Below are 144,179 nucleotides of genomic sequence, written 5' to 3' on the forward strand. Positions count from 1 at the left end.
GCTACCAGGTAGTGATCAGTGTCACAATCAGCCCCTCTAAACGACCGGACGTCAATTATGCTAGATTGCCTTCTTCTATCTACTAAAACGTGATCAATTTGATTATGTGTTTTTCCGTCTGGTGATGTCCAAGTGTATTTATGAATGTCGCGATGTGGGAATTTTGTACTCTTTACGATTAGGTTTTTGGATGTTGCAAAGTTCTCGAGTCTAACACCGTTGTCATTACTTTCCTTATGCAGACTTTCGTTCCCTATAATCGGTTGAAAATATCCTCTCGTCCTACCTTCGCATTGAAATCCCCTAATAGAATTTTCATATGGTATCGCGGGAGTTGGTCAAATGTCCGTTCCATTTCTTCGTAAAAACTGTCTTTTATATCGTCATCCTTATTTTCAGTTGGGGCACGTACATTTAAAACAATAATATCACACCACCGTCCCTTAAGAGTAATAAAAGAAAGTCTGTCAGTAACAAATTCAACCCGTTTAATTGCTGGTAATATTCGTTTGTGAACGAAAAACCCTGTTCCTAACTGTGACTTTTATTTCCTTCCCCGTAAAAGAACGTAAAATTTCCGGAATTCACAGACCCATTTTCTTCCCACCTAACTTCCTGAACTCCTACTAGGTCCATTCTGTATTTCTCTAACTCACTCGTTACGGATTTTAGCGCGCCTACCCTATAGAGACTTCTAATATTCCATGTTCCAAATCTCATGTCCATTTACTTTTGCTGAAAGTCGTGCCAAGTTATCAGTCCTTGTACAATGCTTTTGTGAATATTTCTGAACAAGTGCTTTTTTTTACAGGATGAGGTTGTTAGCCTTACCCAAACCCCCAAGCTGGAGGACCATTTCTAGTCGGCTGTTCGCGACTGCTTATTCCATGTATTCGCAGCTAACCTCTATATCTAGAGGCCTTCTTCTCGATCCGCAACCTGAGAACGCGCCATTCCGTGGTGACAGGAACCCACGTTACACGGATATTATAAAAGAATATTCGGTATAAACGTCGTGAGAAACTGACAGCAAGTGTTCTTCTCCATCAAGAAAATGCCCCTAGCCGAAAGCCAGTCATCGCAATGGCAGTACTTCATGACTGCGGCTGCGGATTAGTCCCCACCCAGCTTATTCGCCTGGTTTGCATTTTCTGACTTTCACCTCTATCTAAAGCTCAAAAAGAAGTTTGAAGGTACCCATTTTGGCACTGATGATTACGTCATGCATGTCGTAAATGAAAATTTACACGCCTTCGACAAACGCAATTGAATATCAATGGGCAAAATGTGCTGACTTGTCAGGGTACTATGTTTAAAAGTAACACCATAAACTCTCTGCTACTCCGTTCATAGGTAGGCTTAAAACTTTTGTAACAACCCTCGTATGTATGAAACACAAAGTTTATTACGATCCTTGTTATGACCTATCTGCTAAATGGGTTTGCTAAAGAACATACAAATAGCTAGTTGTTACATAAACATATAAATAACAATTTTTATCAATTTGCACTTTACGCCAATTAGATTATTGAATTATTTATAGGGAAATCATCAACTGAAATGCAAATAAACACAAATGCATAAATATGTCACAGATGACACTACTATATTTAATTATAATTAAGATAAATAAATATAATATATACTACAGCTGTCATTTGATTTTGTCAACCTCATATCAAATATTGAAAAACAACCTCATATCAAATATTAAAAAACAACCTTAATTAAAAAGGATTAATTATTCTTTACACATACAACAAGAAACTCACACTTGTTAATATTAGTATAAGGAGATTTTAAGTTATCTAAACATTATAAAAAAGGAAGTCAATCGTGATGTAAGATGCAAACTATGCTAACGATGTATAAAGAGCATGTATAATGAAACGATGTTCACAAGACAGTTATGAAGATTTAAGTCAAGTAAAGAACTGAATAACGAAATACAAAAACGATCAGCAAAATTCGTTACGAGAAGGATATCATCTTCATTCGGAAGTTGAAAAACAAATGAAATCTTTCAGTTTTACTTTCCATGCCGGCTAAGCTAAAGAAGACGGTGATGATGAGAAATGAATGAAATGGTGGAATGAAGAAAGTGAAAGGAAACGGGAGAACCCCGAGAAAAGCCATACATACGATGTTTGTCCACCAAAAGGTTCTCTTGGTGCCAGCTGGGATCGAACCAGGAACCCTTACCACCAGAGGTGAAGGCTCTACTACTGAGTCACCGCGGCTCCCATTCGGAAGTTGGCCAATTAGAAGATTACAGAGCTCGTAGATTTCCTTGCATGCTTTCTACGTTCGAGCGGAGACAGAAGAAAGTGTGGTGATAGTGAAAAAACAGAATTTGAGATTTCAACGGATATACGTACACGTTTCATGCCTCCTACATGCCGAAAAGTTACTTTCGAACGTCTGTCCGTCCGATCGTCCTTGTGTATGTACATTCACCTATACGCAATACCGTTCAACGTATCAAGACCAACTAAACATAATATATCTTTTTATTGCCTAAAACCCTGCTCTACCATCGCCCCTATCATAATGATTTAATTTACTCTTTATATATATATATATATCTATATATCTATCTATCTATATATATATATATATGTATATATATATATATATATATATATATATATATATATATATATATATATATATATATATATATATATTGTTTTTATTGCAATAAATTCCAACTAATTAAAATCACCATGGTATATAAAATGTTCTCACTGAGCTTAAGTTACGGTGCAATAACAGCATTCAGCCCACACTTAGTTTTCTTTATTTTAACTATACACTAACAAAATACTAATATAGTCGTACGTCTCATATTGTTACATTATGATTAAAACACCTCTGCCATTTACGATGCAGTGGCCCCACGTAGCGCAGCCGCTAACGTTCTCGCTTGTGGTGCAAGTGGTCCTCGGTTTTTGGTCGAGAAAGTGAAAAATCTTTTCTGGTTCAGCCATCCTGAGTGAGGTTTCCCCCATTAACACCAGGCAAATGTGTAATAGGTACTCAACCACGTCTGATAAGTGAACTGTTACTGTATGAATTCAAACTCGACCTCGAGCAAACTGCAGCAACCAAAAACATTTGTCGTCCAAATAGAGAAGATGCAGTCAACCACCGCACAACAATTCGTTGGTTCTTTGTCTCGTAAACATTTGACTAGCTCCAATCATTTGTAAGCATTTGACAATTAAGATGTCTTCATGATAAAGTGATAAAGTGATGATATATAGAAACTTCAATTATATATACTCATTTTATCCCCTCGTTTACTACAAAGTTGTGTTTCGGTTCCACCAATAGATTGCATTTCAAATCAGAAGGAAATTGGAAATATTTGCTTTGGAAAAGTCCTTTGGAAATATTTTCTATGGATATACAAGTGTTATGATAAAAGGAAAACTGTACGGTAGAATTGAATACCAAATATGTTCCATGGTTTCCAGATTGAACAACAGATGCAGCATTTTTCGCATATTACAATAGGTGGGTACATTTTGTATATTAGGCATCATAAAAATAATGTGGTATATCGTTGTTATTCGTTAACCGAATATTGTGAGAAACGGATCCAGTGTCATGATCCTCTTTCCAGCTATCTTGGATGTGAGATTGTATGATGGCCTGATGGGGCACGTAAAGAGTTATTTCAAAAGCGCACCGGTTTTGGATCGTCTGGCAAAATTTTTGTTTCTCATTTTCTCATTTGCTTTGTATTGTTGCTCTACCCACAAACATTCAGATTGTCGCCTTAGTCTGAATTTCTCGCATTTCTTCAGCCTGTGTCTTATAGGTCTGCACGGGCTCAGGCCGAGTCCGAGGGCTTAAGTCCGACCCGGGCCGCGGGCTGTAGCAGTTTACTACAGCGCAAACGTGTGCTAATTGTGAAAACTTTTTATTAACCGACTTCGCGCGGTTCTAGACTGAAATGAGGCACCGAATGATAAGACAGTTTTTGTGACCTCATTTCGATGGAATGGACATTCAGGAGTTGTGGTTTCAGCAGGATGGTGTCACCTGTCATGCTGCCCGCGAAACAATCTAATTGCTCCAAGAGGGGTTCCCGGATCTCCTACTTCAGTCATAGCGAATTTCACGAACAGAGTTATTGCATGCCAGCACAGTAGAGGAGGGCATATGCCCGACGTCATTCACCATACCTGAAATATGACTAACATACTTATGAAATTTGTTAGTGTGTTTTGAAAAAATAAGGTTCATAATTTGATGTAACAAAACCGGCGGGCTTTTTGAATAACCCTATTCGTTGAGATTTGATCTTATGTTATGGCCGGTCAGTGCAACCGCCAACTACACCAGATTCAAGTCTTAGTCGAGGTTTAATATTATAGGTTAGGTCCTTCATAACCTTGGTGATACATAAGAACATAAAACACGTACAAAAATGTCAAACTCCGAATATTGTCTACCATCCGAAAACTATTGTTCTCCAAATTGAAATCTTATTTACAGTCGAAACATTCGACATCATGACAAATAAAGAATTTGAATATGATAATGTCTAAAATATATAAAAACAGTTCTAAAAATAGTATTTTTTAAGAATTAAAATTAATATATTTAAAAAATGATGAATTATTTTTTAATTCATATATTCTACTCAATTTTCTCAGACACATTTGTAATTCAATAAATAAGGCTTTTGATGTTCATTTGTTCACTATTTTATTCGAACTAACGTTTCAGAAGCATATATTTTAATCACACTCGACTCTAGCCATAGGAGCTAAATACACGATTCTGATTGGTTGGAGTTCTCCATTTCTCGCCTCGTAGCATACATATAGCACAAATCAAACGCTTGCTACTGTTGGCCCTCGTAGCCGATCATGCTAGCAAACGGAGTAGTAATCACTTTTGGCATGGGTTCAAACTCGGACTAAGGAATTAAAAAAAAAAAATTCGTAACATTTTTATTATTAAAATAGTCCTTATAAACAATGACGTTATAAACCAACAGGGGAGTAAGGAATGCTGCCCTCGCGAAGCGAGGGGGTGTAGGAAATAGTGGGAATTAGAAAGGGAGAAAGGTAGGCATACGCTTCCTTGCCTTCCTTGGGATGTAGTTAAATTTACATTGAAGTTGCACCATTCGGTCGTGACGTAATGTCACCTGGTAATTAGTCCACTTTGCACACACAACTTTATTGATTTAAAAAATATTTACTTACGTTACGAAACATAACTAAGCGAGCGAAAGGGATTAGAAGCTCCGCAAGGGTTCGTTTTATTCCACCGTTGCCTCCATAATAATACCACGTGACATTACGTTACACTCGGGTTGTGCAAATTCGATTAGTATGTGTACTGGCGGGCCAACAGATAACTTCAACCAATCAGAAACGTGTATTTAATTCCTCTGGCTAGGGTCGAGCGTGAAAATAGTATGCGTTTCAGAAGCATCTGACTGCCTTTATCATCAAAGTTCTATTATTTAGAAAATATCTCCCTCAAATTAATAAATCTCTGATGATTAAGTATCTTCATCCCGGCGAAATTAAAATACCGCTAATTTTACAGTAATTACGTGATATTTTCAAATAGATAAAAGATAATCGAAATGTGGAACAAGAGCGCCCTAGACAATATTATTTTACATGAGAAACCGTTATCACGACTCACTTATCTGCTTTCGATTTCGAGTCATTTTGAAAATCGGCACTTATTTTCGCGTTTCTAAACATCTGAAAACGGAAAGCCACTAGGCGACTTGTGATAACGGTACCTCACGCAAAATAATATTGTCTAGGGCGCTCTTGTTCCACATTTCAATTATCTTTTATCTATTTGAAGATATCACATAATTACTGTAAAATTAGCGGTATTTTAACTTCGCCGGGATGAAGACTCTTAAGACAGTTAGATGCTTTTAAAACGTTAATTCGAATAAAATATAAATCACGGATGGAATACCAAAAGCCTCATTTATAGAATTTGATTAATGTTTAGAGTACCATATGCATATGAATTTAAAAACAATTCATGTTTTCTATTCCTGACAGTAAATAATTTAACTTCAAGTATGTAGATTTCGAAAAAAATACTTAAGCTTGTGAAAAGCAAAGTAAAATCACCATTACCAATTTTGGTTTGAAAATATTTAGTTACGTATTTCTAAATAAATGGTCGTCTTCTTATCAAAATAGCATAAATAAAATCAAATAAAGCTGTCTCAAATGTTTTTTCCAAATATTTGAATGAATTTAGTTGTAAAGGAGTTGAGTGCCTCTAATTTTGGCAATATACTTTTTGTTTGATTATGGGTCTATGTACCAATCTGTTTCCTTGTAGTTTATAACAACGCTCATAGATGGCGTTTGTTGTATGATCATACTGTGAATATGTCATTTTTTAAAAAATAGAAATTTTTATATTTTGGCACTTAGCTCCTTTAGAACTAAACATATTCATTTATTTTTATCTTCGATACAACGTATTGTTTACGAACATAATCATGATGGTCCTTCTGTTCTATATTCTGCTGAGATACACATGATACACAGACTGTCTAATCAACTCTAATGGTCAATGTGTTATCTATGTAGCCAAGAGCTCGTCAATTTTGTTTTTAAGTTTCTATATGTGATAAGAAAAATGTAATTATCTCGAGGAATGACATAAGAAAAAAGTATTTATATTTTGGATTCAAAATATTGCCTTTCTAAAAAATATTAATACAAAATAAATAAAATATTTCTTGAGCTACAAATCTTGGAACTTTATATGAGTTTCCAGGTTGAATGTCAAACATGGTTATGGGCCCATTCATAATTTAATAAATCAATTAACTTGTAGTCATCATCAGTTGTAGATTATAAATATTTTGCTTTTATTCATTATCTTCGGATAATTACAATTTCGTGGTGTTACATCTTAAACTTCTGTATAACAGTAGTATCACAATTTTTAAAACACTTGCCAACTAAAAATGAACTTTCATCATTGGAGTAGTATGTATTTATACAATCATAATTCATCCATAGATGTCAGGCATATAACATGATAGTCGTACACTATTTTCTCTTTCCAAATTTCTTTATCCTCTTTCGAGGAGTTGAGATTTAAGGCACAGATCTTATCTCATCCCAGTTTGCCTATGTCCTGCTATTTTGATTAATGGTTCCTGATATAAAGTCTTGAGTTGAAAACTTCTTGGTCGAACACTGGATTCTTCTTGTAACTAAAATCAAAATAATAAACACAAGATCAAACATAAAGATTATGTAGGATAAATTTTTTTTGAGAAATTTTGAATTCCAGTATGCTTTGTAATCTGTCATCAATCTGTTTGAAAAATATATTATTAAACTTTTTTTATATGTTTAAATTGTTTTGTTGTAGAAATTGTAAAAAGATATGTAAAAACTCTTGATTTATGCTTGTTAAAATAAAATTAATATTGACAGGTATTGTATGAAAATATTTAACAATTTGTTTCATAAATTTGTCTCGATTTTTGTTGAATAATTCGCATTGAAATATCAAATGATTAATTGTTCCAATTGATTTATCACACCAGCAGGTATCTGAATCTCTACATTTAATCTGCCACAATTTTCTGGGAGTTAAAGTAGTATGTAAAAGTAGCCTAAGTAGTATTATAGTTTTTGATCTTGTCCAAGAATTTATGATTGTTGAGATTGTTGAGATTGTTAAGAAAGATAAAAGAGTTGTATTATTAGCATTGTTTATATTAAATGTTGGAATCTGAAGGAAACTTATATATTACAAATTAAATTTTAATAAAACATTGCCTAAAACATACTAACAGCATATTACAATTAGGGCTGTTCCGATAATCGAGTAATCGATAACAATTCGATAAAATTTCAAAACCGTTTCATCGATAAAGAATTTTAATTTTATCGAATTATCGAACTTTCGAGACTCCCGAAATGTTCGAGACTCTCGAAATGATCGAGACTCCCGAAATGTTCGAGACTCTCGAAATGATCGAGACTCCCGAAATGTTCGAGACTCTCGAAATGATCGAGACTCCCGAAATGTTCGAGACTCTCAAAATGTTCGGGACTCCCGAAATGTTCGAGAGTCCCGAAATGTTCGACACTCCTGAAATGTTCGGGACTCTCGAAGTGTTCGAGGCACTCGAAATGTAAAAAACATTAGACAACTTCGAGGCACTCGAACTCTTCGAGAGTCTCGAATTGTTTGAAAGCAGCAAATACAGAAATATATCAATATGATCGCATTTGTCGAGTCGCTTGAATATTTTGAAAAGTTCGGGATTATCGGAGTGTTCGGAAGAAACAATGAATTCGACGTTATCATAGTTGTATATAATATGTATTACATATATGCAGAGTGTTTATTTTAAAACTTCTCTCCTTACCCAGTTGTCCGGCTCCGATTTCAATGAAATTTTTGTTGCTGATAGAGGACATGTATTCATTACTTGTGATGACAGAAATTTTTGCCATCGTGCATGTTTTCTATTTTTTAATAATTTTTAAAGGTTGTGATCTGGTTAATAGAGATTACTGCTGAAGTCCCTTACTACCCTTTGTAAACGGAGTGTAAATGAAAGAACAACCATGTAGATACGTATAGGGTCTAGGGAGAAGTCGTATGGTACGTATGACCTTGACGGCAGCCATCTTGAAATCCGCCATTTTGAATTAAGGTCAAGTTTTTTAAATGGGAATAGGGTAATATGATACATACTTTCGGGCTAGAATTTAATCAGGAAAACAATGGTGAAGTTAGTTTTAAGATGCGCTCATTTGGTGAAAAGTTACAGCCATATTAATTGTTTATACTTACTATGTGCCTAAGTCCCTTATCTCCGCTTCTAACCCGCGTATTAATGATTATAAGTGGATAAAGGTTTCGGTAATACATATTATGCCTAGAGGGAAGTGATACGATAAGGGTATCATTGACGGCAGCCATCTTGAAATCCGCCATTTTGAATTCAAGTGAAGTTTTGAAAACTGAAAACCATAGCATGTGGCACCAAATTTTAATAGTAAATTTTCCTCAAAAGCCACTGGTATGCTTAGTTTTGTTCTATAGTTAACAAGTATGAATTTATGACTTTTCTAATGTGCACGAAACGTCCATTATTCGATCTTTCAAATTGGCAACACTCCTAATTTTCATAGCATGTTTTAAGATTCCAACTGGCACTTTGCAATTGTTTCCATGGCTCATGTTTTCTAAATTTATTACATTTTTTTAAGAGTTGCGATTTGTCAGTTCATGGATAGTGTTGGGATAAGCATCCAGCAATCTTTCTGAATTTTGAAGACTTGCCATGTTATTATTAATTTCCTAGGCAGTGTAATTATTTATTTTAACCCAAAGTACATGAGGAACCTATGGACTTATATGATGTAAAGAAATACAAATGAAATTATAAGAAATTGGTGTAACACGAACTCACAATTATCATGAAATTTAGCCTACATGTTGCGCAAACGACAAACAGTATTTTTTTTAATAAATACAACTTTAAAGGAACAGCAACAATGATAGAAAATATCAAAGAGACGTAATATGACTGTTCCCAACACACTGTTTGTACCATGAACAAAATATGAAAACAGGTAACTTGTTTATAAAAAGGTGTAACTTAATCGAGTTCCCGATCAATATTGATTATAAATCTTACAAACATGAACCATCGACAACAATAACTAGAAAACGAATGACTTTTTTGTCTGACTAGCTAAAATATTGCCATAGAAAATAAATAAATAAATAAATATACAATAAACAAATAAGTATAAAACAAAACAAAAGACCATTGATTTACACAACAGTCATATTTCGTTTCCTGTTTTGAAGTGAATTTTCATTTGATTTCTCGTCTCATCTACTATCCATTATAAGCTACGTCTCCGGTATTACCTGAATGCAAAGTTGGAGTTATTTCGTTTTGCGATGATTCATGTCAGTAAACGAGTTTTTGAATTGCAGGTATAGGAAATAAATAATTACATTGTCTATGAAATTAATAATTACATGGCAAGTCTTCAAAATTCAGAAAGATTGCTGGATGCTTATCCCAACACTATTCATGAACTGACAAATCGCAACTCTTAAAAAATGTAATAAATTTAGAAAACATGAGCCATGGAAACAATTGCAAAGTGCCAGTTGGAATCTTAAAACATGCGATGAAAATTAGGAGTGTTGCCAATTTGAAAGATCGAATAATGGACGTTTCGTGTACATTAGAAGAGTCATAAATTTATACTAGTTAACTATAGAACAAAACTAAGCATACCAGTGGCTTTTGGGGAAAATTTACTATTAAAATTTGGTGCCACATGCTATTGTTTTCAGTTTTCAAAACTTCACTTGAATTCAAAATGGCGGATTTCAAGATGGCTGCCGTCAATGATACCCTTATCGTATCACTTCCCTCTAGGCATAATATGTATTACCGAAACCTTTATCCACTTATAATCATTAATACGCGGGTTAGAAGCGGAGATAAGGGACTTAGGCACATAGTAAGTATAAACAATTAATATGGCTGTAACTTTTCACCAAATGAGCGCATCTTAAAACTAACTTCACCATTGTTTTCCTGATTAAATTCTAGCCCGAAAGTATGTATCATATTACCCTATTCCCATTTAAAAAACTTGACCTTAATTCAAAATGGCGGATTTCAAGATGGCTGCCGTCAAGGTCATACGTACCATACGACTTCTCCCTAGACCCTATACGTATCTACATGGTTGTTCTTTCATTTACACTCCGTTTACAAAGGGTAGTAAGGGACTTCAGCAGTAATCTCTATTAACCAGATCACAACCTTTAAAAATTATTAAAAAATAGAAAACATGCACGATGGCAAAAATTTCTGTCATCACAAGTAATGAATATATGTCCTCTATCAGCAATAAAAATTTCATTGAAATCGGAGCCGGACAATTGGGTGATGTCCCTTGTTAGCAATGAAGTGAAGGAAAAGTTTTTTCCCCACAGATCTGTATAAGGTTTAAGCAGTCTGTCAGAAGAGAGAAAGAGGAAGAGAAAACATGCATCACCTGAATGGAATTGGAATCCAAGACACCATTAGTCTACTAATAGTCACTTTGCCGATTGCGCCAATAACGGGGCAGGCAGAAAAATAATTTTAATATGATTTCGAGGGTTTAATTTAAAGTTCTGTATAGAGATAGCTACTGATATAGGTAGAGGTAAGGAAAGTCGATAAGGCTGAAGACTTATCAAACTTCCGTTTCGAAAATTTACTCTCCGGCGCTCGAATGCCTTCGAGTATTTGAGATTGTCGTGAAACAAACCATGAGAATTTGGGTGCGAAGCTCCCTATTACAGGCCATCCTGTCTGTCTGTTTGCATGTGGCATCCGACGATAACTTTCGAACGGATTGTCTGATTTTGATGGAACTCATTTTAAAATGCTCTCGTTTGCTTTCACCAGACACCTATTGTTTTGGTTGCCATACCACAAGGGGATTTTTCCCGAATAAGTATTTGTTCTTATTGGGCGTAGGCGTGTGAAAGCTACGATAACTTTCGAATGAATTGTCCGATTTTAAAGAGGATTGGTCTGAATTCATATGTCAGGTATCTGTTGCTCTTGGTTACTTTACGATATTTGATTTTGTGCATAAGATGCCGTGCGGCTCTGGGCATTACCAACCTCAGATTCAATGCGTACCTGGGAGGGGGGATGCGGTCGAAGCGTGGTGTAGGGCTGTTCCGATAATCGAGTAATCGATAACAATTCGATAAAATTTCAAAACCGTTTCATCGATAAATAATTTTAATTTTATCGAATTATCGAACTTTCGAGACTCCCGAAATGTTTGAGACTCTCGAAATGATCGAGACTCCCGAAATGTTCGAGACTCTCGAAATGATCGAGACTCCCGAAATGTTCGAGACTCTCGAAATGTTCGAGACTCCCGAAATGTTCGAGACTCCCGAAATGTTCGAGACTCTTGAAATGATCGAGACTCTCGAAATGATCGAGACTCCCGAAATGTTCGAGACTCTCGAAATGATCGAGACTCCCGAAATGTTCGAGACTCTCGAAATGTTCGAGACTCTCGAAGTGTTCGAGGCACTCGAAATGTAAGATACATTAGACAACTTCGAGACACTCGAACTCTTCGAGAGTCTCGAATTGTTTGAAAGCAGCAAATACAGAAATATATCAATATGATCGCATTTGTCGAGTCGCTTGAATATTTTGAAAAGTTCGGGATTATCGGAGTGTTCGGAAGAAACAATGAATTCGAGGTTATCATAGTTGTATATAATATGTATTACATATATGCAGAGTGTTTATTTTAAAACTTCTCTCCTTAGCAATGGAGTGAAGGAAAAGTTTTTTCCCCACAGATCTGTATAAGGTTTAAGCAGTCTGTCAAAAGAGAGAAAGAGGAAGAGAAAACATGCATCACCTGAATGGAATTGGAATCCAAGACACCATTAGTCTACTAATAGTCACTTTGCCGATTGCGCCAATAACGGGGCAGGCAGAAAAATAATTTTAATATGATTTCGAGGGTTTAATTTAAAGTTCTGTATAGCGAGAGCTACTGATATAGGTAGAGGTAAGGAAAGTCGATAAGGCTGAAGACTTATCAAACTTCCGTTTCGAAAATTTACTATCCGGCGCTTGAATGCCTTCGAGTATTTGAGATTGTCGTAAAACAAACCTTGAGAATTTTGGGTGCGAAGCTCCCTATTACAGGTCGTCCTGTCTGTCTGTTTGCATGTGGCATCCGACGATAACTTTCGAACGGATTGTCCGATTTTGATGGAACTCATTTTAAAATGCTCTCTTTTGCTTTCACCAGACACCTATTGTTTTGGTTGCCATACCACAAGGGGATTTTTCCCGAATTGAAGTATTTGTTCTTACTTTGGGCGTAGGCGTGTGAAAGCTACGATAACTTTCGAATGAATTATCCGATTTTTAAAGAGGATTGGTCTAAATGCATATGTCAGGTATCTGTTGCTCTTGGTTACTTTGCGATATTTGATTTTGTGCATAAGATGCCGTGCGGCTCTAGGCATTACCAACCTCAGATTCAATGCGTACCTGGGAGGGGGGGATGCGGCCGAAGCGTGGTGCCAACAACACCACATTCATCTACGACTGAGGGCACACTCCCTACATGCCCTCATGGCATGATGCTATGCACAAGGGAGAACTTTACATATGACAGAACGAAGACTAAAGAAAAATGAAATGAAGTGATCACTTCCGATCACTTCTGAAGGAAAAATAGAAAACATTATTTCCTCAAGAGTTCTCTCAGCTGCTTCGTATATTGTTACAAACAGACTTTCAAAGAAAGATGGTGTACAGTTACTTGCTTTGCAGTTGTTGAAAGCAATATTAGACCCTATCTTTCCTGTCGTGTCCTGCATACAATAGACTACTTATCACTGTTTCTTTCTTTTCTGAAACAAGAGGCCAATGTCTTTGAAACAGATTACAATTACATTGCACTTGTTGTTGTAATGTTGTAATCAGATTTTTCTATGGAAAACAAGGTTATACTGCTAATTCAAGCTGAAACGGTACTGGAAAGTGTGTTCAAGTTACTGAAGTGAAAATATCAGCGAAAAGATCATATGGGATATTTGATCATTCTGAAACTTGGATATTTGGATAGGGCACATACTAGTTCCTAAATAAAATCTTGACCGGACTACGGTAGATCCTATAGTATTGGAGCTATGGACCTATAAAGTTAATTTATTCATGTTTTCGGCATCCTATAACTCCAAAAGGAAGCATTTGTGCACCCAGGTTGGTCTATACTTTTTGTTTTATCTTGGTCTCAGGATAATGCTGCCATATTTTGAAATTAGAAAAGCGGGGGATTCTAAACCGTAAGTACTGATGTGAATTTGTGTATTATAAATACTGACGATCCTTCTGACCATTTTTTTTTTTTTTTAGTGATTTCTTTGTTAAGTGACACTTCCAATGTACTTTTCTAACAAAACTAAAGTAAAGAAAATTTAGTTTTTGCCTTTAATATTTTATTAAGTTCAACAAATGTGAGTCTCGTATTGTAAAGTAAGTATTAAATAAGTATTACAGTAAAATATCTCTAATAAGGATTTCTCTAAGACAAGTTAAAAAAAAAAAAAAGCAAGCGATATATGCAGATGTTGTTCATACGGTTTTCTCTCTAAGGAATACAAAATAATTTCTAAACTTTTATCGGAAGAAAGCTAAAACATATTTAGGAGTCTTGGTCCATCTCTTATAAAATTTCTGATCATTTTCAAAGATTTCTACTTGAAATCATACTAACATACGAAAATACCACAGTTTCACAATATATGAAATACAGTATAAACATTTTAAAAGAAAAAAATACTAATAATGAATCTAAACAATATGCTAGGGATCCGTAGGTTCAATTTGCAATCATTTCTCAATATATAAAGACTAGTTGAACATATAGATTACGTAACAACACAGACGTGTTCAGTTGAACTGGACAGAATGTTATCAAAGAAATACGCACCCATGAGATCATACATTAGTATGCATGGGTTGAACCAAATGTGTATGATTATGCCCAATTTTTTACATTTTTCATTCCCTTTAACTTCCTTTAAAAAATCTCGATGGCATAAAATCTTATCATAAAATTCTACGCATGATACGTCTTTCATATTGTACAGCGGTGGACACTTCTAAATGGTACAGCCATATGGAGATTTACGGCTAAGGTGGACCATTTAGAAGTGTCCACCGCTGTACAAGACCAGTAGTAATAATTTGACAGTTTTTGCGTTCATCTTGTTTCTGTCATCTGCCCATTCGCGATTGAGATTGACACAGAAATGTAGCGGTTTACGTTGAATATAACAACACTTTATCAACAAAGTCGTCTTAGATTTTTCTCCAATCCGAAAAAGCGGGTGGTTTTTCATGATTAAGAGATGATTAAGCGGGGGACGAATATAAGACCTGAAAATCTTGTGGTATCCGCTAAAATTAGGTAATGTGGCAACCCAAACGTTGGCGGTGTTGTTTTGAAACACTCTATATAAAATAATGCACCACGTTATTCTAAATTGATGCAAAACTCTTACGTTTTTAAAACCTACATTATTCGTCCAGGAAGCAATCTGCCTCCACCAAACGACGCTTCTGAATCCGCTAGTGTGTGGATTCATCATAATGTACAAACCAACTGTATAGAACATATGGTACACTGTATATTCACTGTCGAGGAAATAGATTTATTTCCGTTTTTCACCTTCATTAAACTTAGTGATGATTTCAAGGTTTCCCCCGCGTAGTCTTATCATACGTCCTAGATTCAAGCCCGATCTGGAAAATTGTCTGGGATTAACTAATGCCCGAAATTTTAGGGAAACTGGAAGACTGGGAAATTTCGCTGTGTTTGGTCAAGTGCTTGGCTTGCAATTCTGTGTGCTGATATTTATGAAAAAATCAATAACGATAAGGTGTTCTTCGCAAGAATACTTTACTCAGGAAAATAATTAAGACAATAATATAAAAAATATATTTTAAGTATAGAAAATGAGCATAAGCATTTTAGGAAGTTAAGATTAGACTTTTCTTAACTTCTCAATAAACACACACACCATTCTTAAAAATATCCAGAAATTATGGTAATCCTACCCCAGGAGATTTTGAATACACGGGGGGTGAAAGTAGCAAAAATACTGGTAAACCACGGTGAACATGATCAGAGATATGTTTGTGGGGAAATATTCCTCCTAAACAACCCCTGAAATCACCACTGATTTGACTAACATTTATTTTACTGAAAGGCTAAAGGGGGAGTTTGCGCCCAAAGCATCATCATATCTGATTGCGGCAATGTGTGAACTAGTGGCCGTTAAGAGAAAGCAAACACGACAGAAGATAACACATTTGGCTTAAAAATAAAATTTTGCTGTAACATTTTAGCAACACCGTGCGTGATTAATATGGTTGAGGTGTTGGGCGTATACTATATCGTATGAAGAGCAAATTACCCTATTTGTACGTTTAAGACCGTATCTCTGGCAACACTAATACACTAGCTGTTAGCAAATAACAAACAAGAGATAAAATTCAGGGAAAAATGAACGCTTTCTGTGTGTGGGGGGAGGGGACGAAAAAGCAATCCCTTTGTGCACGCTTTCTTTTCTCCTCACAAGTACAACTTTGCAATAACTTATCAGATAAAAAAAAGTTGTTTGACTAGTTTGGCTGCAAGAAGGAATCATTGGAAAGGTGAAGGAACCGAACTGTCCATCACTACTTTTGATAATACCCGAAACTTCGATAATACTCGGAATTTCGATAATACCCGAAACTTCGATAATACTCGAAATGTCGATAATACCCGAAACTTCGATAATACTCGAAATTTCGATAATACCCGAAACTTCGATAATACCCGAAACTTCGATAATACTCGAAATTTCGATAATACCCGAAACTTCGATAATACTCGAAATTTCGATAATATCCGAAACTTCGATAATACTCGAAATTTCGATAATACCCGAAACTTCGATAATACTCGAAATTTCGATAATACCCGAAACTTCGATAATTTCAAATACTCGAAAGGTTTCGAGTAACCGATGACAACTCGATAAATTTTCAGTCCCGAAATTCGATAGGTCCTCAGCCTTATCGAACACCCCTAGCGTGGTGCCGATAACACCACATTCATCTACGACTGAGGACACACTCCCTACAGGCCCACATGGCATGGTGCTATGCACAAGGGAGAACTTTACATATGACAGAACGAAGACTAAAGGAAAATGAAATGAAGTGAAATCTTCCAGTTTAATGACCTACTATTATGTCTGTTAAGCTAAGAGAGAAGTATGATTAAGGCAAGTGAATGATGATGGAATAATTGGTGGAATGGGAATGTGGAAGGAAACGGGAGTACGTCGAGAAAAGCCACGGACACGATGTTGTCCACCACAAACTTACTTGGTCGGGGATCGAACCAGGGAGGGACAAAAGGGATGAAGGAAAAAGGGGAGAAAAACACACATCCTCTGACTTACATTTCGATGGCTCTGATTCAATTTCCATATCAAATTAAAATAACTTCCGATCACTTCTGAAGGAAAAATAGAAAACATTATTTCCTCAAGAGTTCTCTCAGCTGCTTCGTATATTATTGCAAACAGACTTTCAAAGAAAGATGGTCGTGCAGTTACTTGCTTTGCAGTTGTTGAAAGAAATATTAGACCCTATCTCTCCTGTTGTGTCCTGCATACAATAGACTACTTTTCACTGTTTCTTTCTTTTCCGAAACAAGAAGCCAATGTCTTTGAAATCGATTGCGATTACATTGCACTTCGGTCGTAATCATATTTTTCTATGGGAAACAAGGTTATACTGCTAATTCAAGCTGAAAAGGTGCTGGAAAGTGTGTTTAAGTTACTATAGTGAAAATGTCAGCAAAAAGATCATATGGGATATTCGGATCATTCTGAAACTTGGATATTTGGATAGGGCACATACTAGTTCCTAAATAAAATCTTGACCGGACTACGGTAAATCCTATAGTATTGGAGCTATAGACCTATAAAGTTAATTTATTCATGTTTTCGGCATCTTATAACTCCAAAAGGAAGCATTTGTGTACCCAGGTTGGTCTATACTTTTTGTTTTATCTTGGTGTTAGGATAGGGTTGCCATATTTTGAAATTAGAAAAGCGGGGAATTCTAAACCGTAAGTACTGATGTGAATTTGTGTATTAGAAATACTGACGATCCTTCTGACCATTTTTTTAGTGTTTTCTTTGTTAAGTGACACTTCCAATGTACTATTCTAACAAAACTAAAGTAAAGAAAATTTAGTTTTTGCCTTTAATGTTTTATTAAGTTCAACAAATGTGAGTCTCGAATTGTAAAGTAATTATTAAATAAGTATTACAGTAAAATATCTCTAATAAGGATTTTTGTAAGACATTTAAAAAAAAAGCAAGCAATATATGGCAGATGTTGTTCATACGGTTTTCTCTCTAAGGAATACAAAATAATTTCTAAACTTTTATCGTAAGAAAGCTAAAACATATTTAGGAGTCTTGGTCTATCTCTTATAAAATTTCTTATCATTTTCAAAGATTTCTACTTGAAGTCATACTAACATACGAAAATACCATAGTTTCACAATATATGAAATACAGTATAAACATTTTAAAAGAAAAAGTACTAATAATGAATCTAATCTAAACAATATGCTAAGGATCCGTAGGTTCAATTTGCAATCATTTCTGAATATATAAAGGCTAGTTGAACATATAGATTACGTAACAACATAGACGTGTTCAGTTGAACTGGACGGAATGTTATCAAAGAAATACGCACCCATGAGATCATTAGTATTCATGGGTTGAACCAAAATGTGTATGATTATGCCAAATTTTTTACATTTTTCATTCCCTTTAACTTCCTTTAAAAAATCTCGATGGCATAAAATCTTATCATAAAATTCTACTCATGATACGTCTTTCATATTGTACAAAACCAGTAGTAATAATTTGACAGTTTTTGCGTTCATCTTGTTTCTGTCATCTGTCCATTCGTGATTGAGATTGACACAGAAATGTAGCGGTTTACGTTGAATATAACAACACTTTATCAACAAAGTCGTCTTAGATTTTTCTCCAATCCAAAAAAGCGGGTGGTTTTTCGTGATTAAGATATGATTAAGCGGGGGACGAATATAAGACCTGAAAATCTGGTGGTATCCGCTAAAATTAGGTAATGTGGCAACCCAAACGTTGGCGGTGTTGTTTTGAAACACTCTATATAAAATAATGCACCAAGTTATTCTAAATTGATGCAAAACTCTTACGTTTTTAAAACCTACATTATTCGTCCAGGAAGCAATCTGCCTCCACCAAACGACGCTTCTGGATCCGCTAGTGTGTGGATTCATCATAATGTATATACAAACCAACTGTATAGAACATATGCTACACTGTATATTCACTGTCGAGGAAATAGATTTATTTCCGTTTTTCACCTTCATTAAACTTAGTGATGATTTCAAGGTTTTCCCCGCGTAGTCTTATCATACGTCCTAAATTCAAGCCCGATCCGGTAAATTGTCTGGATTAACTAATGCCCGAAATTTTAGGGAAAATGGAAGACTGAGAAATTTCGCTGTGTTTGGTCAAGTGCTTGGCTTGCAATTCTGTCTTGTGCTGATATTTATGAAAAAATCAATAACGATAAGGTGTTCTTCGCAAGAATACTTTACTCAGGAAAATAATTAAGACAATAATATAAAAAATATATTTTAAGTATAGAAAATGAGCATAAGCATTTTAGGAAGTTAAGATTAGACTTTTCTTAACTTCTCAATAAACACACACATCATTCTTAAAAATATCCAGAAATTATGGTAATCCTACCCCGGGAGATTTTGAATACACGGAGGGTGAAAGTAGCAAAAATACTGGTAAACCACGGTGAACATGATCAGAGATATGTTTGTGGGGAAATATTCCTCCTGAACAACCCCTGAAATCACCACTGATTTGACTAACATTTATTTTACTGAAAGGTTAATGGGGGAGTTTGCGTCCAAAGCATCATTATATCTGATTGCGGCAATGTGTGAACTAGTGGCCATTAAGATAAAGCAAACACGACAGAAGATAACACATTTGGCTTAAAAAGAAAATTTTGCTATAACATTTTAGCAACACCGTGCGTGATTAATATGGTTGAGGTGTTAGGCGTATACTATATCGTATGAAGAGCAAATTACCGTATTTGTACGTTTAAGACCGTATCTCTGGCAACACTAATACACTAGCTGTTAGCAAATAACAAACAAAAGATAAAATTCAGGGGAAAAAATGAACGCTTTCTGTGTGTGGGGGGGAGGGGACGAAAAAGCAATCCCTTTCTGCACGCTTTCCTTTCTCCTCACAAATACAACTTTGCAATAACTTATCAGATGAAAAATGTTGTTTGATTAGTTTGGCTGCAAGAAGGAATCATTGGAGGGGTGAAGGAACCGAACTGTCCATCACTACTTTTGATAATACCCGAAACTTCAATAATACTCGAAATTTCGATAATACCCGAAACTTCGATAATACTCGAAATGTCGATAATACCCGAAACTTCGATAATACTCGAAATTCCGATAATACCCGAAACTTCGATAATACTCGAAATTTCGATAATACCCGAAACTTCGATAATACTCGAAATTTCGATAATACCCGAAACTTCGATAATTTCAAATACTCGAAAGGTTTCGAGTAACCGATGACAACTCGATAAATTTTCAGTCCCGAAGTTCGATAGTTCCTCAGCCTTATCGAACACCCCTAATTACAATTTGTCCTAGAGTTAATACTGCATGTAAGAAAGAGCAATAACTTAAATTTAAAAAATCAAATAAATTCAAATCACAAATTTACGACGATTATATTGTAGCTTATGTCCCTATATGAACAATTGACTTCAGCACTAAATTCTGCACCTAAATCATTGTTCTTTGAATTTTTTTGAAAATACATTGGTTACTACCTTACTCAATTTTAAAGACGTGAAAGGCAAACGTCTGAATTTGAAAAAATAAAATACTTACAAAATAGCGCGAAACATAATTGAGTTAAAAATTTGCTCAACTTATAAAGAATGCTGTATAGCAAGGTGACCGGGACAGTCCCTTTAGCCGGGACAGTCCCTTATTTTCAACTGTTGTCCTGTTTTTTCTGATTCTCAAACGGGACGCCTAAATGTCCCGTTTTTAAGCAAAAATGACCCAGATATCCCGTAATTATTATTCAAAATATAAATGGACAATGCAAATTCTACTCTTCCGTACCAACACTCATTGGGAAGGCTCAGGCGTGCCTAGAATTTCCGAATATTCAAATGAGAATTGAATGTTCTGTGGTTTAAGTGGGAATTGAGTGAGAACTCTGAGTGTTCAAGTAGTTAAAAGTATTGTTGGATAGGTCTAGTACTTAAGTTAAAAACGCTGTATTATCATTCTTACTTGTATATTTTCTAAATTGAAAACACTGCTGTCCCAAAATGCAATGTGGAAGTCCCCCCACCCTTCGCCGATTCGTATGCGTCCCGTTTTTTAAAGTAAAAGTTCTGGTCACCTTGTGTATAGTAAAATTCGTATTCCCATTTAAATACTTACTCACTTCACATCGTCTTTAATTATACATTATCACAACTCTAGATGGTGCTGGCGGAAGCTTAGGTGGTTCGTATCCCACGTTAAGCTATATGTCTACATCTCATATAGCCTTGGTGCTATAGGAGACGCTAAACTCCTATCAAACCCCAACAAATCATATATCAAGCAAGTATTAATTATTCTTCAGAAAAGTCCTATCGATGAATAAAAAATATTGACCGCTGTGTTTTATTACAGTTAAAATAATGTAAAACTAAATTAGTTAACATTTACGATATATGCGTGTAGCATGAACAGATATAGTCATCTTGCCCCAAATTATTAACAAATTGCTAAATTATAATTCAATCAACTGTGCTATATAATATATTAATTGACTAATTTGAGTTTACCATTCACTTTCAAGTTATAATTATCAGATAAAATAATTGCATAATGTTTCTAAGTTGTTATTACTCACGTTAAACTAAAGTGTATCAATTCCTTTAAATGAAAATGATGTTTGTAGAAACTAAAGTGACTTAGTTGCTTCAAAACCATTAAATGAAGTTGATATTTATAGATATAAATAAAGGTAGAGAGACAAAGAGTAAACGTTTCTTGATAAACGCGTATATTAGGATAGATTGAACAATTTTTTCACAAATATTCACCAACAGAAACTCTAAATTAATTACTGGATAACGCAATTTTAGATAGGGAGAGCAAAATAATAATATTTTTGATATACGTGCGTGAAACTAGCCTATCCCAATTGAGCACATTTTTTTAAAAAAATAGTACCAAAAAGTGCTAAAAATTTGCTTCACAAAATACAAAATTTAAAAAATTTGCTCTTCAAATTACGAAGAAATTAGAAGATGAATTTTCGCTTCACGATAACCCCGCCCACCCAACGGAGGGCCCCCAAACTAGTGCCAAATACTAATGTTAAAACTGTGCTCCCAGAAAAGCATTTTAAAAAATGTACTCAATTATTTACCGCAGAAACAGGGTTGCCAATTTGGGGGTCGGCGTGAAGCTAGCCCCGCCCACCCAACGGGGGTCTCCAAACTAGTGACAAATAATAGTGCTAAAAAAATGCTCCTAGAAAAGCATCAAAACAAAAAAGGTACTAAATTATTTAAAGCACAAACAGGAAAATGAAAATGAAATCTTTGAATTTTACGTCCCACGGTTATGCCGGTTAGGCTAAAAGAGACGGTGATGATGAGTAATGAATGAAATGGTGGAATGAAGAAAGTGGGAGGAAACGGGAGAACCCCGAGAAAACCCACGCACGCGGTGTTTGTCCACCACAAAGTTCACTTGGCGGGGGCTGGGATCGAACCCGGGACCCCAAGCACCAGAGGTAAACGCTCTACCACTGAGCCACCGCGGTCCCCGCACAAACAGGGTTGCCAACTTGGGGGTCAGCGTGAAGCTAGCCCCGCCCACCCAACGGGGGCCCCCAAACTAGTGACAAATAATAGTGCTAAAAAATATGCCTCTAGAAAAGCATCAAAACAAAAAAGATACTCAATTATTTACCGCACAAAGAGGGTTTCGAGCTTGGGGGCCAGTGTGAAGCTAGTCCTGCCCACCAAATGGAGGGCCCCCAAACTAGTGTTAAATAATAGTGCTGAAAATATGCTCCCAGAAAAGCATTAAAACAAAAAAAATTGCTCAATTATTTACCGCACAAATAGGTTAGCCAAGTTGGGGGCCAGCGTGAAGCTAGCCCCGCCCACAAAACGGGGAGCCCCCAAACTAATGCCAAATAATGGTGCTAGAAATGTGCTCCCAGAAAAGCATCAAAGCAAAAAATGTGGTCAATTATTAACAACAGAAATAGGGTTGCCAATTTGTGGGTCAGTGTGTGATAGCCTCACCTACCTAACTGAGAGATATGATACTAATATTTAAATGTAATGTTTCAGTTGTGCTAATGTACGTATATAGGCTCAGAGGTCATTTTACACTAGAACAATGCGCAAATGATATTTAAGCAAGTGAAAAGAAGGCTGCAATGTCCTTTAATTCTAGATACCGCTCCAGATTTCGCGTATTGTATTTTGCCAAATATTTTGAGTGTGAGATAAATGGATCAATGTCAGCGGCGCAAAATTGTCTCCAACATTGGGGGAACGAGTAAGACCGTTCCCATCTCTCTCTCTCTCTCTCTCTCTCTCTCTCTATATATATATATATATATATATATATATATATATATATATATATGTAGATAGATAGATAGATATAGATATAGAAATGAAATTAAATCTTTGAGTTTTACGTCCCACGTATATGCCGGTTAGGCTAAAGGAGACGGTGATGATGAGAGATGAATGAAATGGTGGAATGAAGAAAGTGGGAGGAAACAGGAGAGCCTCAAGAAAACCCACGCACACGGTGTTTGTCCACCACAAAGTCTACTTGGAGGGAGCAGGGTTTGAACCCGGGACCCGAAGCACCAGAGGTGAATGCTCTATCACTGAGCCACCGTGGCCCCCAGGTATAGATATAGATATAGATAGATAGATATAGATATAGATATATTCGGCGATGTTCAAAAGATTTATGAAGTTGAAAAATAATGTTATGGAGTATCAGGGGGACAGAGTTGTCTTCAACGTTGTGAGGCGGGCAGATTTGAGGCTTATTCTGCAGGGACATCTATTTCATCTCATTTTCATTTGTGGTAGTCGGACATAAATCATCACATTTCTCTCCAAAAAGCACATTTCAAATCGGATTATTGGGGGACAGTCCCCCCCAGTTACAAGATTAGAGGAGACATGTAACCCTCATCCTCCCCGGGATTTGTGCCAGTGATCAATGCTGAAAGTATTTAGATCTATATAGAAGCAGGATAAACATAGCAGAACAAATAAAGTTATCTCTGTTATGAAACATTAGGTTGATGTGATTAAAAGTGTCCACCTGACGTATGCCACTTTCAAAGTTTTTTTTTCAAAAGTTACACTTCTTGGTTAGTCAAAGTAGTCTCGGCTGCAGTCACACACTTTTTTCATTGTTTAACCAGCAACAATTGGATTTCATGACGAAAGAAGACTGGAGAAGGGAAGGAAAAGATGTATAGAATGTTAATCTGCGAATTTCGTGAGAAGGAAATCTGTACAAAGACAGGGACAATACACGTAGAAGCGAAGGTGACTAGAGGAATTAAAAAGATATAAAAATTTGAATAGTATATATGAATGTATATATGAATGTATATATGAATGTATATATGAATGTATATATGAATGTATATATGAATGTATATATATATATATATATATATATATATATATATATATATATATATATATATATATATATATATATATATATATATATATATAATATTAATAAATTATATTAATTTATTTAATATGCATTTACATAGAAGGAAGCAAGGGAGACTATAGAAAATAAAGATGAAAATGAGCCTAAATAAGCGAATTACAACTTGAGGAAGATGGAAAGAATACATTGAGGAGCGGGATGATAGCAAGAATAAACTGTATATTTTAGAAATTAAAACGGGAAATGAAGTTAACGAGGATGGTTCATTGGACAAGTTCAGAAACATACTGCGAAATAAAAAAAAAAGGTAGATAATATACCTTTTTAGTTTATTAAGAATACAGAAGAAGAAGAAAAATCAAAAATTCGAAATTCGCAATCAAATCGTCATCGTAAGACTTCTTTTAGAGACTATTTTAAAACTTACGTGCCATTGTAACATATTTTGTTAGTTAAAAAATCGAAATACATGAGGACTATAAAACTAGATTGCTGCAAATGCGTTTAAGAACACTGAGAAGGAATTCATCGGTAGGAATGTCAAGGTCTAGAACCATATTATATAGAAACTAAATTTTTCTTTTTCTGGAGGAGGGAAAGGTAGCCTACCGGTGGTGGGAAAAAATTATGTTGAATTGTGTTGGTAAAGGTAGAAAGAGGGGATCCCGTTAGTAATAAATTTGACGTAACTTTAGTTGGGGTCTACTAGTACTTTAGTCCCCCCTCCCAATTTTATCATGTCAGATACTCCTATGGTCCTATCAATGAAAAAGCACCCTATAATTCGTGTTCACCAAATTCCACACCATACGATTGTCTTCGGTGTTCCTACCATTTTGCTGGAATCAATCCAATGCGTATTGACATAAGACGAATATTGATGGTTTTGCATAATAACTTCGTCATTGAGGTACAAAACAGGTTCTTGAGACAAAATTACCTGATGTGCGAAACCCGGTGTTTCTTGAATTTGTTGCGTGGCTCACTCTGCAAATTGTACTTGACGATCAGTGTCATCTTCAGTATGAGGCTGAAATAACTGCAGTTTGTACAGGTGCAACATTACAATCTCTAGACTATACATTCTGACTTAGTGACGTATATCTTTAATTGGTAAACCTGAAACGAGAGAAAACGAAACAAAACATTAAATATCGTAAAAACCGTTAGAGTTAGTCAAAAAAAACAATTACAAATCTGAATTTGCGAGAAAATTCTGGTACTAGATGAAGGAAGATGAAAATGGAAATTCTGTGCCATAACCATTCCCATTTGAAATTTTGAAGTTAAATCCAAGATCGCGGATATTAGGACGGCCTCTGGAAACGCAATATGGTCTGTGACGTTTTCTCCTTTGAAAGTAACGTGACTAGTGACATTTCATTCCTGTCTGTTGCATATTTTAGAATTTATTCGACTGTCTTAAGACTTTTGGCTCACCCTGTGCTATGTATACTTCTTTTTTTATTTTTTAAGAAGTATTTATTATTGGTGAATTGATTTATATAAGTGGAAATTATTCCACACCCTTGAACTTTGTAAGACATTGTGGAGTCAATTTAGTTGTACTGCGACATCTTCAAATTTGAATTTTAACTAGATCAGAATTTTGTCCAATCTTTGCTAATTTTTGTCCAACCAAAAAAACAATTTTATACCATTCAAATTAACAAAGGAAGGAAGGAAATTTCAAAATTTGGGCCACTTCTATCACCTGTTTTACGACATTTTCAAATTCGAATTTTAGCTAGCTCAAAATTTTTTCCATTTTTATTCAACCAAGAAAAAATTGTAGCATTCAAATAAACAAGGGAGTGCAATTTCAAAATTTGGCCACTTCGATTCCTGTAGTGCGACATCTTCAAATCCGAATTTTAACTAGTTCAGAGTTTTGTCCATTTTTTGTACATTTTATTACCACCAAGAAAAATATTTGTACCGTTCAAATTAACAAAGGAGTACTATTTTAAAATTTCGGCCACTTCGACCAATAAATTCTGAACTAGTTAAAATTCAAATTTGAAGATGTCGCAGTACAGGCGATCGAAGTGGCCAAATTTTTAAAACATTTCTCCTTTGTTAATTTGAATGGTACAAAATTTCTTCCGGATGGTGCAAAAATGTACACAATTCTGAGCTAATTAATTTCGAATTTAAAGATATCGCACTACAGGTGATCGAAGTGGCCCAAATTTTCAAATAGCCCTTCTTTGATAATTTGAATGGTACAAATCATTTTCTTGGTGGTTCAATAATTTACCAAAATCGGACAAAATTCTGAGCTGGTTAAATTTTGAATTTGAAAATGTACTACAGATGATCAAAGTGGCCAAATTTTGAAATGGGCCTCCGTCGTTTATTTGAATGGTACGACTTTTTTTCCGATTGGACAAAAATGAACAAAAACGGACAAAATTCTGAACTAGTTAAAATTCGAATTTGAATGTGTCGCACTACAGGTGATTGAAGAGGTCCAAATTTTAAAATGGTCTCCCTCGTTTATTTGAATGATAATTTTTTCCTTGGTGGTAAAAAATGTATAAAAATAGGACAAAACTTTGGGCTAGTTGCAGTTGGAGCTTTAAAACGTCACACTACATGTGTTCGTAAAGGCCAAAATTTTGAAAATGATACAAAACTTTTCTCGGTTGGACAAAAATGGACAAAATTCTGAACTAGTTAAAATTCGAATTTCAAAATATCGCACTATACAGGTGATGGAAGTAACCAAATTCTTGAAATGGCCTTCCCTCATTTATTTGAATAGTTCAAATTTTTCCTTGATTGGACAAAAGTGGACAGAAATTGAACAAAAATCTGAGCTAGACAAAATTCGAATTTGAAGATATCACACTACAGGTAATCGAAGTGACCAAATTTTGAAATGATCCTTCTCGGTTAATTTTAGTGATATAATATTTTTCTTGGATGGACAAAACTTGACAAAATTCTGAGCAAGTTAAAATTCGAAATTGAAGATGTCGTGCTACAGGTGATCGAAGTGGCCAAATTATGAAATTGCCCTTCTTGGTTAATTTGAATGGTAAAAAAAATTTCTTGGTTGGACAAAATTGGACAAAAATTGGACAAACTTCTGAACTAGATAAGATTCGAATTTGAAGGTGTCCCACAAGAGGAATCGAAAGGGCCAAGTTTTGAAATGGTCCTCCCTTGTTTATTTAAATGGTTCAAAATGTTTACTTGGTTTGAACAAAAATGGTCGAAAATTGGACCAACTTCTGAGCTAGTTAAAATTCAGATTTGAAGATGTCGCACTACAAGTACTGGACCCGACATTGTTGTACACCTGGACGGTTCCTGGAATCGTAAATCACATTGCAGTTTTCCTGTTTCAAAGAGGTAACCGAGAACCGGAAAAAAAAAGTTTTATTTTTTCTTGATATGTGTTATAGCAAAAATACTCTAAAAAACTGAGAAATCGTAATTTCGTTCCAAAAATGAAAGCAGAAAATTCAAAGTTGCTTAACCTGAACGAAATCACTACATTTTTCAGGTCTTTTCTCTAAAGATTTAAGAATATCCTGGAAAAGTTTAAATCGTGTGTTCGTTTTCCAGTCGAATCGAAATACGGTTTGGTTTCTGAAATAAACCGACCTTAAACCGAACCGGTCGGAGGCAGATTTTAGGACTTTTGATATTTTGACTTCAAAATTGATGCCATTCGATTCTACACGTCTTACTTAGTCTACACACTAAATTTCAACTTGCACAAGTGAAGGGATCCAAAGTTATGGGGATCAAAATTTTGATAAAAATATAGGGGGTTATAGGACTTTTCATATTTTGACTTCAAAATTGATTCCATTGGATTCTACACGTCTTACTTAGTCTACACACTAAATTTTAACTTGCGCAAGTGAAGGGATCCAAATTTATGTGGGGTCAAAATTTTGTCAAAAAATAGGGGTTAAAAGACTTTTCATATTTTGACTTCAAAATTGATGCCATTCGATTCTAGACGTCTTACTTAGTCTACACACTAAATTTCAACTTGCGTAAGTGAAGGGATCCAAAGTTATGGGGGGGTCAAAATTTTGACAAGAATATAGGGGATTTTTAGGAAAATAGTGTTCGAGAGCGGATTATATTATTAAAATTCTGCAGATGAAAACAAACCCAATTTTGTAATTGTCTTTATCGTTTGTGGGGAAGGAAGGAATTAGATTTCTGGGCTGTCAGCATCGAAGGCCATTTAGCCCGTCACGTATAAGAGGGATGACGTCCTTCGGTGAGCACACTATCCGACGAAACGAAAGGAAGAATGGATTGAAGAAGGAAGGAAGCGGATTGGGACCATATGTTAGGTGCCATCCGGGCAACTATCTGGTGTGAATGAGGGGAAACCAAGGAAAAACCTCACTCAAGATGGCTGGCCTGAAAAAACTGTTACACTTTTACGAGTGTTCCCACCGGAAATCGAACCCGGGACAGCTCGCACCAAAGACGAGAGCGTTAGCCACTACGCTACGCGGGGCCACCTTTATCTTTTGTGTACGTATCGGATAAACATATTACATTTCACTTTTTTAGTGTTTTCAATTGTCGGAATAAGATTATATTTTGCAATGAATACAATTAAATCTTCTTCATTCTTGAAATAATTGAAATTGGTTTCATCAATGCCTTCTAGTTCTGGCCACCTTTCAATTATTGGGAAAAAGTAGAGCATGGTCGGTATATGATTTCTCTCAGAACAGTATTGGTTTTCTACAATCAAGCGTTCTCAAATTTATACATTATCAAAGCAGCGTTGCCAAATCATGAACTCATTTTCTATTCAAATTTAGGGGCCTATAAGCTGAATTTTATACCAGTTTGCAAACTGACCCCCTCTTAACTTATGACCGGGTTTATAATTTCCGCGATTCAAAATTTCAAGTGAAAAACAATCCAAAGTCCTAAAACCGTCTTTTTTTGGTGAAAATTTTGACCCCACATAAATTTGGATCCCTTCATTTGCGCAATTTGAAACTTGGTGTCTACACTAAGTACAGTAAGACGTATAAAATCGAATAACATCAATTTTGAGTGAAGAAAATCAAGAGTTCCAAAACCCCTTTTGACAAAATTTTGACCCCCCATGACTTTGGATCCCTTCACTTGCGCAAGTTGAAATTTAGTGTGTAGATTAAGTAAGACGTGTAAAATCGAATGGCATCAATTTTGAAGTCAAAATATCAAAAGTCCTATAACCCGTCTCCGACCAACCGAACCTAAACCGGTTAACCTTTATAATCAGTATTTTTTTATCGCAATGAAAAAATTCTCAAGGTATATAAGAATATATTTTATGAAATTGTAAGTTCTCCAGGAAACAATATAAATTTAATTAGTGCCAATTTACGATAAATTATTACAGAGCAACCAACGCAAATCGTCTAGAACTCTTGCATGTCACTCACAAAGCAGGCCCGTATCGGCGGGAGGGCAAGGGGGGCCGGGCCCTCCCTAAACTTTGGCTGGCCCACTTAAAATTTCACGGTAGGCTTGTAAATGAACTATAATATGGTGATGAAGTATAATATGATTGGGTCGCCCCCCCTAACTTCTACCGCCCCCCCCCTAATTTTTTGGGCTGGCTACGGGCCTGTCACACAGTACCTTTCCGGTTCAAGTTTCTTCTTCCAATAAACTGAATTGTTGTAAGTACAGTAGAAAAATAACTCAGCGCCGAGTCAAACACTAAAGATAAGGGAGGGTGAGCCGCTGAGAAGGGATTGTTGAACTAAAAAGCGTATTTTTTACAGCAATGAAGCTGAAAACTGCGATAAGTAAATCTGTAGAACGTTTTCAGGAATATTCATTTAACGAATTTCTTCATACACGATGTCCTACATGCAGTAGCAAAGATGACTAACTTAACGTCTTACAAATATCAATTAAATACTAGGTATATAAAGCCATTATCACTGTAGCATTGTATACATTATGTTCAAATAATGTGGTAAAAAAAAATTAAAAATAATAACTATGCGCTGCTAATATATCCCTCCAAACAAATTACAGAGAAACAAAACATATCAACTTACACCTATTTTGCATCAACAAGATTTACCAATCTACCAACGAAAAAAAGATACAGGTTCAAATTATAAATACCTACATAAACTCTCAATATTTCTAGTAGAAAAATTGACACCTAATTTGGAAGGGGATTTTAGCGCTACTAGGCTATTTGGTATTAGATAGGTCGACCCCAACTTGGAAATACTGTTTCTGTGCTAAATAATTGAGCACATTTTTTTTTTTTTTTTTTTGTTTTGATGCTTTTCTGGGAGCACATTTTTAGCACTATTATTTGGCACTAGTTTGGATGCCCTCTGTTGGGTGGGCGGGGCTAGCTTCACGCTGGCCGCCAATTTGGCAATCCTGTTTGTGCGGTAAATAATTGAGCACCTTTTTTATGTTTTTGTGGGAGCACATTTTTAGCATTATTATTTGGCAGTAGTTTGGGTTTTCTCCATTGGGCGGGCGGGGCTAGCGTGAAGCTAGCACCGCCCAAATTAATCTTCTAATTTCTTGGTAATTTGAAGAGCACATTTTTAAAATGTATTTTGTTAAGCAAATTTTTTGATACTATTTTTAAAAAATGTGCTTAATTGGGATGGGCCAGCTTCACGCACGTTTTTGCTATTAATGTAAATCTGCCAGAAAAGTGTCAAAAAAACTTCAAAATAATGATAATAATTTTGGGCTGCTAAAGCAATACCAACAATTGAGTCGTGCGGCTAAAGAACAACAAAGCAAGCGCGAATTCGAACAACGATGGGATTTTAGCGAAATATTTGGATCTTAGCTTTCTATTTCGCGTCTCAGTATATGTTTCATTGAACTGCTGTCAGAAGACAATGCAAGCTCGATTTAGTTGATTGAGCTGTTTTTTGATGGGTTGGGTATCAGTTGAGGTTCATTAAATTCTCTTCTGAACAATTTGGTGTCGTTTGTCCCGTTCAATTATATGATAAATTAAAGTTAAAACTGTGTGACAAAGTAAACAATACATACAAGAAGTGGAGCATGAAGATAACAATAGAAACGAAACACGAATTGCTACTAAACGGAATATAAATATCGCATCCTGATTTCATTATTTGTGCTCTTAAATATTCATAGAAAGTCGTCACAATAATTAAGAAAGCCCAGGACGTACAGATTGCTCAGTCAGAAAATACTTAATCATGATCCAGATTTATTCAAAAGTAAAATTTTATTTCAAGAAAGGATATTAGATTGGTTCAAGGTACTTGATACCTAGGAAAATATCTTACTAAAGTGCAGATTGGAGTGTATACAGAGATTACAATGCATACCAACAGCTATTCCAACATCAGTTTTTGACGACATGTCTTAATGACAATCTTATAACAGTTTCTAGTGAACATGTGGGTGAGTTTACAACTGACTAGTGCCAAGTGAATAATCTGTGACTGTTTTATGTGTGTTAAAACGTTTGAAAATAGTGTTTCATAGTGCACTTTTTAAAAACATGGCGGAAGAAAAGAAGTGCATTTTCACCTGTCAGAAAACACAAAAGCGGCTCATAACTGGAGGACCAGCTCGAGTTCGATCAATTATGTTGGCAAGTAGTCTTAGACGTGATGGACGGTTTATTTCTCTTGAGGAAAATGTGCCAGTATACTTTCATAAGGACTGCGTATCAACATATACTTCGCAGTGGCATATCAAGAGAGCCAAAGAGCAGTTATTCAACCTCCTCTGAACCACAGGTGAAACGGATTAGAAGATCAAACGCAAAACCTTTCAATTTTCGTACTGACTGTCTATTCTGTGGAGAGATCTGTTCCGATCCTGATCAAAAAATCCAAGTCGATGGCGCAGATATCGCCTTCTTAGAACGGTCGATCGTCCAGAGTAACCGACTATTCAAGAAGCTATCCTCCAAAAATGTGATGTTAGAAATGACGAATTATCCGAAGCGGTTCGAGTGTGTGTAAATGGAGCTGTTGGAGATCTACATGCGGCAGACGCTCGTTACCACAAAGACTGTTATAATCAATTCTTGCACAGTAAGTCAGCTAAAATTTGCTCACTGAAACGCAGCATAAATAAAGGAAGTGACGGAGATGGAATCAACGCAGTCACCAGGGCCGTGCTGGGATACTAATGAGGGCGGTGGACAAGTCTACTAAAAGGGCGCCCATACAAATGGGAATATATATATATATATATATATATATATATATATATATATATATATATATATATATAGATAGATAGATAGATAGATAGATAGATAGATAGAGAGAGAGAGAGAGAGAGAGAGAGACTTTGAAAGAAAGTATGGGTGCCATTTTATATCAAAATCACCACCAAATTTGTTTTAGTATTACCGTAAATAGCTAACCTCGAATCGAAATCCTCTTTATTACAGAAAAACTTTTTAGTTCCTGCAATAACATTTCTGCCAAATAAAAAGAAGCTACCTGTATCAACAACTTAATATAGCACGCCTATGGACGCAGGAGGCTCATTGCCGCGTTTAAAAAAGCTCTCCATTGATTTCTGTCCTTAGAAAACTGAACCCAGTTTCCACTTTATATTTCAATCTCTGCGAGAACCATTTTAATATTGTCCTCCCATCTTTGCCTCGGTCTTCCTAACGGTCATTTTCCTATTTGGATTTCCAGTTACAAGTTCGAAAGCGTTTCTAATTTCTTCCATTCTGGCTACATAACCTGACCACTTGAGCCTCCTAGACTTGATGACCCTATCAATGTTTGGTAAACGGTATAAAATGATACAGTTACTCCTTATGAAGTTTCCGCCTTTCCCCATTCCCGTTCCTTTTGGAGTTCAAATATTGGTATAAGAATCTTGTTTTCAAACACTTTCAGTCTGCGATATTCCCTCAGAGTCAGTGACCATGTTTCGCAACCATACAGCACAACAGGCATGATTATCGTTTTATATTTTGAGCTACAAATTCCTCAACAGAATTAGCGACAAAAAAGATTTTTAACTGAATAATAGAACAAAATTCCTGCTTTCAGTTGACATCAAATTTTTTAGTGATTATGGGTTTGGTCTGTTGATAATGATCCTAGATATTTGAAAGTATCCACTTTGTCCAAAGAAAATATTATTTGGTATTTTAACGCGTTCATAAAATGCAGTATTACGATCCCGACAAACTACTATTTATTTAGTTTTCTCTGCATTTACTTTTAAGCCTATATCCCTGCAAGCGGTAATTAAGATTTCTGCATTCCTTTCTATTATTCTATCATTACCTATTAACTTTACATCATCAGCATACACCATAACCTGGCAAATACAATTCAGCTCTAGAACTTGATTGCTGTCTTTGATTTTCCTTATCGTGTTCTCCAGAACAAAATTCTGTAATAATGACGACAACGCATCTCCTTGTTTCAAGTCATTCTCAACGTGAAAGCTCGTGAACAAGAATTTCTCTACTCGAACCCTACTTTGGGATTCATTTAAACATATCTTAATTAATCTACATTTTCTGTAAGCATGTTGTACAATGTTTCCCTCCTACCAGAGTCTAAAATCAATAATTGATGTGCCAGAATGTTGTATTCTCTCATTTCTTTTCAAGTATTAGTCGAATGGTAAATATCTGGTCGATAGTTGATAGATTTTACCTAAATCCGTTCTGATAATCTCCAATAATTTCATCTGCGTATGGAGTCAATCTTGCTAATACAATGTTTAAGAGGATTTATTGGATGTTGACAGAAGAGAAATGTCTCAATAATTATTAAATCTGTTTTGTTGCTTTTCTTCTGAACTGGAACAGTGATTGATTCTCTTCACTCTTGTGGTAATTCCTCCTTGTTCCAGATAATGAGAATGAGTTTGTGTATGTTGCTCTACAATTTTTCCCCTCCAGCTAAAATTAAGTCAACCAGAATTTTGTCTACACCCGAAGATATGTGTTTATTTTTTTTAAAATAGCGATTTCTATTTCTGTCTGGTTAGGTTCTGGAATATACGGTTATGCTGCATGCATTTCACTTTCTCCACGCGCATTAGTTTTTGGCTATGTGTTAAGCGCAAATCGTCAAAAAATCTTTCCATTTATTTAAGATGCTATCTGTATCAGTGAGAACTGTTCCTTTAGGTTTCTTTAATATATAAGCACGAAGTTCATAGCCTTTCTTAAGTTCGTTGATGCATTTATACATGCCCCGAATGTTTTTGTTTTCACTATTATCTTCAAGTTAATTAATTTTAACTTTCAAAAGTCTCGTTTATTTGTTCTAAAAGTTTTAGAAGTTTTCTGCCAGATGACAAAAAAATTTCATGTAGTTATTTCGTTCGGATTTTGTAGCCAACGCAATTTCTTCTGTTTTCTCTTCTCTGCTATTTTAGTAAATTCCTGGTTGAACCATGGTTTGTTCCTACGTATTTCTGCGTGCTCCAATATTTCTTTTGCTGAAATTTTAATGTTATCTCAAATTTCAACCAAGTATCTTGAACACTAGTGCACTCCGAACGTTCTAAAACTTAGAATCTATTCGACAATTCAACCTAGCTCCCATCTTACCTGACTCTCCTCTATTTAAAAAAATAAAATAAACCGCTCCGTTTTCAGATATTGAATATTTCCTTTATTCAACAATAGTCTCTCTCTTACTATCACAATCAACTACTCTGAACGACCGAACATCAGTTGTGCTAGACTGTTCTTTTCTGTCTACCAAAACATGATCAGTTTGAATATGTGTTTTTCCATCTGATGAAGTCCAACTATATTTATGAATGTCGCGATATTGGAATTTTGTAATCTTCACGATAAGGTTTCTGGATATTGCACAGTTCACGAGTCTAACGCCGTTGTCACAACCTTTCTTATGCAAACATTTATTCCCTATAATCGGTTTGAAAATACCCTCTGGTCCAACCTTCGCATTGAAACCGCTTAACAGAATTTTCATATGCTATTACAGGAGATGATCAAATACCCATTCTATTCTTTCGTAAAAACTGTATTTTTTTAATCGTCATCCTTATTTTCTGTTGGGGCATGTGCATTTAAAACAATAATATTACACCACCGACCCTTAAGAGAAGTAAAAGAAATTCTGTCATTAACAAATTCAACCTACGTAATTGCTGATATTACGTATTCGTTTGTGAACGGAAAGCCCTGTTTCTAGTTGGTAATTTTTAATTTGTTCCCTGTAAAAGAACGTAAAATTTTCCGACTTGACTCCTTCATTTCCTTCTCATCTAACTTCCTGATATCCTACTAGGTACGACCTCTATTTTTAAACTCATTTTTTTTACAAATTTTAACGCGCCTGCTATGTAGAGACTTCTTATATTCCATGTTCCAAATCTCATGTCGATTTTACTTTGCTGAGTTCGTGCCAAGTTACCAATTCTGATCCGAGGATTCTGCGAAGTTATCTGAACAATCCTTTTTTTACAGGATGAGGTTGTTAGCCTCACACCCAATTCTCAAGCTGGATTATCACCCCTTGTCTGTCCGCGACTGCTTACACAGTATATTCGCAGCTAACCTCTATATCACAGAGGCCTTCTCCTCGATCCACAACCTGAGGACGCGCCGTGCCGTGGTGACAGGAAGACCACATTTTACGGAAATTAATACAGCTATATTTCAGAAATACAACAGGTACTGATTATCCGAACACTGCTTTAAAACACACAGGAACAATCAATATGCTCGGATATATGGATGTATATTAAGACTGTGAAAGCTTCGATGCCGTAAAAATCATAAATTAGAGACTAGTGTCAGTGTAGTATTACATAAATGCATCGTACGTTTGACTATCCGAACTATTCTTGATGTATCACATTGTTTCGCTTTATAGCTATATAACTTTATAATATTTTTGTAAGTGATTATACTCTTTACCTGTTCTCTGCCAATAGCAACTGTATGAATTTATAATACAAAACTGAAATACAGAAAAATAAAATTAAAAAAATAATGTGATTATTTCGCAGGGCATCTTATGTAAAGGGCGCCTTGTATTCTTCACAGGTTCTGTACTACCAGTCAGTATTTGAATTTATTATACAAAGCTGGTATACAGGATAACCAAAACCACTTATCTATAATGTGATGTTTCGTAGGGCGCCTTATGTAGAGGGTGCACTGTATCTTTCGCGGGTTCTTCGCCAATAGTAACTGTGTGTATTTATTGTACAGAACTGTGCTATACAGAAGAGTAAATAAAATCGATCATCTTTGATGTGGTCTCGGAAGGGCGCACTGCACCTTTCACGGGTTCTTTACCAATAAAACTATAAAAATGTATTACTAAAACTTGTACCTTTATTTATACTGTGATATTTGGGAGGGCGCACCGGGACACGTCCCGGTGTCCCGGTGGGCCAGCACGGACCTGGCAGTCACGACAATTTTAAAAGAGGACACCTCTCGTATTTGGAACTCCATCGAAGTTTACCATCTTTATCAACAGAACGGTGGATCTAGAACTGATCGTCTTCCAATTATAAGAGATGTTCAGGAAAGAATACGTAAAGACCTAATATTTTCCTCTCCTGGTGTATCCAACATTCTTGCCTTTAAAAATCAAGCTGCTCTTGCCATGAATATTACCGAAGATGATGACGATGATCGAGAAACAATAAAAGAACTAAGTACAAAGATAATGAATGAAGTGAAGAAGCCTGATGATAGATTGAAAAGTTACGAAACTATCCTCTCTGAAGACAATATTAAAAATAATGTTAGTAAAACTTTACTTTCCCTATTAGAGATGCTTGGAATTACTGAGCTACCTGCAATACTCATTGGAAATATGGTAACTGCAGCATTGACAAAGCAGCCAACTACTCTCCAGATTGCTTTTGCTATGCTTCTGAATAGCAAACATCTCATTGACGAATTCTATAAGTTTGGAATCACTTGTAGTTACAGTGAGACCTTAAGATTTAAAGCGTCAGCTGCAGCAGAAGCCAACAAAGCACCAACTTTGCAAGGACTTAATCCCTCAACAGATGAATTTGTGCAAGCTGTTGGTGACAACTTCGACACGTCTGTTTCATCTCAAAATGACCTACGTCAAACTCACAGTATGGCTCTGCTGATAACTCAAGTGGAGAAGTCAAGAAGTTGCAACAGTAACAAACTTTGTCGCATTACAAAGGAAGAAATGAAGGAACGCGTGAGTAGTGGAATGCCTATACACCAGTACACAAGGCCAAAAAAAACACCAATGCCCCAACATTTCTCAGTAAAAGAAGTGCCAACTTTAGTATTACTTGCATCTTAAGTTTATTCAGTGTACAGAGCACAGAGAATAGATTTCGAGTTTTTAAACTTGATCATTAGGAGTTTGAAAGTCACTCCTGAATATGGTGGCTATAATAGAAGAAAATCAACAGCCATTAAACAAGTGTTAAAAGGAGTTAGCTTGAAAAAATTGGGGTCTCAGGAAGAGATAACCAGTGATATAGAACAAGAAGAAACTGACTTTGTAGCTGTGTGCTATAGTGTAGCAAGTGTGAAGTCTATGACAGAAGTTCGTATTAACGTTTGGAAGTAAAAAATGCAATTGCTCACACAAGAGCCCCACTACTTTGCTCTCTTCCACCCACATCGGAAGCTTTTCAACTAAATGTAAAGCGCGCACATCTACAAATGCTAATTGGGCTGAGTGCTGACAGGGCAGACCCACCAAATGTTGATCCAACTTGTTATGGATGGACAAGTGATGAAACAACTAAATCGTTAAGGCCAGTTATACTTCCTCCAAATGTTGAGCCAGCTCCTACCGATGTACCTCACCTCATCAAATGTTCCTGTTCGTCAAAAAAACTTGTTCAACAAGAAGATATAGTTGTGTAGGTAAACTAACTCTAACTAACTAACTCTATGGCCTATGGAACCCGGAGATTCAATGCCGCGTTCACGAAAGCTCTCCACTGATTTCTATCCTTAGCTAACTGCATCCAGTTTCTACCTTGTATTCCAATCTCTGCGAGATCTATCTTAATATTGTCCTCCCATCTGCGCCTTGGTCTTCCTAATGGTCGCTTTTCGATTGGTCTTCCAGTCAAGACTTTGAAAGCGTTTCTACTTTCTTCCATTCTAGCTACATGACCCGCCTACCTAAGCCTCTTAGACTTGACGACCCTAACAATGTTGGGTAAACCATATAAATTATGTAGTTCCTCGTTATGAAGTTTCCGCCATTCCTCATTCCCGTTCCTCTTAGGTCCGAATATTCGTCTCAGGATCTTGTTCTCAAATACTTTCAGTCTATGTTCTTCCCTCAGAGTAAGTGACCATGTTTCGCAGCCATACAGAACAACAGGCATGATTATCGTTTTGTATTTTTAGGCTTCAAATTCCTCGACAGAATTCGCGATGACAAGATATTTTGAACTGAATAGTAACACGAATTCCCTGCTTTTAGTCGACATTTAATTTCTCCGTGAATATGATTTTCCTCTGTTAATATTGATCCTAGATATTTGAAACTATCCACTTTATCAAAAGTATTATTTAATATTTTAACGCATCCATAATTTGCTGTATTCCGGTCCCGATGCACTTCCATGTATTTAGTTTTCTCTGCATTTACTTCTAAACCCATGTCACTGCAAGCGTTTAATAAGATCTCTGCATTTCTATTCTTTTCCTATCATCCCCTATTAAATTTACATCATCAGCATATGCCATAACCTGGTGAATACCGTTCAACTCTAGGCCCTGGTTGCTATCTTTGATTTTTCTTATAACGTATTCCAGAACGAAGTTAAATAATAATGGCGACAACGCATCTCCTTGTTTCAGGCCATTTTCGACGTGAAAGCTCGTGGACAAAAATTTTCCTACCCGGACTTTACTTTGGGATTCACTTAAACATATCTCAATTAATCTAATTAGCTTTCTCGGTATTCCAAGTTCTGTAAGAACGTTGTATAATGTTTCTCTCCTAACCGAGTCGTACGCCTTTCTAAAATAAATAAATAGATGATGTACCGGGGTATTGTATTCCCACTTTTTTTCGAGTATTTGGCGAATAGTAAATATTTGGTCGATAGTTGATCGATTTCGTCTAAATCCGCATTGATAATCTCCAATGATTTCATCTGCGTATGGGGTCAGTCTTGCTAATAGAATATTTGAAAGGATTTTATAGGATGTTGACAGAAGAGAAATGCCTCGATAATTATTACCGTCAGTTTTGTCGCCTTTCTTGTGAATTGGAACAATGATTGATTCTTTCCACTCTTGTGGCAATTCTTCCTTGTTCCAGATAAGGAGAATGAGTTTGTGTATCTTGTTCCTCAATTTTTCGCCTCCAGCTAAAATTAACTCAGCCGGAATTTCATCTACACCCGGAGATTTGTGTTTCTTTAATTTCTTTATAGGGTTTCTACTTCTATTCGGTTGGGTTCTGGAATATACAGTTCTGCGGTGTGTATCTCCTTTTCTCCACGCACACTAGTTTTTGGTTGCGTGTTAAGCCAACCGTCAAAGAAATCTTTCCATCTATTTAAGACTATCCGTGTCAGTGAGAACTGTGCCGTCAGATTTCTTTAATATATAAGCACGAGGTTGATAGCCTTTCTTAAATTCGTTGATTACCTTATACATGTCCCGGATGTTTTTATTTTTACTATTATCTTCGAGTTCCTTAATTTTAGCTTTCAAAAAATCGCGTTTCTTTGTTCTAAAAGTTTTGGAAGTTTCCCGCCTGATATCTGCGAAATTTTGTGTAGTTATTTCATTCGGATTTTGTAGCCAGCGTAATTTTGCCTGTTTTCTCTTCTCTGCTAATTTTATGCATTCTTGGTCGAACCATGGTTTGTTCCTACGTATTTCCGCGTGTCCCAATTTTTCTTTTGCTGAAATTTTAATGCAATCTCTAATTTCAATCTAGGTATCCTCAACACTAGTGCACTCCGAATCTTCTAAAGCCGAGAATCTATTCGAAACTTCAATCTGGTATTTCTCTCTTACCTGGTTCTCTTCTAATTTCTTTAAATTGAATCTCTCCGTTTTCGGACAATGAATATTACCTTTATTCAACGATAACCTCTCTCGTATTATCGCTGCTACCAGGTAGTGGTCAGTGTCACAATCAGCCCCTCTAAACGACCGGACATCAATTATGCTAGATTGCCTTCTTCTATCTACTAAAACGTGATCAATTTGATTATGTGTTTTCCCGTCTGGTGATGTCCATGTGTATTTATGAACGTCGCGATGTGGGAATTTTGTACTCTTCACGATTAGGTTTTTGGACGTTGCAAAGTTCACGAGTCTAAGACCGTTGTCATTACTTTCCTTATGCAGACTTTCGTTCCCTATAATCGGTTTGAAAATATCCTCTCGTCCTACCTTCGCATTGAAATCCCCTAATAGAATTTTCATATGGTATCGCGGGAGTTGGTCAAATATCCGTTCCACTTCTTCGTAAAAACTGTCTTTTATATCGTCACCCTTATCTTCAGTTGGGGCATGTACATTTAAAACAATAATATCACACTACCGTCCTTTAAGAGTAATAAAAGAAAGTCTGTCAGTAACAAATTCAACCCGTTTAATTGCTGGTAATATACGTTTATGAACGAAAAACCCTGTTCCTAACTGGTGATCTTTTTTTCCTTCCCCGTGAAAGAACGTAAAATTTCCGGAATTCACAGATCCATTTCCTTCCCACCTAATTTCCTGAACTCCTACTACGTCCATCCTGTATTTCTCTAACTCTCTCGTTACGGATTTTAACGCGCCTGCCCTATAAAGACTTCTAATATTTCATGTTCCAAATCTCATGTCCATTTTCTTTTGCTGAAAGTCGTGCCTAGTTATCAGTCCTTGTATAATGCTTTTGTGAATATTTCTGAACAAGTGCTTTTTTTCACAGGATGAGGTTGTTAGCCTTACCCAAACCCCCAAGCTGGAGGACCATTTCTAGTCGGCTGTCCGCGACTGCTTATTCCGTGTATTCGCAGCTAACCTCTATATCTAGAGGCCTTCTCCCCGATCCGCAACCTGAGGACGCGCCATGCCGTGGTGACAGAAACCCACGTTACACGGTGTGTAGGTAAACTACCTTGTATATACAATGTTCTGTAGATGTTTTGATGGTAGATGCTTCCACAAACTAAACACGTACTCACATAACGACGCTGACAAGAGTGAAGAAAGTGGTGAGAAATAATATTACAAATAAACATGACGTACTTAAGTCATTATGTAAGTTTATCTTGAATAACCATTTTTTACAGATAAGTGTGGCCTTTAGCCACATAAACATTCATTGGCCACAACCACTTGAACATTCATTTTCTAAGTGTGCGAAACCTCTCGAATTACAGGTGCTACATTTTAATCAAAATCATAAAAATCGAAGAAAGTTATAAGAATATTTATTTTATAACATACGATTTATTAATACATTTTATTGATAATAGAAAATCTTGGAACAGTCTAAGTACATTACATTCATGCTTAATAAAAATGTCTCGAAATTGCACATGTTGCCCTAAAGGCTGATATCGTTGGAAAGATTGTTCGAACAAAAGCAGATAGGGATGAAGCATTATTCTTTGTTAATTTGTATAGAAGTTCAAGGTACATTTCCCGCAATGAACTATTTTTTATATAGATGATGGGAAATCATGAGTTTAATGGGAAGTGGTCATGGTGCCAACCTTTCTAATATTGTTTACTAATGTAGAAAGTTCATGAAAATATAAAAATATTTCTTTCGGAAGGAGATACACCCCATCCCTTTTGTACTTTACGAGCTGAAAGATGCTTTGGGAGGGAATTTTCCTGAATTTCCCATTTTATTTTAGTTTCCTGTTCATTGCATCCCCAAGTGATTAACATTGTTGGAAATACAGTTGCGATAGAAGCATAACAAGGTCTGAACCGTTATTCTACGTTAATTACAGTAGAAGTTACAAATAATTTCCCAGAAGTCAACAATTTTTTGGTAAAATACAAATGATGGAAAATTGAGTTTTGTGGGAAATGTTCAAGGGTGCCAGGGCAGCAATCTTCTTAATATTGTTTGCTAGTGTCGAAAGTTGATGAAAATATAAAAATATTTTCTTTCCGGATGGAGATTCAAGGTACGGCTCGTGGATATTAAGAGCTGAAAGATGCTTTGGGAGGGAATTTTTCAGAATTTCCCCTTTTATTTCCCTTTCCGGTTCGTCGCAGCCCCAAGTGATTATCATAGTTGGAAAGACTATTTCATTAGAAGCAGAACAAGGTTTGAATTTTTATTCTACGTTAACTACTGTAGAAGTTACAGATACCCACCCAACCAGGTACATTCTAGGAACGTGCCATTTAAGTTCCATATGTATCGTTTATGTACCTGGTACTTGAGAAATGTACATTTCATATGCATAGCATGTGTCGCTAGGTACGTGCCTTTCGAGGAATTTCTGACACTTGAAAGGTACTTTTGCATGCTTCACTGAAATGTGAGGAATGTGAATGGCACATACCCCATGTACCATGGCCTGGTTGCGCTTAAGTTGCTTCGTATTGCGACTAGGGTTGCCAATTTAGCCACTTTTTGACTGGATCTGGCCATTTTGAGAACGTCGTTAGTCACAAAATTTCCAAAGAGCCAATAGTGGCTTTTTAGCCATATGCTTTTCACTTCTATAGCCACTTTCTGAGTTTAGCCACATTTTAATATATTCTGTGTGTCATTTTGCAATTTTCTGGCGTTTGATGCGTTCTCTAGGTTGTAACATTCTAAACCCCACTGTCAGAATTGTCCTCATAAAATTTCCTTTCGTACACCACTTCCTACCTGGTATATATTATATTTGACTCTTACCACACACACACACATTACCCTAAGACAGTGCTGTTCAACCTTCTTTTTCTCACGTACCCGTGGACACAATTCACCATCCAATTGTATACCAGCTGTAGATAAATGAGCTTATTAAATCTTCGGGAGTACGCGTACCTCTGGGGATGCGTAATCCGAAAATAAGCATATTCTGAAATCAAAGCAGAACATGTGTTGATTAAAAGAGGGACAAATAGAGAACCAGCAAACGGACAATCAGTGTACAAATCAAAAGACTATTTACAGGGGGATAAAGTGCACATTCCCCAAAAAAAAATTAACATGGGAAATTTCAAAATATGCTTATTTTCGGATTACGTATCCCCAGAGGTACGCGTACCCCCGGTTGAATAGCACTGCCCTAAGGAACATTACTGACATGCCTAGTACATTCCTGGCACATGCCAAGTAAATGTGTCAAGTACATACATGGTACGTGATATACACATAATAGATACATTCCTCGGTATGTGTCATGCACGTACTTTAGGGCGAAGTAACCTTATTCCTTACATGTGTATTTTACATGATTGCTCTATTCACGTACCTATCATGTACATTCCAATGTACCTCGAGGAACATTCTTTACACATGACTAGTATGTACTTGTGTTGGGTGGGTAATTTCCCCGAAGTCAACGATTTTTTAATAAAAAGGGGGAGGGGAAATCGTTAGTGAGTTTTGTGGGAAATGCTCAAGGGTGCCAGCGTTGCAACCGGCAGTTTTGGATTCAGCACATCAAAATCTATAAGAAAACATCAAAAAACCTTGGTCACCCCAAAATGCAAGGTTCTCTTGCTCTGCCACCAGACTATTGGTAATCTTAGTCTTTTCACTGAAATAAATTCTTGACACAGAAGTAAGTTTTATGTCTTTACATTGAACATTTTGGAAATGTAGAGTATTTAATGTAGTGTAGTGAATTTGTGTATTCAAGGAACATATTTCTCTCTCACTAACCTGTTGTTGATCATGTAGACGGCTTTCCTCTTATGGACTTAGAAATGGTTCGCCTTTGAAGATCGATGAATGAGACTAGACGCGAAGTCCCCACTGGATTCACTATTTATCCAGTGCGACTTAGAATGAGGAGAGATGATAATTGCGAGTGTTACTTCTCGTAAGATAGCTTGAGTTCAGGGTGACTATACTAGAGACCGAATTGAATGAAACTAGGAAGTTCTTAGTTTATATATATATCACTAAAGAGATAGTACTGAAACGTGGAAAAGTACTGCCTGTGATGTCTTAAACCCAAAATCTCGACGTGTGAAGAAAAATGTCAATTTGAGAGATATACATTCATTAGTGTAAGTAACTAGGAAGTTCTTCATTTGTTATAATTTGTTGCATACAGAGTTTTACATGACACGGAAGTTATATAATGGAGACAAACGAAAATGATTCACATATGTAGACATAATGCTATTTTTTCCAGCTTGTCGGGACAATTTAACACAAGGATACAAAAAAAAACTAAGAAATTTACGTGCTTGAAATAAAAATAAAGATTTCGATAAGATACTGATTTCTATTTCTAAGTCCACATTATTACCGGTATACGTAATTGTACTACAGATCTGATAATACTATTTATTAATCATGCAAAAACAAATTGAATACGATTCAATGTTGGAGCCGCTTTACCTGTGAAATTAAAAGTTTAAAACAATCTTCATGTATTATGTCTTTTAGCTTCGATGAATCGTAATTTGCTCCAACCATCCTACAATATGTAATTTTCCCACACACTTACCTTCTACTTCATTATCTGTTGAGATCTGCATCTGTCCATGAGGGCAGAAACCTCATTACAGACTTAACATTAACAAGAAATTGTTCTAAGTATCAAAGTTTGTGGGAGACCAACTTTCGATGACAAATTAGCAATGATCACTGAAAAAGAAAAAGTAAATCAAATATTACTAATTCTCACTGAAACTAATTGTGTAGCTATATTACTTGATCTGGATAGTAATTTTTAGTATTTTTAATGCTATAGAAATATGGAAACGAACATTTAAATAAGAAATGGTTTTCATTGTTTTTGTGTTCATGAGTTAGTAACTGACATAGCATTCTTTCTCAGAAATTTCTTGAAGAGAAGTTGCTTAACATATTTTGCTAAATATGGACTGATGTAAACGAATTTAATATCATCCAGTAAAAACAACAGAAATTCTTGTCCCTTTTGTTCGAAGTTCATATACAAGTGTAGTGATCCCTACATAATATCCGTTGGAAATGTAAACATGTTATACAATGTATTCGAAAACATACAATACTCAAACTCAAAGCAAGTGTAAGTACGTCGAACAGCCACAACAGGATCTATTAGGGATGGTAACCAATTGTCCAGATAATTGATAGATGATTACGGTTTAAGTTGGACGTGAACAGCAAGGATACTTTTCGCTGGCGTGATAAGGTCAATGGCCGACACAGGCTGTACATTAAAAATTTAAAAACAAAATTTTTAATTAAAAAAGTGTAGTTCAAAAATAATTTCTACGTAACAGCAAAAAAAAAGCTATAAACGTTACAAAATGTAAAATACGCTTCAAGAAAAGAACTAAAAAAATAGTAAGCATTGTAATATATGACAGGAAAATTTTATAAGGGAAAGTCTCCCAGTATGCTAACCATTTCAATCTCATAATGAATTATTCCTCAATAGTTTTGCGCACGAGACGAGTCGAGACAGAATTTTCCTGACAAAATTCGAGTCGAGACACGGCTCTTCCAATAGAAAAATATATATTTTTCGACTCGAGACATCACTTTTACAGCACATTTTCGAGTCGAGACAGCCATAAATCTTGTCTCGTACGCATCCCTATTCCGCAAACCAAGATTTTTAGATATTTCTAAACGTTCTCTGAGATCTGAATGTTATTGAATACTTTAGAAGACTACAATATGGATAGTTTGCGCCACGCACTAAAGCGGAATAATTGAGATGACAGTGTGGGATACGCAAGCAAGTACAAGATGCATCTTGGTATGCGACAACATCTGCCGATTGTCCGAAACAGGCTTTACTGACTGGAGTTATTTTTGTTTCATTGGTATCAATCCGTTTTTCAGACAGAGCGCATCCGTTGATTGATATACGTATACCTAAGGAGAATGGAGTACGAGAGAGAATGCTTCAGTGCAAACATCTGCCAATGCGGCATTGTTGGATACTATGTCGGCACGTTCATTTTCTCGAATGCCGACATGTCCGGCATCCAGCTGATAACAACGACATGGCTCTGTTGCTGCAGCTGATGCCATCTCACCAGAATATCTTGAGCGAGAGTGCAGTTTAATGCTAGCAATGTATTATAGATCAAATGGCATTAATTATAGATCACTGCTATTAAAAAAATACACGAAAACATAGGTTGTGTGCTAGACGAGGCAGCGATAGTGTTTTTTTTTTTTATACTCTTACGGTGTATATATGTACATTTAAATATGAACATTTTATGGAAACAAAAGTTATTTGTGTTGGATCAGACTTACCCAAAATTGTGACTAGATATGAAAATGAAACAGTAAGCACTATTGGATGTTTTTGATACAAGTATTTGTATCAGTAGCGAAAATCTTTAAAACGATTATGAGCTATTGGATGTGTTTCCCTCATAGAAAGGCTGCACAGTCCTTAGACGACGCACAGGATGACTAACACAATATAGATTAACACAATATAGAGTTTGGTCACCGCACAGAGCTCCACAGCATATCTTCTCTTCTCACAATTTGCATAAAATGGCAATCACCTCATTGCACGTTGAGCTAATGTACCTAAAATGCTCACACTTGATGCAGCGAAGAGAACAAGTTATCATTAGGTGCAGAAAAATGTTTAGTATCGTGTAAATGACATTTTACCTAAAACACTTTCTTCGAATTTTTTTTAAGGTTTCCAAAGGAGATAACATTACTGCAAATTGTTGTTCATTTTTGTTCAATAATACCATAAAATTATTAAATTAGAAGTTTTAAATATCAGCTAATGTTCGTCCACTGGAAATAATGTAAAATGAAATTATGTAGAGTGAAATTGTTCTATTCAACACCAAAGTTCTATGTAGAAGTAAAGACAACTCGTCCTCCAATTGAGAATGATATGACCAATGAAGACAACTGTTGTTATTATCTACTAGTTTCATTAACTGTAGTTGGCAAAACTTTGAAACGACTCCGAAAAGCATAGCTATCTTGGATTTAGAACCACATTTGAAACATCTTATCAAATCTTATCCAGTCTTTATGTCACGAAGAAATTAAATGGCGACTATGGTAAAAGCAGGGAATTCGTGTTACTACTCGGTTCAAAATCTCTTGTCGTCGCGAATTCTGTCGAGGAATCTGAAGCTTAAAATATACAAAACGATAATCATGCATGTTGTTCTGTATGGTAGCGAAACATGGTCGCTTAATCTGAGGGAAGAACATAGACTGAAAGTATTTGAGAACAAGATTCTGAGACGAATATTCGGACCCAAGAGGAACGGGAATGGGGAATGGCGGAAACTTCATAACGAGGAACTACATAATTTATACGGTTTATCCAACATTGTTAGGGTCGTCAAGTCTAAGAGGCTTAGGTGGGCGGGTCATGTAGCTAGAATGGAAGAAAGTAGAAACGCTTTCAAAGTTTTGACTGGAAGACCAATCGGAAAACGACCATTAGGAAGACCTAGGCGCAGATGGGAGGACAATATTAAGATGGATCTCGCAGAGATTGGAATACAAAGTAGAAATTGGATGCAGTTAGCTAAGGATAGAAGTCAGTGGAGAGCTTTTGTGAGCGCGACATTAAACCTCCGGGTTCCACAGGCCATGGAGTTAGTTAGTTTAGTTATGTCATGAAATTATTACAAATATTAAGTGCCCCAGCGTTGTTTTACATTCATAATTATATGAAACATCGTTCGAATTATCAAACGAAGGAACATGCTCTATGTTTTCAGTAACATCCCTTGGACACTGATGTAGTTAATAGTTGGTTGCAGTACAAGTATGGTTACAAAACACTTGATATCAGAAAGCAAAATACTGTTTATCTCCTTTCTTTTCAAACTTTGTGTAGCTCAAAACTTGATTCATAGTGTTTAAGGTAGATCACCTCTCGGAAGTCAATACGTATTTTAGCTCATTCCCTTAATTACTGCGCAATGAAACGTTATATATTACAAATATAGTATTCTAAGATGAAGTTATGTCTCAGCTACAACACAAGACACTGATTCATTTGGTTGCGTCTTCTGTTATTGAAAAAGATAACAAGTAAAAGAAAATATTCGATTCGTTTTACAATGAGCACAGAAGATGGCACTTGCTGTTAGATCTTACTATAAGTGCTCAGTTTTGTGAAATGTTTATTTCTATTTGTAAAGTATTCTAAAGTAACGATCTTATTACAAAATAGATATAATGTTTGACCGTTTTTCGTGTTATATTTCACATTTTATTTAAATATTATTTTACATTCAAGAAAATAGACTTTGAGAAGATACTTGTGTAGAACGCCATAATGCGCTGTTGCCAAATTTGAATGTTTACTGTGATAGTCACAATAAGAAAATTCCTGGATTCTAGCGTTGCAGTTTGAGAAGTGGTACTTAGCTGTGAATTGCGGTAAGGGTCGTAAACTAATTATCCAAGCAGAATTCCATCATTACTTCCTTTATTATCTGGCATCAGTTACACTCGACAAAGCTGCACTATTCAAGCAGGGTTTAACATAGCACCGAGAACACGTAGTGACAGGGTTAAAAAAAAACATTTTAAAAAAGAACGTTTTTTATGTTTAAAACATGGTTATTTTTTGTTTAAAACGTTTTAAACAAAAAAACGTTTAAAATGTTTATTTTGTTTAAAACAATAATCTAAATACGCATATATATTACATTTTACGCATATATATTACACTCTTAGGTATTGCTTGCCATCTATATTCAACCGCTAGATCAAATTTCAGGATCTTCCCTAATCTCGATCCGCCCAAATGTTTAATTCCGAAGAAAGAAATCGGGATTTTCCCGATGCTCCGTTCACGGATTATGTAGTTTAGTTTCTTTGTGTTACGTTCTATTGGTCGCCTGCATTCTTAATCTTTAAATGTCCATTGACGCAACTGCTGTGTCAGGGCTTTATTTAAACTTCAATGGCTCAGTCTTAAACCTCAAATTAAGGCTGGAAGATGGTTTTGGTACCAATTTATTCCTGAAAGATGCAGCTTTGCTGGTGTGCATTTTATGTATATGGGAGGAGGGTAAATATCGTGTTTTTTGTTGTTTTTTTTCAACAGTTTTTTGTTGGGCCATTCCCCTTCTTGGGGGATAGATTCATAAAAATTGGTACGTGAAGCAATGAAGGAGGCAACTACATGGTAATATCGTGTATTTGTACTTCTTGTTTATATGGGGGAGAAGGGAGGGGGCAAAGTTAGCCATTTTTTGGAGTTTAAGATTTTGACGTAAATTACATTTATTTTTACAACAAACATCAATAGCTCAGCCTCTAATTAAGCTAGAAAGGTGATTTGGTACCAAAGTATTTTTGAGGGATGAAGCTTTCCGTCAGTTGCATTTTAAGTATATAGGGGTACGTATGTACGGCCGAGAAAGGGAGGATGAAGTTCGTTTTTTAATTTTTCATCAATTTTTTTTCATCAGGTTTTGGCGGGTATTCCTCCCCCCTTTGTGGTACATCCATAAAAATTGGTATGTGAAGCAATGAGGTAGTCCCTACATGATAGTAACCTGTATGTGTACTTGTTGTTTATAGAGGAAGAGGGGGCAAATTTGGTTAATTTACATTTATTTTCGGGACGGTCTCATATAACACAAGATATATTTCACTGAAGTGGTCTAGAAGCATAATTCTTGTCCGTATACATGATGTGTGCAGCAAAAATGATTTGCATATGGACGTGGTACTAGTGGGGGAGGGGAGAGAATGTCTAATTCAATGAATGTTTTCTGCGCATATATATATCTATTTTTTAAAAAATATTTCCTACATAAAACGAATTCATTACGCAATGGCAGCAATGGCTACCATTTCTTACATTATTGTCACAAGTATGTGGCCTACACATTCATCATTTTGTCAGCGTAGGGTGGCTGCAAGGGTTGCCAGGGCCCCGCAAAGTCAATATTTTCATATTTTTAATGATTTTTTGTCTGTTCTTTTTCTACGAATACGGCGGGAATTTCACGAATGTTACTTCATTTGAATTTGTGGTCCATAAGCTTTCCAATGGTGTATAACTCATGACTCTGTGATAATTAGGGAGGTCACCAGAGCCCCGAACGTGAGAGTCTACCATTTTGTTAAAATCCCTGGCGGGCGTCTAGAGTTAATTGTGTTGTTATGTCGTAGACATTAATCATTATTAGCTACCCAGTTGCAGATAGAGATGTATCTTGAAAACTGTTTAGTTAAAATATGTCATTTGCTCCTTGTAGGCTAGCCACTGCTCTTTTCTATGAGTTGTATTGTATTTGTCAGAGCATTTCTTCTAGCTTATGATGTGAGAACTCTTCATGGAAATGATAGTGATCACAAAATACCCAAGTTTTCAATTTGTGAATTTGGGTCTTAGAATAGTGCATAGTGTGTTTAACCTCCGTTATTCTTGGAAATTAAGAAATGTTGAAATACTTCATTTGAATTTCTGTTGGTTTAGTTATACGCACATTGATGTGCAGAATTTCGTTCAGTACTTGCTGTTATAATAAGAATATAACTCTGCTTGTAATTTACTCCATGCACAAATCCTGCGGAGGATGGGTTTTTTGTTAGAAAATTAAATTAACGTACTCAATCTGATATTTTAGTTGTTTTAAACATGTTCAACCATCATCGAAAAAAACACGTTTAAAACATTTTGTTTAAAACGTTTAAATCAAACTGAATAAAACAACAGCCCTCGTTTTAAACATGTTTTAAACACTTGTTTTAAACATTTGTTTAAAACATATCAACCCTGTCTAGTGATCCACCTTAAAATAAACCTTGAGGTAATTTGTGAACGACTGATCTCTTTCGTGATTATTACATCAATCAGAGTAATTTGATATAAATTTAAAATCCGCTCCGAAGTATATGATATTTATGTACCGGTACTTATTAAATAAAACCTTCGTTCGTAAGTGAAATTCTCACTCACACACTAGGCACTATTCTCTTTCCAGCCTTAGAAAAAAATAGATGTAAACAAACCCACCTGACTACCAGTGGGTCGATGACCAGTGATTGGTTATTGGTCTCACTGCACTAGTATCCTACCGCAATATAATCCCTACTAAAATAATAATTTCAAATAAAGATATCTGAATTTATCCTGCATTTGTGATAAGAAACGCAATATATATAATATTCAACAACAGATGTAGCTTTATTTCAACCTCACCCGTATTTGGACATACGGTATTTACTGCGCATACGTATGCGTTCGCGCGCGTACCCCAGTCATTTAAAATTATTGTAGAATGCAGAATTTCATGGCGATGATGTGTGACAATAATCTATTTTCGTCTCGTGTTATAAAACACAAAAGAGGACAACAGGAAGAGAGGCAATCTCGTTATATAAGGATTTAAGAGCATACATATTTCCAACATAGCAGTAGTCAGTGTCAGGCGTTAAGTAAACAAACTGTAGCCTTACACTTTGGAAATTATGCGACGACAGTAAGTAAGCAGATGATCTTGCTGTTCATGTCTCTTGCTGCTGAAGCACATGTGAGCCGCGGAGCAATACATTTCGCTTTGTTTACGTCTACTTTGTTCTAAGGCTGGAAAGACTTTAGTATCGCTGCCTGTTAGTTTCAAAGTTTTGTCATATTTGTGGCTATTTGAATAGCAATGATTGCCCAAGGAAGGGAAGAGCATTATTTCTGTCACAAAGAAACAAAGTTTGATTTTAATTATGCAAAGTGTTAATTTTATATAAAAATTCACCGACAAAATCATCACATGCAACAAGAAAAATAAATTCATAACATTGGTCAGAAATGTCTTCGTTTCATTTACAAACAGCCGAAATATGAAAATTCCATTTCAAATCGTCCTGGTTTGAAAACTGTGGAAGCTATCAAAAGGGGTTGGAGGCATCACTTACAAACAAATTTGGGCTCTAATCTATATTTTTGAATCCTGCGTCGCTTGCGAAATGAATTTTATGAAGGACGTGTGTGTTTTCAAAAGCTTTTCCCCAAAACTCATATTTGTTCTAACTGAAGCGTGTCTTGCTGATGGTGGAGGATTCTGAAACTTGGAATAGCAATTATACTGGTTTCGAAGTAACTCCGTGAACCACATTTAATGGATGATATAAAGATAGTTTTCAAACGAAATGTTTTAAAAATCGATTTTTTCTTTTTGTGCAGAGTATAATTGAAACGACGCACTCTTGAATCCGTTTTTATATTGACTTTTCTTTTCGTTTTGATGAATTTTACCAGCGAATTTTGTTTATATTTTTATACCTTGTTTATTTTCCGAAAATGTTTATCACACAATATTTCCTTTTAATTTATTCAGTAACTGTTGCACATTTCTGCGAACATTCCTGTGTACCAGTAAGTTTATTGTGTGTGTCAAATGTGGCGATGGTTCCCACTACGTCCCTGGGATGTCCCATTTTGATCCCAATCATTCCATTCGGTTCCCGGGATTATCGGGACAATGAGAAGACATCCCATGGACGTTCTGCATGGGACGTCCCAGATGGGACAGGAGGTCCGAGGGAAAACCAATAGACATCCCTTCGTGGTCCCGTTGAATATCCCGTATCCCGGGATATTAGCGGACATCTGGATCTCCCGCAGAAATCCTGTGGATGTCCCGGGAGCACATTCGGATAATCCCGGGATGTCCCGTCGTCCGTTGCGGGCTCAGTCTCGGACATCCCGTGGACGTACTTGTGCTATGTGGATTATTTTTCTACGTCGCAGTTTATAACTGAAGCTGAGAAAATTATGTTTAACAAACTATAGCTGGAGAAGTAAATTGATCCTTAGTGGTTAAAATGGCTTCGAGGAGTGCCAGATAGCAAATTTTTAGCTTCATTGCGTTTTGTGTAAACAAAAGGTTTCTTTGAGTAATGTGGGGGAAAAGATCATTTTTTCACAATGAAAAAGTGGAGAAACATTGATCATTATCTGCAGGAAAGAAGTTTATTAATGTCAAAGTACGGATAAACATGTCCGGAATTCACAAAGACATCAACTTCGAACCTCAGTTCTGCTGTAACCACTTTACTTACGGATTTAGAGTGGTTATCTCTGGTGTAAGAAGTCTCTGGTTCTATTCCACACCATGAGATTTTGGAATGCGCAACATCATGTTTGTGAGCCTTATTCTGCTGCTCTGTTTTCTCTTTTCACCATACCTATTATTCTATAACTAGCAGCGTTCACCCCGCTTCGCTGCGGTCACCCCGGAACGCAATAAACTTTGTTATTTAGATAATTTTTACTTTTTCGCTTTCAAATTGCAGTAAATGTTAAAATTATAGCGCCTGTCATTTATGTTAACCCGCCGAGTCACATGGTCATGCGGGTTGCATATAAATACGTTTATTTTTACCTATGATGAACTAATAACAAAGGATTTGTACGTATGGACACTTGAATGGTCAATTATCTCAAGACACTGGTAATTAAAAATTAAAGTGATATGATAAATCCATCTAGGGTCCAAATCCTAATAACCCCCCAAAAATGAAAGAAATTGGTTCAGCCGTATTAGCGTGATGAGTTCACAAAGGATTTGTGCGTTCTCTTTTATATATATAGATTATTCACTTTTATTAATCTTTCTGTACCATTAGGCTAAAGGGCATATCGTAAAAAGGGGAGGTTTTAAGTAATTGTGCCGCTAGGCAAACACACTTCGCCCCTATATAAAAAAAAATAGTATGAGTTTTGTTCTTAGGTAAATTTTAAGTTTAAGCAATTGTTTCACAGTAAGCAATTGTTTCACAGTAACATTTTTACTACATATTTTGATAATATTTTTATAACATAATATACAAACCACAATCTGTGGTCAATTTGCCTGGAACTGTAGTGTAGTGGCTTAATGAGAAAAGAAACTCAATTTTATATCTAAAGACACATTTAATCGACACTCATAAGTCTTAATCACGCTTTAAATTTTAAATTTTAAATAATATAATTGTACATCTTACAAAAACTTGCGTTTTGTATTGTTCTCGAAGATTCACAAATCCAACTGCTTATAATCAACTTTTGATGAATTTCGTTTTCAGTGGACAAAATTGCTCAAATGGTCTTCTGTTAATGTCGATCTTCAATAACTTTCTCTCTTTTTAATACTGACAAGGGAACTTTTTTTTTTTTTTGGACAATCCGATTTCTGAAAATGCTTGCTATCATCGGATGCAGCACCCATACCGTAAACAGGGCCGGAGATAAAGGGGTCCAAAGTTCGAATACAGGACGCAGAAAGAGAAAAGGTTTCGGGTTTATATTCTGGAGAAGGGTGATGGTGGGCATGGGGTCATACGTTTATAGGACCCACCAAATTAATTGCCCTAAGACATAAAATACGTTCCCAGGGGAAGTGCATTCCTTAGCATCTCTTCACCCAGAAGTTGGTAGACCTCGGATCAGTTTAATGTCCTCCGTAATAATTGATAACAGTATAGTATTATGCAATGAAAATTCTCTTCGGTGCGAGCGGTCCCGGATATGATTCCCGGTAGGGGCACTCGGTCGAAAATGTATAAAAAGCTTTTTTATCCTAGCCATCCTAAGGAGGTTTTTTCCTCATTTACACCATTCCAATGCCGCGGTGGTACCTAACTTATAGGTCCCAGGCCGCTTTCTTCCTTCCCTTTTCCCGGACACTGTGCTCGTTGGAGAATGTCATCCCTCAAACGTGACGAAAGCCCAGAAATCTAAGATCCATCCATCCATCCACAATGAAAATTATAGCATCTTTTCTGTTTCTATATCCTAATAGCTTAGATAGCAGAACACACTTAAAATAAAAGAACGTTTTATTGTTTAAAGAGATCTAATGTCATGTGGATTGTTGTTCTGCGCTCCCCTCCCTACTTCCACGATACACACTGATTGAAATTTCATCGAGAAGCATTCAAAAGACTGATAGGTCTAGATCATGACAAATCTATTACACGAGATTTCTTTGCGTAAGACAATTGGAAGTTACCTTTTAATTTCAGAACTATAATTTGTGATGCTTTTGATCTTCACTTAATCTATAACTTCAATGGTATCTTCCTCGAAAAACTGGGGATGCGGAGTGTCACTCAGGGCAACCACTATTTCGGAGCAAAATTTGGGAAGCTTAAATGAAAGACACTTCCAGTGTCCTTTTGTGTTATAAACAATCATTTTTTTTATATATATATTATTCTAGGTACTCTTACAGCTTTAGTCTTGAAAGACTATAAAGCTCCCTCATTCTACAGAATCTATTCAATTATTTAATATTTTAATGTTCGTGGCAAACGCTATGTATTATTACCAGAAAAATATTATAGGTATGTCCTTTAGACAAATCACCTAGGTGGGCCGCGGTGGCTCAGTGGCAGAGTGTTCACCTCTGGTGCATGGGGTCCTTGGATCGATCCCAGCTCGCGCCAAGTGAACTTTGTGGTGGACAAACACTGTGTGCGTGAGTTTTCTCGGGGTTCTCTCGTTTCCTCCCACTTTCTTCATTCCGCCATTTCCTTCATTTCTCATCGTCACTGTCTCCTTTAGCCTAGTTGGCATAATCGAGGAACGTAAAACTTAAATATTTGATTTCGTTTCTTGCAACGTATAGGAACCACTATCTAAAATGTAACGATTATTAACTTATAATTCTTATACGTTACATTCAGCCCACAGTTCGTGTAGATTTTAAAATATGTCAACACGATTAAATTACTCTAAATCAGACACGTCACTTACGTCTCTATTACCTTTTTATTATTCTTTTCACAACTCCATTAATAATAATATTTTTTCGGTCGTCATAGCAATCTTTAATAAACTATTTACTGTTACGGTAACTAGGAGTACAGTTTATACATTTAAAACCAAGCTACTACGATTAAATCTTATTTCTTTTTATTTTAAAATCAACAACATATTTTCTCTTTTTCTTCTTCTACTCAACAGATTGTGTACTTCTACGCACCGTTGCCCAAAATCAAGATATGAAAATGGAAGTAATTTATCGCATAAATATACAATATCGTTGTATTCTTTTCAAATCAGCGAGGCCGCTACTTAGACAAGCTTATACGTAAGTATTTTCTTTCCGCATCTTTATTTTGATTGTTTGTGGCCCAGCCTTCTCACCAGGGGCGGATCCAGGGGAGGGGCCATCGGGGCGATTGCCCCCCCAGAAGAGGAAACTTTCTTATTTTATATATATAAATTAAACCCATCCCAAAGTTTGGAGCCCTTAAAAGTAGTAGTATGACAACCCACCGCCCCCCTCAGAAGTCGGTCCTGGATCCGCCCCTGTCTAGAACAGCGTTTCCCATCCGGTGTGCCGCAAATTGGCCGCTGCTGTGCCGCGAGGAAATCGAAACAAAATTATTAATTATATAGCAACCAAATTGCAAGAAATAAGAAAAATATATATTTGTATTTCACATTACTATGATTATCTACAATGAAAAAAATACTGTAATTGTAATATATTATTGTGTATACATTACTGTGTAGCAGGTGGTATTTCGAAAACAGAATTTTATTTGCCACAGCCTCTTACACATTTCTACAGCTATTTCTAGAAAGCCTATGAAAGTTGTCATTCCCTTTTCTACATCCTACTTAAGTGAAGCAGGATTTTCTGCAATGAACACAATCAAGTGTAAGAACAGGTCACAAATATTAACTCCAGAACAAGGTATGAGGGTGTGTTTATTAACTATCCATCCACAATTGAAGAAGATTATGATATAATATTGTACTCAAGTTGCATATTAATTTTCCTTCGTGCACCAACCTGTTTTCTTTATTTTTGAGATATTGTAACCTTCATATATTAGAAAATATTAATAAACAATTAATATTTTTACCAATAGATTTTATTGAAAAATTGTTACGTTGTAGAGACTATTATTGAACATTTCTAACCTTTGTGTAATATTTAAAAATTGTAACGTAGACCTATATTAACCGTGTTAATAAATTATAAGTTTCATACTGTGTTACTTTTCTGTACATTTTTACTTGTTATCATTGTTATAACCATGATAAACCAGTCGAAACAAAGTACTTGTTATCATTGTTATAACCATTATTGCTGCTTTGTTGTTTCAAACTATTTCGCAACTTGAAATTTTAAAATATCATTCAATCGTTTCGACAGGGCACAAGGGATTTCTTTGTTCGTTCGTTATTTAGTGATCTTCCTACTTAGTGAAAGGTTGGATCTAGTTTTCGAAAAAGAAAGTGTATTTTTAAAAACCTGAGTCCTGTATTTCATTCCAGTTATTTTCTATTTTTAAATTAGAATGAAATAATAAGCATAATGATTTACCACGGGGAAACCAGTGATCGAGCTTTCTTCTTTGTGAAAAGGAGGTCAGTAATCACAAGAAAGAAACCACGGTATTTTATATTTACAAATGAGTGTGCAGCGAGAATTAAAATTACACCCGTAGTGTGCCGCGAGTTGAAAAAGATTGGGAAACGCTGATCTAGAAGTTTGGAGGTTTTACCGCTTCAAACAAACATACAGGACACAAGAAAGAAAGAGCATTTTGTCCGATTTACCGATTGTAGATTCACAAAATACGAAACACATGAGCAAATACATTGCTCCAAACAGCATGTTGTAAATCATAATCAGTCAGTCTCCAGAGAAAAAGTTTTTCCCCCCTCCAGCCGTGTATACAGTGCTCGTCAAAAGGCTCAGGAACACAGATAAAGTATACAACCGCTGTTTGCAGAAGCGGATATAACATGTTGCCAGATCTACATATTTATCTTTAGATTTAGAGATTTTTTCATCGCAATACGGAAAACCAGATTTTTTTTAAAAGTATGGTGTACATATTTTCTAGAATATACTCAAAAATATTATGTAGCACAGTTTCTTTTTTCAGTGAGGTCAATGAACTATGTAGGGCCTATATTTTACTCCTTGATGGTATCTTGCTAGGGAGAAAAAGCGAGGATGGACAATTGTCAAAAGAACGTTTCGCTGTCTCCCCTATTTTTCGCGGTCTCTTCTATCCTACAAGAGATCTGTCATAAATAGAAAATAATGACCATAGAACAAACTCTACCTTTGTTTCACATTATGTAGATGTCAACTGTTGAACCTGCTGTTATTCTAGCATTATCACATTGCTATACGAAGCATCGTTATTAGCAGATAAGTGACAAACAGTTAAACCTAAGATCTATAGAGTCTCCCCTATACGTTTCTCTATTATTATTGCATTAATTTAATTTCTTGATGAATGTATTTGCTACCTATATATATGCGTTTGTATCTATAATTGAGTATTGCATATAGGTCTAAAGTGAAAATTAATTCTTACCTTAAAAAACTTTTAACTAAGATTTTTTTATACCTCTTCCCTATCAAGTGGCGAATATACAGTACTTGCCTTCTAGGTGTGTGGTCCCGGCTCTATTCTCGACAAGTTTGCTTGCCTCGGTTTCAACAAGCTGTAGAAGAAAAATTATTATTCCTTTCCAGTTGATTTTCTATATTGGCAAAAAAACACTCAAAGTTAAGGAAACTATTTAAAGTACCAGGGTCATACAGAAGGGGAGGGCAAGGGACTCATTGCCCCACTAACCTGAACCAATGAAAACTACTAATCACTGCTTCTGTACACTAATTCTTCAAGATATACTGAGAAAAATTCGTTATCCGGACAGCGATATATTGTACAAATATACAGAATCCTCTTGCTTACTACAGAAATCAGTGTGGAGCATACGTTATCCATATGCTACATACACACTGCCCTTAGATGTTACATCATGCCGTTGCAGGATGTCTGATATTAACCGTTTTCCGTATATCACATGCATATACTTATGTTACATTCCTCAGCTACATGTTATATACGTCACTTTGTATTTGAGATCCTGACCGCCTATATTGTTTCACACGGAAAGTATGTATAGATGGAACACATACGGAAAATATTATAAAACATGCGTTTTCAACTATACGTCTGGTGTATATTAAGTCCAAAAATTACAGGAATTACGCATGTAACCTACTTTTTTAAGTACGCCACCTACATTTTTTTAAAGTGTATCTTACAAGAAATTTATCGAGTTGGAAATTTACACCTGACTAATCGATCCATTTGATCATTTTACATCGATCCATTTGATCATGTTGAATCACCTGTGCCGACTGTAATAGTGCAGTTGGTTTAATTGGGTCGGCTCACGGCTCGTTCACCATAGAGCCGAGCTCGGAAAAATCGTTAACATGTCATGTCTACTGAGCCGATGGCTTCACCTCAAACGAGCTCGCTCGAGCTAATGGCTCACCAGAGCTGAACCAAACCGAGCTGATGGCTCATCCCAACCGAGCCGATTTGAGCTGTTCTCTCAGTTGAACCGAGCTGAGCCGGTTGACATCACTGCCTGGGTTGGGCTTCTGCTTGGGCTAAAAAATTCGACCGTACAGGTCTCAGCCTCAATAGTAAGAACTACACAGTATATACTTATATGGGTGCTCACGACATTTGAGACTGTCTCACTATAACAATCTATTGTCTCGTTATCGAGACGAGACGAGACGTGAGCAATGTCCCCTCTCGTCAACAACATTAAAAGTAATCCACATTACTACTTATATTTCTCATGGCTTTCGCTTTCGAGTCTAGTCAGCTCATGATTTCAAAACGAGCTGAACGAGCGACCCATTTATCAAACTCGACTCGACTCGAAACTCCACCTCAAAACAGTGACTCGACTCGAGAAAATTGCCTTTGACTCGACTCACAAACCAGTTTCGCGATACAAGAACTGCCTTATCGTAGGTCGACCACGCTGTATTATGTTTGTCGTCGACGAGACATCGTGATATTTCGCTTGGTTTCAAAAACTACTTGAGTACTGTATAAACCACCTTTTTGCGTTACTACCTCGAGTACAAAACTAGAGGCGCTGCTTCCCAAATTCATGCTCATTACCCTAAAATAATTGTACTCGTTTGTATTGATGCAAATCCTATGAATTCGGTCGTGTTATTCGTCCTTGATATTGTAATCTTTTACAAACAATCGTGTGCATACACAGACACAGTGTGCATATGTGTATGTTGTTTCTTTGTTGAAGTTTAACATCCTTTCTCGGCACCAAAGCTACGTGAATCTACAGTTTAAGTGGAATTTGAACCACCGTAATGCATTCAAATTTGAATGCTCTCCTACTGGGAATCGAACCTGTGACCACATGCACCAAAGGCACCACGCACACATACATTCTGTAGTAGTGTCGGAAATATTTTAGAATCTTATATTTATCGTGTTTATTTTCTAGGGGAGAAATTCTTGAACTGTAAAAATGGGCAAATTATATAATTTAGTAAACTAAAAACTATAGAGTTTATCTTCGTATTCGTTTTGTGAATTACACTAACGACCATCAACTTTTCTCCAATACCTTTATTAAATTCATTAATATACGAAAAATACAAGGGTAACTAACAAGAAACAAATATAAGAATTCTGCGATGTCATTAGTCTCATTGAATAACTCGGAGAACCGAATTCAAAAGATCCTGGTGTACAAAACTGGGAACACAGCCAATGCGAGATATTCCCGAGATGAGCTGGCCACCACTTAGACGATGGGTTACTTTCCCACCAAATTTAGTTCAGATCCAGGTAGTAGTTTTCATAGGGTTGCCAGCACTGGCGTCTCTGGGATGTAAAATTTGGGGAGAACACCAAAGAAAGTTATTTAAATGGTAGTACCTAGCCCAACCTGTTTATTATCTTCGGTATCATTTGTTACCTTTCTGCTTACCTTCACGGGCCCCTTGAGATATATCAAGATCCCTGTTATAATCGTTTCACAGCCTGAATATTATATTCCAAATAAATATAATTATTTTTATTTATATGTTATTCTGTCGTTAGAGAATAAATTAAATTAGAATAGAAATATTGGATATTTTGTACTTCAAAATACTGGAGGAACGCGTCCCCCCCCCCCCGCCAGAGACGCCCGTGGTTGCCAGACGTCCCGGTTTTTAATGAAAGAACTGTCCCGAAAAAAGCTTTCGGGACGACTGTTTGTTCCGGTTTTCGTTCTCCAGATTGAAAAAAAAAATCAACTTGAAAGAACTAGTATGTCTCACCTGAAAAGCATAAGATTTTCGGAAGATTTATGTAGCTAATTAATTTTACTAAACAAACAAGGAGTTTGAAAATCACATCCGTTCTATAGGTTGTTTAGCATTCAGAAGGCAAAAAAATAAAATAAAATAAAATAAATTAAAAAATAAACAAGAGGGGACATGTTATGGATGTTATGAAGTTTCTTGAATATCACTTTCAATGGAAAAGACCTTTCTTTTCCCGATGATGGGCTTGTACTAGTTATTTTATACTTCAATCGGAAATGAAGTTAATGAAATTTTAATCAACAATGGCAGTACTGCTCTCATTTTCTGCATGTTAACCGCTTTTAAACTATTTCGTCCTGTCTGTCGTCTTCTGACGAAAAATTTTACAATCGAGCGTTTTATCAAGTCCAGTGGGTGTGGAGTGAAGTCCTTGTCGGGATAGAGTGAATTAAGATTTTCAGTAATTTTCAGGTTGAAATTTTGCAACAACTTAGTCTAGCACAAGAAGTGACAGTTTCAACACATAAAGATGTGTCTCCTGTTTAATTTTGATGCTGGATTTTTCTTCTGCCGAACTTTTGGAGAGCCTACGTAAGTCTTTAAAGAGATTTACGTTATGTTTATCTTTCTGAATTTACCGTAAATGTATTTTTTTTTTCCTTGCTAAATTTGTATTTCTTTTAGGATAGTGTTTCTGACTCAGGTTATGACGTAACAAAGAAAGAAAAATATCTCTTCAATCAATACAAACAGTAGTAAATGGGAGACTGTGTCTTAACTCGCGCAATATTTAGGTTCTATTAAACAGAACAAATCAGAATTCAAAACAAGGGACGCCAGGCAATTCTTCTTATGTTACCTTTTCACATATATCCCTTGTGGTGCTTCATGTGTTAAACGTGTATAGAATGAACTGGAAAACTGAGATTAGTAACCTGGAAAAACAGGTAATTGATTCTGACTAAATGAATAGGAACCCTGACTTCTATATATAACTTGAGATCATAGCTGGCGCCAGGATTTTGGTAATGTGGGTGCAGGCTAGGATGGGACAACACTTCCGAACATTGTTGCCAGAAATCTCTGCACTATTGAGCCTTAAGATCTCAAAAATAATCCCTAAGTTTTACTTTAAAAAAAAAAAAAAAAAAAACTTAGAAAATCATGGTATGATAGCAACTAAATTATGAGAGACTCAAGAAGTCACTCAAATATATCCAAACATAGGAGACAACAAATATACAAAATAGAAAGGATTATTGTAGGAAATCTGAAAATCGAAGTTAATGTGGGTGCAACTGCACCCACTGTGGCGCCGCCTATGCTTGACATTAGTGTCCCGGTTTTTCGTTTACTAAATCTGTCAACCCTAAGTTTTCAAGAAATAAAATACCACATACACTCACATATACCTGTAGAAAAAACTCCAGTATGCTGACGCTGGGATCTAACGAACGATTAAATGTTCTTAAAATAGCGACCACTTAAGCATAGCGTCATTTCAGATATTGCCAGGGAAGGAGGGCAAGGTTGTTTTTTAACATAAGAGTTTCATGCTTTTATTAGTATACAATTTATTAAAAAGCATGGCCCTCAAACTCAGAGGGGGGAATTTCCCCTCTCATCCCCAAATGACGCCCCTGGATTTTAGTAATAAAATACTGAATTTGTAAGAAAATGAAGTTACTTGTGGCCAAATATTCTAAAGCACTTCATTGTTTTCGATTGGAAATCTTCAATTTATTATTATTATTATTATTATTATTATTATTATTATTATTATTATTATTATTATTATTATTATTATTATTATTATTGTGTTAATCATATATATGGCTTCAAAATATTTAAATCCTAATGTTATTTAAAAAATGTGTAACACTTCTGTACTTACCATTAACAGGAATAATTTTAAGAAACGTAAACTGCAATTTAATTACTGAGAGTACATGGACGTGCTTCACCTTATCGTAGATTATTAATAATGATGGTATAAAAAGTATTGCGTGTGGCTTAGTGAAGCATACATAAATATTTTCATTTTCATGCATAGTAAGATAATGGATATTTTGATTATAAGCTTAGAGAATTGTTTCAGCAGAATCACAAAAGACAAATACGAAAGACATATTTTGTAAACTTTCAGATCCAGAGATATTACAGTATTGTGCGTGTATAACTGTTTATCGAGATAGGTGACAATGCTATATTTAGTAGCACTTGAAGTACAACGTAACTTCTTATAGTGAATTATGATTGGATTATTATCTTTCATATCCCTGACAGATTTGAATATCAAGAAATATATTAAATCATTAAGAATTATTTCATTCGCTGTAAATATTTATTACTCAAAATAATTATTTTCGGAATGATAATTGCAAAAATCTAAGAGTTTCGGTTTAAAATATGAATTTCGTTAACATTTGTATGTATTACATTATGGTTTCAAAATGTATCTTCCGTTAATTGTATGCTCATTACAGAGTGTAGAACTAGACATTTCACTCCCTCCACACAGAACATTGTATTCATACTTATTTTAACACGTTGGTCTGCAGTATGATTTATGGTATTTGAGTTCTGAATAGCACATAACATGCATGTTTCTTTAGTTCTAGGAACAGACGTTGATCTCTGGAAGTTAAATGAGATGACAAGGTTGATACAAACTAATTTACCATTCGATTTTTTAAAATCTTTTGATCGGTTCTCTGAGTTGCATTCTTATCTTGGAATATTGATCTCTTATCGGACTTCCCATCTGAGTGTTAGATAAGCGTTTCTCACAATGAATAGTATAAATTCAAATAATACTTTAAGTTAAAAATTATTTAATTACTATTATTACTATTTATTTATTACTATTATTATTATTAATAATAATAATAGTGGACACAGCCTTGATGATGACGTCCCCATTAAACCTTAATCAGTCAATCATAATAATGTACGTTGCAAATGATAAGAACGTTGTAGATATGTATCATACCTTTACTAAACATCTACCACCTTATGCAGAGTGGTTTTGATGTATGATTAGCGCCATACTAAAGGCCTGACTACTGCAGGCAGCATATGTTAGTTGAACTCTTTAGTATGGCACTAATCACGTGTCAGAACGACTCTGCATAAGGCTCCTAAAATCCAGCGAATACATGATAAGCGTGGATGCAGAGGGAAGGAAGACTCGTGTACTTCGAAATCAGTCTAGAAAGAAACTGAACTTTCAAAAAATACTGTCAACGGAACTGTCCTTGACTTTCTGCTTGGCAGAGCGGCATGGTGGGATTCTTCCTAAGCATTTTAACGATAATTACATCATTCTGCTTTGTGTCATTGTGAAGGTGTGAGCGCTGAAGTAAAATTGTTCTATACTTGCGATGATCACGTGGTACTACGAAAATAAGGATTTTGAAACAGCAGAATGTGTGCACCCAAGTTTCATTTCAAGTTGGGCACGAAGTTTGCAAAAAGTTCGAAAATGCTGCAGAAAGTCTACGGGGAAGAATGTATGTGAGCGAACCCAGACTTAGGAGCGATGTTCAGTCTGTCCTTACGCGAGTTCACGGTGTAACTGAACTGCCAGAACCAGATAGTATGTTGGATATATCCACACCAACAATTGCCCTTTGCCTAATGTCCATTCGCATTCAACTCACCGTGTGAGGGCCAATTAAACATAGACCTCCAAATAGCGATAGAACTTCCTTGTTTACCTTTATAATTACAAATAATGAACTTCAACGTCAGAAGTCGTGAGGGACGCCATTTGCACTACGAACCTGTTTTTCATTGACCAATTACTATTATTATTATTATTATTATTATTATTATTATTATTTATTAAAGAAACTGAAACTAATAACTTAAAAACTATTCATCGTAAATATGTGTGTTTCTGTAGGGAGTTGCGTTAATAATGATCTTTTATGGGTAATTAAGTACTTGCGTTCGTCACATACATTTGAACTAACTTTGAAGGGGGCGTGTCCTAACTTGTTTTCTGCTACCAATATTAGGCTTCTTAATGTTATTTCCAAGTTATAAATCCTATATTGTGGTACTTTGTTAGGCTTGATCATTGGCGCATTGGAACCTAATTTAATTAAGAAAATGACTGATTATCGCAGGAAAATTGTAAATGAGACCAATGTGCATTGAATCTTATAGTTAGTATGAAAAGATTTATACGTATTAGTCACTGCATAGATCATCTGCGTTAACTACTGAAACTCTAGTAGGGTTATTCAAACAGTTTCTAAGTCCTTAGAAAAAAAAAACTATAATTGGTGGTAAATTGATTCATCTTTAAATCAATTATGCAGAATATGAGAATAGCATAGGAAACAACTCAATTGCTACCTTAACAATAAAATACCCAGTTTGGATAATATGTATGCATTAGTTTAGAAAGATAAGTTTTGGTCCATTGAGATAATACGTACAACAAATATCATTATAGAAAATCGTATAATATAAGCAACTGCACCAGCAGCAGTATCTGTAATATTATGAGATGAATAACATGATTAGGTTAGGTTAGGTAGACGGGTAGTTTAGGTTAAGGATATTAGTAGTTATTCTAATGTGCTTATAAAATGTATTAATTTTGAGTCTATATGAATATTATTAGTATATGAATTGTAATAATTGAGTGGACCCTAAATATGAACTCTTTCATACATGAATTATGTTCTCATTGACATAAGATTTTTTTTTTACTTTTTTTTTTTTTTTTTTTTTTTTTTTTTTTTTTACAAATTGTTTTTGGTGTACTATGATATGTAAAACCGAAATATGTTCTTATTAGAATTTAATCATTATCTTCATCTGTCCACTTGATGAACCTCATGCATTTTGGGTAAATTAATGATTTCTGTATTTGTGGCACATATAGATTACAAAATAACATTAAAATAAATGGAATAAACTTTATATTATAGAAAACTTAACGAAGTGAATTTGGTAAAAGTAATAAGGGTTAAAAATCAACATATTCATCAAAATTGTACATGTAACCACTACTTCCCTTTCCCGAATTTTCACGCTCCAAGCTTTCGGCTTCTTGAGTATATAATGCTTTATGTTAAGTCCACCCTTGAATGGCATGATTTGTCCATTAATGCATTGATGTTTTTCATTATTCACAGCAAATTCGAATCTCCCCTTCAGTACATATCGTAACTTATAAAGTTTGTAATTTCCATCTCGAAGCAATGAATTATCATAGAAATGAAGATCTCTGTATAAGGTAAAACCGGTTTACTGACGTTGTGTCAGCTACAACTTTATAACATAAACCTTCATCTGAAGACCAATACTGTCGTCTTCTTGGACAACAGATAAGTCATTGCAAGATTTATTTCAAGGATCACTTTGAATTCACCTAGAGTCAATCCAAAATGTGCCTTGTCATTTTGATTGATCTGGAACACAATATCATTTGCATGGTCATCTGTAAATAACTGTGAAAACAAGTTAGTTTGCTCACTTCCTGTAATACTTATATTGTTATTTCCAAGAAATGGAGGAACGCTTTGAGAAAATTTATTGCCACATTTTGACTACGTCACTTTTGCTTGTTGTTGTCTTTGGTTGCTTCTACTCAGGAAAGATCTTCAATTTTTTTTTTCTTCATTGGCAGTTGATGATTCACTTCTGTCATTCGCAACATGCTAAGTAACATGTGTTCATGGCAGTTTGAGTGTACGGGTCTACATGTTCTTGATTTCAATGTGATTTCAGGTACGATAGTGTTTTGGAATATGTTGTGAAGACACCAAATTTGTCTACCATAACGTGTTGAAGTCAAGTGTGGTGAAAATCGAACCCAAATTTCACATATATTAGTCAGAAGACTTGATCAGGCTCACTGGTTGTCACAGAGGCTCCAATTATACTTTTGTAAGTGGCAAGCAACACCTTTTTCAAAAACAATCATATCTTCATTAGATGCATGAAGTCCACTACAGTGGACAAATTGTTGCAGGCAAATGTGCTTCAAGTGCATGCCTTCCATTACATGGGACATGTCTGTTTGGATGATTTCTGTAGATACGAAAACAAAACCTGATAATATCATGATGTCAGCTTGTTTCAGAAATTGTAACAAAGAAAAGAAAACAATACCATTTGCTTGGCACGCACTCCTTAGAAGATGTCAGCAGATATTCTAGAAGGATTCGCCATGCCTCTTTCTTGCCCGTTTCAAGCATGCATGGATGATGTCATACCTCTGCCTTCAGTTTCACGCTAGGTGGCTGAAAAACTCAGATCGCCAGGTAACCCAGGTAACTTCTATTGAAAAACAATTCATTTGGATAGCAGGTGGAGAGTCACGACAGAACACAACTGTAACCAATCAGCAGTGTCCACTCCAGTGGACGTTATGCACGAAAGGGTTAACATGTATAAAGATCCAATCTCCATTGAAAATGGAATCTAAATAAGAAGTCACTTGCCCCGTGTTTTAGTGAATATCGATTTATTATTCACTAAAGAATATGGAGTTATTTATCCCAAATAAACATAGTAATGTGTTTTACGATGTATATAAGTAAGTGTTGCTTTGACTTACTTACTGCTGAGGGAAAAAAAAAAAACCTAATTGATCACAGTAGTATACCTGTATTGCAGTAGCGTTGCTTTCAATATTAAATAAGATTTTGTCAACTTATCAAGAAAGCTAGTAATAAAGGACCAATCATAGTTTCGAGCACTAAAAAGACAATCCAGACTGAGGTTTTGTTTTCCTGTTAGCGAATGGAAAAAATAAGCGAACAATTGATAAAATTTGAATATAAACTTTATTAAATTTATGATACATAACTAAGAATTTAATGAAACAAGCTGTTACGCTTAATAACCTATTAACTAACAGAAACATCGTACTTATATCAATTATTGCCAAAGTATAATTTTCACTGTATATAGTCCTTCATGGAAATAGATGGCAATAAAATTTGTTAATCAGATTCTACATTTGAATTTAATAAAATTGTTTCTTTTTCTGAAAATATGGATTTATTTGTATCAAAACATATATAATATCAATATACTTGAGAGTAGTAAAAGGAATGTAGAAAGTCTGAAGTTTATTATTTTCTTTCTTTCTTTTTTTTTTTTAGCTGATGCATAATATAGTTTAAGTTCTCTTGATCAAAGTGGCACCAATACAAGTTCCTGGATTATTCGTAATTTGTTCGAAATCATAAATACCGTTGCGCTAAGAAAATACTATTTCCCCGACAAATGACTGAGCCTACTTATATCCTATTTTCTTAATCAGCTTGAAAGAAGTATGTTTTGGAACATTTATTTCTCCAAGTGAAACAAAAGAGATCATATCATCCGATTCTCATATTACTACTACTACTGCTCCTATTATTTGTTATTTATTTATATTTTTTAATTCTTTTATTACACATATATATATATATATATATATATTTATAACAAAAAGTTTTGAGAAAAATATTTGACAAAGAACAAAGTCGTTCGCAATAGCTCCAGATCATTGATTATAATAAGAGTAAGTTGTCTAAGGAGGGCGAATCATGTTGCTCGAAGGGTTAAGTACGAGTGAGATACATAGAATTAATGGCTACCTTCAAATCGGGCTTCCTCGGGATCCAACTTACTAAGCTCAATAAGGCTCACCCTATCTCAGGTTAATTACATTCTACCCGGTCTTGAACTCACTAAACACAATAGGTTCAAGTTCGCTCACTTCATTAAAGCTCGTACTCATTCAGACTTGGGCTCTGACTCGCTATAAACTTACAACGCTCGCGCTCAAACGGACTGGTGCTCAATTATTGAGCTCGAGCCAAAATGGGCGGGGCTTGCAAATTTGGATGTCTGTAAAGTCAAAGTTGGAAAACTGTGTAAGAGACTTTTGAACACACAACAAAGAAAGGACAATAGTATAAAGCAAGGTGGGAAACGACTAACAATCCTAGCTAGATTAGTTTGACCAGGGCCGTACCCAAGGGGGCCATGAACCCCCCCCCCCTCATCAGCTAATGATGTATTTTAAACAAGTAAAAAATTACACGAAAAATGAAATTGGTTCTTTATTGTTACTCTATTCAGTGGAAGTTTATAATAAGAAACAGAAATGAACGGGTGTGATTTCTTTTTTACTTTATTTTTCTTGACGAATTCGCTTTACACAAGTTAGATAAAAACTGTTGCTGTTTTTTTTTTTTTTAACCTTTGGAATTTAACCAAACATTCTGCTCACCGTTCCAATATTCGTGTTTTTTTTTTTTTTTTTTTTTTAACACGGAAGCATTTTATATGAAAAGAAACACCAAAAAAGAAACGGTATTAATGCTGAATGTTCTAATCATAAACTAAATACTAGTTGTTTGTCCTTTTTTTCTTGTATTGCATTCGCCACAGAGCTACACCGATGAACAGCATAAGAAATTAACAGATTCTATTTTTCTCTCTAGCTGTCTCAGGCTAATAGAAGACGTTACCAATTTCCCGGGAGTCCTTTCTTTTGAAATTTTAATTCCTTTGTATTTTATTTTATTGGTATTTCCAGGCATTCACAGCATCTACGGCCTTAAGACTGCAGGCCAGTAGTCAGGATTATTTCACTGGGAGGGTACAGCCTTTTAATGGGAGAGCCTACTAAAACATATTAAGCAATTTGTGTTGATTTGTCACTTGGGGGCCTCCGTAGCTACGGGCCTATAAGCCCATCACGCATGAGGGATGACGACCCTCACCATACCCACTATTTTGGGAAGGAGGAAGGATTAAGTTAATAGCAAAGGAAAGAAGCGGCCTGGGATCCAACCCGATACTCCCCTGGGGTAAGTGAGGAAAACATAGGAAAAATCTCAATTAGAATAGCTGGCCAGAAAGAGTTGTTACACCTTTTCGACCGAGTGAACCCACCAGAAATCGTAACTGGAAGCGTTCGCACCAAAGGCGAGAGCTTATGACAGCTGACTGACAAACTATAATCGAAATTTAAAAGCTTCCCGACTGTTTGTTAGAACAATTGTCACATTTTTTATACTCTTTCTTCGTTAAAAAATCAATTCTAATTATACATATGTACTGTACGTTATTATACATTAGTGTGTTAATTTAAACATTTGTGTTTATAGATAAATAATACTAATAATTATTTTTGAATATTAAAAATCACGATACTTAAGTAGCAAATCTCCTGCTAAACAGGAAAGAAATTAGAAGGAATCCGGAAACGTTGTTCATTTCTTGATTTCTGAAAATTAAATATCAACAATGGACTTTCGCTGTACAAATCCATGTTCTGTGGAGTAACGTTTAAAGATAAGCGAATTCTGTGATTCTGACCTCTTCTAAATACCTAGATTTCGCGCTCGGAGAATTTAATAACTTTTATTTAACTAACTAACTCTAAGGCCTATGGAACCCGGAGGTTCAATGCCGCGTTCACAAAAGCTCTGCACTGACTTCTATCCTTAGCCAACTGAATATAGTTTCTATTTGTATTTCTATTTCTGTGAGATCCATCTTAATATTGTCCTCCCATCTGCGCCTAGGTCTTCCTAATGGACGTTTTCCGATTGTTCTTCCAGTTAAGACTTTGAAAGCGTTTCTACTTTCTTTCATTCTAGCTACATGCCCTGTCCACCTAAACCTCCTAAACTTGATGGCCCTAACAATGTTCGGCAAACCGTATAAATTATGCAGTTCCTCGTTATGAAGTTTCCGCCATTCCTCATTCCCGTTCCTCTTGGGCCCGACTATTTGTCTCAGGATCTTGTTTTCAAATACTTTTAGTATATGTTCTTCCCTCAGAGTAAGTGATCATGTTTCGCAACCATACCTAACAGGCATGATTATCGTTATATATTTTAAGCTTCAAATTCCTCGACAGAATTCGCGATGACAGAAGATTTTGAACTGAATAATAACACGAATTTCCTGTTTTTAGTCGACATTTAATTTCTTCCTGAATATGATTTTCGTCTGTTAATATTGATCCTAGATATTTGAAAGTATCCACTTTATCAAAAGTATTATTTAGTATTTTAACGCATCCATAATTCGCCGTATTACGGTCCCGACGCACTTCCATGTATTCAGTTTTCTCTGCATTTACTTCTAAACCTATGTACCTGCAAGTGTTTAGAAAGACCTCTGCATTTCTTTCTATTGTTCTCCTATCATTCCCATATTAAATTTACATCATCAGCATACGCCATAACCTGGTGAACACCGTTCAACTCTAGGCCCTGGTTGCTATCTTTGATCTTCCTTATAGAGTATTCCAGGACAAAGTTGAATAATAATGGTGACAAGGCATCTCCATGTTTCAGACCATTCTCGACGTGAAAGTTCCTGGACAAAAATTTTCCTACTCGGACTTTACTTTGGGATTCATTTAAACATACCTTAATTAATCTAATTAGCTTTTTCGGTATTCCAAATTCTGTAATAATAATAACTTTTATTTAGTTTCATTTATTTTTAACAGATTGGTAGGAGAAGTGTGGTGTTTTTGAGCCTAATACTTCGGTATTGGAGTGGTTCTTCAATTGCACAATGGAGCGGAACGTCCGTCGGTGGCTCAATCCATATGACAAAGCTAGCTTGGGAGGTAGCAATAAATTAAGGAACAAACATGGTGCAGACCTAAGGTCAGTGACCCTGTCACCTTTCGCGCTCCGAGGGTGTCTTTTCTTCATCTCTTTTGTGAGAATGCGAAAAAAGATCTGTCCCCACCAGTGATATGTTGGAAAGCGTGTGTATCTGTATTTGTGTTCGTGTCTTTTGAGTGCTGAATGCGCGTGTTCATCCCTTTCAGGGAGAACAGTTTTTTTTTAATTAGTGAAGTGTATTCTGAATTTGTTTTCGGGTTAGTGAAATGAAGAGGAAAGAGAATATACGCAAGTTTTTTTTTTCTTTTGTCAAAAAAAAAATAATAAAAATAAATAAAGAAGCCCCTAAAGATACAGTTCCTCAACATAAAATAGCAGAGTCCTCTGTTCATCGCGTGAGTACAACTTCTGCAGAAACCAGCAGTGCATCGACAAGCTTTTCCTCTCCACTTTCACCTGACTCAAATGATATTGGGAACTTCGTTGGCATAAAACTGAATAATTTAGAAAATGTTAAAAAAATGTATGGAAGCCAGATAGTCTATATAATTTTACCTGTGACGAAGCACAAGGCCGTACGCGTTTTCTCCAGAAAAGATGTCTGGAAGACTTTAGTTGGTTGGCCTAATCCCACAAGGAAAGAGGTCTGTTCTGTGCGACTTGTGTTCTGTTTACGGAAAAGGAGGCAGGTCACCAGAGTCTAAGTGCATTCGTGACGAAACCTTTATACAATTTAAAGAAACCACTAGAATCCTTCAAACAGCATGAAAGTAACAAATAAGATAGATATGCAGCAGCGAATAGGGTGACAGTATGCAATTTAACTGAGAGGAAAATAGTCAGCATCGATCAACAAATTGACAGCCAGAAAAAAAGAAAAGTACAAGAAAATAGGAAAAAAAAATCGTACCTATCGTTGAAACTATTCGTTTGTGTGGTCAACAGAACCCACTCCCTGCGAGGAATGCAGGCGGATTGAGTTATCAACTTCAAAACAGAATGATGGCAACTTCAGGAGTCTCCTGCGATACTGCGTCAAGTCTGAGACAGTGCTTGAAGAACCTTGAAAAAGTAGTCCCTAAAATGGCACGTACACTAGTTTTAAAGTGCAGAATGCTTTAATAGATTCGTTTAGACATTTAATACAGTCTAAGATTGTGGACAAAGTAAAACAAAGCAAATATTTCAGTATTCTCGCTGATGAAACAACGGATGTTTCTCAAATAGAACATTCTCTCTGTGTGTGCGCTATGTGGATCTTGATGAGTGTGTGCTTAAAGAAGACTTCCTGTGTTTTGTGCCGGTATATGATGTAACCGGAAAGGGTTATCAAAAGTGATAGAAGACAATGTAAATAGTCTCGGCTTGGACATGAACAATTTAAGAGGACAAGGCTACGACGGCGCCGGAGCCATGAGTACGGAGAGGAGTTCAAGCACTTATCAAGAAACGGTATCCTAAAGCCTTGTACACACATTGTATGTCCCATTGCCTCAATCTGTGTCTTTCTGATGTTTTGAAGGTGCAAAATATTCGTAATGTAATGAGGGTTATACATATTTATTTATGCAAGAATTCCTATACATTAGAATTTCAAAATATATTTGAAAATCTTATAGACCCCGCATCCGAACTAGAACTTGAAATATCTATGTCGCGAGTGAACAAATTAAAAAAAGCCGAACATTTGCACTTCGAACCCAGAGACTTACTACCGCGCTTCAGCTTTTATTCCGTTCGTTGACGATCTAATCTCTTCACTGGAAGAGCGATTCGTCACTGCAGTTTTTCATCCCTCGGTTCTGTGATGTTATATTTGAAAAGGTCAGAGACTGTATTGACATTTACAAAGATGATCTTGATAATCCATTTGAAGATTTAATGAAGGCGGAGTGGGATTTATGGAGATTGAAGTGGAGAGAGAGTGCAAACCGCCCAGCAACAGGCATTGCCGGACTAGCAGTTTGTTCTGCATCACAGATTCCATACATTTTTACAATCCTTCACATCCTAGCCGTCTTACCAATGAGCACAGCAACAGTAGAGAGAAGCTTTGAGACTCCTGAAAACGTATTTAAGAAATACAACAAGCAAGGACAGACTCACTGGTTTAACGCTCCTGTATATACACCGCCACGTAAACGTAACAAACGATGAAATAATCACCTTTTTTGCTCAAGTCACATTCTCGGAATCTTCAGCTGACTTTATAGGTTAGTAGGACCTTCGTTTATTTCATTACATTTCTGCACGTTTTCCATGTTATTTCAGCCTTGTGTTTGTGTTGTATAAAGATGAATCTAGATTTGAGATCCGAATATTTTTCGTTAAATCTACTCATATTCATAACCCCCATCTTCAAATGTCACTAACGGCATAGTATTGGTGGGTACACGCAAACTAATATCCCAATGACACGCTTAGTTTCATCTATTTAGTTTATTGTGTAACTATATGGTCTAGCTCATCGAATATTAATGAAGAAAATTTTAATTTTTAAATAAACCTCGTAAAAAGCACTCGTAGAAATTTTTCTTTCAGCAAACAGTCGAATATGCATATGTGTGTGTGCGTTGCGTCTGCGACGGAAATCTTGGTGATCCTCTCGTCTTCCGAAATAAGGTGCTAAAATTCACCACAGAGAACAAACTTCGTCTCTAAAAATTCCTGCCTATGAGTTGTCATAGCTATTTTTAGCTTTGACATCACCAGGCTGCATTGAGAGCCTCTCCACTGCGTAGAAACGCGAGGAGACGGGGAGAAAAATTAAGTTAGTCTGACAATTGTTCCTGGTGTGAAAACAGCTAGTTACCATGCAGGTTGTTCTGGACGAGTAAACACACAACACTGCGCGTATTATTGTATATTAGTTACATTGTTAAGTTCAATGCTCTAACACATTAAAAGTGCGTTAATAATGATAAAAATGTTGCCTCAAAAAGATAATTTGAAATCTCAAAACATTTGCACGTGATTGTTAATTTTAAAATCGTCTTGACGATGAGAAGCAGCAGAGCAGTGAAAAGCGTCCTGTCTATCGCAAAGAAGACAAAATGGTAGGAAAGGGAATGCACCTCGCATCCTTCAGGATATCCACCCTGGAATCACCAAAAATAATTTTCCTTCAGCACCAAAGCGAGTGAAAAGTGACAGTGCGAAATTGTGAAAACCAGCGATGTAACGAAATACAACCGGTAACTCGCGACTACCGCGCCTGTAATAATAATAATTGGGCCGAGTGTTAAATTCCTTTATCATATTCAATCATTCAAATTAAAGTGCCAAAATGTAAAGTAATATGTGTTTGTGCAGTTCTAGTGTTGCTTATTAAAGTGAAAAGTGAAATCTTGCATATCCTTTACCAAAATAATTATCATGGTATAAATTTACATTTTCTAGTTTTAAGAAATAATCTAATTTACTTTTCTTTCCAGCTCAAATAAATAATGCCTATGCAACATAATAATTTTCACATTATTAAATTGCATCGGCATTGAGAATACAATTAGAATCAGCTTTATGTCGATTTCCCAGAATGTTCTGACCCGAATTCTGAACCGTGTTGTCCAGTGACTATATGGTCGGCTTTGGCGAAAGATCCAAACTGTAATTAAAGTCTAAAGGAGACGCCCAAAAGATAAAGGGTCGAATCATGGACCGTAGTAAATGCCCAAGCCCTCATAGGGAACTACAGGACACGAACCACATACACTTATACATGGCTATTCCCTTACAGGGACTCGAACCCGGTACACTCATAAAATGGCACCCAATACCACAGGAACGTTTGGTAAAATTGCATAAAGGCGACGCTAATTGTATTTTTTATTGAGATAAATTGTAGTGCTTTTTTAGTGTTGTTTAATTTTGTTGTTTGGCATTAGCAAATTAATCATCATGTCCGTAAATAGAGAAATAATACCTGTTTTGCATGAAATGCGGAAAATATGGAAAGAAACAGAGTATTTAATAGTAGAAAGTCAATTCAGATATAGAAAAGAACCATTTACATTGTTAGAAGTCGAAAATGCTTTAAAGGTAGATCAGGAAGTATGTGAAATTCGTAAAAGAGCTAAGCAGGAAATTGGAAAATCTCTTTTAGAAAGGAACATAAAATATAGGGCTGAAATTGAAGATAAAATTGTTGCTGAAATGCATAAGTTACTTAAATCTGATCTCTATCAAAAAGTCAATGATGAGTGTGTTCTTGAATCAGAATTTGTTTCTTTGTCAGACATTAAACGTAAGTTAAAAGTTTATTATGAAAACTCAGACATCGTACGCATTGCGGAAGAAAGGTTTGCTGAACGGATATACAAAAGGCATTTAAAGTATCATAATGTTAGTTGTAACAAGGATTCCAGTGATGACCGGAAGGCAAATTGTAAAACCGTACCACCAAAACGGGTTAGGTTTACTGATTCTTTTGAAATTGTAACATCTGCGCGTCCTTCTAGAAAAGCTAGTAATTTAGAAAATCTTCAAAATCGCGAGAATTATAAAAGCAAAACAGTACCATTGGAAATAAAATTTGCTAAAAATAACTTAGAATTTGTTAAACATGAGTTTGAAGGTATTTTGTGGGACATTGCCCCCGTAGCCCAAAAAATATACGCACGAGCAGTGAAAAATGAATGTGTTGAAAGTTGTATTATTTTACCATGTGTTAGTCTTCAGCCATCAGCTGTTGTTTTAAATCAAGCCAACATTAAATTTCTTGACAATAAATTTGAACAGGTTGAAGAAATATCTGATTGTAAATTAAAGGTAGAAAAAGAAATAATTGCTGTTGTTAGTCACGTTAGTGTTGAGTTAAACAAGGCTAAGGAATTTGTTATGCCTCTTTCTAATAGCGTTGTTGTAGAAAGGAGCAAAGCAGAAAAAGAAAAAGGTAACGAGCGCAACCCAGCTGTTAAAAAGGTTTCTCGACCGCAACCCTCAACCATCGAGCTGGTCACGTCTACCGCAGCTGTATGTGTGAGTCAGCGGTCAGCTGATTGTTTGTTTTGTAAAGGATCGAAAAGCATTCTTGAGTGCAATGCGTGCTTCACTACGAAAAGGTTTACGAAAGTAGTAATAAATTGCGTTGAAAATGAAGGCAAGAGTAGCCCATTCACGCATCCTTGTAGTGTATTATGTTTGTTAAAGCAAAATTGCTTCTATGGCACCTTGCTAACCAGTAAATTAGAATGTGTTCCATTTCACAAAACTTGTTTATTTTTTGTGTCTGTTACGGTTGTTGAGATGCGTCAAGAGAATAGTAGTTTTTTAAGCTGTGAGTTGAAAGTCAAAGAAATACAGATAAAACAAATGAGATGCGTTACTTTCTGCGTAGTCATTTGCACACAAATTGTGTATTTAGAAAACAGTAAAAATGGCTTTATACCATGTAGGCCTTATGACAGTTTCAACAACTCAGTAACGTGGGAAACGAAATTAAAATCCTGTCAAGAAAATTTTAGCAGGTTACAAAATGTTGTTCGTCATATTGTAAAGAAATATAATTTGCAAGTTTGTTGTAGCAAAAGGCATCGGCAACATAAAAAGAAAGTACATAAAGTCAGACGAAAATTAAAAAGAGTTAAACGTATGTTGTATTGTTTTCTAAATTTTCAAAATTTGTTCATAAATTTTCTTTGAGAAATAAAGGTCATAGTCAAAGTAATGCTCAGACAAGTAGCCGTAATTGTAAAGTTGTTTTGTCGCACCATGATAATCAATATTCCCCATGTATTTTTGAAAGAGGTATTCAAAATCTCAAATCAAATCACATTAGTCATTTGGAAGTTTACAATGTAGTAAACGTGCTAGGTGCTGACCACGCATCACCTGCAGTTAATAAAAGTCACAAACCTTTTCAGGAAGAATGTGGTAATTGAGTAAATAAACTTCTTACGTATAAGCGATTTGAAGACAAATGTAACAATAAAATTAAATGTCAATCACTTATTACTATCAGTGATGTGCCATCAGCTGATCGTGATGCAGTAACAAAGGTCAAACATACAGGTAAACGGAAAAACCTAGTGAAACGAAAACGGCAATCAAGTGTTCAAACTAAATACAGTGAAATTGGTGTGCATAGAAAAACATCACGAAAGAAAAGTAATTGCAACTACAGCAGTAATAAGTTAGTCAATTTCTTGTGTAATGCATCGATCATAAATATTGAAAAAACAACTCTGTGTTTCAAACTACTGCTTCCTAAAGCAATCAGAATTCGTGAAAACCACATAGCAGTTTATACGTTCACATTAATCGTTTACTGGCGAATGAAGTTTTTCGAAATTGTTTTTGTGTTGAAAAAGCCTGGAGTAGGTGTAGAGTAAACAAAAACTTTGTTGTGCCGGATTGCTTGTATTTTATGAAATCGACACTTGCAATGATTTTGGTAATTAAAAAAAAAAATGTGTAAAAACACTTTGACATGTCCATCTATCATGTTGGCGTTAGTAGGCGTCCGTGACCCACTGTGCGATCTCCGTACGGCCGAAGCCCTTTTATTGAAGAAGGAAACATATGCTAAATGGCTTACCAAGGCCTGAGATGAGGTTCCCTCCCACTTTTGGGTAACATTATATTTATGTAAAGCCCGGCGTAGGCAATTTTTGTATTGTTCCCTTCTTTATTTTTTTAAATTTCAACCTTTTTACTCTATAATTAACCCTCGTCTCGGGGATGGAAGATAATTTTAATAATAATGTGGGTGGTATCTTCTAAATTTAGGAGGGCAGACACTTTAAAAAGTGTAATGATTTGACAAACCATCCACTGCTCAGTCCATTCTTGGTCAATTCTTAACCAGAATGTAATAAATGTAAAATATCTTGATTAATTAGTGTTGTCGTAGATTTAAGTAAAATTTTTGATATCGCAACTAATATTTTAAGAATATTTACGTGTATTCTTACTTGAATTTAATTTGTATGTCATATCTTTGTTTCATAGTAATAATAATGAAAATAATCCTGCTACTAATAAGAAAATGATGAAAACAATATATATATTATTGTGTTATTTTTCCAATGTGTTGGAAATTGTTTTTAATGAAAGTAAATATTGAATATGAATGCTTTCTGATAGCAGTAATAAAATTAATTCATGTCAAACTTAAGAGTACAAGGAACTACACTAGTAAATATTGTATGTTACAATAATTATTTAGTATACTTATAAGCATAATATTTTTGTGTTTAACGGTAAACAATGCCAGTAATTAGTTACTCAAATCCTCAAATATACTATTTTGAAAGAAAGTAACAATAACTTCTCTTTATATTTTGATGTGTTTGAAATTGTGGCACTTAAGTATTCTAAAACCCAAATATTAAGATAATAAAAGACATTAATAAACTTTATTAAAATTATGGCCCAATCGTAATCCGAAATTCGTTTTGTATGGCCCACGTGTTCGTTACCGTACTTCCGAAAGGACTTTAAAAATTTTTCGCCGTATCATCACGAGAAGACTTAATTGATGTTAACCCTTTGAAGACCAGTGAAAGAAATTTGGTGACAATAGTGAAGTGATCAGTGTTGCAGGGTTCTGTTTGTTTTTCAGTCCCCTCAAAACAAACGTCTTGTCGAGGGCCAATGTAACTATATGGTCTAGCTAATCGAATATTAATGAAGAAAATTTTAATTTTTAAATAAACCTCGTATAAAAGCACTCGTAGAAATTTTTCTCTCAGCAAACAGACGAATATGCATATGTGTCTGTGCGTTGCGTCTGCGACGGAAATCTTGGTGATCCTCTCGTCTCCCCAAATAAGGTGCTAAAATTCACCACAGAGAACAAACTTCGTCTCTAAAAATTCCTGCCTATGAGTTGTCATAGCTATTTTTAGCTTTGACATCACCAGGCTGCATTGAGAGCCTGTCCACTGCGTAGAAACGCGACGAGACGGGGAGAAAAATTAAGTTAGTCTAACAATTGTTCCTGGTGTGACAACAGCTAGTTACCATGGAGGCTGTTCTGGACGAGTAAACACACAACACTGCGCGTATTATTGTATATTAGTTACGTTGTTAAGTTCAGTGCTCTAACACATTAAAAGTGCATTAATAATGACAAAAATGTTGCCTCAAAAAGATAATTTGAAATCTCAAAACATTTGCACGTGATTGTTAATTTTAAAATCGTCTTGACGATGAGAAGCAGCAGAGCAATGAAAAGCGTCCTGTCTATCGCAAAGAAGACAAAATGGTAGGAAAGGGAATGCACCTCGCATCCTTCAGGATATCCACCCTGGAATCACCAAAAATAATTTTTCTTCAGCACCAAAGCGAGTGAAAAGTGACAGTGCGAAATTGTGAAAACCAGCGATGTAACGAAATACAACCGGTAACCCGCTACTACCGCGCCTTCCGCGACTGTATTAATAATAATTGGGCCGAGTGTTAAATTCCTTTATCATATTCAGTCATTCAAATTAAAGTGCCAAAATGTAAAGTAATATGTGTTTGTGCAGTTCTAGTGTTGTTTATTAAAGTGAAAAGTGAAATCTTGCATATCCTTTACCAAAATAATTATCATGGTATAAATTTACATTTTCTAGTTTTAAGAAATAATCTAATTTACTTTTCTTTCCAGCTCAAATAAATAACGTCTATGCAACATAATAATTTTCACATTATTAAATTGCATCGGCATTGAGAATACAATTAGAATCAGCTTTATGTCGATTTCCCAGAATGTTCTGACCCGAACTCTGAACCGTGTTGTCCAGTGGCTATATAATCGGCTTTGGCGAAAGATCCAAACTGTTATTAAAGTCTACATGAGACGCCCAAAAGATAAAGGATCGAATCCCGGACCGTAGTAAATGCCCAAGCCCTTATAGGGAACTATAGGACACGAACCGCATACACTTATACATGGTTATTCCCTTACAGGGACTCGAACCCGGTACACTCATAAAATGGCTTATCCTGACCAGAGACGTACAAGGATCGAACTCTGATACAGTCATAACTGGATAAAGTCTAGGTATTTTTTTTAAATATCCTGAGTGTGGCACTGCTCCCCCTCTCCTCAAAAAATCCTGGGTACGGCCCTGGGTTTGACACATATATCAATATTAGTATTCAACACTATTGCACTCTGAATTTTCTAAAACCGAGAATCTATTCGAAATTTGAATCTGGTATTCCTCTTTCACCTGGCTCTTTTGGGGAATGTGCATTTAAACAATATCAAATCACCGGCTCTTAAGAGTAATAAAGGAAAGCATATCATTAACAAATTAAACCTGCTTAATTGCTGATATTATTCGTTAAAAACCCTATTCTTAATTGGTGACTTTTATTTTCTTCCTCGTAAAAGAACGTAAAATTTCCCGACTTCACAGCTCCGTTTTCTTCCCATCTAACTTCATAAATTCCTACTAGATAAGTACGTATTGTAACAAAAATAAAAAGTTATTACCATGGAAGAATTTTTTCAATAAGTCCTAGTATTTGTTAGTTATGATAGTAATAGTGGAGTTCTTTTTACGAGGCAGTAAGTTGTAAACGGAATGAGTCACTGAAGTTCGAATCTTCTGGAAATGCCACCTTACCATTATCTCTGTCTTGCATTACAATATTCTGATCCATTTTCCTACCACCATCAAAACTTGAAGCTACCACTTCGGCATTTTTCAGCGTTGTAGGTGAAGATGATGATTTATTGTTACTTTCTACGGCAGATGCTCCTTGAATCAGCCCCAGTATCTTCAATTCGTCGTCATGCATCCGTCGCTGGTGAGCATTTAAGTAAATGGTGTTAGAGAAGCTTTTTGAACAGAACTGACATATATACGGGCGACTTTTGCTATGAGTACTCTCGTGATACTGTAAAGAAGACAAAAATATTAACTATTTCACTCATGATTAACAATTTAAAAAATATTGCACACAAAAAAACTTCTTCCTACTTTCTGGAAAGAAAAAATCTCTTATCCTTATATTCAACAAGTTTAGTGTAATATATATATATATATACAGGATGTCCCAAAAGTAATTGCGAAAATGAAACCCCAGATTCCTGGCACCAAAATAAGAAAAAAATATTTATATGATATATAGTCCGGCAGTGGACAGGGGCGGAGCTAGACAGCTTCGAATGTTGGGGGAGGGGGAAGAAATTTCACACTTCGGGAAACGAACTTGCCGATTTACAAAACCGCATTGAAGATGCGTGTGAACAGTCACGCAACACACCGGGAGTGATGGAATGCATTTGAAATTCACGATTATCACTTTGCAAAGATGTGGAAGGACAGCACTTTGAACATATTCAGCAGGTACGTTTATTGTTAGCAGGTATGACCTAGTAGTTTACACTGTTACTCCGTGTAAGATACTATGTTACAAATACAGTACGCCCGCTAACTATACGCGTCGTTGTGGATTCTGCCTGTTATTCCATTACATGACACGACTAGTTACACCTGTTCTTATTTCCATTCTCTCTATGTAACTTTTTATCTGGTATGCCACTTTTCATTGTCCCTGAGATTATGCAACCATGCTAAGTGATCTTTGCTTTGACTCCCATTGTACATGTGCATGGATTCGTGCCATGGATAACAACTTTTTTCTGTATAGTTTCCATCTTTACTGCACCGTTTGATTAACCCTGCCGTACAGACGTTCGGTAAATCCCTAAATGACGTATGTGCAATCTCTGCGCAGTTATGTAACATGCGTTTAACGTGACAAGCCGATATTATTTTTATGTCTTTCTGAACCACCTTCCTAGCTTCTATCATTATCCCGCTGAAAGGTCTAAAGTTCTTCCCCCCCCCCCACATTCGAAGCTCTCTAGCTCCGCCCCTGCCCATTTACGGACTATATGTCATAAAAACATTTTTTTCTTGTTTTGGTGCCAGGAATCTGTGGTTTCATTTTTCGCCATTACTTTTGGGACACCCTGTGTATATATAAAATAACAAGAATGTGTTATATATATATATATATATACATGAGTCAAGATTATGTTAACACTAGTGCATTTATTTCCCTTTTTGCAGGTAGCATTAGAGAAAAGAAGAAGTGCCATTTACCTAGACCCACAACATACATGAATGAAGTTACTAGCTTTACGCTAACGCATCGATGGCAGCCTCCATTTCAAACAGTAACTTCATTTACTTATGTTGTGGGTCCAGGTAAATGGTATCATTGCATTTTCATTTAACATTGGGCGCATAAAGAGTTTATAGCCCAAACGGTTCGTCCAATTTTAAAAAATTCCTTCACTTTAGATTGAAAACATCATATTTGAAGACGGTTTCCCGTTACATTTTGTTGTAACTCTAGTAATAACAGAGTTACCCTATGTCAGAGGACTTTTGAGACACCCTGTATGTCTCAGTTTTAAATGTTACTATTTCTTGCTGGATTCTGTGTGTCCAACAGATGGTGAAGAGCCTCTCCTCTACATATCTTGTACATCTGATGTGGCTTTTGTAACTAAAACTTTTCATCATTTAGGAGTTATCATTATGACCCACTTTATACATATATTATTTCAGCCAAATAAGTTATTTTCTTAACTGCTAATTTCATCTGTGTGCTAGACAAAGATTATTAAAACAAGTTTAAAAAAAAAGAAAAGAACTTTGGAATTATTTTGATAGATATATTGTTGTAACACCATGGAATTCAATAATTCAGTTTGTTCACACTCAACTCAAACACACACTTTATATTTATTTATTTACGAACATAATTCCAGATACAGCTGAACGCCAGTTTACATTGGAATATCTAACAAATTTACGGATTATATATATATATATATATATATATATATATATATATATATATATATATATATATATATATATATATATATATATTACGTTTAAACATGCATTTGAACTTACGCTCTCAGTAAGCAGGAACCCTCCCAAACAGATTAGCACACATTAGCAAGAGTTTTCTTACGTTTACACTCTGTATATGTTATGATCTGCGAAATGCTAAATCGTAGATGAAGCACGTAGAAGCCTATTACTTTTTGAACCAGAAAATGATTGAATGTTACTGCTGATGACACAAGGCAACAAATTAAAGGTATAACAAGTAAAATAATAAAAACTCTTTGAAGATCTATATTGCACACTCCAGTTTTTCGCTCGCATCCACTGTTTTCACTCAATCGACATGACTTATTTACACTGATTTAAACACATATATATATGGTTCACAAGGAATTTAGAAAATGTTGCAAATATTGTACGCGTTTAGTTCCTACAAATTAAGTTTGTATGAATGTAAAGGAACGTTACAGTTTGTAGCGCACCTTATTACTTGTATTCTCTTGCTTGTAATGCTGAGAATCTTGCTGTTTCTCTCACATGACTTACCCGGGGAGACATCCAGAACTAGTCCCTTATAATGTTCTTGATATCCTGGTGGAAGCACTCCATCTACTGTTCGCTTACAGCACCAAGATGTTTAGGGAAAAATCTATGTGAGTTCACTTAAAGTCCAGTTTCAAACTCAATGAGCATTCCGTTATTTTGAACTTCGTCAGCATGTTCTCAATTATGTGGATATATTCAGTGTCAAGACTGTTCCTCAGAAGGTTCTAAACCACACATTTAAAGACAGTCCAGGCTTCTCGTTGTATATTATTCATTGCTCTTTGGAGGTCATCGTTTACCATCAGTTTCTCAATATCTCGCACGACGATTTTCTCTCTTTCTTCAAGTTCTTCATACTTGATATTCTTGTTCCCTATTCTGATATTTTATCCTTCGTGAGCATTGCTTTTCTTCCCAATGCTTTATTCGAGTCCGACTACTTCATTCTCACATGGAACATGGGAACTTCGTATACCCAGGTTGCCGACCTACACACCCAACACTTTCAAATCATTACATATTATTCATTCATGATCTTTGTATTTAAAGAAGAAGTAAGAAGTATATTAAGACTTTCATATTTTTTTGAAGTGCACTCACATCTGTTTGTTGTAGGGGTGCAAGTGTACAAAAGTTGGAGGCAAAGCTTTACTAATATGCTGCTCAATATGACCTGTGCTATATTGAAGATACAAATGTACGCGATTTCAGCAAAAACTGGGGTGATACGATATTTTTATCGTCATTTTCGAATCCAGGAATTCGAAATATCTAAAATACACACGCAATTATGAAAACAAAAAAAGTTCTCTTATTACTACCTAGTGTTATTAGATGTAAATATTAGTAATATTTTGTGGGTGCTACGTTACAAGTAATAAACTACTTCTTTTCCCCTTACCTTTAAATGGTTGGATCTACGAAATGCTTTATCACAGAAAGAGCACTTATAAGGTCGCTCGTTTTTGTGAACTAATAAATGAGTGGAAAGTGTCCTTCGTGAGGAAAGCTGAAGGCCACACTGTGGACACTGATATGTTTGACCTTGATGAAGATCTGAATGGGATTTCAGACGTAATTTGGTTTTGAACCTGTTAAGAATAACATAATGATAATTATAATAAATATTCCAATCTTCGTAAGTATTCATACATTAGCCTAACTTAATATACAATTAGTTCAGTGGGATGAACTACAAGAAATACAGGGTGGCCCAAAAGTTGGTATACACACCTTCATTGATCAAGTATAACATTATAGTTTATGGGTTTGTTTGCTTCGACTCTTCTGGGCTTAAGATGTAAGTAAAAATACATTAAGAACAAATAATAAAGAAACTAAGTCTACCCGACGGATAACAATAAGAAATGATATAAAATGCAATGAGCTGATCAGTACGGTACTGTATAATTACTTTTGGGCCACTCTGTATATTGTTTTTGTACAATGAAATTCTACACTGGAAGTATTACAATTTAATCTATATAAACTTGAATGGTCAAAATACTTTTTTTTCTTTCTTTTTACTCGCTGATGAACGCTACAGGGTACATATTTGCAAATGTAAATAGTACTAACCTTGTATCCACACAGAAAGTAAATCTTAATTAAATAATTCCAGTTTTTTTTTTTTTTTTTTTTTTTTTTTTTTTTTTTTTTTTTTTTTTTTACTTCATCAGTAACTTCGTGAACTTTTACGCTAAATTCATTCTAAATCTTCTCATCTAGTAATTATTCCATTAGAGAAAAACGTCATTACCTGGAAATATTTTGGAAAAACAATTCCGAAATACCAGGGAACTGTGAAATCTTGCACACTTCTCATGTGAAAATTTTTATGTAACGATTAAAATTGCCTAGTAAGTATAACAACAACGTCACACACCAGTTCGATTGATTTTACTTACTTTATCGTAGTATATACTTATTAAAACTTGTTACTATTTACTATGATGGTAATTCAAATAATTAAACACTATTTTGATCACTCAGGAGCACTGTATTTCCAAATAATTGATAATATGCTTCTTGGCAATCCCATACACTTCTAACTTATATGGCGTCTTTTTGAATTATATTATTATACTTATTTATAAACAAAACTTTGGTAACTGGAACTATTACCGTAGGGACCGAGTTACAATGAATAAACAAAACATTTTACCTCTAGCGGCAGCAACATAAAACACCTTTTAAATCGAGATTATTCATGACAGTTTTTTTATAATATTTCTTTTTCTTCTTCTAACTCACACCTATTGCCAGATAAAATAACCTTTCTGCCCAACAAATTAAATATAAATAAAAAGTAATAACTATATGTTATCACTGTATAAGCTGCCTGTGAATGAGGGCATTGCTAAAAATCAGAAAACGTCCTTAATACATTCACACTGCACTACATCGTCGTTTTGAAATATAAATCGTAACCTTCAAATACTGACACCGAGTTTGTGTCCATGGTTGACTTTAGCGTGGAAAATTAAGTGAAATCTCTGAATGAACGTAGATTCACATATATGTGTAGGATAAGGGAATATTATTCATCAAAATATGACGACAACGTATTATAACCACACTTATTCTGCAGAAATCTCCGACGTGTTGGTAGAACAAATGACTAGAGATCACCGTACCACATATTTATTTTTAGGGCACTAATTCGATAACCGATACCAACCAACTCTTTTATACTTCGCCTCACCATTTCCTAGCCAAAATGGGTCATTTTCTGCGTTTCCACAAACAGATGGTAAGAACGAGTAGGCAGTTCTGAATCTCCGCCAATTGAACTCAAAGATGGTGGTGGGTGGTAGGCCTTTGAGACAGCTGCAGGAAACAAGGTCGAGGTAAAATTGTATAGGTAGTTTTTATCACGCAGAGGTAGAATGATGTGTAAAGGTGAAAACATGGCGCACCATAATGGATAAAGGTAGTGTGAAAATGAAACAATATTAAGTGGTTCTTCATAAACAGTGATGTAAAAGCTCAAAAAAGGAAGAAAAATGAATTGATATACGTCAGGGGTTTGCTTTATAAGTAAATCAGTAAGTTGCAAATTATTGACAACAAGCAGTATTTGGTAAGTACTTCAATACTCAAATAAACTATTAATAATTACATTACTGAAAAATGACAACAGGTTACAGCGTTGTACTCAAATTACCTTCTTACAAAATTTAACAGCTCAATTTGGATTTGAGAGCTGCTTCGTCGCTAAGCGGTTAGCGTACGCGCCTTAGCGTGGGAGATCCGGGTTCGATTCCTGGCGGGAGCTCGTGTGGTTCGGATTCCACGTTCGTTAATCAGTGGGTTCATGTCCCATATAGCCTCGCTGCTGAACGGGACGTTAAACTCAAAATCAACAACTCAATTTGGATTTGAAGCAACCCGAAAGAAACGTATACAGAAAAGTAATTATTTCAAAGCTTTACTCAAAACCAAACAAGAAAGATGGGAGAATGAATTGTTGATCCTTTAGATAATATGCGATCATTTACTGCATGAACTTGCCATAAGGGTTTTATGGTGCTCACCTTCGCAACCTGAAAAATTATCTGATGGTCAGCTAATCGGATAGGCAAAATAATAAAAATATATGTAGCATTAAACCAAGGGAACGTTATTCGTTACGTAAACGTCGAAAACATGCTATGATAATGTCTAGGCTATAGCGAATTGCTAATACCTTAAAGTTAGGAACGTGTAATATGACTGTCTTCATGGTTCTAAAACAATCGCGCAATACCTAAATTTCTAGACGGACAGAAAAATGCGTTGTGTTGGAATGAGTTACCAAACTAAGTTCAGTGGCAAACTCCTTGGCCTGAGCAACAGGAATTTCCCACGGCAATCTGTAGCTGCGTAACAAGGAAAAGGCTCCAACGAAAGTGAAAAATCTGTCAAAAAACTCGGGACCTCATGCTCGGCCGTAAAACCTCTAAAACCTGATCAACAACAATGGGTTTGAAATGTACGATACTCTCTCATTGTACCACTAACACAAAAATACCACGAAGAGGAAATAGCCGTGACTACTCTGCGCTGCATGACATTGCCAACAAAGCAAGAAAAAAAAAGTTAGCAGATTGCAATACTAATACACAAAATTAAATCAAGACGGAATCGAGAAAAACATATAAAGAATAATGATCTTACCGAGAAACATTATAATTTGTGTAAACTTAGTTGGATTCTGTGGAAATAGTGTCTCTCGACTAAAGCGAGAATATTCCCGTAAATATGCCAAGTGGACAAAGACTACTGTGTATACATAGAAAGGAAATCCAACACGTTGCACAAAATACCGTATGAACTAAATACAATCTAATGCAAATTTGCGATAATATGGTGAAAAATATAGGGAAGCACAAAAATTAGCATTTTACGGTCATTAGTTAATTTATGAGGATAATTTTACAATGGCTAAATTTACTATATGCTGTAACTCTAACGGGATCTATTACAGAGGGGGAGTACAGCAGCTGCTACCTAAAAGAAAAAATCAAGCTAAAGAGCAGAATATGTATTAAGATTTTTTAAAAAATATTTACTATAAGCGATTCTATATTTCTATTTCTAAAAGGAAAGCATGTATCCCATCAAAATAACGTGCATAACGGAAGAAGACATAATGACACATAACTTGGGGAAAAAGATGCTGAGCTGACAAGGGCAAGGACACTACGAAAAAAATGACAAGATGAGAGAAAGTGAGGGGGTGGACAGAAACGCTGGCAGAGGGAGATAAGCGAGAAGCGAAGGTCGAGGAATAAACTGTATTAAGAAAGATAAGAGAATTCCTTTGCTTGTAAATGGACTTTGAAAAGTGGTCCGCCCCTTCTATTTGTTTCTTAAGTTGCGTTCTAAAGGTGGCTTGAGTCCTCCTAATCGAAATCTTTCTTTTAGTTTTAACGATTATGCCCTTTAGGGTAACAGAGGTGGATGATTAAAGCAAATTAATAATGATGGAAAAGTTGGTGAAATGATAACGTGGGAGGAAACGGAAGGACCCCGTGAAAAGCCACGGACACGGTGTTATCCACCATAAACTTCCTTGGCCGGGAATCAAACCTCCTAATCGAGGATCAGAGGAGGCAAAGGATCTCACTCGATACAAACTTAGGATATCTATAAAGGTAACCAAGAGATAATAAATTTCAATTATCAATTTGTTTCTTTCGCCAGGCGGGCACCTATGGTCGCCTTATGGTAGAAACGCCACTGACCGACTAAAGATTTAAATCTTTCCGAATACGCTCTGCGTATTTTTTATACATCCAGCCGCATATATTCTACTGAAACATGACATCCGGAATTGCCTGAAAATAGCGGTCACTGGTGAAGTAGCCTTGAAAGTGTAGGAACTGAAATCAAATGTTGATTTAATTTGATTTGCGAGTTTAGCTTCCCGTTCAGCAGCGAGGCTATATGAGACATGAACCTACAGTTTAATGTGGGATTCGAACCATGAGGTCCCACTGGGAATTGAATTCAGGTCTCCCACGCCAAAGGCGTGTACGTAAGATCAAATGTTGTAAAGATAGTGACCCACAATAACACTTGTCGCTTGGCCGCTATCATGCTCGACAATTTACGTCATGGTGACTAATGTATAAAGGTAAACAAAGAAGTCCTTTTTTACCCCCCACCTTTGAACATCCATATGGCACCTATGGAACATCCATCTGGAAGGTCAAAAAAATCCCATCAGCATCGACGACCTTCTGCCAACGTTCTGGAAGGCCATGGATTCCATCGCGGTAGAACTTGGTGGGCCGTGAAGTGAAGAATGTATCAAATGCATTTTGCACCTCTACTAGGGATTTGAACTGTCGTCCTCTAAGGTGATTGTCCAAGGAATGGAACAGGTGATCAGGTGATAATCGGGCGGTGCAATGTCCGGGAAGTATGGCGGATGCAAGTCTTTCCCATCCGAGTCGTAGAATGGTGTACCGAGACATCCTAGCCACGTGGGGCTTAGCGTTGTCCTGTAACAGGAGGACCCCTTTGCGATTCAGAAGTGCTGGCTCCAGAGTTTTGAGTTTATCTTAAACACAGCTCAACTGCTGACAGTACACAGTAGTATTGATGCTCTGACCAGCTGGCAGCAGTTTCCGATGCACGATGCCGCGAGCAATCCACCAAAGACACAGCAGGACCTTCTTCTGATGCAGTGCTAGTTTTGGCTGTTTTGGAACCAGTTCATGGGATGCTAACCGATTATGCCAGCGCCGTGGAGTTTCGTACAGGACCCACTTCTCATCACATGTCAATACCCTGTTCAGAAATGGCTCCTTCCTCAGACGAGACAGCAAAGAAACACAGGTGTCTCCTCGAGTTGCCTTCTGGCCCGGAGTCAAATCATATGGGGGCCATAGGCCTAACTTGTAGTGCTTCCCAAGTTGATGGAGGTGTTGCCGAATGGCTTCTCCACTCACACTGAATTGCAGTCCTAGTTCCTCACAGGTCTGGTCACTGTTCACCTCAAATTGCTGCCTGAAGATCTTTATTTTGTACTTGTGTTGGTCTTCCGGCACGTGGTGCGTCTTCAAGTCTTTCGTCACCGTCCTTGAACTTGTTAAACCACCGCTGCACTGTCCGCGTAGTCACGACACACTCACCAAAGGTCTGGTCTGGCATATTTTCCGTCCCGCTGCAGCGGTGTTTGACTCCAGTTTGAACTCGTACAGCATACACGCTGTAGAGATCCCATGTTCACTCTGTCCTTACGCAAGTTTACGGCGTAACTGAACTGCACAATCAGGTTTTTTGGATATACTCACACCAACAATTGACCTTATTCAACTCACGGTGTGAGTACCAATTGAACACAGACCTCCACAAAAAGAGAGAGAACTTTCTTGGTTACCTTTATAGAAGAGACATGTCATTATCCATTCTAAACCTACAGAGTACACAGGCACGAACTCAACAAATAAACAAAACAATACCTACTTGACAAATACAAAAAATAAATAAATAAATAAATAAATAAATAAAATAAATAAAATAAATAAATAACAAAATACCACTACTTCACATAAACTTATGGTTAACTATCTGCTAACAATTTAGGAAAAAAGGAAACGTAGGGGATGAGACAGTCTCCACTACACTTCCAAGAAAGCAACCAAGAGACAAGAAAGAATTGATGTGATCAGGTTCTAAAAGAACTACTTTACCGAGTGAGGTTGTAGCGTTTCTCCTCCATTTAGAGCTATTTTAGGACTAGGTTAAAGTTGTGAGACCAACATCTACAGCATATAGGACTATTTTCTATACGAGGATAAAACAATCCCATGAAAGTTAAGAGGAAGATAGAGAACTAGTTCTCTATTCTAATTGAAGATGTAGCTAAAAGAGAAGGTAAAGTGTAAACTCATAATGATGTGCGTGTAAAGAGGGTACGGTGTAAATCTACCACGTAATAAGAAATAAAACTCAACAGTGAAGTTCAGAGGACATGTAGAAAATTGGAGACTAAACAAATTAAATGATTAGGTGAAAGGGAATGATTAAAAGGATTGTCTGTTAATTGCCAGCCACAGAGTCGCTCCACCTGCTCAGGAACCAGTACGCAGACGTCAGGAATCGTCTCAAAACTATGACGCAAAATCAAGATACAAGTGTAGCAGAGCGAGAACTCGATCTCTCCTCGTCCAGCTCAACTTCTGACGGTCGTGCTCTCCATTGACCAACGGCCGAGTTCCCAAGATTTCTGGCTCTCGGACGGCTGGCTCGGCATTGGGCTCTCTACCACAGAAATCGGGCGATTCTCATCCAGAATCACAAGTAGAAAGTCAGGTGACGGTCACCATCACCCAGGGGCAAATAACAACAGCCATAAGACAAATGATCACTTGACGAAAGACAACTCAAAAGACCCCTTGAACTTTGTATTTAATGAAGACATGATTCTGTGGACGTCACGACGGTATGACGTAGATCGTTCCTCCCAGAGGTCTTTTCTGGTAATGAGAAAGTATCAAGGTATGCTGACAGCGGAGAAAATTTGGAATGGGATCACGAAAATGATGACTTATAGAAAAGTGGTCGTTGTTATTTTGACGGCACGTGGGCAGGAACGGGAAGTTTCTGCAGACTTTTATTATATATTAATCGAGTTAAATACGCTTATGTAATGTACCTAGATAAGTTCTCGACTAAATGAAAGGGTATGTAACTAATGAGATGTTGAAGCTTCCTCTTTCGCTATCTAAGGTCATGCACGGCCGAGCCGATAACCGATGCCAATCGGTTCCGTTACAGTATATTCAAACGTGTATATATAGAATAAGGGAAAGTTCTTTATGCAATTTCAGGAAGTACAATGTGAACAGTTTAATTCATACATAAATAGCAGCTTATAAATTATAGTTGTAGTTGGAACGGTAATCGCTAGTCATTTGTTGTACCCACACATATGAGATTTCTGCAAAAGAAGTATAACTTGCGGTTATAAATCGTTATCGTCACATTTTTGTGAATAATATTCCTTTAACTTACACAACATCTGAATCTATGATCATTCAACGATTTCACTGAATTTTCCACGCAAAGGTCAGTCACAAACTTAGTGTAAGTATTTGAAAGTTACGATTTACATTTCAAGATGACGTTGTGTTGCAGTGTGAATGTATTAACATTTTTTTTTTTTTTTTTTTTTCTGGTTTTACGCAGTGTTCTCATTCACAGGCAACTTACTACTCTGTTTTAATCGCTACGTAAATATTTTCACAGGAGAAGTGCACTCAATTTCACAGTCTTCTAGTATTTCGGAATTGCTTTTGCAAAAGATTTCCAAGTACCGATGTTTTTCTCTAATGGGATCATTATTAGATGAGAAGATTTACAATGAATTTAGTGTACGAGTTCACGAAGTTACTGATGAAAGTAACAGAAACTACTGAAATTATTTAAGATTTACTTTCTGTACGAATACAAGATCAACTATTTTTATTTACTATTTTACTCAACATTTTCACGAACGAAGTAGTGGTGTTTTCAATTAAATAAAATTATAAGATAGACGTAAGAAATTATGCTATATATACGCTAACGCTCTCGCCTTCGGTACGAGCGGTCCCAGGTTTGATTCACGGTGGGGGCACTCGGTCGAAAATGTGTAAAAAGTTTTTCAGGCCAGCCATAATGAATGAGGTTTTCCTGAGTTTTCTCAATCACACCAGGCAAATGCCGGGGTAGTACCTCACTGATATATCCCAGGCCGCTTCCTTAATCCTTTCTTCCTTCCAATTCCCCGGATAGTGTGCTCGCCGAGGGACATCATCCCGTATACGTGACAGGCTAAATGGCCACAGATGCCGACAGCCCAGAAATCTAAATCCTAAAGTTCATGCTATATTTACCACAAAATAGGTTTTGTAATAGGAGGTAATCAGCAATGAGTGGAATATAGAAGTTCGCAAATAATCAGTAATAATCAATTATTCGAAAATGAGTTTTATTACAAGAATTGGTCAAATAACAAGATGGTGAAATCTGTAAAATACGATTCAAGTAAGAACAGTTTACATGTATTAAAATCTCAGGAGGCGACTACAGAAATTCACATGGACATGTACATTTTTCAATACATGATCAGTAAGCAGCAAATATAATAGTGGGCTGTGTCAGTTGTATTACCGTGCACTTGGAGTTTCAACAACTTGTTAGTGAATCCGTGAAGACTCCATGACATTTTGACTTCAAAATTTCACACACAGCGAACAATGTGCTATGATACCGGTTCTCCCCGTCCAACCATATGAAACCACCATGCTGTTAAGTATAAGTATTGGAACATCCACCTGGTAATTAGTTATGTTCCCTCGACTTCCTTTTGTTTGTCCCTTTTAGCAACGCTTTAAGAGATTACGTTTCAGACGAGAAATCGAACTGCGGAACTATGTAATGGACTTTACCTATCATTGCCCCTACAAAAGTTATTTTCCAGCACGGCGTACTGCTGCCCTCAAGTTCACGGCAAATGCTTTTAATTGATACAGTCTCCACTTATAATTTATTTTCTCAAAACTTCAGTCTATAAGCCCATTGAGTACAGTATACTCAAACTTGGGAGAAAATCATTTCTCTTTATACGCAGACGTATATACTAAATATTTTTCCTTCTGAATTTTTCATACCAACTTTTACTGACGACTAACATTAAATACTCACTTACTTCCATTTGATCAATTCTTGTACAGTACTTGATCAATACATACCTACCTTTTATTACACTGGATGCAAACAAAAGGTTTCTCCTCACTGTGAGTGGCCATATGCTCCTTCATTGCTCCTTTCTGGGCAAAGGCTCGGCCACACACCTCACACACAAATGGCTTCTCGTTAAAATGAACTTGGCTTTTGTGTACCTGGAGCGCGTTTCTAGTCAAACATCTACGATAAAAAGACACTTTTTTTATTTGATTAATAATAATAATAATAATATATAAAAAGTTACTGATTGGTCATAAACAAAATGTTATAAAAATATATATTAAAAAATTTGGTCATAAGCAACCATAACTTATATAATAAGTAAAATACAGATTACAAGCATACCATCAATAAACATTAATAAAATATACTAGAAATATAAACATTGGCAGTGCGTAAAAAAAAATATATAAATTACGATAAAATAGTACACTAAGAAGACAGAAAGCATAAACATACATTTCAGTAAAGAGAAAAGTACAAATATGTAAGAAAACAACATAAAAGCATGTGTGTAATATCCGATTGTAAGAAATTGAAGAGTTAGAGATTTTTTTTTTTTTTAAATAATTTGTTGACATACAATAGAAAATGTAGTTTGGAAGAGATCCACAACAGTGTTCAACTTATTAGCCGTAAATAGATATAGTTGTAAATAGATGATGATAAATAGATGATAGTAACTTAGTTAGGTGGCTTAAGGTAAGAGCTCGTAAAAAGTAGCTGTCTGCTTATTCTCATAAGAAATATTTTCTTCTTGGTTTACTTTCTTCGTTGTTTACATGAATCAGCTACTTTGTTCTGATTTTTCGCAACTTTCTGAATTTTAAAGCTATTATATATATATAAAACATCACATAAAAAGTCTCCGCGGTTTTTTTGGTACATTTTCCCTTTCCCTTTCTATTGGCCAATTCTGGTCGCTTTTTCTGGATTGCTTCGTTCAAATAGTCGAGTTATGCACAGTACAAAACCTAATGAATGGTTTCGTCAGGTTGCAGGAACTCATAATGAACAATTCCCTTCCAATCCCACCAAACAGTCAACGTAACCTTGTTTGCCGACATTGAGTTGTGTTCCATCATGACAATGCGCGGCCACACACATCTTTGATGACTTGGAACAAACTGATGGAACTCGGTTGCGAAGTTTTGATGCATCCACTGTATAGCCCGGATCTTTCACCGTCTGACTACCATTTGTTTCGGTCTCTGCAAAACTCTCTTGATGGTAAAAAATTGGCCGACCGAAGCGTCGCTGAAAATCACTTGGCCAAGTTTTTCGACGACACCGATGGAATCATCAAGCTACCCGAAAAATGGTAAAAGGTCATAGATAATAATGGTTAATATGTACTTGATTAAAATTGATTTTTAATAAAGAAATTTTTTGTTCAGAAATATACCAAAAAATCGTGGGGACTTTTTATATGACCCTTTGTATAAATCATCTCCTCTTTTATTCTTTTACTGACAACGTCTACTACCTGGTGATCAGATTTTGGGTCAACGTAGAGAGATAGGGTAGTAGCACGTTTTGATACTCTATCCTAAGATCAGTCATGCTTAGTATGAAAATCAGTATTATCAGTAAGTTTCTAATGATTACGTAGTTTGCCACACACACACACACACACACAAAAAAGTCCTATAAGAATACTACTAGGTCATGCAGCAGAAATAATTACTAAAAAAAAAAGTTTCATTCACCTCAACATTAAATGAGGAGTAAGTTATATTTGGTGTTTTAGTTTGATATACACCATACTCATAACACTACTGTTTGACAATAACTTCAACCTTATCAGTCCTAACTGATGGAGTAAACGTAATTACAAATAAGGCTTTCCTCCTCGATTTAGATGCTAACTCAGAATTACTACTGCCGCAACCAACATTAAGTTTCCTCTGTTCTTTCTTTTTAAGCCTGAACTTTCCGATCCAATAACCACAGGTTTAGATATTTGTTTTTTATTTCTTGAAATCACTTGAGACCAAGGTTCAGAATTTTCATTTAAAGATATATTATCGACAGGTTCATTGTTACCATTTATGCTAGGGTACTGCTCCTAATCGTTCCGGGTCCGAACTATCTTTATACCCTAGATGTAAAACTGCATTAAGTAAAATCTTTACACAATGTGGGTTTCATATCGCGTTGAAGCTTCTTGAAAACTTTGAAAAAGAAATCATCCAATGGAAGAGTTACTACACCGACCCCAGCGAAAAATCAGGTGTTAATGATAAAGTGCAGTTGCCGGAAGGACTATAGCTATGTCAAAACGAAACGTCAAAATACAGGTTTAAGAATATCTTAGAGACGCTAAAACAGAATAAGTGGTTTCGGGAGTCTCGAAACATCTAAAGGACACACAACACAATACTGATCGAGCTCCTCCGTGGCTAAGCGGTTAGCGTACGCGCCTTTGGCGTGGGAGACCCGGTTCGATTCCCGGCGGGAGCTCATGTGGTTCGAATTCCACGTTAATCAGTAGGTCCACGTCTCATATAGCCTCGCTGCTGAACGGGACGTAAAACTCAAAATCAATCAATCAATCAATCAATCAACACAATATTGATGATTCAAGAATTTTATTTGGGACCAAAAGTGAAACAGAGACTTGTTTTCGAAAATTTGTTTATTTGCTTATGGAATCCAAAGTTAAATTTAGCTAAGGGGTAATAATTGAGAAATGCAAACAATATTAGTATATATATATAAAAAAAAAACACTAATATGAGCTGGCTACCTTCCATTATAAACGAAAATATACAAATTGAGTTCGCCATGTTACAGTGTATTAGTCAATTATTTGATTAGTGATCAGCAGCTTCGATAAGGTACTTTTTCTGCACTGCTCGATTCCTTTTACTTTTCTCATGTTCTTTATTATTCTTTACCTATTTTAATTTCCGTAACCAAAGCTCCAGGAAAGAGCCAAAAACTAAGACGTGTATCCAGGAATTACAGATATCTATAAGTAAAATAACCTTTCTTATTATTATAAAAATAGTGTGTCAATCTACTATTTGATGAGTGACCAGCTGCTTAGACAAGGCGTTTTTTCACACTACTCGATACCGATTCATATTACTACCCTGATATTTTTATTATGGTTTCCTCCATTTTAACCTCCGTAATCAAAGCTCAAGGGAAGAACTGAAAACTAGGATATGTATCCAAGAATTACAGATGTCTATTAAGTAAAATAACCTTTCGTATCATTTTGAAAATAAATTATTAATGAAACTCAGCTATCTTACCTTTTATTGCAGATATCACAGACAAAAATGTACCGTTCCTCAATTGGACGATGATTCTTCAGATGGCGTCGAAGCAAACATTCGTCATAGAAACGCCTACCGCATTCATCGCATTTGAAAGGCCACAATTCCTTTGGCCAATGGGAGATAACGTGTGATTCTAAAGCTGGTCGATTATAAAAACACTTCTTGCACTCGTTACATCTGAAACAACGTAAGCAAATTAGGCGGATAATGCTTCTATTATTTTGTATACTTGGTAATTAAATATTTACAAGGTATTTCTCTGTGTGCGTAAAGTATTAGGAAAAATGTAACTTATACAACCTAAATTTTTTTTTACTGAAAAAACTGGATAAAAGTTACTTATAAAACTTATGTTATCTATGGTTACTATATATTTCTTTATGGCTATACAAGCAGAAGCGTACCGAGGAAGGTACGCTCTCCCGGAAACTTCTTAATTTGGACCAGTTTTTATGTTTATTTTTATTTTTCTCTCTTTGTCTATATATATATATATATATATATATATATATTGATTGTAGTATTTTCCATAAGTAGAAGCTTTGCTTTGTTATAATTAAATATAAACTAATTATTTGCTGAGCAAAACTATATATTTTCGTTAAAATTCAACACGTGTTACAGTTTCGCCAACTAACTCTTTGGCTTCATCAGACACTATGTGATACAGAATAACTGTACAGTATCTTAGCTATTGTATGTATATACGATTGTACAGTTATACTGTATCGCATAGTGTCTGATGAAGCTAAAGAGTTGGTTGCCGAAACTGTAACACGTGTTGAATTTTAATGAAAATATATAGTTTTGCTCGGCAAATAATTAGTTTACATTTGATTGTAGTAGTAACAATCTAGTTTCTTTTCTGAATGAATAGATTTTTACTTCCTGAAAATTTTCAGTATTTGTTTTAATGAATTACTTCAGTTAACCTTTGAAATGTTGGGTAATGAAAACTTACAATAGATACTTTATTTGCGCAATACTTATTTATACAACAAGAAGCTATATAAAGCTATGAGAAAATATTGTACCGTATTATGTGTATGAAATTTATAAAATGTCGATATTTTGATTTTCTCTTATCAAAAATGAATTCTAAATGAAAAAGGTAAATTAAATTTTTCGAATATTTTCCAGAAATGAAGAATCGTAAGATTTTTCTTTTACTTTATGTAACTATTTTTTTTTTTTTTTTTTTTTTTTTTTATGGGATTTCTATTGCAAATAACGTTAAGATACAACAATGATGTACGAATGAATGAAACCATTTTTCATTAGAAAAAAATTAAAAGTTTTCCGTTTCAAAACTTTTCGGAAAATTTTCATCACTATTTCTCATCAGTCTAGCGGCTAGAGTGTGTGATTTTGGTGTGCACGATCCCGTATTCGATTCCTGGTGGGAAGAATCGAACACACTACAATGGTTCAGATACCACTTTGAACTCTATACCTCGTTCTTTTTCTAAAGCATTAGTTCTATTGCTGCAATAGCTAGTTCAGAATCGGAGGGATGTCCCTTCAGGCTCAAGGGTTCAATGAACTTCTTCATTGGCTGGCCTTTGTTATAAAGATAAGGCCAAATGTGAAGAGATCCTACTGAGGAGAAAAGGTCCATCTAAATTCTGAATGGGCAGTTTACTCATGTCATTGGTTCTGGTAGTGCACACGGTACCTCAGCAACAATCTGAAGAAAGCAAGTCCGTGGCTTGTTCTTTCCCCATTACCAGGAGGCTCCCGGATTACGATTGAGTGGTTTCTGCAAGGTTGTAGCCATACCAGGGATTTAGAATCTTGTGGAGTTGGGAAGTCTCTCTCAAAGAGGAAGATTTGGTATGCCTTCAAGCTTCGGTGTCGATATTTGGTATGCCGGTTACTCTCACTCGCTAGGATAGTTCCCTCCACCAGTACGTGTAACTCGTAATTGGTTTCATCCGATCTTGGTAATGGGTGTATTCCATTTTCCTTCTTTAGAAAGATTTAACAGTAGTGCACCGGAACTTAAATGAACCAATTGCAATTCAGAATACAGACATAGATCAAAATTGAAATTACGTTACATCTTTCTCATTGCCATGGCAATCGCCATTTTATCTTCTATGCAACATGGGATAAAAACCTAGATACAAATACCTAAATATAATGATATGTTAAGTCTCTCTCAAAGAGGAAGATTTGGTATGCCTTCAAGCTTCGGTGTCGATATTTGGTATGCCGGTTACTCTCACTCGCTAGGATAGTTCCCTCCACCAGTACGTGTAACTCGTAATTGGTTTCATCCGATCTTGGTAATGGGTGTATTCCATTTTCCTTCTCAAAGATACCGGGTTGCAAGGATTAGAGTAAAGAAGTATTCGATTTCTTTAAAGATTTCAGATGAATGGAAGCGAAGGAAGAAAAACACAATCACATAGATAATATGTTGAATACTGTCACGTATATCATATGCATTTTCAGGGAAGTTAGCGAGTTCACATGCTCTGTGAAACGTTTCCTCTGGCCTTGTATATATTTTGTGTATTTATACATTTTGAGATTGCATGAAATCTTATCTTGATCATCATCAGATATTAAATTTAACTAGTCTGGGGAAACTTGGATCCCGTAGTATCGGTATCATAGGTAACATTACAAACATGATCAGAATTCTTGTTTAACTGCTGGTTACACGCCATATAGATCACACTATCTCGTTGACGCGTTAGATCAGATCGTCCGTATGAACACTAGGTCTTCCGTTACGTTAATCGTCATGAACAACTGAACGCTCTTCCCGAGAAATTCTCTGCACCATTGCGTGACCTTCACTTCAGTCATTACTGTCGGTCTGTAAATGATACACAATTGCCGATGGATGTCTGCTGCATTCTATCCTTTGGCGTTCAGAAATCGTATAACAGAACTCACTTCAGACTTGGCGAAATCCTGTTTTACGGGAGCCATTTCACCTTGCTGCTACTCGCATATACGTAACTCCACTCGGATGATTCTATATCTCTTGCAAGTACAGAATATTAGGGTATGCTGCTGGGCATGCTCAACTTGATCAGTGTTGTGAACCCCGCACAAAAATCACTGGCCTTTTTGCTTTTTATGAGCCCTGGGTATATATATAAAAATGAAAACCTTGTAATTCGCCTTGTTACACAAAACATAATCATAAATAAAATGAGTTTACCAGATTGCAGTAGAAAGTTTGTTCTTCATTAATTTCAGCAAATTTTTATGATTTTTTTGATTATTCCAGGATTTTATTTTATTTTTTTTTATTTATTTATTTTTAATTTTTGTTTTTCGAAAACTTGAATAATTTCAAATTTCATAGCCATTAACTCAGGATCCATAATTCGCATGAATATTAAGCAAGTCTAAATCTTATTTAATGTCTCAAGATCGCGTGTATTATGGAGATCACGTTCGATTTAACGGGTGGTAACATAATACACTAACGAACTGGAGACGGTAATAGTCGACATGAAATTAAGCAAAAAAAATGTCTAATCAACATGCGCCGAAATCGGCAAAGTTTTCACATGAGAGGTATCGTAAAAGCAGTGAAGGTGCTGGTAGAATGACGAATACTTCATGAATGCAGAGAGATATTGCTGATAGGTAAATGGATTACACAGAAAGTCGCACCCTTCAAATGCAATGATATATAGAGATGGGAGCGGTGCGATCGCCGCTATAAGGGGGATTCCTGCAGTTGTGAAATTCATGTGCGGATTCTCCATTACGCGCAACCAACTGTAGAGATTACCATTACATGGCAACTGTCCTTCTCCAATCTGTACCTCACTGCATTTGTCACGTGCGACTTTCTATGTAATCCTTTGACCCGACAGAGCATATCTCCGGATTCATGAAATATTCGGCATATCAGCTCCTTTCCAGCTTTTTCAACAACTCTCACGTGAAAACTTCGACTTATAGGCCCACTAATCAGAATTCTTTTAAAGATTAATTTAATGTTCGTCACCTCCTCCAGAGAGAGATAAGTGTGGAAAATAAAATGGGTGACTAACTCAATCAACAGAATGGAAAAAATTAAATCTTTTAAGTTTTACACAATTATGCCAGCTAGGCTAAAGGAGACTGTGATTATGAGAAATGAATGAAATGGTGGAATGAATTAAGTGGGAGGAAACGAGAGAACTCCAAGAAAACCCACGCAAACGGTGTTTGTCCACAGCAAAGTGCACCTGGCGCGAGCTGGGATCGAACCAGAGATCCCATGCACCAGAGGTGAACGCTGTACCATTGAGCCACCGCGGCCCCTCAACAGAGTGGAATGTCCAAGCAACATATGGATCGCAAACAAGCTTGACGGAAGAGGTGCAACTTGAAGTATTTGCTCGTATGTCTTGTACTTTAATACTTTTAATAAAACAATCCCAATTTTTATTTATGCTCTCTTTTATCTGGGCATGTAAGTTTTAATAAAGGATAGTTTTTCAATCCCGTTTTCTATCTCAATGCTGTATTATTATTATTATTATTATTATTATTATTATTATTATTATTATTACTATTAATTTGTTAAGCACTGTAAACTGATTGGCCTCATGGCCAGCTACTGCCGATATTTTAATACTGCAGAAATAGGCACCATCCTGATTTTTTTTTTTTTTTTTCAGGTTTAAGATTCCCCTTCATCCTACTTAAGTAAATTTCAACGCAGCCAGCTTTACGAATAGCGGAAAAGTTTTAGTATTTTGCGTCTACATGGGTATAAAAGACGAGATCGTCTATCGACGTGGGCTCATCAGAAATATGACTGGGCTTTCCGTTTGATGCAGTTATCTTATGCACAGACTATCAATGTGTAATATCAACACTCATAGTTATAGACTGCTTCCTACCACACTATCTTGCCCTTACGAAAGAGGGATTACAGGACCATGCCAAAGACCCCGGCTACCGGAAGTGCACTCGAATCAATATGAATGAATGATTTGAGTTTAGCATCCCTTTCAGCAGCGAGACTATATGAGACGTGGACCTACAGCTTTAAAAAGGGAAGAGGAAGAACAGGATTTTGATTTCTGGGCTTTCAACATCAATGGCCATGTTAGCCCGTTACGTTTGAGGGATGACGTCCCTCGGTGAGCACATTATCCGGGGAAAGGAAAGGAAGCGATTTGGGAATATATGTTAGGTACCAGCCCGGCATTTGCCTGGTGTGAATGAAGAAAACCTTATTCAGGATGGCTGGTCTGGAAAAGCTTTTTACACTTTTTCGGCCGAGTGACCCCACCGGGAATCGAACCCGACAGCGCTCGCACAGAAGTGAGAGTGTTAGCGACTATGCTAAGCGGGTTCACAGCTTAAAAGTGGGATCCGAACCAGATGAGCTCCAACTGAGAATCGACCTTAGGTTTCCCGCATCGAAGACGTGTACACTAACAATATAGTTACGAGGAAGTTCTCGGAAAAGCACTCGAATTTTGTGAAATAGTTTATGTAGCACCGACCTTAATTTGTCAGCCTTACTCGTGCTTCATTATTTCAGTATTTAAACTAAGGATGAGCAAAACCTGTTTTCAATATTATATTATGTATATATACAATTTAAGTTTTCTGAAAAGACCGGTTTAGTTTTAATCGCAACCGTTCACTATCTTCTCCAAAAGAGTTCTGGGTGAAATTAGTGTGGTTTTTGGCAAGCTGGAGTTTGTTGTTGTTCTTATAGTATTCACTTACAAGTTAACAAAGATTTTGATAGAAAGCTAAAACCAGTTTTATAAAAAGAACTGATTTTGAAAGTTTTCGAACGGTTTTTTTGAGCCCACCACTAGAAATTGAGTCAGTCAGCCATTTTTTATTCTATACACATATTATCTTATGCTTCGATCTTTTCAACATTAGCTTATCAGACAATGCTTTGAGTTTTAATAGATATTCTTATACCTTCCTTTACCATTATCAATACCTAAAATTAGTTGAGTTTTTATGCCTCTGTCTATGCCTCTCCAATGATCTTCGACAAGTCAGCACCTTTCCACATACACATTCTATTTGTGCAGAAACATTATGTTCACTCATACAATGTGAAGACAGTGAAGACCACGTACTTAAAACTAGTTCACACACATGACACTTTATCGAAAAGTAGCTTGCTAAACTTCTCTCCTGCATTTTTTTGCCAAGAGGTTTAGTGCCTGTTTCACTACCAACATTGAGATCATTATTCTCCACACTTTGAGAGAAGTTTTCTTCCTCTTCTCCTGCACTTTTCTCATCTGAATTCACTTCGTTTTCTGAACCACTTTCTCCCTTCTTAAAACTATTACCACTGGAATTTGAACACGAAATTTCGTTATCACTACGTATATTATTAACCAATTTTGATTGTGAGCACTTAGTTTTTTCACCTCTTTTCCTTCTCGATTTAGATTTTTCATTTTTCTCTCTGTTTAGTTTATTAGGTTGTTTCGCACCTTTCTTCTTTCCCGATTTAGGCTTTTCGCTTTCTTTTCTGTTTAGTTTCTTAGGTTGTTTCGTATTATTCAGTTGTTCAATTTCCGAAATCTGATAAGCACTATTCACTAGCGGTATCAACTTCTTCTCTTCATCTACAGGATGTACAGAAACTTGTAACTTATCCTCCACCGCATTCGTTACTTCAGACTCACTATCTACCGTATCCACAAAATTCTCAAGGGGATCAAAAGTATCCGTTTTGACCTGAAAAAATACAGAAGAAAATGTAAGATTTATTTTGCTGTATTTTGTCATAGCACAACTGCACCGATAATTAGAATCAGAAACCCATTACAATAAAACGCATCTGTACAAATCAAATTAATACCGAAATTACTTCCCTTGGCCACCTACCGGTACTTCATTCGACATCATATCAGTGAAATCAGATTAACTTGACCATCTACTTTATCTGTGGTACCATGTTAAGTTGGCCTCTTCCATAACTTGGCTACTTACTTTACCTGGCAGTATATCTCGGCCTGTTCAATAACTTGGCCACTTACTTTATCAGGCAGCATATTTCTGGAACTATGTTAAGCTGGCCTCTTCCATAACTCAGCCACTTACTTTATCTGTTCACATACCTTGGAATCTTGTTAAGTTAGCAAATTTTCCTTACTTACTACAGTCACCTTAGTCATTTACTTCATTTAGTAGCCTATCACTGGAATTACGATAAATTGGCCACTTACCTAACTCGGTCACTTATGTTATTTGGCCCCACGTACGAGGAACCAAGTAAGTTGCCATCTTTCCTAACTTAGCACCCGCTTCATTGGGCTGAATATCTTAGGTACCATGTAGATATTCTATTATTGTATTATTTTACAAGGTTATTTGAGGTTTAACATTCCTTTCTGGCATTAGAAGTATACAAAGTATGGAGTTACAAATTAACCTGGAATCCAAACAACATTGAGAATCGAAACCAGGTCTTCTGTACCGAAGACAATGCAGCTAAAATTTAGTATGAGAGCGAGCTGTATCCGTAATACTTCGTAGAAGTTGGACACTTGCGTGCAAGTAGAATATTTCTGAGGTACTAGACGTGGTCGATTTACAGACTTCACACTATCTTAATTATGTAATGGAAACGTGTTAGTCTGTGCATCACGTTAAATTATTAAGCAGCTGAATTACTAGTAAGTGTAGCCACCTGCGCTGCTTTGACGTTAATAGATGTCAGGTCATTTGCAGAATTAAAACGATTGTGACGATTTAATTTGCAACTTAAAAACTGTATCGTTTCAATTTAGTTATTTCGAAATAGAACAACGGTCATAATCTTAACTAGATTTCAGCACTAATATTTGTGTATTTCTACAGTAATACATTGTGAATTTTTCGGTTAAATGCTATAACACCGGATCAATTTTACGAAATTTACTAGGTGAATTAAATAATTTACTTTGGTTTCTGATGAAGAACGAGTGAAAGTCAGGTGAGAGGAATACTTGAAGTTAAGAAGCTGTGTTTGTTGTTGTTGGTTATTTTTGATGTTGTAAGTGGCACTGCATGTTGAGACGAAAGGAATTATTTTGCGATGAGCTACACTTGTTATGATTTAGTGAGGGAAAAGGCAATGTGGAAATGGTGCGTTGAGATACATTGTGTCTGAACTTTATCGAACTATAACCAACCTAACGTACGTAAAAAATCTAACCTGCTAAGTGGCCACCACGGCGGTGTATTTTTGCACAGTGTGCAGAAGCTGTATTTTATGTTTACAAGTACGCAACCATGACAAGTGCTATTGAAACTCGAATCATTGCCAAAACCCACCTGTTTTTATTACTCTTGCTTACGCGCATACCCACCGTCGCTAACGCGCATGCTTCCTTCGGACACACCCCGAAGCTAACGCGTGGGCCCACCAACCGCCTCGCCTTGACTCGGTTACATACTATTCGTGTTTTTAGCGGCCACCTGTCAACGGGTTGGTTTGTTTATTGCACTATAACTTTTATGCCATATGTCCCGACGCCGTATTTATACGAACAGTGATTTTCTATTCCAAATCGTAAAAGTGTCCACACCTCTGTTTTAAAAGTGTTGATTTGAAACTCAACCAAACGCAATCTACTGTAACAAAACCTAACGTAACGTAGTGTGCGTGGGTTTTCTCGCGGTTCTCCCGTTTCCTCTCACTTCATTCATTCCACCATTTCATTCATTACTCATCATCACCGTCTCCTTTAGCCTAACCGGCATAAGCATGGGACGTAAAACTCAAAGATTTCATTTCATTTTTCCTAACGTAACGTAATCTAATCTAAGCAAATGTGGGTACATTTTTGTAATCTTTTTTATTTTCGTGTGGTACGGTGTACAATACATATGCCTTTTTAACTGCAATCTAAACTGTATTATTTCAATTTAATTCCTTTAAAATGGATAATGATGATACTGAACATTAACGTGCATTGTAGTTTATTATTAGGATAAGGCCTGTAACCATATTGCAATGTTCTGTAATACTGGTGGGTTAGAGCAGTGAATACGAAATCCTTTTGTATTTTTATTCACCACCTTTTGTTACAAAAGACCAATACAGTATTACAAAAATTCTTTAAGTACAAAAAGTTATTAAAAAGAGAATCCGGAGACGCGGCTGAGTCTTAAGTTTCTTTTCTCTATTTATGTGGTCTCACGGTCCAGTGCACGCGACCAAAGTATAGGAAATTGGTATGGTCGATTCCAGAGCAGACTGAACCGGAGATGATTGCTGCTTCTCCTTTAAAGCCGAATCTTCGGGTTCCTTTCGGCATTGACAATAGTGTAGATGACGTCGGCTTTCTTGGTTGACATGTGACACCAAATAAAGTGTAGTCTGCTTTCTTTATAGGTAATACGTGGTTGGCAGACGTCACATGGCTGAGAACATTACAATATTCAGATTTGAGCACTGACATTTATGTAACCGTATATTGCTTCTTTGGCGAACTAAAAAAGTTAAATATAATAATAATTAAAGCAATTCATTAAGTACGATTTTAGCATATAGTGTACAGCGTTGAGGACTTCAGTGTCACTTATACATATATATATAACAAGAAATAGATTTTCTTTTATTAACTACATTTTTCATTTTCAGCGCTTTAGTATTTCATTTAGTAAAATAAATTCTGTATCCTATCAGTTTATCAAGAAATTCGAATTTAGTGATAAAACATACCCTTTAGTATGCCCTTTTTTTATGAGTAAACAAAAGTTTACCCCCCTTCCAAAATTGACAGTTATTAGGTGAAGGATAGTTACTATTTGTCCATGGATATTATTAATTTTGTGTGTGTTATTCAAATGCATGACTTCATTTCTCATTGTATGAATTTCTGTAAATTAACACGTCCACATTGTATGGGCACAATATTATGAATTTTCGGAAATAAAAAACGCTACTCCAGGTGGCAGAAGTTTTGATATTATTTACTGAAATACTTAATTATAAATACTAACTCATTTACAAAATTTCTGAGTTGTAATATTATTTCCTTCATAAACCTATTTATATTTCTACTTAACATGAAATTAAGGATTAGTTATTATTTTGTATTAATATTTACGGTTTACTCTGAAGATCAGAAAATAAGATCGGAGCTAACACGATAAGGCTTTGAAAAAATAATTGTGCAGAGTATAAAGAAATAAAACTATTAAAATATGACTTGAGTAATTGAGAAATTAACATGCAGGATTAAAACAATTTACTGCGAGGATGTGAAATTAACATTTCTTTAAAATATACAGTAGTTCTTATCAAAATACTCAAAATTACCGATTAAAGTGGAAGACATAATTTACAGTATGAAGCATTATATTTGCTATGATCTATTTGTTATTCAGTATATTGTAAACAAGAAGGAAATATTATCTGAACTTAAATATTAATTTGTATTTTAGGAATTCCAGCCAGAAATCAAGAATATGGTTTCTACATTCGAATTTGAAAGTATTGTTTCTTCAGTGAATATATTTCACACATAGACAGGAAGGGGCAAACGTATGGCTAGAGGGAGAGAAAATCTAAGACGTTAAGACGTTCCTTTGTTTAGGAAGTCTAATATTCTAGAACGGAAGAAGTGAAAGAGACGTAAGTTTAAGAATAGTGCAGGCTAAACAAGCATGCAATTGGGAAAGAGGACTGCTAACATCAAGAAATGTGTCGTTGGACGTTCGAAAACGATTTATTAAAACTCTGGTATAGAGCGTGGCACTTTAAGGACTAGAGCCATGGATATTGAGAAAAGCTGAAATATCCAAGCTGGAAGCATTTGAAATGTGGTGTTGGCGCAGAATGCTGCACATATCATAGACCGAATGACAAAGAAATGGACTTCTTCTATTGTTCCTATTCGGTCCTATTGTATATTTTCTACAAGTGTTAACTCTTGTATCTTTTCTACATGAATTGGCGTGGGTTACTTATTGAACTGGCCTCATATCAAGTAATTTAATTTTTAAATTGGAATGATTATTTAAACAGATTTCAAGAGGAAGCTAATAAAATAAAATCATTGCACTCTTCCTTCATTTACAGAAACAAACAGATAATATTTCCTCGTATAATCTGTGGGAGGAAGAGAGAATGAAGATGGTAGATGTTACTTAAATTACTTTATATATATATATATATATACAGGGGAGAGACAAAAAAAATCTAAAACGTTTGCAAAAGTGTGAAAATCATACCTAGTATGTTGTGGGGCCTCCTTTTGCGTCCAAAACAGCTTGGATCCGACGTGGAATGGACGTATACAGCCCCTGAATCGTGGTGTATGGAATTGTGTACCATTGTTCCTCCAAAACAATGTCGTTTCTTAAGGGATGCTGGTGGAGGGTAATGAGACCGAACACGCCTTTCTAACTCAGACCACAATGGCTCAATGATCTTCAGATTGGTGATTGTGGGACCCAGGAGAGGTGTGATAGCTTCTGGTCATGCTAATCAAACCATGATTTCACCGTTTTTGCAGCGTGACAGGGTGCCAAATTAACTTGGTAGATGCCATCACCATCAGGGAACAATATTTGAGCCATGGGTAGAGCCTGGTCTTCCAAAATGGCATCATACGCCTTAACATTCATCATTCCATGAAGGGCTATGATGGGACTTGCAGAAAACCATGATATCACTGCCTATACTGTAACAGAACCACCCCCATGCTTTACTGTTGGGAGCAGACAGTCTGTATCATAGGCCTGCGACGGCGTTCCCCATACGTAAACACGACCGGTTGTTGGAAACAAGGTGAAGGTCGATTCATTGGAACCACATTACGTGTTTCCACTGCTCATGAGTCTACGCCTTGTGGTCCTTGCACCACTGGATACGCCTCTTCGTATTTAATGCAGTGACCAGGGATTTGGCGATAGCGGCCCTGCCATGAATTTTCATTTCATGAAGTTCCCGTCGCACTATTTTCGATGAAACCGGGTTCTATAGGCCGGAATTGAGTTCAGACGTAATTTTCATTGCAGTGGTCTTCTTTTTAGCTGCTACAATCCGTTTTAATGCCCTCCGGTCCCTATCTGACAGGATTGTCTTTCGACCACTGTTGTGCTTTGCAGACGTCGTTTGCCCATGAATTGTGTATGCCCTCATGACATTGGACACAGTGCCTTTCGATACCCCCACAATGTTCGCCACTGTTGCCACTGAAGCTCCAATCAGACGGGCACCAACGATCATTCCTCTTTGGAAGTCTGTCAGGTCGCCCACTTTCACACCATGACACTCAGAGTGAACTGGTTACTGCTGACGGAAGAGGAAGGTCCACATGACACATTGAAAACAAAAAACGATCGGCAACCGCAACAAGTGTTGTACAGTGGAGGGCCAAACTTATGTGTCCTGTATGAAGTGTTTTTAGATTTTTTTGTCTACCTCCTGTATATATATATATATATATATATATATATATATATATATATATATACACTATGAAAGCAACGATTATACGCTTACCTCTATGCACTCTGGGTCACATTCCACCTTAACATATACTATGTCTTCGCCTGGGTTTTGATTTTCATTCCCCTTCTCCATGGCTTACTGAAGTATTAATTTATTCAGATTTTTTTTACCAATGTTCGTGTAAACAACACATACTACTTTCACAAGTCGATTATCGTAGATACATCTGCAAAGAAAACACAGACATTAAATCTACACTCGAATGCTCCTGGCGCATTTTCATCAGTAGTAACTGAAAAAAGTGCCGAAGCTTTTAACTAAAAATCCTGTTTGTGATATAATCTAGTTGTGACTGTGTGAAATCTTCAGTATGATAATTCTTACAGAACAATCATCTACACGTTGCATACCAGTACAAATTATAGCAGTCTGACTGTCGTTTTCAAAATGCTGTCTTCCAACTTTTCTACATCTCTTCTAATCACTTGCGGTTTGGCCACTATTCATGGTTATATATATTAGTCAAACCACAACAGTGCTCGTCACAGCTACATTCCAAATTATTTACTAAACTTGGTATAGATTTATCATTTAATAACTTTCGAAATTTTCTATGGGAGCTCTCACTTTCTTCAGCGTACTTTCTGAAACTTTAATTTACATCTTATGTTATCAACCATTGATATATGAGTGTATAAACAAAAGCATTTCGTCTAGAAATTACACTACGGGATGGTAAGAAACTATTTGAACAAACTTCGGGAGGTGATTCTCAACACCGAAACAAGCAAAAAAAAAAAAAGTTTCGGCGATATAAGGTGCCGAAATCGTGGGAAAATGAACTTCAGAGGGCTGTAATTCAAAAACAACGCAACGTAGAGAGTGCGGTATAGAACACGACACTCGAAGTCATGCCTGTTCGGTTGAAAAATGTATGTTTCAAACCTCCGCAAGATGTGTGCGAGGGATTCTCCAAAGGAACATAGGGATCACTTGCCAAGTTATGGGGAATCCCTACGTTCCTGCGGAGGTTTGAAACATACATTTTTCAATCGAGTAGTTATGACTTCGAGTATCATGTTCTAAACCGCACTCTTTACGTTGCGTTTGTTTTGAATTACAGCCCTCTGAAGTTCATTTTTCCACACTTTTGGCACCTTATAACGCCAAAACGCCAAAACTATCCCTCACTGGCCAAAGTTTCAGAGGACATTTATTGCTTGCTTCGGTATTGGGAATCCCTTCCCGAATTTTGGTCAAATAGCTTCTTACTACGCTGTATATATATATATATATATATATATATATATATATACACGGGGCTTGAAAAGTTCACTCGTCTGCTCGCCAAAGGCGAGTACCTTTTTATATTTGGCAAGTATAAATACTGTGACTGTAAAATGGTCTGGCTAGTAATTTTTTGGTTGGCTAGTACTTTCAAGTAAGATTTTTCAAGCCCTGTATGTGTATATATAGGAGTAACAGTAGGAGTAGGTATAGGAGTAGTAGTAGTAAGAGTAGAAGTAGGGGTTGGAACAGGTAGTAGTAGTAGGAACGGGTTAGAAGCCTCACAGGGGTTGGTTGGGCTCTGTTCCCGGCATAAACTGGGGAAATCACAGACTTGCCAAAATTTTTCTGTAAATTTTACAATCTATGGATCCGTTAAAAAAAAAAAAAAAAAAAAAAAAAAAAAACATTACTGTTGCCAACATCTGAACATTAGCACTCTTTTCTGCTGATTATTTCTAAGAACTTGAGAAATACGTCCTCCTCTTGTGTCAGGGCTTCCTATGATAAACATTTCACAAACTAGAAATTCATCTGTAATTAGCTTATGGAAAATTACGTGCATTTGAGGTTCGACTTTAATTTCTATATTTCCACATAAATACGAATCTCATAGGTAAGTGCACACCATATTTCCATTACTTATACACTACTCTATTAAAATATTATTAGAAATTTCTTCTGTAAATTTTATAAATCTATGGATCCGTATACTAAAACTGCACCTTAAATTTACCCAATTTTACAAATTTGAGCTAAAATCTCTGTTCAAAAATTGTGTTCCTTGAATATTATAAACATAATATAACGTATGAAATATCACTTTTAGCTAGAAAACTATGCATTTTTTCTGTATGAATCTGAACCTCGTCTTTTGAATTTCGTATTTTATAGATTGTGTCGACGCAACGACTGAGTTTTCAAATCGGTACTAAGCATCGATGAAACAAATGAAGTTATGCCTGCAAAGCATTACCTATGTATCTTACTCTTATTTTCATACCGTGTTAAATTTTAAAATAAATTACTTTTAGTATTTTAATGTGAATTTTAGTTTGATTATTATTCATTAATTAATTATTTAATTAGTACTAATAACCTGTATATAAAGTTAATTCGTTTGCTGATAATGCTATTCCATTTTCTGTCTAAGTCAGGGTGGATCGATTTAAATCCTGATATATATTAAATAAAAATGGTTGATTTAAACCAAATTCCGAAATAAATTAATTTGAAGTGAAAGTAAGTAAAATACCATTTCTGTTCTGTTATTTCGATTATGGAAGGTAATAATTATAATACAATGAGACTCAAATATATGTACCGTACAGTATGAAAACGAGTGTTTCATGCAAAGGATGATTAGGGAAAATCTCATTTTGAAGGGTAACAGGCCAATCCTGATTTCTTTTCTTCATTTGTAAATCGTTAACTATTCCACCGAGGAAATCATCACTGTCATTTAAGAAGAAAAGTCTTTTGTGTGCGCGTCTGCTTGTTTGTTCCCAGATAATTGGGGCGTATTTAGCGAGACCGATCCCCCTCTCCGAAACTTAAAAATTTTGTAGAGTTTATAACTTTAGATATTTTAAGTGTATTTCGTGTCGCAAGCTAGTTCTGGACCGCCTGATTTTTTAAAAAAAAAAATAAGTCCCTATCAAATATCGATTACTTTTGTGAAAAAAAAAAGTGACATGTTGATAAACGTTGGTGTACTTTTTTCTTAATGCTTAAGAAACACTATTTCGGATTGAAATAGGTTAACAACTGGGGATTAATAATAATAGAAGAAAAGGACCGAATAGGAACAATAGAAGAAGTCCAAAGCAAAAATGATAAACAAGTGAGCGTAGAAAATAAAGTAACGAAAGAAACAAACATAGAAGGAAAACGATAGAGAAAAGTAGAACAATAAAGATGCGGAAAGACTAAAGAGAAGGGAAGAGACAGAAGAAAAAAAGTGGAGGTTGAATTGAAAGAAAAAGGTACAAAAAGGAGAAATGATGGAAGAATGTTTGAAAGATGAAAACAAACGATTGAGATCGGTGAAGAAGGGGGTCAAGAAGAAAAGAAGCTGTAAAAAAAAAAAAAAATGTTGTATAAGGGACATTCCATGTGAAATTAACCAATGAAATGACAAAATCTGACCTGACCATCTTAGATTTTTGAAAGAATTGGTGCACAGCTTTATTACAGTAGGAGATGAAAAAATTCCAAATATTACCTCTCTCCTTCTGAAAGTGTCCCCATAGAGGGTGTTCAAGAATGTCAAAAAAGGAATTTTTTCATTTACACTGATTATTAAAAATTGTCATAAATGGTTAATATGTACACTAAAGACATGAAACAAACACCATTGGAAAGCTGGAAGACTACTCTACAAGTTGTACTATATTGAAAAAAACCTGTACAATGAGAAAAAGAAAACACTTCAAAAATTCAAATTAAAATCTGACGACTTGGTGATTTAACATAGAATGCCCCATAATGGTTATTAGTAGAGAAAGACATATTATTTTGTGCCATATGACGAAGTGGAGAAAGAAACGAAAAGTTCCGATATAAAACAGTTGAATATTTGTTGATTGTAGTTAAGAGATAAACAATTGAATGTTGTCGATTTCAACTCCTACTGTCTATTACTGCTTGTGCTTGGAAAGATTAACACGATATTTTCGAATATTGAAACTTTTGATATGTTAATGGTGTTGGGTGAATGTTGGCAGAATTATAGCAAAACGATTTCCCGATCGTGCTCCGCAGCTAAGAGAAGTATTTCGGCGCCTGGGATTTCGTGTGCAGAGGACTGGGCACTCCCATCCTCACCACAAGAAACGTCAGCAGATCAGGCACCTGTTCAGGATGAACGGTCTCCCGGACCCCAAAATCTCGACAAGACGATTCGCCAGGAATGCTGCCATGAAGGTTTGGAGGATTCTGCACAGTAATGCGTTCCATCGTTCCATCCATGCGTTCCACAATAATGTCCATTTGCACCAGGAACACCGAGAACAAAATTTCCATAACTATCTGGCGTTTTGTCAGTGGATGAGCGCCAGAAACCCATGTTTTCACCAGAACTTCTGTGAACGGATGAGGCGACCTTCACGAGTAATGGAGATGTCTACATACAAAATGTTCACTATTAGTCCAGCGAGAATTCTCATTGCGTACATGAAATTAACAATCAACATATCTGGAATCTGAATATCTGGTGTGGCATAGTGGGAGGCCAAATAATTGATCCCGATCTCTTCGAAAGTACTTTACCAGGGGTATGGTAAACTATTGTTTTGTCGGATGCCCTTTGTGAGCTCTTCGAAGATGTCCCACTAACAACTCGTGAAATGATGTAGCTACAACACGGCAGTTGACGTGCTCATTTTGAGAGTGGCCAAACGCCCAAACAGGTGGATTAGAAAAGACCGCCTGGTTTCCTGGCCAGCTCGTTCTCTGGACCTGAATCCACTTGATTTTTCTTTGGGGAGGTGTAAGAGTTGGTTTACCAGGAGCGTCTTACTACAAGGGTGGATATAATGGAGAGGATCCGCAATGTCTGCCATGGACTAAGTGCAAATGAACTGTTAAGAGCAGTCAACAATGTGCCGGTACACATTCGCATGTACTGGACGATCCTTTGAAGATTTATTGAGAGCTTTTTTGGGCCGAGTAAGACATATTGATAAGGATGTGCAGAACTTGCAGTTCACGTTATTAATTTTATTTATTATCTTCAATTTGTTTATTTGTACTATTCTTGAACAACTATTTGTGCAATGAGTTCCGAAAAGTGATTTCTATTAAAACGTTTACACAAGTGATTTTGAGTTAAGAAGCACGGGACAGTGGCAGTGATTTCATAAGTTTGAATTTTAGGTCTCTTTGACTGATTGACTGCTGGAACTTTAAATCCAAAATTATTTCATGAAATGAAATTTTTAAGTTTTACGTCCCACGGTTATGCCGGTTAGGCTAAAGGAGACGGTGATGATGAGAGATGAGTGAAATGATGGAATAAAGAAAGTGAGAGGAAACGGGAGAACCCCGAGAAAGCCCACGAGCACAGCGTTCGTCCACCACAAAGTTCATTTGGCGGGGGCTGGGATCGAACCCGGGACCCCAAGCACCAGAGGTGAACGCTCTACCACTAAGCCACCGCGCCCCCAAAAAATTATTTCATACGTAGCTTTACTTAAAACCAAAGAGAGTTCTTCTCTGTTTTAAATTGGTACCTACCCCGGAATTTAAATTACATACTATTCTGTAATATCGTTTCCGTTTGTTGATACGTACAAAGGATATGTCGTAACATTTGACACTGAATGCTGTAAGCAGTTTTCAACAACAGTACTATTCCATAGAGCATGTGTTATCTTGTGTTCTTTTTGTAGTCACTGCCAACTAAAACTGTTGTTCTATAGTAGCAATTTAACAAAAATAACAGACGTAGATGCCAAACCGTACAATTTAACGAAAATTGTGTCCTGTAAAAGTTGTTAACTGACACCACTTTCTACTTGAAATTTTGCTGTTGATCCCCCCTAAAGGTATTCTCGCTACGCCGTTGAATATGGAAGCATTACCATTTGATTTTCCACATACGATTTGGTCATTGAATTTTTTAATTGAAATTACGTAAATTGTGAGCTGAGAAAAATGCCTGGCATAGGTGGTCCAATACACCCCTGTATACACAACTACAGTGTTAATGCAGTTGGCCATTAATCAATGAAAACCAACGCAATTAATCAATCGATTGAAAGTAATTGCTGTGCAAAGTAATTGCAATTGAATGACTGAATTTAATTGTAATTACTTTCCACAGCAATTACTTTCAATCAATTAATTGCAATTAATTTTCATTTATTAATGGCCAACCGCAATTAACAATTACTTAGTTCAATTGTTAATGGCAATTAACAATTAAATTTACAGACTAATTCTTAATTGTTAATCCAATAGAAATTTGCCCAACACTGGGTTAGTCAAGCCTCACTTTTGTGAAAGTAAAGACAAAGTCTACTAGTGGAAATACAAGAGGTATACACACATTTGCAGAATCGGATCAAGTTCGTAATGCGTGATCCAATTCTATAAAAATAAGAATATAAAATTACATTTTTTGATCACTTAGGACAGAGAGTCAACATGGTTCCTAATGATCTGGAGAAAACTATTTCCCTAACTTCTCCCTGACCTTTGGCAGGAAACTTCCAGGCTCTCATAGCAGGCGTCGGATGACGTTGGCATATAAATAAGGAACGGAATAAATAACGATGAATATTTATATATGAGAACATTTATTCCAGAGACAAATAATAATCAATTGCTCATACGTACATCCATAAAAATCTGAGCAACGTTTCATACTGTGATCATTAATGGTTAGCTAAGTTGAAATTGGTGTACAATTAATTTTGCAAAAAATATATTTTATAAAATCTCCCTGATTTCCAGTCTTTTCACTGACTAGTAGGTACCTTGGTCAATAGTCTACATCCTTTGTAATTGTTCATAATATTGAACAAAACAAATGAATACAAATAGGGTCAGGCAAAGAATGCACTCATACAAATAAAATAATTAAATAGATGTTATTTCAAGCGCATATAACATACCGAATACGAAGCTTTCTGTCATTATCCAAAAAAAAGAAAGAAAGAAGAAAAAGCACTAACGAAAGATTTGTACATTCCTGGTCACAAAATTAAGAGATTAACTCCAAACAAGTGATCCTAGATTATCTCGCATTTCCATACTTCTGTGCACAGGAAAATGCATTCTCCCTCCATTATAACACTCAGACAATATCGAAGATGACCATCTGTACGTTGCCAGCTAAGGATTATATGTACTTGAAATGAAGAGAACACTCGTAAGAAAGATTAATAACTAAATGGCAATTAGTTCTATCAAATTCTGACATTCCATACATTTTCAAGTTAGGTTAGAGCTTCCGTGTTTCTTTTAGCGCAGCATGCAGTAAATGAAAGCTTCATCACGACTTGCAGATTGAGTTAAGGTGGACTCCGCATAAATAGTGTGTAGACGTATAACATAATAACTACAATGCATGAAACACGAACCAACTTGTGCTCGGTGGCCACTAAATAGTATGAATGCTATCTAACTGAGTCAGGGCAAAAGAACAGCATGGAGTCCCGAGCGCTAACAAGGAGGCGCGACAGGAGGTATACGCATAAACGAGGATAGTGGAAATAAATAAACAAATACATATATATATATATATATATATATATATATATATATATATATATATATATATATAGTACTTTCACTATCACTCAAAATTCATTTCAATATGCTGTGCACTGACAGTAATTGTTTATACTCACACTCACATTCCTCCACAAAAAATGTATCACGTCGTATTTTACACATACATTTTCTAATAGGTAGAACCGTCTGCTCGAGTGAACCCAAAAAAATAAACACAAGGTGATAGATGATCTACGTCTATAGAGGGCGCATGATCATGAATCATGAAGACAATAAGAGAGAAAAAAAGACTGAAATAGATTCCTAGTTTTAAAGATGTATTTATATGCAAATCATTTTAGCTGGAATCAAAGCCTCTGAAAAATTATTGAAGATTTTACACAGAATTTGTGAAAGAACATGCATGTACGAATGTAATATATATCACGGCTATGTAATTTAGTATATTAAAAAATACATATCATTAAACGAAGTATCAAAGTGTCATTTTGTCTCAAACATTTTGAACAGAAAGCAATGTACAAAGAGGTTAATGCTGAAAACCAGTGCTCCAGTAATACTGCAACGAATCTTCAACACTTCCGAATGGAATTTTTTTTCAATACTCTAAAATGTCTGGCTTGAGGATTTACTAAGCGATTCGATTGTCTTACACTAAAAGTTACGTGACGGATAAGTAATAGTTCGACAATAAAGCACTGACGCATGAAGCGCATAACCCCAGGATTAAACCCAGCAAGTGGCAGAGTCTCTTCGTTAAATATTATCCTCCACTAAACCTTATTATATTTAAATATCAAAAAGATCTACTATTATACAGTAGAAATATCACTTTGCACGATGACTATGAAATTAAAGGAAATTTTTCAGTTTAACGCCCCACGTTTACGTTCATTAGGCTAAGGGAGACGGATGATTAAGGCAAATGAATGATGATGGTACAATTGGTGGGATAAGAATGTGGGAAGAAACGGGGGTACCCACGCACACGATGTTGTCCACCACAATCAGGGACCAGGGACACCATTCTCCAGAGGTAAGCGTTTTTACCACCGTGTCTACGCATGCAGATGACTATAAATAATAAAACATAAGACTCGCCGACATCACATAAATTCACTTCAGTACTACTTTATTTTATGCGGGCACAGTTTTGTAAATTTTCGAAACAAATATGAATTCTTATTTCGACGGAGGAATATATAACAAATCGGAATATATATATATATATATATATATATATATATATATATATATATATATATATATATATATATGGATCTTACTTGTAGCATGCGTAAAATGATAGAATATCTAATATAAGGAAGGAAGCGGTCTGGGACCTATAAGTTAGGTATCACTCCGGCATTTGCCTAGTGTGAATGAGGAAAACCCTAGAAAACCTCATCCAGGGTGGCTGGCCTGAGAAAGCGTGTTACACTTTTCCGAACGAGTGATCCATCCGGAATCGAACCCGGGACCGCTCGCACCGAAGGCCACAGCGTTAGTGACTATGCTACATGGGGCCACTCCAGGGTTTGAAAAAACCCGGATTTTTTTGAAAAAGCCCAACCCACCTGGGCCCATATGGTTTTTTCGGGTATTTTCGGGTTTTTTCGAAATATTTCAATATCTTGGTAAAAGTGTTAAAATGTGATTTATATTTCAAGATTGCCATTGTCACAACTTGCAACAATTTTCTACTTACTGCTGTTTTGAAAAAAATCGCCGCCATTTTGAAATTTTACATTCGATCGCCGAGAAAATCTATACAGCAAATTTAGCATATCTTTTGCTTTCACCGTCAAAATTTCAGCTTAAAAGACTGAAAATTGCGCTTCGTAGCGTGGATACTCGCTGTTTTGAAAAAAATGGCCGCCATTATGACATTTTACGTTGGTATGCCGCCAAAATCTATACAGGAAATTTAGTGTCTCATGCTTCTATTATGAAAATTTTAACTTAAAAGGACAAAAGTCGTACCCTGTAGTGTGTGTGGTAGAGGCACACAAATGAGTTGAGTTGATTTTGTGTTTAACGTCTCTTTCAGCAGCGAGGCTATATGAGACGGGACCTACTGATTAACGTGGAATCCGAATCACATGAGCTCCCTCCGGGAGGCAAACCCGGGTCCCACGCCGAAGACGCGTACACTAACCGCATAGCTGTGAAGGAGCTGGGCAGACAAACCCGGGTCCCATGCCGAAGACGCGTACACTAACCGCATAGCCGTGAAGGAGCTGGGCAGACAAACCCGGGTCCCATGCCGAAGACGCGTACACTAACCGCATAGCCGTGAAGGAGCTCGGCAGACAAACCCGGGTCCCACACCGAAGACGCGTACACTAACCGCATAGCCATGAAGGAGCTCGGCAGACAAACGAACAAATGCAGATCAAGTCATCCAGAAGCCTGACTGACGTTCGCCAAATATGAATACCAAAAGGGGTTTATTAATTTAAAACAAAGGTACAATTCCTGTTGTATGAAATAAATAAATGTTTTAAAATGTCTTATATGAAATTAACATCTTCCAGCGTAAATAAACCTGCCATATTTTCTCCATGAGAATACGGGACACCTCAGATTCCCCCTTCCTCGACTTTCCAACACAATGCAATGAACTGTAGTCTGGTTATGAACAAAAGTATAATAGGCCGCGGTGGATCAGTGGTAGAGCGTTCACCTCTTGTGCATGGGGTTCCTAGTTCTATCCTAGCTCGCGCTAAGTGAGCTTTGTGGTGGACAAACACCTTGTGCGTGGCTTTTCTCGAGATTCTCACGTTTCCTCCCACTTTCTTCATTCTGTCATTTCATTCATTTCTCATCATCACCGTCACCTTGAGCATAGCAGGCATAACCGTGACACTAAAAGATTTTTTTTCAATAATATAATAGGCGAAAAGTTCACTAAGCAGCAGCTGCTTTTCTCCGTTCGTACCCTGCAATTAATTGTATAGACTGAAGATGCCTAAAAACTTAGGATGTGCTATAAAAATGCCTTACAGGAAAACAATATGCAAATTATTTAAATCAGTGGTACAATCTACTTTCAATATTTTTCGCGCGTTTAGCAATATTTATTTACATGGCTATATCTGCCAACATTACGTTCGTTAGTTTAATCTGATGAAAAGCTTATTTTTCTCCTTGTATCGTGTATAATTGTCAGGTTCGGATTTACATTTTTCTAAGACCTGGGCCAAAGCACAATTCTGTGCCCCTAGCCTCTGAAAAAGATTATAATTCTTGTTAACTTATCTAATGTGTTGCTGAAGAAAAGGTTAGTCATTTTCAGTGTGTTTGTAAATGTAGAAACACTCAAAGCCATCTTTTTTATATATATGCTACAAGCATACTGTTCATTCACTAATTACAAGATTCCTAGCCAATGTCAGAATTTTTTGTTTTTTACTTTTCGAATAAGCTGATATTGATAGGAGAAATGGAACGGAGTTAAAATACGGACATTTCTCTGTCCCGACTAAATTTACGGGGACACTCGGGGCCCAAAAACGGGACTGTTCCGTTTTTTTACGGGACGTATGGCAGGCTTAAGTGTAAAATAAATAGTTTTATTGTTGAAGTATTCATTTCCTATCCTTCTGCGTTTAATTCGGGAATTTCCCGAGTACTTCTCTCACGGCGTGTACATCAAAACTTCCACTAGTACGGAAATTTGAACTCAGCACTTGAAATAGTAAGCGTTACATAGTCTTTGGAACCCCGAGCATTAAACTTCTTAAATTTGACAAGAATTTTTACGCTATTGCTGGTGTTGATTCTACAGAATGCTTATTTGAAGAGTAGCAACAAATGACTGAATTAAACTGTTATTGTTGGAAAACCAAATTCCAGTTAAGAACCTTGTGTTTTACATCGAAGGTAAGAAATAATACTAATAGTTTTACTAATGTATTTACATATGTACTATTAGTACCGGCACCTATGACCTTAAACCCGTCAAACGTATGAGTGATAATGTCCCTCGGTGTCGCCAAGTCGACGAGCATACTACTCACGGAAAATATTTTCTAAAGTACAAAATTGCTTATTTTACTTCAAATAGGCTACAAGCATAAGCCATACATTAATTTGTTCTATAACTATCTTAAACTAAGGTAAGTTTTTTTTTTTTTTTTTTAATTCATTTAGTGCATTCAGAACTTTATAAAGATCTTATGTTGAATATTGTTGTATACCTTAACGTGAAAGCCTCTAATTCGCTCAAGGAAAGTCTAAAATCTGATAAAAATCACTTACAATGTGATCACCTTAGTTGTATCAATAATATACTAACAAATAGGTAAAAATCCCAGGTGGGTTTTAAAGTGGGTTTTTTCAGGAGGGTCCAACCCGAAAAAACCCACCGGGTTTTTTCGGGATGGGCCCACTTGGGCAAACCCTGGGCCACTCCAATCCTTTCGAGTGAGCAGTCTCAAGTAACGTACCAGCAGTGCTGATAATCTTCAAGAACAGTGTTAACATATGGCAAAACTGATTGAAATAGTGTTCAAATATTAAAAAACATTAAAACAGCAATTACTTGGCGTGAAAGTTTAAAACACTAGGATTTCAAGGAATGCTTAATCTCTGATTCCCCACATTCCTAGGTTATAAAAAAAATAACGTAATTAACTGTTTGCAAGAGTGTGAGTTCCCTAGGTGTGATGTAATACGTCAGATGACATTAACATAGAGAAATGAAATTACTTGATGACTCAACATAGCATGCGATCAAAAGTAAAAGATATTGGCAGTAAAAGGTGCAGAGAAAAGAAAATTCCAAATTACATTAGTTATGTTGTCATTGCCATATGTAGTTCACGCACAGACTCACCATCGTTGACGATCTTGTTCCTCTAAAGATGAACTTTCTTTTTGTTGCTAGGCCCCTTCTGCTGCACTCCTGCCCTGACTCAGTTACATACCATTTGTGCTTTTTAGTGGGCACTTACCTCAAGTTTGCTTGTGTTTTCAAGTTTCTTCGTGTTTTATAATCAGCACTCTTATGCTAAATTTACATTCATTAATGCAACTCATCCCTTAAGAAACACTGCCTTCGACAGTAAGAGTGGATTTTCTGCTAAAAGAAATACACACTTCAAGAATAAAATTACGCCCTCATATAAAAGGATAACCCATTCACATCTTACAATGAATTTAGAAGACAACAAGAGAGCTTAATTAGTGAACGAATTATTACTGGTAATATTTATCAATAATTACTCGCGGCTCTCAACATTACTGTTTTGGTAGAAGTGCACTTTGAGAATTACATCCATAAGAATCGATTCATAATAAATAGCAATGTGAGAAATTAGACTATTAATTTTAACAAAATGGGTCCAAACTTCCCTAATCCTAAACTAACCCGACCCTACCCTACTTATCCCTACCTTATCTTACGTAAACAATGTCACATCCTGTCATAAAATTATTTGTTCTGCTCAAGGAGCACTCTTACTCCTATTTCAATTGAATTATTAGTTTTCATCATCAAAACAAGTGTGAGGATAATGTTTACATGAAGAAATTTTTAGATATATCTATTTAGAAATTTTTAGATATATGTTTCACTCTGTATGAAAAGAACAGCTCGACAGGTATTTCATCCCTTATCCGGAAGCAACTGAAATTGAAACTGGATGGTTCGAGCAAATAATTGACCTTGCACTAATGAAGGTAACTCGATGCATTAGATATTTCAACCACTGCATATCTCACCTTTCCTCATTATTACACAAACAAAAAGTATTCTTGTCTGTTTTTGTTTTCTATTCAGTTGTACACAGGTATGGTAGTGTAGATGATGTTTAAACAACCCTCTAAAAGAGGAAAATAACTGAAAAATTTCACTGAACTGTTGTGGAAATTATGGTTAGACCGAAAAGTGCATATTGGAGATCATAAACTATGGTGCGTATATTGTTCGCTGATAGAAAAGAAACAGTCACTTAAATATAAACTTAAAAGTACAAAGACGTATCTTCTAGCCAAACATTGAGGCGATATCAACTTCTTTGTCGTAGGGTGTGGGAACAGAGACCAGAAATGTTTACCTTCTGTGTCTTGTTTGCTGTTGGTTGTCTCCAGTTTTGTAGTCGGTCTCCTCTCTCTCTCTCTCTCTCTCTCTCTCTCTCTCTCCCGTATATACCACGAACCTTGTCTCTCTCGGACGAATATAGTGAAGAAAGAAGAAGAAGAAGACTGCCATACAAACGGCAAAACAGAAAAGGTAATCACTTTTTATTGATAATAGAAATCTATAACGCTAATTTTGCATTCTTTTGACTCTATAACCGCAGACAATGATACATGTTGTTTGTCTGTGTACCTAGGTATATAACAATGAGGAAAGGTTATATAAGCAAAGTGGAAGTGTTTAATGAATTTTGTTAGCTTCATTAGTGCAAGGTGAATTGTTCGAAACATCTAGTTTCGACTTCAGTCGGTTCCGAAGCAGGGGTAGAAATTGTTGCACATACAGATCTTTTTTATGTGCTTTTGTTTATCAAGTTTTCGTTTAGTGACGTCAGGGTGAGTGACGTGTATTACCTTACGCCCTCTAGTGACAATACGTAAGGGCAGTTGTAGCGAGATGCACACACACACAGTTACAGTTCGTGTTATGTATGAGTGCTGTGCGCTGGAAGTTGCTGCTCTGTAGGAAGCAGTCGTATGCAACTATCGTAAAGTGCGGTCAACACAGATCGTGTGCTTGTCTAACACAGATCGTGAGTTTAAATAGTAAGTGAAGTGAATATAATTACGTGCTCCGGTGTGATTTTTATAGCTACTGGAAGTTAGTACTGCAGGAAGTTGGGACGTGTATAATATTGGACTCCAGCCTGTGCACAGGACTGACTGACAGTGTAAAAATCACGTCGTATCTTCTAGAAGATAGGAAGATCAAGGGGAGCATTACCTGTAAGAGAAGGTTTTTCCTTTTTATCCACGACGACGAACGGAAACCACGTTTGCGGAAATTGAGGTAAGATACTCACGTACTTTATTTAGTTTTTTTTTTTTTTTCTTTTTGTAAAATTTCCAACATACTGGTTATGGGCCCAGTGTGCTTAATAAGGCCCAGTGTGCTTACTGAAATTTTTCCGAAATTGCTGTATCTGGTTTTAAGTGCTTGAATAGTGCAACGAACGGCTTACGCATTATTTTTAGGCGTGCTAGTGACATATGCATATTCTAAGTGAAGTGCAACTAGTGTGGTGTGAAGTGCAAATAGATTTATTGCATTTTATGTTTCCTAGTAGTAAAAGTCGAGACGCTTGTATTCAAATACACCTAGTAGGTTAGTTGGTCTGTGTCAGTTTTTTTTTTTTTTTTTTTTTCTTTCTTTCTTTAAACACGAAGATGGATTTGTTAAAGAATATAAAGCCGTTATCGTGTGAGAAAGAGTGGCCCATATGGAAAAGAAAAATTAGGGACTTATTAGAATACCATGAAGGGACACTAGAAGTTATCGATGGCAAGTTGCGAAAACCGGAACCGTTAGAAGATTCCGCTTCAGAAGCTCAAAAGAAGAAATATAGAGCAGAGGCTGACGTTTACCGGAAAGCTAATAGTTATGCCAAGTCGATGATAACTAGTGCAGTAACGGATGAAGTCTACCAGAAGATAATGGAGAAAGATACGGCTGAAGAAATGTGGTTAGCTTTAAAGAAGCTATTTGAGGCAAGTTCCACAGATCAATTGTTCAAGATTTGTATGGACTTTTTCGCCTTTTCTTGGAGTGAAAGTGAAGATGTTTCCACACACATAGCTAAATTGAACAGTTTGTGGATGGAACTTAACAGTGGATTGAAGGACAAAGGACATACTGAATTACCGGATCTTTTGTTGATCTGTAAAGTGTTACATATCCTACCCAGTACTTTTGAAACTTTCAAATCAAGTTGGATGTTGCTGACCAAAGAAGTACAACGTATGTTTGACGAATTGACTACACAATTGTGTATGTTCGAAAGGAACTTTGTACAGCGGTCACCAGTAGGCAAGTACAAGGGTGCGTCTTCAGAGCAAGAAGCATTAGTAGTGAATCAACCGAAGCAATTACAGAAGAAGGTGAAGAAGGACGATATCTGTAATTACTGCAGACGAAGAGGGCATTGGGTTCGAACGTGCAAAAAGTGGATTGCAGATGGGAAACCGCCTAAGAATGAGAAGAAGAATCAGAAATCTAGTGAAACCAAGTTGACAATTGTCTATTCTGCGAACGAAGAATGTTCTACAGATGAAAATGGACCTTTCGTTTGGTGGATTGACAATGGTGCAACGAAGCATGTAACACACACACCCGATTTCTTCCTCAATTATCAGAAGTTTGAGAACCCGAGTAGTATTTCAGCAGCAGGTAAAGAGAAGCTGTTTGCATTAGGGAAAGGTGACGTCAAAGTGCTTTCAAAAGTGAAAGGTAAGAAAGTTGACTTAATCCTTACGGATGTGTGGTACGTTCCGAATATTACGAAAAATCTGTTCTCAGTTTTGGCCGCACAGGATAGGAATAGGAATAGTAAATTTACGTCCTCTACCACAGAGTGTTTGTTAGAAGTGGACGGAGTTGCTATCGTTCAAGGCAAAAGAAAAGTACAAGGGGCATTGTTCAAAGCGCAGTTTGAAACAGTACCCTCAAGTAATCGTGAAGAAGTGAATGTTGTGATGTCTGATAAAGCTCTTTTACAATTGTACCATAGCAGATGGGGACATCAGGACAAGCAACATATCAAAGATTTAATGAAGAAAGAGCTGAATATTTCTGTGAAAGATGAAAATGTTCTCTGTGACTCTTGTGTTTACGGAAAAGCGCACAGACTACCGTTTAGTAGTAGAAAACCTTCATCTTCAGTGGGACAGTTATTATCAGCAGATGTCTGTGGTCCCTTTAGTGAATCGTTTCAGAAATACAAGTACTTAGCTATATTCAGAGACGATTATTCAAAGTATAGGTTTGGTGTTTTTCTACATCAAAAATCAGAAGTGAAAGATGCCTTGAAACAGGTGTTAGCCAGTGCCAAGGCAGAAGGACATACCATTAGAGAGTTTCTTAGCGACAACGGAGGAGAGTTCGATAATGCCGAAGTACGGAAGATACTCAAGGAGTATGGCATCCATCAACGGTTCACAGCGCCTTATACACCGGAACAAAATGGGGGTAGTGAGCGTGAGAATAGAACCATTGTGGAAATGGCAAGAACATTCCTTTACTCTAACCAAGAAGTGCAATTTCCGCAAGAGATGTGGGCAGAAATGGCCTCAACAGCGATCTACATTCTTAACAGGACCGGAAAATCTTCACAAAAAGGTGTCAGTCCATATGAACTTTGGAAGAAGAAGAGACCAAGGATTAAGCATATGAGACAGATCGGTTGCAAGTGTTACGTGCACATTCCAGTACAAAAAAGAAGAAAGATGGACAGGAAAGCCAAGCAAGGATATCTCATTGGTTACAATGGAGATGAAGCATATCGAGTCTGGATTAAAGAAGAAAGAAGAGTTATTATCTCCAGAGACGTCATTTTCAAAGAGAGTACACTTGAAGAAACGTCTCGAGAAGAAGTGCAACTACGAACAAGGGACGTTCAGAGTAGAGAACCGGAAGAGATCTCAAAACCTATAGTCAAGCAAGAATCGGCAAAAATGAAAGATGATAAACCGCTAGTGTTTCCCAAGCCGAGTACGGAAGAGAAACTTAATGGTCAGGGCATAGTGTTGCGAGACCGAGCTACTCTGAAGAAACCTGCAAAATACGACGATTATGTGATGGCAGTAGAAGAGTTAGTTAATGACTTAGACAGTCCCAGTTCCTATGACGAAGCCATACAAAGCAAAGAAAGTTTTGAATGGAAGAAGGCAATGGACAAGGAAATGGAGTCGTTGCGCGAGAATGAGACATGGGAACTATGTGATTTACCGCAAGGAAAAAAGGCAATTCCATGTAAATGGGTCTACAAGGTTAAGAATAACCCAGATGGTAGCATTGAGAAATACAAAGCGAGACTAGTGGCGAAAGGTTTTAGTCAGAAGAAAGACATCGATTACAAGCAGACTTTCAGTCCAGTGGCAAAACTTGGTACAATAAGAGCCATGTTGAGTGTAGCAGCGAATGAGGGACTACATCTACTTCAATTTGACGTATCCACAGCTTTTCTCTATGGAAATCTAGAAGAAGAAATATATATAAAGCAGCCAGAAGGGTACCAGGATGGCTCAGAAAAGGTGTGCAAACTTAAGAGAAGTCTGTACGGATTGAAGCAAGCACCCCGTTGTTGGAACAGACGATTTGGTGATTTCTTGTTTAATCAGGGTTTTAAGAAAAGTGATGCTGATCCATGCCTTTTTATTCGGGAAAGAGATACGGATAAAATTCTCTTAATTCTTTATGTGGATGACGGCCTGGTCGCATTTAGTAATAAAGAAAAAGTTAATGAATTCCTAGCGACGCTGAAAAGCGAATTCAAGATAACTGTTCAAGAAGAGGCTCACTACTTCCTGGGATTGGAAATAGAGAGGCGTGACAATGGCGATATCAAAATACATCAGACAGCATACACCAAAAGACTGCTTCACAAGTTCCATTTTGATGCGTGTAGAGCAGTAACAACACCTGTTATTAAAATGAAAACATCTGAAGAAGAAAAGGTAAACAAAGACTATCCTTATCGCAAGGCAGTGGGTTGTTTGATGTATCTCATGCTAGGTACGAGACCAGATATTGCTTACAGTGTGAGTGTGCTTTCAAGAACGCTTGAACATCCTACAGACACTGATGTCATGAGACTAAAACGTGTATTTAGATACATAAGAGGTACTGTTAGGCTAGGAATTGTTTATCAGCATAACAAGAATACAGGTATTCTTGAATGCTTCAGTGATGCTGACTTTGCTGGTTGTGAGAAAACAGGGAAGTCAACCACGGGAGTTCTTGTGCTGTATTCTGGAGGAAGTATAAGTTGGTTGAGTCAACGTCAAAGTATGGTAACAACCTCAACCACAGAAGCTGAACTAGTAGCAGCTACAGAGGCGGCGAAGGAAGTCATCTGGCTAAAACGGCTTTTCCAAGAGCTTACACAGCTGGAAAAGATGCCCGTCATTCAAGTCGATAACAGCGCAGCGGTGAGACTTGCAGAGAACCCGGAATTTCACAAGAGGACCAAACATATTCAGACCAAGCAGTTCTTTATTCGCGAAAAGGTGACACAAGAAGAATTAGGGGTGAACCAGATCTCAACACAAGAACAGCTGGCAGATTTGCTGACAAAGCCTATCATGAGAAATAGGTTAGCATTACTTTGTAACAAGATAGGCCTTGTAAATTAGAACATAGTTAGTTGTACATTAATTGTATATATATGTAAGTACCTTTGATATTATCCATGTATCATAATATTGACGAAAACTTGTCAACAAGGGAAAGTGTTGCACATACAGATCTTTTTTATGTGCTTTTGTTTATCAAGTTTTCGTTTAGTGACGTCAGGGTGAGTGACGTGTATTACCTTACGCCCTCTAGTGACAATACGTAAGGGCAGTTGTAGCGAGATGCACACACACACAGTTACAGTTCGTGTTATGTATGAGTGCTGTGCGCTGGAAGTTGCTGCTCTGTAGGAAGCAGTCGTATGCAACTATCGTAAAGTGCGGTCAACACAGATCGTGTGCTTGTCTAACACAGATCGTGAGTTTAAATAGTAAGTGAAGTGAATATAATTACGTGCTCCGGTGTGATTTTTATAGCTACTGGAAGTTAGTACTGCAGGAAGTTGGGACGTGTATAATATTGGACTCCAGCCTGTGCACAGGACTGACTGACAGTGTAAAAATCACGTCGTATCTTCTAGAAGATAGGAAGATCAAGGGGAGCATTACCTGTAAGAGAAGGTTTTTCCTTTTTATCCACGACGACGAACGGAAACCACGTTTGCGGAAATTGAGGTAAGATACTCACGTACTTTATTTAGTTTTTTTTTTTTTTTTCTTTTTGTAAAATTTCCAACAGAAATATCTCTCGAGCTATTCTTTTCGTACGGAGTGAAATTGAATACTTTGTATGAAAAGATATATTCGTAAGGAACATATTTCTGCAGGCGACAAAGTTCTATAGAAAGTAATGCAGTTGTATTTGAGGTTTACAAGTGTAGGGCTACTAGCGTAAAATCATTACAAGCGCTTTACGATGGAAAAAATAAGTGAGTGCATATGAAAGATGACTCTATTATGTGTTATTTTCCGCCGGCGGTGTACTTGTGCACAGTGTATAGAAGCTGTATTTTATATTTACAAGTAAAACATTACTAGTGTAAAGCCATGACAAGTGCAGTTGAAAGTCTCATATTTGCCAAAATGCACTTCTTTTTTACTATTCTCGGTTACGCCTATGCCCACAATCGCTGACGCGCCTGGTCCTTTGAACGCACCCCCACGTTGTCGCGCCGGCCCACCAGTTGCAACCTACCTTGACTCGGGGTAGATAGCATTCGTGCTTTCTAGCGACCTAGCACAGGTTGGTTTTTTCTTTTGCACTGTAGTTCTTATCCCGTGCATCCGGAAACCATATTTATACGCAAATCGGAAAAGAATCGTAATTTTTCAACATTTATCTCTAGTGGCTCCCTTAAATTTTATCTATGGCAATGAGACATTTTCATCTTGCACAGCGCAAATCTTTTAGAAGACAGTAAGTAGGAACTTAGTGAAAGAGTTACAATTTTTCAACAATTATTCCTAGTAGTGCGCCAAAACTACACCTGCACGCATATATATAACTAAAAATTTCTTCGGTGTAGTGTTACTATATGAATCCACAGATTGTAAAATGTACAGAAAAATTTGGTGGGCAAATCTTTAATTTGCTTATTTTATGTTGAGAACAGAACCCAATCAACCCTTGCGAGGCTTCTAATCATTTCCTCCTATTATTATTATTATCAAGTAAAAGTATTATTATTATTATCAAGAAAGTAAAAATATATATATAAAATCCTTATAGTAATGACAATATCCATGTAGACTTCTACCAATCAGCTGCAGGAAACATTCATTACATTTTGAATGCACTTTGCAAACTATATTGCACGAAAATTCTTACAAAAATGTATAAATACGGCGAATATAAATATGTCGTTTTCGTAGTAGCTGCCAATAAAGATCAAACAGTGTCTTCAGATCTTTTAAACTTAAATCTCATTATACAGTGGTGAAAATTTCCATAGTGAGATAAGTGGGGGTGAAAATACTATATTCCATTGTCACTTTTATATATTTTTAAAGTTTGATCTTTTATTTGATTTCAAAGAATGAAATCAGCTTTTTTTAATGCAACCAGTTTTATTCTTAAGTAAAGCATGATTACCTTGTAAAACACAAGTTCAGACAAAATTTTAGATTTTCCCAGTTTTTATTCACACATTTTAAAATAATAATAAAATATTTTTAAAAATCACTTATTTAAAAAAGCAAAATAAATCATACTAATAAGTAAAAAAAATCTGGTTTCATGAAAATTACTGTGAAAGAATTTTGTTTTTACATGAGAAAAGAAAAGCATGTGGAGCAGCCTTCTCCTTTACAATTACATGATTTACGTGTAAAATCAAGAGTTAGTCTTTATTAGAGCACTCCCCACGATTTTCTTTTTAGTCATTCATGAATAGATTTTTTTAAAAGTAACTTTCTTCGAAACATTACTTTTTATTACGATTTGTTTCATTTATTTATTTTTTAAAAGCATGTTCCTAAAAATATTCTTTCTATACTTTTACTTTTTAGTACGATTTATTTATTTTTTAAAAGAATGTTTCTAAAATTGTTTTTTTTTATTTTTTGCTTTTTAGTACGATTTGTTTTATTTAATTTAAAAGCACTTTTTAGTACGATGTTTTATTTCTTTTGTAAAAGCATGTTTCTAAAAATGTTCTTTCTTTTTAATATTTTACTATGATTTGTTTTAATTATTTATTTATTTTTTTTTCGAAGCATGTTTCTAAAAATGCTTTCCTTTAATTTTTTCACATTTTGGTACGTCTTTTGTTTGGTTTTGTTCGTTGAAATATATTTTAAAGAAAGCAATCGTTTTGAACTTTTATTATGTTTTCCTCTTTCTCTGAGAATAAGCGCAACTGATTCAAAGTTATTGGTTTCTTCAATTTTAATAAGTTTTCCCGATTTTGAGTTATTTGCTATTTTCTTTGCTCCCTCATGGTGTACAGCAGAACACCATTTCAGTTACACACAGTTCAGTGACACAATAAATGCAGTATAAGAACAATCACTTTATTTACCATTTTCATAGAATGTATGCTTTTCTCTGGACTGCATACTCTATAGATTCCCAGGCTTCGTGGTAGCTCAGTGGTAGATCGTTCATCTCTGGTGCATGGGTTCAAGTCTTTAGTTCGACCCTAGTTCGCGCCAAGTGAACTTTGTGGTGGACAAGCATCGTGTGCGTGGGTTTTCTCGGAGTTCTCCCGTTTCCTCCCACTTTCTTCATTCCACCATTTCATTCATTTCTCATAATCACCGTCTCCTTTAGCCTAACCGGCATAACCGTGGAACGTCAAACTCAGAGATGTCATTTCATTTTAACGTGTGCGTGGGTTTCCTCGGGGCTCTCCCGTTTTCCTCCCACTTTCTTCATTCCACTATTTCATTCATTTCTCATCATCACCGTCTCCTTTAGCCTAGCCGGCATAATTATAGGACGTAAAAGTTAAAGATTTCATTTCTATAGATTCCCAGATGCGCTTGCGATTTTATATTTACTTAAACATTGGTAAGTCCATATGATCCTTGGTAAATTATTATTTTACAACAAATAAAACAAATATATAAATAAATAAACTTTATAGTATGCAGTGAAAATATTGTTTTCCCTCAAAATTTAATACAGAAAATCACGTCTTATGTGCCCGATACAGTTATTCAACATCAAAAGTTACAAGTATTTGATTAAACAAGGAATTGATCAGGTGAAAAAAAAATATGTATATCAGAAAATCAGCTTTATTCAAAAGATATCGAAAAGATACATCGTCTTTTAATGTCAGTTTTCAGATTAATGGAAATAGTGATGGTAAATACGACGAACAGAATCTTAGTTCCTCAATCACGTATGTGGCGGTGAAATGATAGAGCTGGCAGTTTATTCATATCAGAAAGGGATCTTAAAGTGGATCAAATATTAAACCATGTGTTGTATGAGTATCAATGCTGAAAATCATATTAAATTTGAATAAATCAATCGAAAGCTCCGAAATTCCTACAATGTACAAAGAATCACCATGTTATCCGAGTAATTGATATTAGTGTTCACACACGTCATTCAAAACCAGGATTTTTTTTTAATTATTTCATTCTGTCTTCCGTAAGAAATATTATCCAAACAAATAATGCAGGATTCACACACGTTATACAAAACCAGGAATTTTATTTTTTCTAGTCTTTTGTGGAATCTTTCGAAAATTCTTCTCGTTTCTCCTTCATATATAGAGTTTTTCTTATATGTGTGGTGAAATCTTGTGACAAGTATTTTGGCATGCAGCTGTGATGCACAGTGTTTTAGCTTCACCAGTGTTGATAGTTTTAAATATATATATAAAACAAGGTGTCTATCGGTCAGGAAATCAGAAAACGGTCATAAAAGTGAACAAAAAGTCACGAAATTTAGCTTCGGGGTCAAGTTGTTTTTTTTTTTATATATATATATATATATATATATATATATATATATATATATATATATACAAATATAAGTAGAGACTGAAAAATGTTCTATGAAACGTCAAAATTCACCGCCAAAGTGTCTATGGTCGGCTTTAGACGCTACCAAATCGCATGCATGAAAATTCGGCCTAATTAGCATCCAAATTCGCTCTTGACCTTACCCTTCAGCTAGCATCATTTTGAGCAGTGGTGATGCAAATCGCATCGCAACGCCGAAACCACCTACGAATCTAACCAGTTTATTCAGCTGCCTCGAAAAGGTAACTAATAGAAGTGTAAACAAATAGCACTGGATACCTCGAGTAGATAAATTTGGTTATTGAAGTGTATGGTAGAAGGCAAGTACATAAAAAATTATTAGTTTTTGGAAGGTGTAGTAGTGATAATGAAGGTGACGGTGTAGTGAAGTGAAATAGTAAAGTTCTTATATTGTGAAAATAGTTAATATTTGTGTTGACTGTGACATTTCAGTGTATAGTTTTTATAATTTGTATTCTAATAAAGAGGAAGAATTGCTGAAGTTGGGTGAAAGACATGAGTTACTGAATTGAAGAACACAATGAAGGAGCACATTTGTCTATAGAGAAAATATTGTATTTTCCTGGGGTGTAGTATCTTCTGAAACGAGATGAGGAACACGAAAGACAAAACAAAATCAAGATGGAAGCAGAATATCTAAAAGAGTTGAAGAAGAGCAAAAGGACATTGTTACAACAGACCGAAGAGAAAGTTGAAGCACTTCAGAAGGAGATCAAAAAAACTCAAAAAAAGGGTAAAACAATATTAGCCAACTTCAAGAGAATCCATCAGTACAACTGTTTATAATCAGTGTGACATTTTTAAAGGATTAGTAAGGATTTGCCAATATACGGTCATGTGTATTTAGATTCGTAAGTTTAAGATAAGTGGATTTGTGAGGGTTTGTTATTCTTTAGTTACCGTACAAAACAGACTATACAGTGAATATACTGAAAGTGATCTGAGAAGACACCAAGTTTTTATCTCTCCAGGAAACAGCCTTTGAAAGTAGAGATAATATTGTTAGTTTTTGAATGTTACGAAATTTTATGGTTAGGTAAAGAAAATATCCCGAAATTTAATTTTGGAATTTTAGTAGACACTCTGTATAATGATGTTCAAAAGAGATTGTAGAGAAGTTGGTAAAATCCTAGCAAAGCCTTGAAAATGTGATTTGCGAACAACTATATGCATGTAACAAATAATCTTCACTATTGTAATACTCTGAGATTTTAAGACATAAATTGGAAATCACAGTATTTAATGTCACTATTGAAAGGAGTGTAGTTGTGCTTAAAAATCTTGTTTTGTTGATAAATTTTCAAAAACTTTGTGGCTTTAGTCCTCAGTCGACATAGAAAAACAAAATTTTGTTATCCATAAATTCACATTATTAATCACACATATCTTCTTCTGATAATGACGTAAACTATGTCATGAAGATAGTTCGATCGTCTATATGATTACGTTGAACGTTTTACCCACACAATTAGATTATATCAAGAACAAAATTCTTAGTTACAATTTTGGTACAGTCTGGTACATTATTGTAGAAAGTTAAATTATTTTCAGTTATTTCAATTATTATAAAAAGAATGTTAGAGCATTCTAATGTAAGTCTGATGTCACATTTTCCTTGCAGATGTGTTTCCCATAATGGCTTTCCAACGTAGGACTCTCATTCACGTGTTGTTTGCATGGGTGTGTCGAAGATGATATGGATAAAATAATGTTTTTGTAGATATAGAGAACAGGAATGAAAATCAAAAACCAGACGAAAACATGAAGGTTATTAAGGAGGAATATGTCCCAGAGTTTATAGAGGTAAATGTATAATCCTTGTTTCCATACATGATTATTTCTTGTGGTTGTTAACTACGTCTATCATCTTGATTTCTTAGCTCATTGATCATTTAATTTACAGGGAAATATTTCTATAAATATACCAAAAGTGTAGTCATTTAATTTTACTACGAGGTCATACTGAAAGTCGTGAGCAACATGTTTTCACAACCGTAATCTTTAGTTGTAAGTGAAACCAAGTATATCATCCAGTGGCGTATTTACGATTTAGTTTCCGGGGGGGGGGGGGATTTGCTAACTTTATTCCTGGAAATGTGAAAATTCTGCAAGATATTTCATTTACTTTAATATAGTAAGTAAAATTTCGGGGGAGGGGATTAAACCCGGAAGCTTCCCCTTAAATACACCACTGGTATCATCTTAATCTACAAACCTTTCTTTCTTTCCAGACGTTGACGCTATTTGTTGCTACCACGTAACCACAGGCAGAATTTCCAAAATGGCGGGTAGCGATGTTTCGTTTCAATTGCGTGCTGTGATTGAATTCGTTGTTAAAGAGGACCAATCTGCTTCTGAAACATTTTAAGGATGGAAACACGAGTATCGAAGATTAGTCTCGCAGCTGGCGCCCTCGAACTGCCTCCACGGAACGCAACAAGGCAAAGGTTGATGAGCTGATTAGGGAAGATGGGCGTAGTACTATGAATGAAATCGGTGCAAAACTTGGTATTAGACATAGTGCGGTGCAAGAAATGATTCACAGCTAGGTTATCGGAAGGTTTGTGCCCGTTGGGTCCCACGTTTATTAACCGAGGACCACAAACGTCAGAGACTAAACATTGCCCAAACTCTTCTTCAGAGATTTCGACATATGAAGGTGATGACTTTTTGACGAGTATTGTGACTGGAGATAAAAGCTGGTTCCATCATTATGACTCTGAAACAAAACGACAGAGTATGGAATGGCTCCACTTGAATTCGCCACCGAAGAAGAAAACGAAGACGGTGCAATCGGTAGGGAAAGTTATGGGAAGCGTCTTCTGGGATGCACAGGGTTGCATTCTGGTTGACTTTCTTGAGCCTGGACAAAGCATAAATTTTGCCCCTACATCCAGACTTTTTTTGAATCTTCTTCGTGCCATGCGTGATAAATGTCGTGGAAAGAAGATCATCCTTCAAACAGGATAATGCGCGTTCGCATACTGCACGTGCCACTATGGAGCAGGTCAGGAGATTTGGGTGGGAAACACTTCCACATCACCCTATAGCCCCGATATGACCCTCCGACTACCATCTTTTCGGTTTTATGAAGGAACCGATGCGAGAGCATCGCTACGAGAGACTGGAAGATATTCGGCAAGCAGTGCGTCAGTGTCTGCGGGCAGCTGGAACGTTCTTCTATCTCAAGGGTATTTTCAAACTTGTAGAACGATGGGGAAAATGTGTGGGAAAAAAAAAAAAAAATCAACGGAGACTGTGAAAAAATGAAGGAAAGGTCTGTAGATTGAGATGATATATTTGATTTCACTTACAAAGAAAGATTACGGTTGTGAAAAAATGTTGCTCATGACTTTTAGTATGCTTCTCGTAGTAGGCCTATCCTCTTCAAATTTGTTTAAATGTTCTTTACAATCTGTACAGATCTCTAACTATGATTATAAGGGCTTGTTGCACAACCACATATCGAACTTAACCTTCGGTGGGGGAATAACACAACTCGTACGAAGGCAGTAAACCACTTGAATAACATGAACCTTTACAGTGAATAAATCGAACTTAATATGATGAGAGTTGTGACACAATGTTGATTAGTACTGGGTGCAATAGGTAAAATGATATAAATAATTTGTCGTAATACTAAGAAACAAGATCATTCATGTAAGCAGCAATATCTCAAGGTGATCATTGCTTAAAGTAACTTAAGTAAGATAAACTCAAGTAATAAAACGATATTTAGTTGTTGGTGATAATAAACTCCAGGAATGAGTGCATGAACCAGAGCTAGGTAGCAATGTCGTTAATACCGAAACTTGCCGAGAAGAAGCGTGTCTCTTAACTTAGCGCTGAATGATATCTACTTGACCCATGTCGGATAACAAGTCCAACATTATACTTATGCAATGAAAGTAACATTGCTAGGTGATTAGTAAATTACAATTCAAATAAATACTAAAACCCAAGATAAACCTTGAAGGATGAAAAGAAAAAAACAAACATTGTCAGCGCTTGCCCAAGTGGACCCAACCCGAAGAAAACCGTTGGGTTTTTTCGGATTGGACCCACTTGGGTTTTTGAGTTTTTTATTAGTATAGTATCGGTATAACAAAGGAATCACATTGAAAGTATTTTTTTTTTCTTTGCTAATTAGGTGCTTTCACGTTAAGGTATACAACAATATTCATTCTAAGATCTTTATACATTTCTGAATGCATTGAATGAATTAAAAAAAAAAAAAAAAAAAAAAAAAAAAAACTTACCTTAGCTTGAGATAATTATCGAAATAATTATAGAACAAATTAATGTATGACTTATGCTTATAGCCTATTTGAAGTAAAATATGCAATTTTATATTTTAGAAAATACTTTCCGTGAATAGTGTGCTGGCCGACTCGGCGACGCCGATAGACGTTATCGCTCATACGTTTGACGGGTTAAGGCCATAGGTGCCAGTACTAGCAGTAAATAAATAAGTACATTAGTAAACTATTAGTATTATTCTATACATTTGATGGTAACACAAGTATTCTTCAGTAAAATTTGGTTTTCCAACAATAGTTTAGGTCAGTCATGTGTTGCTAATCTTCAAATAAGCGTTCTGTAGAATTAACTTCAGCGATAGCGTAAAAATTCTTTTCAAATTTAAGAAGCTTAATGCTCGGAGTTCCGAACCTACATAACGTTTACTATTTCAAGTGCTGAATTCAAACTTCTGTACTAGCGGAAATTTCGATGTACAGTAAAGAAAGCTGCATTTTCGGGAAAAACCCCGTCTGAAGGAAATGCTCGGGAAATTCCCGCAATTGAACGCAGAAAGCATCGGAAGTAAATATTTCAACATTAAAATTATTTGTTTTACACTGGAAGATATTTAATTTCATGTAAGACATTTTGAAACATTTACTTTATAAAACATGAATTTTATCTTCGTTTTAAATATTCGAATACATTAATTATTATTTGGTATTCATATTTGGCGAACGTCACTGAGGCTCCTGGGATGACTCAACCTACAGTTTTTCGTTTGTCTGCCTGTACCACACAACACTACAGGGTACAACGTTCGGTCATTCAAGTTTAAATTTTCAAGGTACAAGCATGAGAGACACACTAAATTTTCTATATAGCTTTTGGCGGCATACCAACGTAAAATTTCAAAATGGCGGAATGGCGGCTTTTTTTTTTTTTTTTTTTCAAAATAACGGTATCCATGCTACAGAGCGCAATTTTTGATCTGTTAACATTTTCAGAGTAGAAGCACGAGACACTCTAAATTAGTTGCATGTATTTTGGTGGCGATTCAACGTAAAATTTAAAAACGGCTGCTATTTTCCAATAGCCGGTAACCACGCTACAGGTTGCAATTTTCGGACTTCTAAGTTGAAATTTTGAGTGTAGAAACACGATACATTGTAAATTTGCTGTATAGGTTTTCTCGGCGATTCAATGTAAAATTTCGAAATGGCGACCATTTTTTTTTTTTCTTCAAAACAACAGTTAATAGAAAATTGTTGCAAGTTCTGACTTGACAATCTTGAAATATAAATCACATTTTAACACTTTTACTGCAAAGACATTGAAATCTTTCGGGGGGGGGGGGGGGGGACGAAAATACCTATATGGTCCCATGTGTGTTGGGTTCTTTCAAAAAAGCCCGTTTTTTTTTTTAAAACCCTGAACACTACACAGAATTAAATGGCGCAGTCATCGTTAGAGTTCAGCAAACAGTTCTTCTAATATTATTGAATCGATCTGTTAAACTTCTCAATTATCTGTCAGCAGAAAGGGATGAATCTTTCAATCAGTAAAGTCACGATGTGTGCCCCGACATTAAGCATCTGCCATCTGCGTTACCGAGTTCTGATAGAAAATTTCGAAAGTTATTAAATGATAGACATATACCAAGTTTAGTCCAAATTAATATTGCGGTAGCAAATAAGTTGTCGTGTAGCTGTAACGAGCAGTGTTATGGTTTGACTAATATATATTACCGTCAATAGTGGTCTAACGGTAACTGGGATTAGAAGAGGTGTAGAAAAGTTGGAATACATAATTTTGAAAATGACAGTTAGACTCTCATAATTTGTACTGGTATGCAACGTGCTGATGATTGTTCTGTAAAAATTATGGAAAAATTTTTTAAAAATGATTTAGGAACAAATTCTCAATGTATTTTATACGTGTAAAAATAATTAGACTATTGTAAAATTCTAGGATTTTGAGATATTACATTAGATATCGTAGAATCTTCACTATTGAAAAGACTGTACGTACCAAAGCTATGGTTAAAAGTCTTATTTCGAATAAAATTTCAAGAGCTGTACGGCTCTCTTTTTCAGTACACAACACACAAAAGAACAAAAATTGGTATTGCTGAATTTCGTTTAGTAATCACATATATCTTCTGCTGACAATGACTTAAACTGAAGATTTGAAGATGTTTTGGAATATTCTATTGAATGTATTATCATGCTGAAGATTTCACATAGTCATATCTACGTTACAACACAAACAAGATTTCTAGTTAAAGATTTGGTAATTTTTTCAGTTATTACAGAAAATGTGCCAGATGCATTCGAGTGTAAATTTAATGTCGCTGTTCTCTTTGCAGATGTATCTCCGATAATCGACTTGTGAAAATAGTATGTGTTATTTACACGAACATTTGTAAGAAAATCTGAATAAAATAATACTTCTGTACGCCATGGAGGAGAGGAATGAAAATCAAAACCCAGACGGAGACATAAAGGATATTACAGTGAAGTGTGACCCAGAATTCATAGAGGTAAGTGTACGATTCTTGCTTTCATACTTTTTAATTTGTTAAGTATGGCCTCAATCTTCATTTCTCTCCCCCATTGATTATACAGGGAAACATTATCTATTTGTTTATGTAAATGAAGGAAGAGTGCATTGATTTGATTTTATTAGCTTCCTCTTGAAATCTGTTTAAATAATCATTCCAATTTAAAAATTAAATTACTTGATATGAGGCCAGTTCAATAAGTAACCCACAACAATTTGTGTATAAAAAAAAAGTAACAAGTCTAGAATGTGTACAAAGTACAGCTACATTTCAATATGTGCACCAAGTCTCTCATCACATTTCTTCCTTTGTAGCGCAAGTTTGAAAATACCCTGTTCATTGATCTCCATCCTTCGGGAGTATAATCATCTGCACATAACCAATTTGACTTTGTTGTCGAAGTTGAAACTTCGGCAGGACAAGAATTTCATCATCGAGCCATGTATGATACTGTACGAAATTTTGAATATATTCGACAGTGTTCGAAGATATATTTACCGGTCATCACGAACGGCCTCTTTAAATGACCTTGACTAAATTAGCTTAATGATAATACTGGACATTCGGTACATGGCAAATCCACAAGTTCACACTGCTCTCTTCAAATAATTTGTACCACCTAGAAATGTTCCTATGGTGCATTGTAATGGCCCGAAAGTTCCATCTCTTCACGATGGAAAGTTCCATTTGGTGTTCAATTCCATGAACGAAATATGTTGTTTATCAATGGTGTTCAAAAGTTTCTTTTGGCGTAAACTCCTTGGGCATTCAGCATAACCTTTCTCATGCTCGGGACTGCAACGTATGTATTTACTTATATTATTGCGTACTATTTCATCATGGGTTTCACAGCACTTTTTACATTTTAAGTATGTATATGTATATTGGATTTTAAATGTCCGTTCTCCAACATTTGCTACATTGTTTATATGTATCTCTACGGGTAGTTGAGTTATATCTATCAGTAGTGTTTGGGAATTAACGGTGACCATCAAAATTTGTGTAGGTTTTTTAGTGCAGTCACATAGTGTTCTCGTAATTCTAATCGATAGAATTTCGTGTTTGCATTTAATATTGATTTAAGAAATCTTCTAAAGTAATATCTACATGTACGCTTTTCCTACAGTCGTAACGAAATGATTGGACTCCAACCCTGTTATTGTAAGATTTCATGTTCCCAAATTCGTTTGCCTTCTGTCCAGATCTGAAGACTTACTTTCATTAGATTCCTGCGTATTTTATGAAATTTAGTTATCCCGCTAATGTCCATAAGAAATAACCCCTATCGATGACCATCGGATGTCTTACAATATCCTCTCTTAGTTTTAAGAAAGCAGAATAAAGGGACAAGTGAGTACTTTGTATTTGTTTATGGCTTCTTTGTCTACATGTAACAGATTAGATTCAGTTATTATCTCTTTACTACATCGTTCAGCTTCTTTCTCTACTGAGACGATATTCTGGGTTTCCTTTCGATTATTTAACGTAATGATTGACGAAACATCTTTTCCCAATCCTTCGTTACATACAGGATTAGATCATAAGTCTGGCAATATTTCCACAATCTAAACAGCAGACGCATGCATACACCGTGATAGACCGTAAGAACATAAGGGTGAAAAAGTGTTAACTGGTCCTGGACTACTTAACACGGTGGCTGCCACTCCGTCAGTATTCTCAGTCAGTTTTTCAGTGGCAGTGACGATTAGTGCTCAACAACGTCTGATACGTGAACTATTACTGTATGACATCAAACTCGGGCATAATTCTGCGGCAGCAACCCAAAACGTTTGTCATGCGTGAATGGAAGGGTGCAATAAACCACATCACAGCAATTCGTTGGTTAGAGAAATGTAATGCAGGTTGCAAAATTGTCGAAGAAAAGCCTAGATACTGCCGGTCCACGGTAACAGATTCAGATGTTACACGACACACCATTGAGAAAAATCCATCCACCAGCACACGACGATTGTCAAACCACTTAGCATTTCCCAGTCCACAGTAGTGGATCATTTTCACGAACTCGGAAAATCCTTAGGAGCTGGCACATGAGTCGACCCCAGATTCGCACCAGAGAAGAGTGGATGTTGCTGACAGCTGCTACAAATCCGCGTTATTTACGTTTCCTGAAATGGATTTCCGAATCCGGAAATGGATTTCCTGATCGATATGCGACGAAAGCGGGTGTAGTTCCGAAATTTGAATGTGCAATATTAGTGGTTCACCAAAGGCCAAGTTCCAGAACCGGTCATGAAGAATGACTGTTTTAAGGCGTAAAATCATGCTTTATTTGTGGTGGAACTACGAGGATGTAATTGATTTTGAACTCATTTCTAACTGTCGTACTATCAATGCCTATCTTTGTTCTGAACAATGTGAGCAGAAATATGCTGTACTACGCCAATAATGCATTGGTGAATCGAATGCACGCCCTGTTGCTGCAAGCACGCATTATGCCCTGCCCAATACTGCAAAACCATACTCGGCTCGAAAAACATGACAAAAAATGCAGGAACTTCATCGCATCGAACTAGTGCCACATCCGATTTGTCTGACAGTCCTACCCTTGCCCCTTTGGATTACTACCTATTTTGGCCCATGACGCAATTCTGAAATGATGATGCTTCACCAACCAGGAGGAGGTGGAACAGCAGAGTCTGACTTCTTTGCCTCTCACTAGAAGATGTGGAATGTTGGAACTGGCAGGAAATACAATACAAAGGGCTGTACTTTCAATGTTAACCTGTTTTCATTGTTCTGTAATAATTACAGGTGTGTTGTGTACCAAAATATTGCAAGACTTGGGACTTACCCTTGTATGATTTTCTACGCCTTCCATTAGTTGTTTGGTATGCAACATGTCTTCTTCATGTTTGTCTAGAAGGTTCTGGTTTCCTTACATCATATCAGTTTTGAACAAAGATTTGCCACTTTATAGCAAGAAGTTCCCATTTACCTTATAATAATTATTATTATTAAGTGTTCTGCCTGTTGGCAGTTTCTGGGACCAATTATGTTATAATACAGAAGGATAATGGAAAACTCGCCTTTACACTACAGTGTATTAATAATATCACTAAATATTTTCGCCAATACTTGGTTGTTGGAGCAACACATTCCCAATACTTAGATTTAAAATCAGTCGAAAACGAGAGAGTGGATTTTCTCCTTTCCCCGGTTTTAGGAAAATATATCCTATGATAACTTACGTAAATATTATTCGAGTTTGACACTATATGATGGATGAGCTTATTGAAATGTTTACATAATCTCCACTGCTTGGAATTAAAAATGAAATGAAATAGGGCTATTTCAGTTTAACGTCCCACGATGCTTGAAGTAAAATATGATGACTCATTTACGCCTGCCTTCCGTGATTTTTATAAATGTGCTATGCTTATCGTTAAAAAAAAAAATATGAACATTTTCTAAAGATTGTCAATCGTCTGAATTGCTTGGTGTGGAATTGGATTAATAATGAGGAAATATGTTCTCCTCGATAACATATTATTTAGCAAA

General features: G+C 36.1%; 1 protein-coding gene and 1 long non-coding RNA gene across 8 annotated transcripts; both read right to left on the minus strand.

Moving 5' to 3' along the window:
* Nucleotides 1-6,859: 6,859 nt before the first annotated feature.
* LOC145683496 (uncharacterized) lies at nt 6,860-63,697 on the minus strand. 2 transcript variants are annotated; one of them, XR_014131123.1, is made up of 5 exons: nt 63,566-63,663; nt 58,958-59,018; nt 45,099-45,238; nt 25,435-25,613; nt 6,860-7,234 (listed from the first exon to the last, which is right to left on the minus strand). It is a non-coding gene; the product is annotated as an uncharacterized LOC145683496 (long non-coding RNA). The 2 variants fall into 2 exon arrangements; XR_014131122.1 differs by lacking the exon at nt 58,958-59,018 and having other exon boundaries at nt 63,566-63,697.
* A 4,764-nt stretch (nt 63,698-68,461) lies between these two features.
* On the minus strand, nt 68,462-124,563 carry LOC145684035 (uncharacterized). Of its 6 annotated transcripts, none has more exons than XR_014131230.1 (8): nt 124,144-124,277; nt 110,606-110,780; nt 104,087-104,841; nt 98,128-98,331; nt 94,874-95,044; nt 85,542-85,731; nt 79,940-82,118; nt 68,462-74,790 (listed from the first exon to the last, which is right to left on the minus strand). XR_014131230.1 is itself a non-coding variant. In XM_081755857.1 (8 exons), the coding sequence occupies exons 3-8, from the start codon at nt 110,684-110,686 to the stop codon at nt 81,777-81,779; spliced, it is 1,743 nt and encodes a 580-aa protein (XP_081611983.1). In that variant the 5' UTR covers nt 110,687-110,780; nt 123,481-123,713; nt 124,419-124,563; the 3' UTR covers nt 68,462-81,776. The 6 variants fall into 6 exon arrangements, 5 of the variants coding, with proteins under 5 accessions (XP_081611983.1, XP_081611981.1, XP_081611982.1 ...); XM_081755857.1 differs by lacking the exon at nt 124,144-124,277 and adding exons at nt 123,481-123,713; nt 124,419-124,563 and having other exon boundaries at nt 68,462-82,118; XM_081755855.1 differs by having other exon boundaries at nt 68,462-82,118.
* Between the last annotated feature and the right edge of the window lie 19,616 nt (nt 124,564-144,179).

This window comes from Thermobia domestica, chromosome 4, assembly GCF_964235325.1.
Source record: "Thermobia domestica chromosome 4, izTheDome1.hap1.1, whole genome shotgun sequence".
Classification (NCBI taxonomy): domain Eukaryota; kingdom Metazoa; phylum Arthropoda; class Insecta; order Zygentoma; family Lepismatidae; genus Thermobia; species Thermobia domestica.

Excerpts from the sequence above, each read along its gene's own strand:
- LOC145684035 (XM_081755857.1), bottom strand. The coding sequence starts at position 110,686 with ATGGAGAAGGGGAATGAAAATCAAAACCCAGGCGAAGACATAGTATAT. Across the intron at positions 95,045-98,127 it reads TGTGATATCTGCAATAAAAG|ATGTTTGACTAGAAACGCGC; the intron begins GTAAGATAGCTG and ends TTTTTATCGTAG. Across the intron at positions 85,732-94,873 it reads TGCATCCAGTGTAATAAAAG|GTTCAAAACCAAATTACGTC; the intron begins GTAGGTATGTAT and ends TATTCTTAACAG.